Source organism: Oncorhynchus mykiss, chromosome 1, assembly GCF_013265735.2.
Source record: "Oncorhynchus mykiss isolate Arlee chromosome 1, USDA_OmykA_1.1, whole genome shotgun sequence".
Taxonomy (NCBI): Eukaryota; Metazoa; Chordata; class Actinopteri; order Salmoniformes; family Salmonidae; genus Oncorhynchus; species Oncorhynchus mykiss.
Window position 1 is genome coordinate 86,289,530 of NC_048565.1, and position 123,313 is coordinate 86,412,842.

The 123,313-nt window shown below is 44.5% G+C and overlaps 3 protein-coding genes across 3 annotated transcripts; 1 reads left to right on the forward strand and 2 right to left on the reverse strand.

The window, feature by feature from the left end:
* Positions 1-9,510: 9,510 nt before the first annotated feature.
* Positions 9,511-60,241, reverse strand: LOC110531245 (ABC transporter G family member 23). The gene is made up of 20 exons (XM_036987797.1): positions 60,124-60,241; positions 57,106-57,257; positions 54,149-54,308; positions 52,182-52,336; positions 50,461-50,568; positions 49,668-49,761; positions 39,355-39,429; positions 35,707-35,887; positions 35,027-35,123; positions 34,538-34,706; positions 32,923-33,023; positions 30,183-30,253; positions 29,072-29,121; positions 28,105-28,161; positions 27,580-27,650; positions 26,573-26,661; positions 22,759-22,862; positions 17,489-17,648; positions 16,093-16,197; positions 9,511-14,375 (listed from the first exon to the last, which is right to left on the reverse strand). Exons 1-20 carry the CDS (start codon positions 60,199-60,201, stop codon positions 14,269-14,271), a joined length of 2,184 nt encoding a protein of 727 aa, XP_036843692.1. The 5' UTR covers positions 60,202-60,241; the 3' UTR covers positions 9,511-14,268.
* Positions 60,242-64,150: 3,909 nt separating this feature from the next.
* LOC110532855 (ABC transporter G family member 23) lies at positions 64,151-112,635 on the reverse strand. The gene is made up of 20 exons (XM_036987786.1): positions 112,504-112,635; positions 98,922-99,073; positions 97,888-98,047; positions 93,768-93,922; positions 89,202-89,309; positions 88,169-88,262; positions 83,908-83,982; positions 81,429-81,609; positions 80,114-80,210; positions 79,776-79,944; positions 78,830-78,930; positions 77,923-77,993; positions 76,277-76,326; positions 76,089-76,145; positions 75,657-75,727; positions 74,869-74,957; positions 69,573-69,676; positions 69,117-69,276; positions 68,011-68,115; positions 64,151-66,359 (listed from the first exon to the last, which is right to left on the reverse strand). Exons 1-20 carry the CDS (start codon positions 112,573-112,575, stop codon positions 66,253-66,255), a joined length of 2,178 nt encoding a protein of 725 aa, XP_036843681.1. The 5' UTR covers positions 112,576-112,635; the 3' UTR covers positions 64,151-66,252.
* On the forward strand, positions 111,213-120,303 carry LOC118966023 (galectin-related protein-like). Its single transcript, XM_036987794.1, has 5 exons — positions 111,213-111,953; positions 112,558-112,641; positions 112,837-112,925; positions 117,171-117,357; positions 119,012-120,303. Exons 1-5 carry the CDS (start codon positions 111,921-111,923, stop codon positions 119,153-119,155), a joined length of 537 nt encoding a protein of 178 aa, XP_036843689.1. The 5' UTR covers positions 111,213-111,920; the 3' UTR covers positions 119,156-120,303.
* Positions 120,304-123,313: the final 3,010 nt, after the last annotated feature.

The window sequence follows — 123,313 nt, forward strand, 5'->3', positions numbered from 1 at the left end:
AAAAATGATACTTACTGCAACAGTTTTGCACAGATCCACACAGCTATGGGTGCCTCCAACCTGAACTATTCTCCAGTTAACACTTACACACAGGTGTTCGGAGCACACTAGATAGCAATTTTAGCACAGGTGGTCGCCTCAGTCTTCCGTCTGTTTTCCATAAACAAGCACTGTAACATGGAGATATGTGTGGAAGCACTAACCCTAATCCTATGAGGGCGTGTATCAATTGAACCTTTTAAAAAAAAAAAAAATTCTCACTGATATAAAAGATAAGGCCCTTATGCAAGAGTATAAGGACTTTATGGGTTGACTGGCCCTCCGCTGTTGTGCCGGGCTGAACAACATCTACCTGTGACCATATGCATGATACAGAACTCCCTACCTTATTGCTGAGGTATAGATCTTGGGTTCGATAGATCCTAGCCCGTTATATAATCTCGCTCTACTCCAGACCTTCATGCCACACAGATGTATCATTGTATATGTGGCAAATTCCCTCAAATGTAGTATACTATATAGGGAATACTAGGCTGCTAACTTCATTTGGGACTCTCTCTCTCCCACAGAGGAGTTTGAGACAGGCTGTAACAAGCCACAGAAGTCTGGTTGCATGGGACTCACGGTCTACTGCCCTCACAGCCGATGGTGGACACTCATCGTGTGTGACAAATATGTCACCCGTGTGAACCTGTTCTATAGATGCCAGCACCCTAGATGTCATTGGAAGGGTGAAATTGAATGGAGTCATAACATAAACCTACAGGCAGAGAGGGCTTTCCTTCTCATTCCGTAGGAGGGTGTATGTGCTTGTTTGTGTGTGTGTGTTTGAGAGAGAGAGTGAGATAGTGTGTGTGTGTGTGTCCATGCCAGCGTTTGTCTGTCTGTGTAGGGTTGGCGTGTAAATTCATTACATATAATCAGTTACATGTCATCTGATTACAAAAAAAAACTGAGCGAGTCTGACCACAAGTCAGAGATCACTATGACGACATCAAATGTGTTGAGATGGATCCTTTTTGTCTTCTTCTAATGCATCTTAAGGGGAAAGTAATCCAAAAAGTAACTGAAAGTAATCAGATTACGTTACTGAGTTTGGGTAATGAAAAATATATGTAACTGACTACAATTTGGATAGCTAACTAGTAACTATAACTATAGAAAGCAACTTAGCCTGCGTACGTGCGTGCGTGCGTACTTGTCTCCTACACCGGTGGTTCCTAAACTGTGGGTCGGGACCCACTTGTGGGTCGCGGGATGACATTGCCACCCCAAGAAATACATTTTCGGGATAGAAAAATGCTTTTAAGTGTAAACGTAAACTAAAACCAAATATGAAGTATGTAAAAAGATAATGGACCTATACATCTGACAATAATATCCTATATTCTTTGAGAATTTAAAAACAAATCAACTTAAAAAAAGCAAACGTTTCTCTCAGCTCAATGGAAAAGTGTATAGAATTTCAGGAAATTGGATTTAAAATGGCAACATTTATTTCAGCGCCACGCCAGGACGTGTGGAATTGCAGGAGAATAGCTTAGAAACCAACATTTTCTCTTCATATTTTTGACTTATTCTTTGGTCTGTGTATGTTTTTTGGGGGGTTTGCGGCTCAAAATACACCTCAATTCGTGGGTCACAAAGGAAGAAAACCTGGTTCTACACCTTACATGGAAGTCAAGGTGATCCCCAGGATGCAGTACGTGGGACAATTCAACTGGGGCCAAAGACAGATTAAATACTCATTAAACTAGACCGTGGTCAAGGTAATCAAAAACACGCGCTTCCTCCCCCCTCTCACTGTCAGAGGACTATAAAACACACACTTCCTCCCCCCTCTCACTGTCAGAGGATTATAAAACACACAGCTACGGCCTGGGCTGTGGATTTGATTCTCACGGGGTCCATTATGAAAATGTATGCACTCACTAATATATGTCTGATAAATGACTCAAATATATATTTTTATGTAAGCGTGTTAGGTAAAGGCTTAGAGAGAGAAAGAGCATGTGTGTAGTCCCATGTCCCATCCTATTCCCTATATAGTGCCCAGAGCTCTGGTCAACAGCTACGGCCCCCTATTCCCTACTTTTAACCAGAGCTCTGGGCACTACATAGGGAATAGGATGGGACATGGGACTACAGCAGGGACTACACACATACTCTCTCTCTAAAGCCTTTACCTAACACGCTTACATAAAAATATATATTTTAGTCATTTATCAGACGCTCTGCAACTTACAGTAGTGAGTGCATACATTTTCATACAGGTCCCCCGTGAGAATCAAATCCACTGCCCAGGCCGTAGCAAGTGCCGCGCTCTACCAACCGAGCCACACGGGAACATACAGTATATAGGCCCATGTTCTAATCTCTGTTGACAAACTACCTGCTACTCCTGTTTATGTTGCCATGGCTACAACACCAACACAACACCTCCCTTTAACACTTCCAACGTTGGGACAGAGCACCTCTAGAGTCAAGACCTGGGTTCAAGTACTATTTGAAATAATTGCTTTAGCTGGTCCTTGATTGAGCTTGCCTGGCGCAATCGACCAATAGAATAGTTGCAACATGCAAACTTCACCCATGTGGCACGTGGTCTCTACGCCAGGCAGGCTAGGGGTGAATGCTACAAGTATTTAAAAGGTTGCAAATGGTATTTGAACACAGCAGGTCTGACTCAGGCGCTTTGACTCCACATGCAAAAGCACACAGGCTGCTTCAGGTCTGATGGATGTTTAGCAAATAGTTATCTTTCCAAAAGGCCACTGAAGTGAATACACCTCTGTATGAGGACTCGTGAAACATCAAACTGGAACTCAAGAGTTACATTCTGAAGGGGCTCAATTCAAAGAGACCACTGTGTTCTGCTCTGCTCTTACCAAGAGTGCATTTCAGGGTGTTGTTGTTGTTTTCGGGGCTAAAGCAACAAAACATAGCAACAACAGAATTGCATTCAGCAGCGCAAAGGGCACCCAAAGAACGTGTGTGTGTGTGTGTGGAGGGAAGCCTGGTGGTGTCACAGGATTATCACAGGCTCTGGTGTTTAGGGGCCGGCTCATGCACTGTTGTCAGGCTGCCATGGAGACAGTGACCAGGAACACGTTTTTACAATGTTTAGCATAATGCAGGGAATTTACAGGGAGCATGCAGATGACTGGGCAGAGTCACCTACCCGATCTACCTGTATTTGTGTAACACAGTTTGGTGAGAAAGAGAGAGAAGCTATTAGTACAAGTTCAAGTGTTGGTCGTCTGTAGGTCACATGACACCAAGGGATTCACACCAATAGGAAAAGCCCATGCTCTAAATAAGACATCCAATTTAAATAAAGTGTCCTTGACTTTTGAACCAGGACCAATACCATCAGACATCAACAGAAACAACACCGATCAAAATCTCGATTTTAATAAGATCAAACCAGGTCAAAATGAGTTACAAAATAACCTTTTAAAGGCTCATTAGGCACCAAACAACAGTAAACAAACAGTCAGGGACTGCCTGAAATTGTCCAATAACAAACCCTCATTATCATTCTAAAAACATTTTACCTCTTTTTCATGAAAACCAATTGGTAGCTACAGTCTTGTCCCATTGCTGAAACTCCTGTAAGGACGGCTAGGCCAAACCCTCCCATAACCTGGATGACGCTGGATCAATTGTGTGCCACCTCATGGATCTCCCGGTCGCAGCCGGATGCAACACAGCCCAGGATCGAACCCGGATCTGTAGTGACGCCTCCAGCACTGCAATGAGGTGCCTTAGACCGCTGCGCCACTCGGGAGGCCCGTAAGAAACCCACAATTTTGTTTTCTGTTGCACATCATTTTGAAACATTTTGCTACAGTAACCCCCATAGAGCACAATAAGGGCAGGTCTAACCCCTATAGAGCACAATAAGGGCAGGCCTAACCCCCATAGAGCTCAATAAGGGCAGGCCTAACCCCCATAGAGCTCAATAAGGGCAGGCCTGCCCTTCCCTCCCTTCAACTGTACTACTGGTCTGCCCAAATCCGCAACATGCTAACATGGATCACAAACAGACAAGAGTCAACGTGGATTCAGATAGAAGCCCAATCCTGTGGTTCATTGCCCTTAAGCTCAATTATATTCATTAATAACTTTAGTGAAGTGGGCAACATAGCCAAAACCTTTGCGATTTACAGCACCCTACTAGCGGGGAGGGACTGTAAGAAATACCTGGGCATTTCCTCCCAAATATGTTCTCACTCGCCTATAGTAGGCAACCCAGACTTGCCAAAAGCCCTGAGGGATGCCAACTTTAATCTTTGGCATACTCTAGGAATCAGGACCTTTTCAGACCTATTTCATCAGAAAACCACTGCACTAAAATCCTTTCAAGAGCTCTGCAGTGAATTCGATCCCATTTTTTTAAATATCTTCAAATTAGACATGTAATTTCCTCATTTACCTCCAAGAAGAGGTTTAGAACTCAGTTGAATGAAGTTGAAACCCTTCTTGTCACTGCACAATCCATTAAAGGCAAAATATCTTACATCTATAGACTCCTTTCTGAGAAAGGAAGCTCCTCCTTTACTCCTTTGAAAATAATCTGGGAAAAGGACCTTGGTCTGACTATCAGTGATAAGTTATGGGCGGAGGTTTGCGACAGGGTATACTGCTCCTCTACCAGTGTAAAAATGAAAGAATCTAATTACAAATTTTTGTACAAATTTTATTATACTCCTTTGAGACTCCATAGAATGAAAACAGATATGTCTCCTAACTGTAAAAGATGTACCTCTGAAAGTGGAACCTATATGCATGTATTTTGGAGCTGTAGGGAGATTGCCAGATTCTGGCAATCTGTACATACTGCTGCACAGAAAATACTAGATGTACAGTTTGATATGACCCCGTGTATCTATCTTCTTAATGCCCAGCAGGACTTTGTTCTTGATCCTGACAGAGAAAATTTGCTCATGACTATTACATACTTTGCTAAGAAATGTATTCTTCTATTGTGGGCCTCTAATACCCCTCCTACATTTAAAATGTGGATTGACCAGATTGTTGACTTTCTTCCTCTTGAAAAGCTCACTTATGACCTCCACAAGAGACAGCCCAAGTTTGATAGACTATCCACTATTCAACTATATTTCAAACTGGACAGAGTGAACGGGGTGACTAGGGAAATGCGCAGATACATGTTGTGTAAGGTACTGTAAAACCTAAAAACGAACTATTGGCCCGTCGTCTCAGCGAATGCTTGAAATAGCTGATAAGAACCTTGATAGTGCTGCTGCAAGTGTTATATGTTTTTTTTTTTGTGTGTTTTTATTTTAATTTAGTTTTTGAGTACGTGTGCGTATGTGTGTGTGTGTGTATGTATATGTGCGTATGTATGTACGTACGTATGTATGTATGTGTATATATATATGTACCAAGGAAAATATATAGATTAAGAAAAATAAATGCTTTTATTTGACTTTATCATTCATTTTAATTGTATTTTTATTTTTTTTTAAGTATTATTATTTTTTTATTTTTTATTTTTTTAAAGCCTGTCACATCTGTGAATGTGGAATGTGTTTTGTTGGTTGATTGAAAAACAAGACTTAATATAACTTTAAATTGAAAAAAATAAGGGCAGGTCTAACCCCCATAGAGCTCAATAAGGGCAGGCCTAACCCCCATAGAGCTCAATAAGGGCAGGCCTAACCCCCATAGAGCTCAATAAGGGCAGGTCTAACCCCCATAGAGCTCAATAAGGGCAGGCCTAACCCCCATAGAGGCACGCATATATTTGCAGCCAGCAAGTATCTATAGGGTGCCATAGACTGGAGGAGAACACAATGACCCTCTCAATGCAATAAGATCACACCTTCTCTTTCTCAGTCCCTCTGTTACTCTCTTCCTCTCCATCTCTCTTTATTTCTCTCCCCCCTTGCCTCTCTCCCCATTTCACATAGAACCATGCATGTGACTCCACCTGACTGAGAAACACCCCCAGGTATAAACCATGCAGGTGACTAAACCCTGACTGAGAAACGCCCCCAGGTATAAACCATGCATGTGACTAAACCCTGACTGAGAAACGCCCCCAGGTATAAACCATGTATGTGACTAAACCCTGACTGAGAAACACCCCCAGGTATAAACCATGCATGTGACTAAACCCTGACTGAAAAACACCCCCAGGTATAAACCATGCAGGTGACTAAACCCTGACTGAAAAACACCCCCAGGTATAAGCCATGCAGGTGACTAAACCCTGACTGGGAAACGCCCCCAGGTATAAGCCATGCAGGTGACTAAACCCTGACTGGGAAACGCACCCAGGTATAAACCATGCAGGTGACTACACCCTGACTGAGAAACACCCCCAGGTATAGACCATGCAGGTGACTACACCCTGACAGAGAAACACCCCCAGGTATAAACCATGCATGTAACTACACACTGACTGAGAAAAGCCCCCAGGTATAAACCATGCAGGTGACTAAACCCTGACTGTGAAGCGCCCACAGGTATAAACCATGCATGTGACTACACCCTGACTGAGAAACGCCCCCAGGTATAAACCATGTAGGTGACTGAACCCTGACTGGGAAACGCCCCCAGGTATAAACCATGTAGGTGACTAAACCCTGACAGAGAAACGCCCCCAGGTATAAACCATGCAGGTGACTACACCCTGACAGAGAAACGCCCCCAGGTATAAACCATGCAGGTGACTACACCCTGACAGAGAAACGCCCCCAGGTATAAACCGTGCAGGTGACTACACCCTGACAGAGAAACACCCCCAGGTATAAACCATGCAGGTGACTACACCCTGACTGAGAAACACCCCCAGGTATAAACCATGCAGGTGACTACACCCTGACAGAGAAACGCCCCCAGGTATAAACCATGCAGGTGACTACACCCTGACAGAGAAACACCCCCAGGTATAAACCATGCAGGTGACTACACCCTGACTGAGAAACGCCCCCAGGTATAAACCATGCAGGTGACTACACCCTGACAGAGAAACGCCCCCAGGTATAAACCATGCAGGTGACTACACCCTGACAGAGAAACACCCCCAGGTATAAACCATGCAGGTGACTACACCCTGACAGAGAAACACCCCCAGGTATAAACCATGCAGGTGACTACACCCTGACTGAGAAACACCCCCAGGTATAAACCATGCAGGTGACTACACCCTGACTGTGAAACGCTCCCAGGTATAAACCATGCAGGTGACTACACCCTGACAGAGAAACACCCCCAGGTATAAACCATGCAACATGAGTCAGCAGAGCACCATCAGCAGGAAAATCAACCCAACCAAAGACACGTTACTCATGAAGGTTTTATTGTTTCAGAGACATGAAGAGTTTTTCAGAGCACGTTCGCTGTCACAGCATATACATGACATCACAGAGGAGTGTGGATCAGACCTGGGTTCAGCACGTTCGCTGTCACAGCATATACATGACGTCACAGAGGAGAATGGATCAGACCTGGGTTCAGCACGTTCGCTGTCACAGCATATACATGACGTCACAGAGGAGAATGGATCAGACCTGGGTTCAGCACGTTCGCTGTCACAGCATATACATGACGTCACAGAGGAGTGTGGATCAGACCTGGGTTCAGCACGTTCGCTGTCACAGCATATACATGACGTCACAGAGGAGAATGGATCAGACCTGGGTTCAGCACGTTCGCTGTCACAGCATATACATGACGTCACAGAGGAGTGTGGATCAGACCTGGGTTCAGCACGTTCGCTGTCACAGCATATACATGACGTCACAGAGGAGAATGGATCAGACCTGGGTTCAGCACGTTCGCTGTCACAGCATATACATGACATCACAGAGGAGTGTGGATCAGACCTGGGTTCAGCACGTTCGCTGTCACAGCATATACATGACATCACAGAGGAGAATGGATCAGACCTGGGTTCAGCACGTTCGCTGTCACAGCATATACATGACGTCACAGAGGAGTGTGGATCAGACCTGGGTTCAGCACGTTCGCTGTCACAGCATATACATGACGTCACAGAGGAGAATGGATCAGACCTGGGTTCAGCACGTTCGCTGTCACAGCATATACATGACGTCACAGAGGAGAATGGATCAGACCTGGGTTCAGCACGTTCGCTGTCACAGCATATACATGACGTCACAGAGGAGAATGGATCAGACCTGGGTACAAATACTACACTGAACCAGACTATAAATGCAACATGAAACAATTTCAAAGATTTTACCGAGTCACAGTTTATATGAGGAAATCAGTCAATTAAAATGAATTCACTAGGCTGTAATCTATGGATTTCACATAACTGGGAATACATATATGCATCTGTTGGTCACAGATACCTTTAAAAAAAAAAGGTAAGGCGTGGATCATAAAACCAGTCAGTATCTGGTGTGACCATCGTTTGCCTAATGCAGCGCAACACATCTCCTTCACATAGAGTTGATCAGGCTGTTGATTGTGGCCAGAGGAATGTTGTCCCACTCCTCTTCCACGGCTGGGGGAAGCTGATGAATATTGGCGGGAACTGGAACACACCATCCCAAAGATGCTCAATGGGTGGTGAGATGTCTGGTGAGCATGCAGGCCATGGAAGAACTGGAACATTTTCAGCTTCCAGGAGTTGTGTACAGATCCTTGTGACATGGATTCAGCATTATCATGCTGAAACATGAGGTGATGGCGGCGGATGAATGGCACGACAATGGGCCTTAGGATCTCGTCACGGCATCTCTGTGCATTCAAATTACAATCAATAAATGCAATTGTGTTTGTTGTCCGTAGCTTAGGCCTGCCCATACCACAACACAACCAGCACCATAGGGCACTCTGTTCACAACATTGACAGCAAACTGCTCACCCACACGAAGCCATACACACTGTCTGCTATCTGCCCGGTATAGTTGAAACCAGGATACATCTGTGAAGAGCACACTTCTCCATTGTGCCAGTGGCCATCGAAGGTGAGCATTTGCCCACTGAAGTCGGTTACGATGCCAAACTGCAGTCAGGTCAGGACCCTGAGGCGGTTTCTGACAGTTTGTGCACAAATCATTTCATCAGCTGTCCAGTTGGCTGGTCTCAGACAATCCCACAGGTAAAGAAGCCGGATGTGGAGGTCCTGGGCTAGCGTTGTTACACGTGGTCTGTGGTTGTGAGGCCGGTTGGACGGAATGCCAAATTCTCTAAAATGATGTTGGAGGCGGCTTATGGTAGAGAAATTAAATTAAATTCTCTGACAACAGCTCTGGTGGAGATTCCTGCAGTCAGCATGCCAATTGCACGCTCCCTCTAAACTTGAGACATCTGTGGCAAAACGGAACATTTTAGAGTGGCCTTTTATTGTCCCCAACACAAGGTGTACCTGTGTAATGATCATGCTGTTTAATCAGCTTCTTGATATGCCACACCTGTCAGGTGGATGGATTATCTTGACAAAAGAGAAATGCTCACTAACTGGGATGGAAAAAAAATAGTGAACAAAATTTGAGAGAAAGGAGCTTTTTGTGCACATGGAACATTTCTGGGAACTTTTATTTCAGCTCATAAAACATAGGACCAACACTTCTTGCGCTTATTTTTGTTCAGTATATTCAAAATACAGTAACTTAAAATCCTTTAGCTGGGCTCGATCATGTTTGCCTGGCACAATGGAACCAATAGAATAGTTGCAAAACTGCAAACCCCGCCCATCTCGTATTCCAGACAGGCTAAAAGCAAAGGATGAAATGATTCGAAAGATTCCAAATAGTATTTGAACCCAGGTCTGGTATGGATACATATATAAATGGCCCTTTGGGGGGGAACATGGAGGAGGTAGAAGTATAGAGTCACAGACACCAGCAGAGCTGACGCTATGGCTGTGTTCCAAATGCCACCCTATTGCCTTTAATGTACACTACCTTTGACCAGTACCCATAGGCCTCTGGTAAAAATGAGTGCACTATGTAGAGAATAGGGTGCCATTTGGGACGCAACCTATACATGGCAGCTAACACGTTACCTGAACCCTATGCCCTGGCATAAGGCCTACATATCATTGACAAAACAAATGACATAAATAGTCTTAAAATGATCTATAAGCTAGTTGGCTAGTGGTAACTAGCTGACCTAGATAACAGTTTGGTGTCATGACAGTGTTAAGTCAGTTGTCATAAGCTGACATAACAGGTTATATATATATATATATATATATATATATATTATGTCTGTTATAACAGGGCTACAATCTAATGAAGGATTTGATGGATTTCCAACCCCAACTCCAGTTTGTGTCATGTCAGTCGTCATAAGATAAGTCACAAGTCATCTGCAGTCACACGTGTTTATAACACCTGTTATGTCATTTGTAAGACACATACATTCCAGATGAATGTGGATGTGTCCCTTAAGATGTGGGAAATAGCAGCACAAAGCAAAACACATAAAAGGCAACGGAGCGTGAGCAAAACAGGAAACACAATAAATATGGAGTTCCACATGAATTAACACTTAATAAACTCCAAGGTTCAGCCGTGATGGTCCTTGACCTCTTGACCCCAATGCGATACATATAAATATTTATGTCACTTTCCTCAATTGAAACTTGATTTGTATAACACACTCTCTCTCTATAATACAAACTTGACTTTTCTAAAATATGTCACGTTAAACAAGGACGTTTAAGAATGCACCCCAAATGCCAACCCTATTCCTTATATATATATAGTGCACTACTTTTGACCAGGGCCCATAGGGGTTTGGTCAAAAAAAATAGTGCACTATGTAGGGAATAGGGTGCCATTTGGGAAGCAAGGTAAATGTAACTTCTGCAGTTACCTTGAAAAGTTGCCTTACGGTCTAAAATTCACAATTCTTCAGAAAACATCAATCAATTTCAGTAACACACATGCTGGTGTAGATGCTTTAGCTTCATAAGTTAACATGGTACCTTCTCTATTATCATATTTATCAACCAGAAACCGAGTGACGTGAACTAGCTCCTTCTGCCGTGAGCTCTTCTCAGCCTTTTTCTGGTTCAAGTCATCAGCACTTTGTCGGTTCGATGCGTGTAAACATATTTCTCAGTCAGTAATAGTGGTCAATGGCACGACTTTGAAGGATGGACACTAGAAATACAAGATATGAAATCTCAGAACCCCCGGAATACCACGGGCTGCTGTCAATCGTCCCCAAACCCAATAGAAACTCTGAAATATATAGAGAGCTCCCATTGGATCAGAGAAATGTATTGATCCCGGCTCAGGGAAGTTAAGAGACCTCAATATCTGTTGTTGGACACTTTGATTTCACATATGGAATAATACATTATAATATACCAGCAGTAATAAAACACAATGAGTGGACATGCTGGAGAGATGTCATTAAAACAGAACTGACTGGATACTCTTTGCTGTGGTACATGTCCAAGGGCTTTACCCAGCAGCCACCACTCTGTCCAGCAGCAGGGGGGTGATGGGAAGACAAAAGTAATTAAAAGCTGATGACCTTCTCAGGTAACACACACACACACACACACACACAATTTATTGTTGTATATTCATGTATTTTAGATGTGTGTGACTGTCCTTGTCTATCAGTGTACCAGTGTTTTGTTACTTGTCATGTTGTGTGTTTTAGGTGGACCCCAGGAAGAGTAGCTGCTGCTTCTGCAAAAGATAACAGGGATCCCAATAAACAAACACGACCACTGACAGAACTGTCAACCACGACGGGACAAGCCCCATGCAATCACCATCAGGACAATCAATCAAACTGCCCTTTTTTATAAGGGGTATGAGGCAAGCACAGGCACACAACAGACTCCAGAAATACTGCATTCCACCAATAACCAGAAGCCAAGGCTACTTCAGCAGCAAGCCAATACTGGGAGGTTAGATCACCTGGTAACCAATAGAGAGACAGGGTCACCACTTCCTGTCAAAACAGGCAACAGGAAGCAAAACAGAACAAAATACAGATAAGAGACCAGAGCTCATATCCACAAATAACCTCAGAATTGGTAGGCTGGTCTAGGATCAGGTCCCCTCCTGTCCATGTAATCGTATTCATTATGATTTAAATGGCAAAACTGGTCCTAGATCAGCACTTCCACTCTGCTTTATGAATTCAGACCCAGAGGCCCCTGGAAATAGCGGTGGACAAAAATAAGTTTAGTTTTTTTTTTGTCCGACATTGAGTTTAGCATTTCAGTTCATCAAAATATACTTCTATCCATACTGTAGTGCAGATGGGATAGCTCCTCCCCCGTGGGTTCTACTGTCCACCTTCTGCTAGTCGCTCATTGGTTGGTGGGCGTGCCATGATGAGGTTAGTCAGTTGTCTGGGAGGTTTGCTCGCATGCTAATCGCACGGACGTGGACATCGTTCTGTGGCCGAGCGCCTGGACAGAGCCGGGCCGAGCGCCTGGACAGAGCCGGGCCGAGCGCCTGGACAGAGCCGGGCCGAGCGCCTGGACAGAGCCGGGCCGAGCGCCTGGACAGAGCCGGGCCGAGCGCCTGGACAGAGCCGGGCCGAGCGCCTGGACAGAGCCGGGCCGAGCGCCTGGACAGAGCCGGGCCGAGCCCCTGGACAGAGCCGGGCCGAGCGCCTGGACAGAGCCGGGCCGAGCGCCTGGACAGAGCCGGTGTCGCCACCAGTTGTAGAAGAACATCTACTGAACAGGAACTCCCATCATCAGAGAACATCCTTCAGTAAAACGTCTGTGAAACGGGAGTCCTTCTTGGCCATTCTTTACCCACACACCAGTAGCTAAGAAGAGCTCTATCCAGTAACACCACAATACCAAAAACATTCAAATTGTATTCTTTTGTTTACACACAGTTCCCTCAAAAAATATGAAATATATAGTATAATAAATCTCTCTATCATGTGTGTAAATACCGTCAACATATACTGTAGAAGAGGTTATTCATAAACCCTCAACAGCAACTCTAAATATAACCCTCCAATCAATGCAGTGTTATGTTGAGAACAGGTGGTACAAGTTAAACATGCCTAAGGTCAGATCATACATGACAGTGATCAGGAACCCTATTATCAAGCGTCTCAGAGTAAGGGTGTTGATCTAGGATCAGTTTAGCCGTTTGCATCACAATAAATCATTATTATTATGGACAGGGAGGACCTGACCCTAGATCAGCACTTCTACTCCACAGTGTTTCTCAACCTCAGTTCTCTGGCTCCACCAGCCGTTGGACTGATGTCTGATTCACACTATAGCAACGACCTGAACCGTTATTGGCTCTGATATTTTATCTTCGCATGATCCTTTCCAACATGGTTTCAGCAGCTATGGTGGACGCGTCACCAGGCCAGCCCAGTACAGCTTGGCCCGGCCCTGCACTGTGAATCAGACAATACTCCCAGCAAGCACATAACGTTCTGAGAACCATATGTTACATAGAGCTTAGTGAGGGTGTGGTTGTTCTATGGTTATTTAGCATACAACCTTCCCACAACTTCCTGGGAATGGTGCAGGATAGTTGTTTGGCTTTGGAACATTCTCAGCACATTTAATGAACTTGACAACAAAAAAAACGTATTTTGGTATTTCATTACGTTATGTATTTCAACGTTTCATATAAGTTCAAATACAGCTACATTTCATTTCAATGTTGGTAATGTTCTCCAACTGGTTTGACATTGGGAATGTTCTCAGATAGTTCAGAGAAGTACGACGTGACAATTTAGCTTGTTCCTGGAACTTCTCTTCTCAGAATGTTTGAAGAACTTTTCAGTTTTACCGGTCAGGAAACTATGGCTTCCTTCCCACAACCAATGTGAAACCAAAAAACATACGTTCCTACAACTTCAAAGGAACCATATGTGCTAGCTGGGCTGTATGTAATAAAGTAGGCTGTAAAACAACTGGGTTGAGAAACATTGCCTGCAGGGCAGATTCAGGCGGTTGAAACATTCAAAGCATTGCAGCATGAAAGACGACAACATAAAAGAGCAGCCACAACTCTCTAATGGAATAGCGAACGCTATCCTTTCTATGAAGTAGATTTCTACCTGCAAGATTTGGAATGATTCGCCCCACCTAGTAGTCCTTCACCCATAGACTCTGGTTCTCAGGGTTAGCTAGTTGGCAAGCAGGAGGGGGGAGGAGGGGGTGTGATTGTGCGTGTCGGTGTGGGTGAGGGTCTGTCTGCAAGATGACCTCTGGAAAACCAGCACTTTCTCCCTTAAAGCACAGTGTCCCCCGACACAGACATCCTGAGACTAGGAAGCCCCCCTCCCCCCCGGGTAGACGTCTCAGGTCCTCAGCTTGAGGATGACGATGGCCAGGATGACGAAGAAAGTGTTCCAGCCCAGGGTGACAGCGAAGCCTCGCCACACCATCATCCTGGAGAGACCCCAGCCTGAGGGAGAGACGTCATCACACGATGTGTGTGTTGTGTCAGTTTGACATGGAAGCTCAGGTCCTACTGTGACGTGAAGATGAGACAGGCAGACAGACAGGCAGACAGACAGACAGACAGACAGACAGACAGACAGAGCAGGATATCTGTCCTCCACTAGAAGCCCATGACTAAGTCACGTGTGTCTGTCTGACTACTGGCACTGTGAATCATTTAGAACACTGTGTGACTACTGGCATTGTGAATCATTTAGAACACTGTGTGACTACTGCATTGTGAATCATTTAGAACACTGTGTGACTACTGGCATTGTGAATCATTTAGAACACTGTGTGACTACTGCATTGTGAATCATTTAGAACACTGTGTGACTACTGGCATTGTGAATCATTTAGAACACTGTGTGACTACTGGCATTGTGAATCATTTAGAACACTGTGTGACTACTGGCATTGTGAATCATTTAGAACACTGTGTGACTACTGGCATTGTGAATCATTTAGAACACTGTGTGACTACTGCATTGTGAATCATTTAGAACACTGTGTGACTACTGGCATTGTGAATCATTTAGAACACTGTGTGACTACTGCATTGTGAATCATTTAGAACACTGTGTGACTACTGGCATTGTGAATCATTTAGAACACTGTGTGACTACTGGCATTGTGAATCATTTAGAACACTGTGTGACTACTGCATTGTGAATCATTTAGAACACTGTGTGACTACTGGCATTGTGAATCATTTAGAACACTGTATGACTACTGGCATTGTGAATCATTTAGAACACTGTGTGACTACTGGCATTGTGAATCATTTAGAACACTGTGTGACTACTGCATTGTGAATCATTTAGAACACTGTGTGACTACTGGCATTGTGAATCATTTAGAACACTGTGTGACTACTGCATTGTGAATAATTTAGAACACTGTGTGACTACTGGCATTGTGAATCATTTAGAACACTGTGTGACTACTGCATTGTGAATCATTTAGAACACTGTGTGACTACTGCATTGTGAATCATTTAGAACACTGTGTGACTACTGGCATTGTGAATCATTTAGAACACTGTGTGACTACTGCATTGTGAATCATTTAGAACACTGTGTGACTACTGGCATTGTGAATCATTTAGAACACTGTGTGACTACTGGCATTGTGAATCATTTAGACCACTGTGTGACTACTGGCATTGTGAATCATTTAGAACACTGTGTGACTACTGCATTGTGAATCATTTAGAACAATGTGTGACTACTGCATTGTGAATCATTTAGAACACTGTGTGACTACTGCATTGTGAATCATTTAGAACACTGTGTGACTACTGCATTGTGAATCATTTAGAACACTGTGTGACTACTGGCATTGTGAATCATTTAGAACACTGTGTGACTACTGGCATTGTGAATCATTTAGAACACTGTGTGACTACTGGCATTGTGAATCATTTAGAACACTGTGTGACTACTGCATTGTGAATCATTTAGAACACTGTGTGACTACTGGCATTGTGAATCATTTAGAACACTTCACTGCTGATTCCGGACGAATCAGGTGTCTAAAGTCTCAGGTAACACGTGTGTGTGTGTGTGTGTGTGTGTGTGTGTGTGTGTGTGTGTGTGTGTGTGTGTGTGTGTGTGTGTGTGTGTGTGTCTGTGTCTGTGTGTGTCTGTGTGTGTGTGTCTGTGTGTCTGTGTGTGTGTTACCTCTGTACATGATGCATCGTAGGGCTTCAGAAGCGTAGGTCTGGGGCAGGGCCAGACTGATGTAACGTAGTGGATAGGGGATGCACTCCACGGGCCAGATTATACCTGTAGAGAGAGGAGGAAAGAGACTGTCTAAGAGAAAGAGACTTAGAGAAAGAGAGAGAGAGAGACAGAGAAAGAGAGACTTAGAGAAAGAGAGAGAGACTTAGAGAAAGAGAGAGAGAGACAGAGAAAGAGAGAGAGAGACTTAGAGAAAGAGAGAGAGACTTAGAGAAAGAGAGAGAGAGAGGGAGAGAGACAGAGAGAGAGAGAGAGAGAGAGAGAGAGAGAGAGAAACTTAGAGAAAGAGAGAGAGAGAGAGAGAGACAGAGAAAGAGAGAGAGAGAGAGAGAGAGAAAGAGACTTAGAGAAAGAGAGAGAGAGAGAAACTTAGAGAAAGAGAGAGACAGAGAAAGAGAGAGACAGAGAAAGAGAGAGACAGAGAAAGAGAAAGAGAGAGAAAGAGAGAGAGACAGAGAAAGAGAAAGAGAGACTTAGAGAAAGAGAGAGACAGAGAAAGAGAGAGACAGAGAAAGAGAGAGACAGAGAAAGAGAGACTTAGAGAAAGAGAGAGAGACTTAGAGAAAGAGGGAGTGTCAGAGAAAGAGAGAGAGAGACTTGGAGAAAGAGGGAGTGTCAGAGAAAGAGAGAGTCTGTCAGAGAAAGAGTTGAAAGAACTGAACTAGAATTTAACTGAATAACATTTTATTAAACTTAATTGTGAGAACATGTAAGAGCTAATATTGTAGATTTACAAAGTTACCCCCCCATAAAATACTACTGAGGTGTGTGTGTGTGTGTGTGTGTGTGTGTGTGTGTGTGTATATGTGTGTGTATCCTTGTGTGTGTGTAAGACCTGGGTTCAAATAATATTAAGGGTATGTGAATTACTTTCAAAAACATTTAGAATAATTGAGATATTTTGTATTTGATAAGACAATTAGCTGAAAATACTCAAACACTCCCATGCATTTAACCGAGGCATTTGAAAATAGTTTTTGAAAAAACTTGCAAATAGTAATAACTAATAATATAAAGAGTAGGCTATTTAAAATCATTTGAAAACACTTTAAAATACTTTCAACAGAAATTGATTCAGTATTTAAATAACAAATACACATGTATTTGAACCCAGGTTTGGTGCGTGTGCGTGCTAGCGTGTGTGACGTACCACTGACGATGAGGTTGAGGTAAAAGACAGTGTGTGTGTGTGTGTGTGTGACGTACCACTGACGATGAGGTTGAGGTAAAAGACAGTGTGTGTGTGACGTACCACTGACGATGAGGTTGAGGTAAAAGACAGTGTGTGTGTGTGTGTGTGTGTGTGTGTGTGTGTGTGTGTGTGTGTGTGACGTACCACTGACGATGAGGTTGGGGTAGAAGACACCCAGGGCAGCCTGGTTGGCGTTCTGTTCATCATCGATGGCAGATGAGATGACCAGACCAAAGGAGATGCCAGTCACACCCTGCAGCCCAATCAGAGCTATAACCAACACCAGGCTCCCCTCATTAGGGATCTGGAGGGAGGGAGAAAGGGCGGAGGGAGGGGGGAGGGAGGGGGAGAGGCGGAGGAGGGGGGAGGGAGGGAAGAGGCAGAGGAGGGGGGAGGAGAAGAGGCAGAGGAGGGGGGAGGAGAAGAGGTAGAGGAGGGGGGAGGAGAAGAGGCAGAGGAGGGGGGAGGGCAAGAGGCAGGGGAGGGAGGGGAAGAGGCAGAGGAGGGGGGAGGAGAAGAGGCAGAGGAGGGGGGAGGGGAAGAGGCAGGGGAGGGGGGGGGGGGAGGCAGAGGAGGGGGAGGAGAAGAGGCAGAGGAGGGGGAGGGAAAGAGGCAGGGGAGGGGAAGAGGCAGAGGAGGGGGAGGGAGGGGAGAGGCAAAGGAGGGGGGAGAGGCAGAGGAGGGAGGGGAGAGGCAGAGGAGGGGAGGGAGGGGGGAGAGGCAAAGGAGGGGGGAGAGGCAGAGGAGGGAGGAGGGAGGGGAAGAAGCAGAGGAGGGGGAGAGTCAGAGGAGGGGGAGAGAGGGGGAGAGGCAAAGGAGGGGGAGAGACATAGGAGGGGGAGGGAGGGGGAGGGGGAGAGGCAGAGGAGAGAGGGGAGAGACAGAGGAGGGGGAGGGAGGGTGGAGAGGTCGAGGTGTAGGGGAAAAGATGGGTGGGATGGGGAGAGGTGGAAGGGGAGAGAGAGAGAGAGATTATGTTGGATGGGAGGAGACAGTAAAAAGTGAGAAAGACAGAAAAGGAGGGATGGTAACAAGAGAGAGGAAGGTGAAAGAGCATGTCATGTTATTCAATGATATAGTGTCTGTTACATTGTCACAATACAGAGACCTGTGTGTGTGTGTGTGTGTGTGTGTGTGTGTGTGTGTGTGTGTGTGTGTGTGTGTGCGTGTGTGTGCGTGTGCGTGTACGGGTGTGTGAGTGTGTGTGTGTCTGTCTGTCTGTCTCCACTGACAAGGTGTATAAAAATAGACTGCAGGGAGAAAGCACATGGCTGCTCCGTTGCCACAGCAATCAAAGGCTGTTGTCGTGGTGATTCCTTAGATATGATGGACTCAGGTACTGGTAAGAATAGAAATATATACTCCAGACACCTCTTTGGACTATGTGGCGGCAGGGTAGCCTAGTTAGGGAGAGGCGGGAGGCTAATGTCTCAACTGGCCAATGGCCAGGAGAAATGCAGAGCGCCAGATTCAAATAAAATACTATAAAATTCAAACTTTCATTAAATCACACATGTAAGATACTCAATTAAAGCTACACTCGTTGTGAATCCAGCTAACATGTCATATTTTAAAAATGCTTTTCGGCGAAAGCATAAGAAGCTATTATCTGATAGCCTGCACCGTCTACACCAGCAGTAAACAAAGGAGCTAGCATATTTCAACCCTGCAGGCGCAACACAAAACGCAGAAATAAAATATAAAACGCATTACCTTTGACGAGCTTCTTTTGTTGGCACTCCAATATGTCCCGGAAACATCACAATTGGTCCTTTTGTTCGATTAATTCCGTCCATATATATCCAAATGTCAATTTATTTGAAGTGTTTGATCCAGAAAAAAACAGCGCCACTACAAAATATTTCAAAAGTTGCCTATAAACTTTGCCAAAATATTTCAAACTACTTTTGTAATACAACTTTAGGTATTTTAAACATTAATAATCGATCAAATTGTAGACGGGTCTTTCTGTGTTCAATACAGGAATGAAAACAAACCAGCGCCACTTTTCACGTCTTGCGCAACTCACAAAAGTGTTACCCAGTTCCCAGTTGGCCTACTTCTTCATTGCACAAAGGAATAACCTCAACCAAATTCCAAAGACTGGTGACATCCAGTGGAAGCGGTAGGAACTGAAAACAGGTTCATAAGAAATATCCCTGGGCAATGACAACTCAGGGAACAGAGAGAGAAAAATTTTTTCGGAACAGTTAGTCCTCTGGGTTTTGCCTGCTACATAGGTTCTGTTATACTCACAGACATGATTCAAACAGTTTTAGAAACTTCAGAGTGTTATCTATCGAAATCTATGATTAATATGCATATCTTATATTTTTGGCATGAATAGCAGGAAGTTGAAATTGGGCACACTATGTATCCAAAAGTGAAAATTCTGCCCCCTAGCCCCAAGAGGCTTTAGAGCGTTGGACTAGTAACCGCAAGGTTGCAAGTTCAAATCCCCGAGCTGACAAGGTACAAATCTGTCGTTCTGCCCCTGAAAAGGTAGTTAACCCACTAGGCCGCCATTGAAAATAAGAATTTGTTCTTAATAAATCCTCTTAAGGATCAATGTCACGCTTCTCCTTTATAGCATGAGAGATACTTTATTTATTTTATATAACGTTGCAATAATTTATGGCTTTTAAATAGGCACATTCTTTTCTCCTCTACCTTGGATTTTTGTTTTGTTTTAACCATAAACCTCAATATAATCTGGCAGCGTAATTACATTTAAAAACATTTCTTCAACAGTGTGTTAGAAAAATGAAAGTAAAAGAATGTGAAAGATTTGAACCCAGGTCTGGAAAGGTCAACCTGAGGTCAACGGATGAATAGAAACTTCAGACTCCATTGATTGTCGACAGGCACGTGGATGGAACTGTTGTTGGGTGACATTTAGCATTAATTGTTTGGTGTGTGAGACATTTTATTTTTTTAACTAGGCAAGTCAGAAAAGACATGGGTGTATCATTCATTTTTAAATAAAACACATGGATGTGGAAAACACAGAATGTCCCTTCAACATTTTACTAATTAAACTTCACCTGCTTCCCCTTCTTCTGAACTATTTCTCAATACAGTATCCATGCAGTAATACCACCAAGCGGCCACTAGATGGAGGTGTAGGACCACTACATAAGGTAATGCAGGGTACTGTACCGTGTAGTATTGAAGTAGTCAAGCCAGAACTCGGGTTCTGCAGCCACAGAGGAGCTTTTGAAGTCAACTCTGCATTACAAGTCAACATCTCTGCCTGACTATCACCCATATTCCCTAACACTCCACCATATATACATCTCCACAGTCACACCGTGCTGCTCAGTGTGTGTACAACACCATATTTACATCTCCACAGTCACACCATGCTGCTCAGTGTGTGTAGAACACCAGTCACACCGTGCTGCTCAGTGTGTGTACAACACCAGTCACACCGTGCTGCTCAGTGTGTGTACAACACCAGTCACACCGTGCTGCTCAGTGTGTGTACAACACCATATTTACATCTCCACAGTCACACCATGCTGCTCAGTGTGTGTACAACACCAGTCACACCGTGCTGCTCAGTGTGTGTACAACACCAGTCACACCGTGCTGCTCAGTGTGTGTACAACACCATATATACATCTCCACAGTCACACCATGCTGCTCAGTGTGTGTACAACACCAGTCACACCGTGCTGCTCAGTGTGTGTACAACACCAGTCACACCGTGCTGCTCAGTGTGTGTACAACACCATATATACATCTCCACAGTCACACCATGCTGCTCAGTGTGTGTACAACACCAGTCACACCGTGCTGCTCAGTGTGTGTACAACACCAGTCACACCATGCTGCTCAGTGTGTGTACAACACCAATCACACCGTGCTGCTTAGTGTGTGTACAACACCAGTCACACCGTGCTGCTCAGTGTGTGTACAACACCAGTCACACCGTGCTGCTCAGTGTGTGTACAACACCAGTCACACCGTGCTGCTCAGTGTGTGTACAACACCAGTCACACCGTGCTGCTCAGTGTGTGTACAACACCATATTTACATCTCCACAGTCACACCATGCTGCTCAGTGTGTGTACAACACCATATATACATCTCCACAGTCACACCGTGCTGCTCAGTGTGTGTACAACACCAGTCACACCGTGCTGCTCAGTGTGTGTACAACACCATATATACATCTCCACAGTCACACCGTGCTGCTCAGTGTGTGTACAACACCAGTCACACCGTGCTGCTCAGTGTGTGTACAACACCATATATACATCTCCACAGTCACACCGTGCTGCTCAGTGTGTGTACAACACCAGTCACACCGTGCTGCTCAGTGTGTGTACAACACCATATTTACATCTCCACAGTCACACCATGCTGCTCAGTGTGTGTACAACACCAGTCACACCGTGCTGTTCAGTGTGTGTACAACACCATATATACATCTCCACAGTCACACCATGCTGCTCAGTGTGTGTACAACACCAGTCACACCGTGCTGCTCAGTGTGTGTACAACACCATATATACATCTCCACAGTCACACCATGCTGCTCAGTGTGTGTACAACACCAGTCACACCGTGCTGCTCAGTGTGTGTACAACACCAGTCACACCGTGCTGCTCAGTGTGTGTACAACACCAGTCACACCGTGCTGCTCAGTGTGTGTACAACACCAGTCACACCGTGCTGTTCAGTGTGTGTACAACACCATATTTACATCTCCACAATCACACCGTGCTGCTCAGTGTGTGTACAACACCAGTCACACCGTGCTGCTCAGTGTGTGTACAACACCATATATACATCTCCACAATCACACCGTGCTGCTCAGTGTGTGTACAACACCAGTCACACCGTGCTGCTCAGTGTGTGTACAACACCATATATACATCTCCACAATCACACCGTGCTGCTCAGTGTGTGTACAACACCAGTCACACCGTGCTGCTCAGTGTGTGTACAACACCAGTCACACCGTGCTGTTCAGTGTGTGTACAACACCAGTCACACCGTGCTGCTCAGTGTGTGTACAACACCAGTCACACCGTGCTGCTCAGTGTGTGTACAACACCAGTCACACCGTGCTGCTCAGTGTGTGTACAACACCAGTCACACCGTGCTGTTCAGTGTGTGTACAACACCAGTCACACCGTGCTGCTCAGTGTGTGTACAACACCAGTCACACCATGCTGCTCAGTGTGTGTACAACACCAGTCACACCGTGCTGCTCAGTGTGTGTACAACACCAGTGGCACAGGGAAGTGAACATGAGACAGGGATGTTCAATCATTCAGGAGTCATGATAAGCCTTGCTGATGAAGACGGATGTAGGTGTGTGTGTGTCTGTGTGCTTGTGTGTGTGTGTGTGTGTGTGTTTGTATGTGTGTATGGGTGTGTGTCTACGTGTGTGTGTGTGTTACCTTGAAGACGAGCAGCATTAAGAGCAGTAGTAGAATGACCTGGATGCTGATGACAAACAGCTGGGAGATGAGATGGGCCAGCACAGTCTCCAACGAACTAACACCTGGAGAGAGAGGAGACAGAGAGGGAGAAGGAGAACGAAGGAGAGAGTGAAATAGAGGAGAGGAGAAAGGGAGGGAAGGAGAGAGGAGACAGAGAGAGAGAGAACGAAGGAGAGAGTGAAATAGAGGAGCGGAGAAAGGGAGGGAGAGAGAGAACAAAGGAGAGAGTGAAATAGAGGGAAAGAGAGAGAGGGAGCGAGAGAGAGAGGAGACAGCGAGAGAGAGAATGAAGAAGAGAGTGAAATAGAGGAGAGAAGAAAGGGAGGGAGAGAGAGAGAGGGAGAGAATAGTGGGACAGGAGAAAAGGAAGAGGAAGGCGGGGAGAAGACAATTTAATGTTCTGACAAACTGGCCCATGGTGATTTAACCAGATCTTCTGATTACTGGTCAGGATAATCCACCTCCCCCTAGTGGTCTGTACTGGTCACTACATAGATAATGACCACAAACTGTCAATGCATATAAACATGGAACGATATTCTCTATATCCAAGCCAGTTCCACTGTGTTGTGTCATTGTTCCCCTCTAATCAGGGACTGATTTAGACCTGGGACACCAGGTGGGTGATTCCCCTCTAATCAGGGACTGGTTTAGACCTGGGACACCAGGTGGGTGATTCCCCTCTAATCAGGGCCTGATTTAGACCTGGGACACCAGGTGGGTGATTCCCCTCTAATCAGGGACTGGTTTAGACCTGGGACACCAGGTGGGTGATTCCCCTCTAATCAGGGACTGATTTAGACCTGGGACACCAGGTGGGTGATTCCCCTCTAATCAGGGACTGGTTTAGACCTGGGACACCAGGTGGGTGATTCCCCTCTAATCAGGGACTGGTTTAGACCTGGGACACCAGGTGGGTGATTCCCCTCTAATCAGGGACTGGTTTAGACCTGGGACACCAGGTGGGTGATTCCCCTCTAATCAGGGACTGATTTAGACCTGGGACACCAGGTGGGTGATTCCCCTCTAATCAGGGACTGGTTTAGACCTGGGACACCAGGTGGGTGATTCCCCTCTAATCAGGGACTGATTTAGACCTGGGACACCAGGTGGGTGATTCCCCTCTAACCAGGGACTGATTTAGACCTGGGACACCAGGTGGGTGATTCCCCTCTAATCAGGGACTGATTTAGACCTGGGACACCAGGTGGGTGATTCCCCTCTAATCAGGGACTGATTTAGACCTGGGACACCAGGTGGGTGATTCCCCTCTAATCAGGGACTGATTTAGACCTGGGACACCAGGTGGGTGATTCCCCTCTAATCAGGGACTGATTTAGACCTGGGACACCAGGTGGGTGATTCCCCTCTAATCAGGGACTGGTTTAGACCTGGGACACCAGGTGGGTGATTCCCCTCTAATCAGGGACTTATTTAGACCTGGGACACCAGGTGGGTGATTCCCCTCTAATCAGGGACTGGTTTAGACCTGGGACACCAGGTGGGTGATTCCCCTCTAATCAGGGACTGATTTAGACCTGGGACACCAGGTGGGTGATTCCCCTCTAATCAGGGACTGATTTAGACCTGGGACACCAGGTGGGTGATTCCCCTCTAATCAGGGACTGGTTTAGACCTGGGACACCAGGTGGGTGATTCCCCTCTAATCAGGGACTGATTTAGACCTGGGACACCAGGTGGGTGATTCCCCTCTAACCAGGGACTGATTTAGACCTGGGACACCAGGTGGGTGATTCCCCTCTAATCAGGGACTGGTTTAGACCTGGGACACCAGGTGGGTGATTCCCCTCTAACCAGGGACTGATTTAGACCTGGGACACCAGGTGGGTGATTCCCCTCTAATCAGGGACTGATTTAGACCTGGGACACCAGGTGGGTGATTCCCCTCTAATCAGGGACTGGTTTAGACCTGGGACACCAGGTGGGTGATTCCCCTCTAACCAGGGACTGATTTAGACCTGGGACACCAGGTGGGTGATTCCCCTCTAATCAGGGACTGATTTAGACCTGGGACACCAGGTGGGTGATTCCCCTCTAATCAGGGACTGATTTAGACCTGGGACACCAGGTGGGTGATTCCCCTCTAATCAGGGACTGATTTAGACCTGGGACACCAGGTGGGTGATTCCCCTCTAACCAGGGACTGATTTAGACCTGGGACACCAGGTGGGTGATTCCCCTCTAATCAGGGACTGATTTAGACCTGGGACACCAGGTGGGTGATTCCCCTCTAATCAGGGACTGGTTTAGACCTGGGACACCAGGTGGGTGATTCCCCTCTAATCAGGGACTGGTTTAGACCTGGGACACCAGGTGGGTGATTCCCCTCTAACCAGGGACTGATTTAGACCTGGGACACCAGGTGGGTGATTCCCCTCTAATCAGGGACTGATTTAGACCTGGGACACCAGGTGGGTGATTCCCCTCTAATCAGGGACTGATTTAGACCTGGGACACCAGGTGGGTGATTCCCCTCTAATCAGGGACTGATTTAGACCTGGGACACCAGGTGGGTGATTCCCCTCTAACCAGGGACTGATTTAGACCTGGGACACCAGGTGGGTGATTCCCCTCTAATCAGGGACTGATTTAGACCTGGGACACCAGGTGGGTGATTCCCCTCTAATCAGGGACTGATTTAGACCTGGGACACCAGGTGGGTGATTCCCCTCTAATCAGGGACTGGTTTAGACCTGGGACACCAGGTGGGTGATTCCCCTCTAATCAGGGACTGGTTTAGACCTGGGACACCAGGTGGGTGATTCCCCTCTAATCAGGGACTGATTTAGACCTGGGACACCAGGTGGGTGATTCCCCTCTAATCAGGGACTGATTTAGACCTGGGACACCAGGTGGGTGATTCCCCTCTAATCAGGGACTGATTTAGACCTGGGACACCAGGTGGGTGATTCCCCTCTAATCAGGGACTGGTTTAGACCTGGGACACCAGGTGGGTGATTCCCCTCTAATCAGGGACTGGTTTAGACCTGGGACACCAGGTGGGTGATTCCCCTCTAATCAGGGACTGGTTTAGACCTGGGACTCCAGGTGGGTGATTCCCCTCTAATCAGGGACTGGTTTAGACCTGGGACACCAGGTGGGTGATTCCCCTCTAATCAGGGACTGATTTAGACCTGGGACACCAGGTGGGTGATTCCCCTCTAACCAGGGACTGATTTAGACCTGGGACACCAGGTGGGTGATTCCCCTCTAATCAGGGACTGATTTAGACCTGGGACACCAGGTGGGTGATTCCCCTCTAACCAGGGACTGATTTAGACCTGGGACACCAGGTGGGTGATTCCCCTCTAATCAGGGACTGGTTTAGACCTGGGACACCAGGTGGGTGATTCCCCTCTAATCAGGGACTGGTTTAGACCTGGGACACCAGGTGGGTGATTCCCCTCTAATCAGGGACTGATTTAGACCTGGGACACCAGGTGGGTGATTCCCCTCTAACCAGGGACTGGTTTAGACCTGGGACACCAGGTGGGCGATTCCCCTCTAATCAGGGACTGGTTTAGACCTGGGACACCAGGTGGGTGATATAAATGATCAGGTAGAACAGAAAACCAGCAGGGTAAGAGTTGAATACCCCAGGGCTATATAGTGCACTAGTTTTGTCCGGTGCGCTATATAGATAACAGGGTGGCATTGGGGACACTTGGGCCCTTGTCAACAGTAGTGCACTAAATAGGGTATAGGGTGCCATTTGGAACACAGTCTGTTATCCACTTAATGAACCTCTTACCTGCAACCCAGCACCTGTCCATTAGCCCCTCCTTCCTCTCTATCACGAAGGACAGAGCCGTCAAGCCCACTGCCAGGTAGAACGTGATGCTGTGTAGAGAGAAAAGGGAGGGGAGAATGAGGGAGAAGGGAGGGGGAGAGAGAAGGTGTGCAGGAGAGAGAGAAGGGAAGGGGAGAGAGAAGGTGTGCAGGAGAGAGAGAAGAAGGGAAGGGAGAGAATGAGGGGAGAGAGGAGGGAGGGAGAGAAGGAGGGAGGGGGGAGAGAGAAGGGAGGGTGAGAGAGAGAAGGGAGTGTGAGAGAGAGAAAGAAGGGTGAGAGGGAGGAGGGGGAGAGAGAGCAGAAGAGAGGGGGAGAGAGAGAGAAGGGAGGAGGAGAGAGAGGAGGGGGAGAGGGAAGGGAGGGTAAGAGAGAGAAGGGAGGGGGAGAGAGAGAAGGGAGGGGGAGAGAGCGAAGGGAGGGGGAGAGAGAGAAGGGAGGGGGAGAGAGAGAAGGGAGGGGGAGAGAGAGAAGGGAGGGGGAGAGAGAGAAGGGAGGGGGAGAGAGCGAAGGGAGGGGGAGAGAGAGAAGGGAGGGGGAGAGAGAGGAGGGAGGGGGGAGAGAGAGAAGGGAGGGGGGAGAGAGAGAAGGGAGGGGGGAGAGAGAGCAGAAGGGAGGGGGAGAGAGAGAAGGGAGGGGGGAGGGGAGAGAGAGAAGGGAGGGGGGAGGGGAGAGAGAGAGAAGGGAGGGGGAGAGAGAGAAGGGAGGGGGAGAGAGAGAAGGGAGGGGGGAGGGGAGAGAGAGAAGGGAGGGGGGAGGGGAGAGAGAGAGAAGGGAGGGGGAGAGAGAGAAGGGAGGGGGAGAGAGAGAAGGGAGGGGGAGGGGAGAGAGAGAGAAGGGAGGGGGGAGAGAGAGAAGAAGGGAGGGGGAAATAGGAGAGACAAGGAAAGCAGGAAAAGAGAGGATAAAGAGAGAACTACATCTTTGTCTCAGTAAAGCTGACTAGGTTCAGACGTGGACTGAATCTCTACCTCAGAACGGCTCCTGGCGTCACAAACGTGGTGAAGTCTGAGTTCATGCTGCCATAGATGGGCTCCTCAAACTGGAAAGAGAAACGGGACAAAGAGAAATAGTCAGTTGAATATTTTCCTCCCAGTGTGCATCTGTGTATTGATCAGGGACCAGTGGAACGGACCACGGTTCTACATTCAATAAGGCAGGCTACATCACAGTCCTTCTGAAGGAATAGGTGCGACTCTCACTCACATTTAAAAACTTCATACTTAATCTAATTTGAGTTAAAATCATGACGTTTCAACCATCAATGGCCCTCGTCAGAATCAATGGCCTTGGCAAGAAAACATGTTGCTGTAGCATAAGGAAGCTGGGTTAGCATCAAGGCGAGTGGGTGGGGATGGCAAAATACTATCAACAGAGTGGGATCCCCAAATAGCACCCTATTCCCTACATAGTGCACTACTTTTGACCAGAGCCTTATGGGAATAGGGTGCCTTTAAGGGTGCAGTGAGTGTTTTAAGGGGTTATTGTTGTCCTACCTTGACAGGAAGAGAGACCAGGTAAGACATGCTCCCCATCTTATACTGGACGAAGTCCTGAGGAGGGAACAGACTGTTTCACTTCACTACTGGATGTATCTTTATCAACAGCTGGGCTGCATCTCAACAGTCTGAACAAGCTACTCCAACAGCTGGGCTGCATCTCAACAGTCTGAACAAGCTACTTCAACAGCTGGGCTGCATCTCAACAGTCTGAACAAGCTACTTCAACAGCTGGGCTGCACCTCAACAGTCTGAACAAGCTACTTCAACAGCTGGGCTGCACCTCAACAGTCTGAACAAGCTACTTCAACAGCTGGGCTGCATCTCAACAGTCTGAACAAGCTACTTCAACAGCTGGGCTGCATCTCAACAGTCTGAACAAGCTACTTCAACAGCTGGGCTGCACCTCAACAGTCTGAACAAGCTACTTCAATAACTGGGCTGCATCTCAACAGTCTGAACAAGCTACTTCAACAGCTGGGCTGCATCTCAACAGTCTGAACAAGCTACTTCAACAGCTGGGCTGCATCTCAACAGTCTGAACAAGCTACTTCAACAGCTGGGCTGCACCTCAACAGTCTGAACAAGCTACTTCAATAACTGGGCTGCATCTCAACAGTCTGAACAAGCTACTTCAACAGCTGGGCTGCATCTCAACAGTCTGAACAAGCTACTTCAACAGCTGGGCTGCACCTCAACAGTCTGAACAAGCTACTTCAACAGCTGGGCTGCATCTCAACAGTCTGAACAAGCTACTTCAATAGCTGGGATCGGGCCAGATGAGCAGAACAGAGAAAGACCCTGCTGCCATGCAGTCAGTGTGTATTACACTAGATAAAGATATCATCTGTATAAGTAAGGTTTTGAAAGCCAGACGGCGCCATTAAACAATAAGGCTCCGTTCACATTGAAGAAAGAGCAGGTAGATCTACAGGGAGGAAACAACAGGGAACTCTGGTTGTACCTCAAAGGCATCGGCTAGTTTCTTCTGAAGCATCATGGCGATCTGTTGATCTGGTGACAAAAACACACTACGAGGTGAAAACAATGGCATCATTATCAAGTCTATTATCGCTTGAAAAAACACTTTTGATCAATTTAATAAACGTCTCAAGATTAATCATCATTAAAATGCCTTTTCCAATCTCCATCATTTGGGAGATAAACCATCATTCAGAAGACCCACACTGTTACACTACCACCTAGTGGTCATTTTCACAGACAACGTATCTATTCCATTGTATTGTATTGTATTGTATTGTATTGTATTGTATTGTATGGTATGGTATGGTATGGTATGGTATGGTATGGTATGGTATGGTATGGTATGGTATGGTATGGTATGGTATGGTATTGTATTGTATTGTATTGTATTGTATTGTATTCCATTGTATTGTATTGTATTGTATTGTATTGTATTGTATTCCATTGTATTGTATTATATTGTATTGTATTCCATTGTATTGTATTATATTGTATTGTATTGTATTATATTGTATTGTATTGTATTATATTGTATTGTATTGTATTGTATTCCATTGTATTGTATTATATTGTATTCCATTGTATTGTATTGTATTGTATTATATTGTATTGTATTGTATTATATTGTATTCCATTGTATTGTATTGTATTATATTGTATTGTATTGTATTGTATTGTATTGTGTAGTATTGTATTGTATTGTATTGTATTGTATTATATTGTATTGTATTCCATTGTATTGTATTGTATTGTATTGTATTGTATTCCATTGTATTGTATTATATTGTATTCCATTGTATTGTATTGTATTATATTATATTATATTATATTATATTATATTATATTATATTGTATTGTATTGTATTGTATTGTATTGTATTGTATTGTATTGTATTGTATTCCATTGTATTGTATTGTATTGTATTGTATTGTATTGTATTGTATTGTATTCCATTGTATTGTATTATATTGTATTCCATTGTATTGTATTGTATTGTATTATATTGTATTGTAATTCTACTCTAGTCTCTCTGAGGGTGAATTCTTTCACACATTGTCACATGCCAACAGACTGCGGAGTGAAAGCTTACTGGTCTGGTCCAACCTGACGTGCACCGACCCTCCATCCACCACCTCCTTAGAGACCTGCTGCTGGATCATCCTGCATAATACAACACACACCACAGAACAAACATGATACAGTAAGGATCCTGTATAATACAACACACACCACAGAACAAACATGATACAGTAAGGATCCTGTATAGTACAACACACACCACAGAGACATGACACTGTAAGGATCCTGTATAGTACAACACACACCACAGAACAAACATGATACTGTAAGGATCCTGTATAATACAACACACACCACAGAACAGACATGAGTACTTTATGGCTTGGCAACATTACAGTGCATTGGGAAAGTATTCAGACCCCTTCTCTTTTTCCACATTTTGTTACGTTACAGCCTTATTGTAAAACGGATTAGATCGTTTTCCCCCCACAATACCCCATAATGACAAAGCTAAAACACACATTTTTGTTCTGTTGGAAGGTGAACCGTCACCACAGTCTGATGTCCTGAGCGCTCTGGAGCAGGTTTTCATCAAGGATTTCTCTGTACTTTGCTCTGTCCATCTTTCCCCTCGTTCCTGACTAGTCTCACAGTCCCTAGTCCCTGCCTCTAAAACATCCCCACAGCATGATGCTGCCACCACCATGCTTCACCGTAGGGATGGCGCCAGGTTTCTTCCAGATGTGACACTTGGCATTCAGGCCTAAGAGTTCAATCTTGGTTTCATCAGACCAGATAATCTTGTTTCTCATGGTCTGAGAATCCTTTAGGTGCCTTTTGGCAAACTCCAAGCGGGCTGTCGTGTGCCTTTTACTGAGGAGTGGCTTACGTCTGGCCACTCTACCATAAAGGCCTGATTGGGGGAGTGATGCAGAGATGATTATCCATCTGGAAAGTTCTCCCATTTCCACAGAGGAACTCTGGAGCTCTGTCAGACTGACCATCATGTTCTTGCTTACCTCCCTGACCAAGACCCTTCTCCCCCGATTGCTCAGTTTGGCCAGGCGGCCAGCTCTAGGAAGCGTCTTGGTGATTCCAAACTTCTTCCATTTAAGGATGATGGAGGCCACTGTGTTCTTGGGGAACTTCAATACTGCAGAAATGTTTTGGTACCCTTCCCCAGATCTGTGCCTCGACACCATCCTGTGTCGTGGCTTGGTTTTTGCTCTGACATGCACTGTCAACTGTGGGACCTTATATAGACAGGTGCGTGCCTTTCCAAATCATGTCCAATCAATTGAATTTACCACAGGTAGACTCCAATCAAGTTGTAGAAACATCAAGGATGATCAATGGTAACAGGATGCACCTGAGCTCAATTTCGAGTCTCAAAGCAAAGAATCTGAATACTTATGTAAATACGCTATTCGTTTTTTTTTTTTTATTATACATTTGCAAACATTTCTAAAAACCTGTTTTTGCTTTGTCATTCTGGGTTATTATGTGTAGATTGATGAGGGAATTGTTTTATTTAATACATTTTCGTCTACATAATGAGATTATTATGGATAGGAGCAAGAATATTTTTATTTGTCAAACGGCAAATTAAGCTTCATGTCACCAGAATAAGACCCTGGATATCGATTGGAAAGGAGCATCAAGCTCATCACCGTGCTCTTTCACCACCCTGTGAAGTTCATCATAACTTATTTCATCTGTAGTCTAATAAACTGTATGGTTTCCTGAGTCGTAGTGGGAGGACACCTCAACATGTCAGCGCGTGACTTCAAGTTGACTTTGATATGATGGTTATTATATCAATATTTGTGCATTTTACAGACACAAAAAGGTCCCACCATGTCCAATGAACAAATGATCTGTCTGCTAACTGTTTCCATCACAACTGTCATGATTAAACAATTCAAAAATGTATACGGTTTGACTGTGGAAGGAAACCTGGTTATTGACAGTGTTTTAGAGTGAAGGGGAGAAGAGAACAGAAGAGAAGACAGGAGAACAAAAGAGAAGAGAAGAGAGGAGAACAGAAGAGAAGAGAAGAGAGGAGAACAGAAGAGAAGAGAGGAGAACAGAAGAGAAGAGAGGAGAACAGAAGAGAAGAGAGGAGAACAGAAGAGAAGAGAAGAGAGGAGAACAGAAGAGAATACAGGAGAACAGAAGAGAAGAGAAGAGATGAGAACAGAAGAGAAGACAGGAGAACAAAAGAGAAGAGAAGAGAAGAGAACAGAAGAGAAGAGAGGAGAACAGAAGAGAAGAGAAGAGAAGAGAACAGAAGAGAAGAGAGGAGAACAGAAGAGAAGAGAGGAGAACAGAAGAGAAGAGAGGAGAACAGAAGAGAAGAGAACAGAAGAGAAGAGAACAGAAGAGAAGAGAGGAGAACAGAAGAGAAGAGAAGAGAGGAGAACAGAAGAGAAGAGAAGAGAGCAGAAGAGAAGACAGGAGAACAGAAGAGAAGGGAAGAGAACAGAAGAGAAGAGAGGAGAACAGAAGAGAAGAGAAGAGAACAGAAGAGAAGACAGGAGAACAGAAGAGAAGAGAGGAGAACAGAAGAGAATACAGGAGAACAGAAGAGAAGAGAAGAGACGAGAACAAAAGAGAAGACAGGAGAACAGAAGAGAAGAGAACAGAAGAGAAGAGAGGAGAACAGAAGAGAAGACAGGAGAACAGAAGAGAAGAGAAGAGAGGAGAGCAGAAGGGAAGACAGGAGAACAGAAGAGAAGAGAAGAGAGGAGAACAGAAGAACAAGGGAAGAAGATGAGACCACAAGATACATTTCCAGAGGTAGGTCTCACCTCTTGGTCAGGTAGCTGGTAAAATTCTTTCCAAACCCGATGACGGCCCAGTACTCTCCATTATAGGCCCCTGAAAAAGCCTCAGCATGGGACAGGTTCACCTAGGGCAGGGAGGGACAGGGGACACCATCAGTGACTATAGCTAGGTCTTAAATTATACCCTATTCCTCCATCTAGTGGACTAAGTCTGACCAGGAGGACAGTGTTACACCCTATTCCTCCATCTAGTGGACTAAGTCTGACCAGGAGGACAGTGTTACACCCTATTCCTCCATCTAGTGGACTAAGTCTGACCAGCAGGACAGTGTTACACCCTATTCCTCCATCTAGTGGACTAAGTCTGACCAGCAGGACAGTTTTACACCCTATTCCTCCATCTAGTGGACTAAGTCTGACCAGGAGGACAGTGTTACACCCTATTCCTCCATCTAGTGGACTAAGTCTGACCAGCAGGACAGTGTTACACCCTATTCCTCCATCTAGTGGACTAAGTCTGACCAGCAGGACAGTGTTACACCATATTCCTCCATCTAGTGGACTACTTCCCAGTGAGCACGGTCCAATGCCTTTGTCCATTGATGTTGAAATGACGTTGAAATTTGGTCCGTCTGCCCTGGCTCTGATTTCAACAACCACAGACAACGTTTTCTGGTCACCTCTGTACACGCCTTAATTTCAATGTCCAAACACATCCGGTCCATTATGATTGGTTAAGATTTGGTCCGGTTCAGACCAATCAAATGTGGTCTTTATTTGGGGGGCGGAGCTCATTAGAATAATGTTCATTTCCAGATTTCCATCATGGTAATTCAGCAGATGCTCTTATCCAGAGAGACTTTCAGTCAGAGCATTCAACTAAGGTAGATACACAATCACATATCACAGTCAAAGCAAGGAAAAATGCACCTTGTTTAAATAAAGGTTACATTTCTTTCTTTTTTAAGTCCTAAAGAGATTTACACAGTCATCAAAACGTCACCCCAGGGTAAGAATTACACGAAACACAGCCCTTATTCGAAGTGTTTCTAAAATCCACTATGGGAAAAATTAGTGGTGGAAAAACGATTGGAACCATTTCCCTGTTTGACCGCTAGGTTTTATGGGTATTATGACTCATAATGTGGTACTCTATACATCTTTTAGACGTAATTTTGCTCACGGGATTTTGACCAGGAGGACAGTGTGGTAGATACTCTGACTGTTTCGTCGTACTGCAATAACAAAACACACAATTCCTTTTAAAGGTGAATTATGGAGTTCGCTCTGAAAGTGCTTTTGCTTGGCTTGTTTCTGTACAGACACACAGCACATGAACGTGTTTTTGGAATGATAAAGAGCAGAGCAGAAGTGAAACCAGCTACCTAGAGGTAAACCGGGACTGAGTGTAGAGTGTAACTCTTCTTACTTCCTCTTTTAGGTCGTGCCCCTCCTCCACAACAAACTCTGTCTGACCCCATAATACCGAACAAACAGACATTTAGTTTGCCTCCAGACTGAAACAGGGAGGGACTACCTGAACTTGTCCCATAAGAAACGCTTGTTTTTCCTTTTCCGTGTCAAAACGCTTTGCTACGGTATGCACTAATGAATGCCACCCAGTTGATTGGTCCAGTACCTGTTGCACGCTGGAGTTGTCCAGGAAGGAGAGCAGGGATTGGCTATAGGAGCTGGAGGAGGTCTCATTGTTGACCACAGCCACCTGTATTTCTTTGGGGTCTCCTCCGATACACAGACACATCAGAGAGATCTGGATGACTGGCAGAAGGAACTGGAAACACAGGGACCTGGACAGATACCAGACACTGGGTCAAATACTATTGGAAATCTTTCATTCTCATTCTACTACTACTCCTCTTCATCATCATCCTCTGCCTCCTCCTCATCATCATCCTCGCCACCACCACCATCATTATAATCGTTATCATCCTCATAAACACCATCACCCTTCATCATCATCACCACCACTACCATTAGCACTACCACCATTAATCACCCCCCCCCCCCCACAACCATCATAATCCTCCCCACCATCACCACCCTTCATCATCACCACCACCACCAAAATCACTATCACCATCACTACCACCACCATCATCATCCTCACCCAGGCATTCTCTTCATCCGCACCGTGGTCTTGATAATCAGGGCTGCGATGTTCCTCCACTTTGGCATCACATGCCTGACTCGTACCTTCCAGTCCGCTACACACACACACACACACACACACACACACACACACACACACACACACACACACACACACACACACACACACACACACACACAGTTTAAGCAGCAATGTTCAGCAATGTTCAGCAGTGTTCGTCTACAGTGTAGTGTCCATTACAACCCTACATTTACCTGAGTATATACAGTATAGTGTCCATACAACCCTACATTTACCTGAGTATATACAGTATAGTGTCCATACAACCCTACATTTACCTGAGTATATACAGTATAGTGTCCATTACAACCCTACATTTACCTGAGTATATACAGTGTAGTGTCCATACAACCCTACATTTACCTGAGTATATACAGTATAGTGTCCATTACAACCCTACATTTACCTGAGTATATACAGTGTAGTGTCCATTACAACCCTACATTCACCTGAGTATATACAGTATAGTGTCCATTACAACCCTACATTTACCTGAGTATATACAGTATAGTGTCCATACAACCCTACATTTACCTGAGTATATACAGTTTAGTGTCATACAACCCTACATTTACCTGAGTATATACAGTATAGTGTCCATACAACCCTACATTTACCTGAGTATTTGGGCAGCTCTTCAACTGGTCCCGGCCCGACTCCCAGGATTGGTTGACTCTCGTCCCGGCCGCTCTCGAATGATTGGCTGCTCTCTAGGACCCCGCCCAGAGGGGAGGTGCTGTGTTTGGAGCCCACCTGGTCTGAGGTCTCACACAGCTGCAGGAAGGCTTTCTCCAGGGTCTGCAGTGGGTGGATGGGGCAGTAGAGGAGATAGACAACACAGTCAATTGAACACACAGATAACACAGTCAAGGGTTTATATGATCAGTGGTCAACACAGAAAGCAGTCAACACAGAAAGCAGTCAACACAGTCAGACGTCTCACATAGCTGTAGGAGTCTACAGTGGGTGGGTAGTAGGAGGCAATAGGGTCAATGTAGGGCTACTGTCAGCAGGACTGTTGTCTAGTGGTGATAAAGGGTTACTGTTGTCTAGCAGTGATAAAGGGTTACTGTTGTCTAGTGGTGATAAAGGGTTACTGTTGTCTAGCAGTGATAAAGGGTTACTGTTGTCTAGTGGTGATAAAGGGTTACTGTTGTCTAGTGGTGATAAAGGGTTACTGTTGTCTAGTGGTGATAAAGGGTTACTGTCAGCAGGACTGTTGTCTAGTGGTGATAAAGGGTTACTGTTGTCTAGTGGTGATAAAGGGTTACTGTTGTCTAGTGGTGATAAAGGGTTACTGTTGTCTAGAGGTGATAAAGGGTTACTGTCAGCAGGACTGTTGTCTAGTGGTGATAAAGGGTTACTGTTGTCTAGTGGTGATAAAGGGTTACTGTTGTCTAGTGGTGATAAAGGGTTACTGTTGTCTAGCAGTGATAAAGGGTTACTGTTGTCTAGTGGTGATAAAGGGTTACTGTTGTCTAGTGGTGATAAAGGGTTACTGTTGTCTAGTGGTGATAAAGGGTTACTGTCAGCAGGACTGTTGTCTAGTGGTGATAAAGGGTTACTGTTGTCTAGTGGTGATAAAGGGTTACTGTTGTCTAGTGGTGATAAAGGGTTACTGTTGTCTAGAGGTGATAAAGGGTTACTGTTGTCTAGTGGTGATAAAGGGTTACTGTTGTCTAGTGGTGATAAAGGGTTACTGTTGTCTAGAGGTGATAAAGGGTTACTGTTGTCTAGTGGTGATAAAGGGTTACTGTTGTCTAGTGGTGATAAAGGGTTACTGTTGTCTAGTGGTGATAAAGGGTTACTGTTGTCTAGTGGTGATAAAGGGTTACTGTCAGCAGGACTGTTGTCTAGTGGTGATAAAGGGTTACTGTTAGCAGGACTGTTGTCTAGTGGTGATAAAGGGTTACTGTCAGCAGGACTGTTGTCTAGTGGTGATAAAGGGTTACTGTTGTCTAGTGGTGGTAAAGGGTTACTGTTGTCTAGTGGTGATAAAGGGTTACTGTTGTCTAGTGGTGATAAAGGGCTACTGTTGTCTAGTGGTGATAAAGGGCTACTGTTGTCTAGTGGTGATAAAGGGTTACTGTTGTCTAGTGGTGATAAAGGGTTACTGTTGTCTAGTGGTGATAAAGGGTTACTGTTGTCTAGTGGTGATAAAGGGTTACTGTTAGCAGGACTGTTGTCTAGTGGTGATAAAGGGTTACTGTCAGCAGGACTGTTGTCTAGTGGTGATAAAGGGTTACTGTCAGCAGGACTGTTGTCTAGTGGTGATAAAGGGTTACTGTTGTCTAGTGGTGATAAAGGGTTACTGTCAGCAGGACTGTTGTCTAGTGGTGATAAAGGGTTACTGTTGTCTAGTGGTGATAAAGGGTTACTGTTGTCTAGTGGTGATAAAGGGTTACTGTTGTCTAGTGGTGATAAAGGGTTACTGTTGTCTAGTGGTGATAAAGGGTTACTGTTGTCTAGTGGTGATAAAGGGTTAATGTTGTCTAGTGGTGATAAAGTGTTACTGTTAGCAGGACTGTTGTCTAGTGGTGATAAAGGGTTACTGTTGTCTAGTGGTGATAAAGGGTTACTGTTGTCTAGTGGTGATAAAGGGTTACTGTTGTCTAGTGGTGATAAAGGGTTACTGTCAGCAGGACTGTTGTCTAGTGGTGATAAAGGGTTACTGTCAGCAGGACTGTTGTCTAGTGGTGATAAAGGGTTACTGTTGTCTAGTGGTGATAAAGGGTTACTGTTAGCAGGACTGTTGTCTAGTGGTGATAAAGGGAAACTGTTGTCTAGTGGTGATAAAGGGTTACTGTTGTCTAGTGGTGATAAAGGGTTACTGTTGTCTAGTGGTGATAAAGGGTTACTGTTGTCTAGTGGTGATAAAGGGTTACTGTTGTCTAGTGGTGATAAAGGGTTACTGTCAGCAGGACTGTTGTCTAGTGGTGATAAAGGGTTACTGTTGTCTAGTGGTGATAAAGGGTTACTGTCAGCAGGACTGTTGTCTAGTGGTGATAAAGGGTTACTGTCAGCAGGACTGTTGTCTAGTGGTGATAAAGGGTTACTGTTGTCTAGTGGTGATAAAGGGCTACTGTTAGCAGGACTGTTGTCTAGTGGTGATAAAGGGCTACTGTTGTCTAGTGGTGATAAAGGGTTACTGTTGTCTAGTGGTGATAAAGGGTTACTGTCAGCAGGACTGTTGTCTAGTGGTGATAAAGGGTTACTGTTAGCAGGACTGTTGTCTAGTGGTGATAAAGGGTTACTGTTGTCTAGTGGTGATAAAGGGTTACTGTTGTCTAGTGGTGATAAAGGGTTACTGTTGTCTAGTGGTGATAAAGGGTTACTGTTGTCTAGTGGTGATAAAGGGTTACTGTTGTCTAGAGGTGATAAAGGGTTACTGTTGTCTAGTGGTGATAAAGGGTTACTGTTGTCTAGTGGTGATAAAGGGTTACTGTTGTCTAGTGGTGATACAGGGTTACTGTTGTCTAGTGGTGATAAAGGGTTACTGTTGTCTAGTGGTGATAAAGGGTTACTGTCAGCAGGACTGTTGTCTAGTGGTGGTAAAGGGTTACTGTTAGCAGGACTGTTGTCTAGTGGTGATAAAGGGTTACTGTTGTCTAGTGGTGATAAAGGGTTACTGTCAGCAGGACTGTTGTCTAGTGGTGGTAAAGGGTTACTGTTAGCAGACCGAAAAAATAAACTGGACACAAAGGCAACAGTCAAGAGTTTAAATGGTAAGTCATCAACACTGTTTGGGGTCAACACTGTTAGTCGTCACCATCGTTAACATTTCACAAAGCTAACAACCCCATTAGCCAACAAAAATGCTAGACTTCAACACTGATAGATGTCAATTCTATTAGTAGTCCTCTCCGTCAGTAGTCCACTCTGTCAGCAGTCCACTCTGTCAGCAGTCCACTCTGTCAGCAGTCCACTCCGTCAGCAGTCCACTCCGTCAGCAGTCCACTCTGTCAGCAGTCCACTCTGTCAGCAGTCCACTCTGTCAGCAGTCCACTCCGTCAGCAGTCCACTCTGTCAGCAGTCCACTCCGTCAGCAGTCCACTCCGTCAGCAGTCCACTCCGTCAACAGTCCACTCCGTCAACAGTCCACTCCGTCAGCAGTCCACTCTGTCAGCAGTCCACTCTGTCAGCAGTCCACTCCGTCAGCAGTCCACTCTGTCAGTAGTCCACTCTGTCAGCAGTCCACTCCGTCAGTAATCCACTCCGTCAGCAGTCCACTCCGTCAGCAGTCCACTCTGTTGTAGGGTACTCACCGGTGCATTGTGCTGTTTCATCATGGTTTCTGGATGTCCCTCGGCCAACAGTCGGCCATTCCTCATCAGACCCACCTGGAGAGATAGAAAACAGCAGGGTTATTTACAACGGAGTTGAGGAAGGAGGCGAGGAGAGAGGATGTGAGGAATCACGGAAAGATTAAGAAAGAGCCTTAGTCATGAATGTTCCTGTAGGACAGGTCTTAGTGTGACAGGAGAGATATCTGCTCATGGTATAATTACATCACTAACGTCAGGTGGTGAAGGCTCAGGATACAGTCATCATGTCACCTATGTCCTTGTTGGTTTTCTCTCTCTGTGAACACTGGAGCCGTGTAGCCTCTGATAGAGGGGCCTGATTCAGTAGTTGGAATCATATCCAATATTGTGAAAAAGTCACCACATTGGGTGATACATAACTTTCTCACTGTAAACTGAATAAAGAAATTATTAAAATAGTGGCTAGAGAGTAGCTATCCTCTATCAATCTCCCATCCCCTTCCAGTTGTATATCTCCCTTAAATGTGTCTCTCCTGTTAAACTGTCTGTTTTTCCAAATCACCTTTCACCTCATTTATGTAGAAGTTGTCTGTTGATTGTCTTAGCTGGAGATGACCTTGTAGCTGGAGATGACCTTGTAGCTGGAAATGACCTTGTAGCTGGAGGTGACCTTGTAGCTGGAGGTGACCTTGTAGCTGGAGGTGACCTTGTAGCTGGAGGTGACCTTGTAGCTGGAGGTGACCTTGTAGCTGGAGGTGACCTTGTAGCTGGAGATGACCTTGTAGCTGGAGATGACCTTGTAGCTGGAGATGACCTTGTAGCTGAAGATGACCTCGTAGCTGGAGATGACCTTGTAGCTGGAGCATGACCTTGTAGCTGGAGATGACCTCGTAGCTGGAGATGACCTTGTTTCTCAGCTCTCTGAACAGATTTCTGTCCACATGTTTTTAGTGATTTCTTCCTTTCTATTAGACCCTGATTTTACCACAGTCTGTCATCTAACCAAGGTAGGGTATTCTTTCTCTTACATGTTATTGTCTTAGTATAGTTTTCTTTTTAAGTTAATGAGCGTTGTTGTTACCTCACAAGTATTTCAATTGAAACTCTGTTTTGTAAGCTTTCTTGCAATCACGGTTAAATTATGATCTGATCTCAGTTATCAATAGTTTGATTATTCTCTCCGGGTTATTAGAAAGTATTAGGTCTAATTAGGTATTTGTTGATGTTGTTATCTGCATTGGGCCATTGACAAACTGATGACCAACAAGGTGTTTATGATGAAGCCATGAGTTCTTATGGATGAATATAACACAGAGGTAGAACTGTAGACTAGAACACAGAGGTAGAACTGTAGAGTAGAACACAGAGGTAGTACTGTAGAGTAGAACACAGAGGTAGAACTGTAGAGTAGAACACAGAGGTAGAACTGTAGAGTAGAACACAGAGGTAGTACTGTAGACTAGAACACAGAGGTAGAACTGTAGACTAGAACACAGAGGTAGTACTGTAGACTAGAACACAGAGGTATAACTGTAGACTAGAACACAGAGGTAGTACTGTAGACTAGAACACAGAGGTAGAACTGTAGAGTAGAACACAGAGGTAGAACTGTAGAGTAGAACACAGAGGTATAACTGTAGACTAGAACACAGAGGTAGTACTGTAGACTAGAACACAGAGGTAGTACTGTAGACTAGAACACAGAGGTATAACTGTAGACTAGAACACAGAGGTAGTACTGTAGACTAGAACACAGAGGTAGAACTGTAGAGTAGAACACAGAGGTAGAACTGTAGACTAGAACACAGAGGTAGAACTGTAGACTAGAACACAGAGGTAGAACTGTAGACTAGAACACAGAGGTAGTATTGTAGACCAGAACACAGAGGTAGAACTGTAGACTAGAACACAGAGGTAGAACTGTAGACTAGAACACAGAGGTAGAACTGTAGAGTAGAACACAGAAGTAGAACTGGAGAGTAGAACACACTGTGGTGATAGATTGTGCCCTAAATCAGGTCTGAATACATTACACAGGTGGTACAAGGACCCCCTGTCCCAAATGGCACCCTATTCCCTATATAGTGCACTACTTTTAACCTGAGCCCTATGGGTCCTGGTAGAAAGTAGTGCACTATAATAATAATAATAATGATATGGTGCCATTTGGAACATAGAGAGTCTTATCAGTGTGTTTCCATCAGATCTGTGTTGAGTGTGAGAAGCTAAATGCAGAATACAGTACTATGCACTTCACACTACTTTCACTTCTGCCTTAGTGGTTCTGCAGGACAATGGAACTGGCTACAATAGAGAAGTGAGAACTGATCCATCTCTCTGGATAACAACATCTGCTAAATTACTCAGGTGTAAATGTCTGTCTCGTGATAATAGGTCAGAGGGAATACAGTAGGCAGAAGTTGTCTAAATGTCTGTCTCGTGGTAATAGGTCAGAGGGGATGGAATACAGTAGGCAGAAGTTGTCTAAATGTCTGTCTCGTGGTAATAGGTCAGAGGGAATACAGTAGGCAGAAGTTGTCTAAATGTCTGTCTTGTGGTAATAGGTCAGAGGGAATACAGTAGGCAGAAGTTGTCTAAATGTCTGTCTCGTGGTAATAGGTCAGAGGGGATGGAATACAGTAGGCAGAAGTTGTCTAAATGTCTGTCTCGTGGTAAAAGGTCAGAGGGAATACAGTAGGCAGAAGTTGTCTAAATGTCTGTCTCGTGGTAATAGGTCAGAGGGAATACAGTAGGCAGAAGTTGTCTAAATGTCTGTCTCGTGGTAATAGGTCAGAGGGAATACAGTAGGCAGAAGTTGTCTAAATATCTGTCTCGTGGTAATAGGTTAGAGGGAATGGAATACAGTAGGCAGAAGTTGTCTAAATGTCTGTCTCGTGGTAATAGGTCAGAGGGAATACAGTAGGCAGAAGTTGTCTAAATATCTGTCTCGTGGTAATAGGTCAGAGGGAATACAGTAGGCAGAAGTTGTCTAAATATCTGTCTCGTGGTAATAGGTCAGAGGGAATACAGTAGGCAGAAGTTGTCTAAATGTCTGTCTAGTGGTAATAGGTCAGAGGGGATGGAGAGTACAGTAGGCAGAAGTTGTCTAAATGTCTGTCTCGTGGTAATAGGTCAGAGGGAATACAGTAGGCAGAAGTTGTCTAAATATCTGTCTCGTGGTAATAGGTTAGAGGGAATGGAATACAGTAGGCAGAAGTTGTCTAAATGTCTGTCTCGTGGTAATAGGTCAGAGGGAATACAGTAGGCAGAAGTTGTCTAAATATCTGTCTCGTGGTAATAGGTCAGAGGGAATACAGTAGGCAGAAGTTGTCTAAATATCTGTCTCGTGGTAATAGGTCAGAGGGAATACAGTAGGCAGAAGTTGTCTAAATGTCTGTCTAGTGGTAATAGGTCAGAGGGGATGGAGAGTACAGTAGGCAGAAGTTGTCTAAATATCTGTCTCGTGGTAATAGGTCAGAGGGGATGGAATACAGTAGGCAGAAGTTGTCTAAATATCTGTCTCGTGGTAATAGGTTAGAGGGAATGGAATACAGTAGGCAGAAGTTGTCTAAATGTCTGTCTCGTGGTAATAGGTCAGAGGGAATACAGTAGGCAGAAGTTGTCTAAATATCTGTCTCGTGGTAATAGGTCCGAGGGGATGGAATACAGTAGGCAGAAGTTGTCTAAATATCTGTCTCGTGGTAATAGGTCAGAGGGGATGGAGAGTACAGTAGGCAGAAGTTGTCTAAATGTCTGTCTCGTGGTAATAGGTCAGAGGGGATGGAATACAGTAGGCAGAAGTTGTCTAAATATCTGTCTCGTGGTAATAGGTCAAAGGGAATACAGTATGCAGAAGTTGTCTAAATGTCTGTCTCGTGGTAATAGGTCAGAGGGAATACAGTAGGCAGAAGTTGTCTAAATGTCTGTCTCGTGGTAATAGGTCAGAGGGGATGGAGAGTACAGTAGGCAGAAGTTGTCTAAATGTCTGTCTCGTGGTAATAGGTCAGAGGGAATACAGTAGACAGAAGTTGTCTAAATATCTGTCTCGTGGTAATAGGTCAGAGGGAATACAGTAGGCAGAAGTTGTCTAAAGATCTGTCTCGTGGTAATAGGTCAGAGGGAATACAGTAGGCAGAAGTTGTCTAAATATCTGTCTCGTGGTAATAGGTCAGAGGGAATACAGTAGGCAGAAGTTGTCTAAATATCTGTCTCGTGGTAATAGGTCAGAGGGAATACAGTAGGCAGAAGTTGTCTAAATATCTGTCTTGTGGTAATAGGTCAGAGGGGATGGAATACAGTAGGCAGAAGTTGTCTAAATATCTGTCTCGTGGTAATAGGTCAGAGGGAATACAGTAGGCAGAAGTTGTCTAAATATCTGTCTCGTGGTAATAGGTCAGAGGGAATACAGTAGGCAGAAGTTGTCTAAATGTCTGTCTCGTGGTAATAGGTCAGAGGGAATACAGTAGGCAGAAGTTGTCTAAATGTCTGTCTCGTGGTAATAGGGGGAATACAGTAGGCAGAAGTTGTCTAAATATCTCTCTCATGGTAATAGGTCAGAGGGAATACAGTAGGCAGAAATTGTCTAAATATCTGTCTCGTGGTAATAGGTCAGAGGGAATACAGTAGGCAGAAGTTGTCTAAATATCTGTCTCGTGGTAATAGGTCAGAGGGAATACAGTAGGCAGAAGTGTCTAAATATCTGTCTCGTGGTAATAGGTCAGAGGGAATACCGTAGGCAGAAGTTGAATACAGTAGGCAGAAGTTGTCTAAATATCTGTCTTGTGGTAATAGGTCAGAGGGAATACAGTAGGCAGAAGTTGTCTAAATATCTGTCTTGTGGTACTAGGTCAGAGGGAATACAGTAGGCAGAAGTTGTCTAAATATCTGTCTCGTGGTAATAGGTCAGAGGGAATACAGTAGGCAGAAGTTGTCTAAATATCTGTCTTGTGGTAATAGGTCAGAGGGGAGGGAATACAGTAGGCAGAAGTTGTCTAAATATCTGTCTTGTGGTAATAGGTCAGAGGGAATACAGTAGGCAGAAGTTGTCTAAATATTTGTCTCGTGGTAATAGGTCAGAGGGAATACAGTAGGCAGAAGTTGTCTAAATATCTGTCTCGTGGTAATAGGTCAGAGGGAATACAGTAGGCAGAAGTTGTCTAAATGTCTGTCTTGTGGTACTAGGTCAGAGGGAATACAGTAGGCAGAAGTTGTCTAAATATCTGTCTCGTGGTAATAGGTCAGAGGGAATACAGTAGGCAGAAGTTGTCTAAATATCTGTCTTGTGGTAATAGGTCAGAGGGGAGGGAATACAGTAGGCAGAAGTTGTCTAAATATCTGTCTTGTGGTAATAGGTCAGAGGGAATACAGTAGGCAGAAGTTGTCTAAAGATCTGTCTCGTGGTAATAGGTCAGAGGGAATACAGTAGGCAGAAGTTGTCTAAATATCTGTCTCGTGGTAATAGGTCAGAGGGAATACAGTAGGCAGAAGTTGTCTAAATATCTGTCTCGTGGTAATAGGTCAGAGGGAATACAGTAGGCAGAAGTTGTCTAAATATCTGTCTTGTGGTAATAGGTCAGAGGGGATGGAATACAGTAGGCAGAAGTTGTCTAAATATCTGTCTCGTGGTAATAGGTCAGAGGGAATACAGTAGGCAGAAGTTGTCTAAATATCTGTCTCGTGGTAATAGGTCAGAGGGAATACAGTAGGCAGAAGTTGTCTAAATGTCTGTCTCGTGGTAATAGGTCAGAGGGAATACAGTAGGCAGAAGTTGTCTAAATGTCTGTCTCGTGGTAATAGGGGGAATACAGTAGGCAGAAGTTGTCTAAATATCTCTCTCATGGTAATAGGTCAGAGGGAATACAGTAGGCAGAAATTGTCTAAATATCTGTCTCGTGGTAATAGGTCAGAGGGAATACAGTAGGCAGAAGTTGTCTAAATATCTGTCTCGTGGTAATAGGTCAGAGGGAATACAGTAGGCAGAAGTGTCTAAATATCTGTCTCGTGGTAATAGGTCAGAGGGAATACAGTAGGCAGAAGTTGAATACAGTAGGCAGAAGTTGTCTAAATATCTGTCTCGTGGTAATAGGTCAGAGGGAATACAGTAGGCAGAAGTTGTCTAAATATCTGTCTTGTGGTACTAGGTCAGAGGGAATACAGTAGGCAGAAGTTGTCTAAATATCTGTCTCGTGGTAATAGGTCAGAGGGAATACAGTAGGCAGAAGTTGTCTAAATATCTGTCTTGTGGTAATAGGTCAGAGGGGAGGGAATACAGTAGGCAGAAGTTGTCTAAATATCTGTCTTGTGGTAATAGGTCAGAGGGAATACAGTAGGCAGAAGTTGTCTAAATATTTGTCTCGTGGTAATAGGTCAGAGGGAATACAGTAGGCAGAAGTTGTCTAAATATCTGTCTCGTGGTAATAGGTCAGAGGGAATACAGTAGGCAGAAGTTGTCTAAATGTCTGTCTTGTGGTACTAGGTCAGAGGGAATACAGTAGGCAGAAGTTGTCTAAATATCTGTCTCGTGGTAATAGGTCAGAGGGAATACAGTAGGCAGAAGTTGTCTAAATATCTGTCTTGTGGTAATAGGTCAGAGGGGAGGGAATACAGTAGGCAGAAGTTGTCTAAATATCTGTCTTGTGGTAATAGGTCAGAGGGAATACAGTAGGCAGAAGTTGTCTAAATATTTGTCTCGTGGTAATAGGTCAGAGGGAATACAGTAGGCAGAAGTTGTCTAAATATCTGTCTTGTGGTAATAGGTCAGAGGGGAGGGAATACAGTAGGCAGAAGTTGTCTAAATATCTGTCTCGTGGTAATAGGTCAGAGGGAATACAGTAGGCAGAAGTTACCACTAACCACTTATACCTCAGACACAGGGTTAGATATGTTCCAACCCTATATTGATACAGCTCTATGGGGGCTAAATGTAATCCGATCTTAGATCTGTATTGTAAAGGACATCTATTACGCGTACCAAAAGGCACACTATTCCCTATTTAGTGCACTACTTTTGACCAGGGCCCATTGAGGCAAATAACCAGATATACTGTGAAGACTTTCTCCTTTGGTTTTCTGTACATATTCACATCAGTTATTTACAGACAATCTCCTGTATATTCGTACTGTATGTTTTTTTCCACCTGCTTATGAATCAGCTTACGAATCAGTTCATGAAATCTGTTCATGAATCTGCTCATGAATATGCTCATGAAATCTGTTCACGAATCTGCTCATGAAATTTGTTCACGAAATCTATTCACAAAATCTGTTCATGAATCTGCTCATGAAGCAGATGTGAACAAATAAGGCATGTAAATACTGTAGTATTCAGTACTGTAGTTCATGTGGTATAGGACCAAAACATCCCTCAGTACTGTAGTTCATGTGGTACAGGACCAAAACATCCCCTCAGTACTGTAGTTCATGTGGTACAGGACCAAAACATCCCTCAGTACTGTAGTTCATGTGGTACAGGACCAAAACATCCCTCAGTACTGTAGTTCATGTGGTACAGGACCAAAACATCCCCTCAGTACTGTAGTTCATGGGGTACAGGACCAAAACATCTCCTCAGTACTGTAGTTCATGTGGTACAGGACCAAAACATCCCTCAGTACTGTAGTTCATGTGGTACAGGACCAAAACATCCCTCAGTACTGTAGTTCATGTGGTACAGGACCAAAACATCCCCTCAGTACTGTAGTTCATGTGGTACAGGACCAAAACATCCCCTCAGTACTGTAGTTCATGTGGTACAGGACCAAAACATCCCTCAGTACTGTAGTTCATGTGGTACAGGACCAAAACACCCCCTCAGTACTGTAGTTCATGTGGTACAGGACCAAAACATCCCCTCAGTACTGTAGTTCATGGGGTACAGGACCAAAACATCTCCTCAGTACTGTAGTTCATGTGGTACAGGACCAAAACATCCCTCAGTACTGTAGTTCATGTGGTACAGGACCAAAACATCCCCTCAGTACTGTAGTTCATGGGGTACAGGACCAAAACATCTCCTCAGTACTGTAGTTCATGTGGTACAGGACCAAAACATCCCTCAGTACTGTAGTTCATAGTTCATGTGGTACAGGACCAAAACATCCCCTCAGTACTGTAGTTCATGTGGTACAGGACCAAAACATCCCCTCAGTACTGTAGTTCATGGGGTACAGGACCAAAACATCTCCTCAGTACTGTAGTTCATGTGGTACAGGACCAAAACATCCCTCAGTACTGTAGTTCATGTGGTACAGGACCAAAACATCCCTCAGTACTGTAGTTCATAGTTCATGTGGTACAGGACCAAAACATCCCTCAGTACTGTAGTTCATGTGGTACAGGACCAAAACATCCCTCAGTACTGTAGTTCATAGTTCATGTGGTACAGGACCAAAACATCCCTCAGTACTGTAGTTCATGTGGTACAGGACCAAAACACCCCCTCAGTACTGTAGTTCATGTGGTACAGGACCAAAACACCCCCTCAGTACTGTAGTTCATGTGGTACAGGACCAAAACATCCCCTCAGTACCACATCCTTCATGTCTGTCCCCTTCACCACTCTTATCACATTTAATTTCCTCACTGAGGAAAAAGGCTGCTCAGAAACAAACATCATCTCTGAGGAAAACCAGGAAAAAGGTTTTTCAGGAACCTAATCTGTAGATTACAGAGCAGTAGCTCCTAGGCATTAGACTTTGAACCAGTCAGGATAGGGAATGAACACTACTAGTCTGATGGAGAACATGGTGAGGGCCATACAACTGGAATAGTGTATACAACTGGAATAGTGTGTATAACTGGAATAGTGTATACAACTGGAATAGTGTATATAACTGGAATAGTGTATATAACTGGAATAGGGTATACAACTGGAATAGTGTATATAACTGGAATAGGGTATACAACTGGAATAGTGTATATAACTGTAATAGTGTATATAACTGGAATAGTGTATACAACTGGAATAGTGTATATAACTGGAATAGGGTATACAACTGGAATAGTGTATATAACTGTAATAGTGTATATAACTGGAATAGTGTATACAACTGGAATAGGGTATACAACTGGAATAGTGTATATAACTGTAATAGTGTATACAACTGGAATAGTGTATATAACTGGAATAGGGTATACAACTGGAATAGAGTATACAACGGGAATAGTGTATATAACTGGAATAGTGTATACAACTGGAATAGTGTATATAACTGGAATAAAACTGGAATAGTGTATATAACTGGAATAGTGTATATAACTGGAATAGTGTATATAACTGGAATAGGGTATACAACTGGAATAGTGTATATAACTGGAATAGGGTATACAACTGGAATAGTGTATATAACTGTAATAGTGTATATAACTGGAATAGTGTATACAACTGGAATAGTGTATATAACTGGAATAGGGTATACAACTGGAATAGTGTATACAACTGGAATAGTGTATATAACTGTAATAGTGTATATAACTGGAATAGTGTATACAACTGGAATAGTGTATATAACTGGAATAGGGTATACAACTGGAATAGTGTATATAACTGTAATAGTGTATACAACTGGAATAGTGTATATAACTGGAATAGGGTATACAACTGGAATAGAGTATACAACGGGAATAGTGTATATAACTGGAATAGTGTATACAACTGGAATAGTGTATATAACTGGAATAAAACTGGAATAGTGTATATAACTGGAATAGTGTATACAACTGGAATAGTGTATATAACTGGAATAAAACTGGAATAGTGTATATAACTGGAATGGTGCACCTCTCCCCCCTTTCTAAAACGGTAAAACACAGAAGAACTACAGGAACTACCAAAGGACCCATTGTTTCTCAGCAGAGGGGACCTCATAATTGCCTGCTCATAAAGTATTTGGAGGGACGGTCAGTTAAGCTCTGTCTGTTTCCCATTTCCTCTTATGACAACAGATCAACAAGGCACAGTGTTCACAGAGGAGCATTTGACAAAAGGACTGTGTGTGACAGAGTGAGTGTCTTACCACATTGGCTTGCCTGGCCTCCTCTATGTAGTGTCTATCAGTAGGTAGTTATCATGTATATAGACTGTATCTTACCACGTTGGCTTGCCTGGCCTCCTCTATGTAGTGTCTATCAGTAGGTAGTTACCATGTATATAGACTGTATCTTACCACGTTGGCTTGCCTGGCCTCCTCTATGTAGTGTCTATCAGTAGGTAGTTATCATGTATATAGACTGTATCTTACCACATTGGCTTGCCTGGCCTCCTCTATGTAGTGTCTATCAGTAGGTAGTTACCATGTATATAGACTGTATCTTACCACGTTGGCTTGCCTGGCCTCCTCTATGTAGTGAGTGGTGATGACGACTGATACTTTTCCAGTTTTCACAATCTCTACTAGATGCTGCCAGATCCTACAGGGACACATGACACAACTCAGTTTAAGGGCAACATCCTATGGTCCCAAATGGCACCCTATTCTCTATAAAGGGCACTACTTACCAGAGCTCTATGAGCCCTGGTAGTGCACTATAAAGGGAATAGGGTGCCATTTGGGACACAACCTTAGCCTTATGACCTGCCTGGGATTACCCTGACTGGACTGATTTGGCCGGGCTTTGTAACAGAGCACTGGTACCATTACACAATCAGATTATACACCCAGATACTTCCAACAGGATGTATACAGTCATTCTGAATGAGAGACAAAATGGTTTCTGTAATGAGGGGCAGAGAGTGTGTTTGACAGGTTCAGACTGTTGGAGACAGAGTGTTGTTCCTAAACTACTCTGTTATCTACAGACTGTTGGAGACAGAGTGTTGTTCATAAACTACTCTGTTATCTTCAGACTGTTGGAGACAGAGTGTCGTTCACAAACTACTCTGTTATCTTCAGACTGTTGGAGACAGAGTGTCGTTCATAAACTACTCTGTTATCTTCAGACTGTTGGAGACAGAGTGTCGTTCATAAACTACTCTGTTATCTTCAGACTGTATATGACATTCATTATATTGGATGTAAAAGGGGGAAATGTGAAGCAGGTGAATTGTTGTAGAAGGTTTTGTGTGTTTGTGTGTGTGTGCATGTGCGCGTGTGTGTGTTCAGTACATACTTGGCTCTCAGCACAGGGTCCACCCCGACTGTGGGTTCATCCAGAATCAATAACTGGGGGTTCTGAAGTAAGGCCGCTCCTAGAGACACCCTCCGTTTCTGCCCTCCGCTGTAAACACACACACACACACACACACACACACACACACACACACACACACACACACACAATGTTACATAAAACACCTGAAATATCTGCTCCATCCAGCTGCATTTGTTTGACATGGGTCCCACTCACTGGTTTCTCAGTGTAGTAGGTGTGTTAGCATGGCTGGTAAGGCAGCAGAGAAACCCTGCAACATTAACCTTGTGTTTATTGTACTACAGGGCAGCACTGGGTCCTTGTGAGGTACAATAGGGATGTTTATTGTACTACAGGGCAGCACTGGGTCCTTGTGAGGTACAAGAGGGATGTTTATTGTACTACAGGGCAGCACTGGGTCCTTGTGAGGTATAAGGTGGATGTTTATTGTACTACAGGGAAGTACTGGGTCCTTGTGAGGTACAAGGGGGGATGTTTCTTGTACTACAGGGAAGTACTGGGTCCTTGTGAGGTATAAGAGGGATGTGTATTGTACTACAGGGCAGTACTGGGTCCTTGTGAGGTACAAGAGGTATGTTTATTGTACTACAGGGCAGTACTGGGTCCTTGTGAGGTACAAGGGGGATGTTTATTGTACTACAGGGCAGTACTGGGTCCTTGTGAGGTATAAGGGGGATGTTTATTGTACTACAGGGCAGCACTGGGTCCTTGTGAGGTATAAGGGGGATGTTTATTGTACTACAGGGCAGCACTGAGTCCTTGTGAGGTATAAGGGGGATGTTTATTATACTACAAGGCAGTACTGGGTCCTTGTGAGGTACAAGAGGGATGTTTATTGTACTACAAGGCAGTACTGGGTCCTTGTGAGGTAGGGGAGATGCTGAGAGCTGGGGGCCACACCAGTGCTTTCACAGGTTCAAAGGCCAATTACACTGCTATGACATAATTGGTGAGTTAGTTAAGACACATTTATCTTGAGGCCTTGCTTCTGTGCAGTCAGAATATTGGGACTGAGAGCTGTTGGTTCTGTACAGTCAGAATACTGGGACAGAGAGCTGTTGGTTCTGTACAGTCAGGATACTGGGACAGAGAGCTGTTGGTTCTGTACAGTCAGAATACTGGGACAGAGAGCTGTTGGTTCTGTACAGTCAGAATACTGGGACAGAGAGCTGTTGGTTCTGTACAGTCAGGATACTGGGACAGAGAGCTGTTGGTTCTGTACAGTCAGGATACTGGGACTGAGAGCTGTTGGTTCTGTACAGTCAGTGAGGGAGCCTTCTTTTGGCATTGACATCTTGACAGATGTCTGTTGCAAAAACGCAGCATTTTTACAGAAGCCGTGACACACAAACAGAAACTCACTCGGGAGGAAACTGTTTCCTTCTATTTCTAGCCATCTGAGCCTTGGCTGTAGCCTACTTTGTCCCCAGATCAAAATGGGATATACTAGTGCACTACTAGTGACTGTTATCCAGCTGGACAGAGTGAAGAGACTATAGATGTAGGTACATTATCATTTATACATAGTTTACATTTGGTTTGTGTTATTTTAATGTGTAGATTGTTTTCCCCCCTAATTAAAACAAATAAATGAACAATGATATACATCCAACCCATCCGTGGGCCATATTTAATGGGCTCGTATGTTTGACACCACTGTGTTGACACGGTTGTGTTACCTGAGATTTCGGACTAGTTTGCTCTTCTGAGGTAGGTCCAGGAAGTCCACCAGGAAGTCCATGCGTGCCTGGGTGTCCGTAGATGACAGGCCGTGGATCCTTCCGAAGAACGTCAGAGTGTCACTGATGGTAAACTCATTGTACAACGCCAGGTCCTAAAGGAGAAACACAATGTTATGTCATGGTATGTGTTTTGTCATGGTATGTGTTATGTTTTGGTGTGTTGTGTTTGGTGTGTTGTGTTTTGGTGTGTTGTGTTTTGGTGTGTTGTGTTTTGGTGTGTTGTGTTTTGGCGTGTTGTGTTTTGGCGTGTTGTGTTTTGGCGTGTTGTGTTTTGGCGTGTTGTGTTTTGGTGTGTTGTGTTTTGGCGTGTTGTGTTTTGGTGTGTTGTGTTTTGGTGTGTTGTGTTTTGGCGTGTTGTGTTTTGGTGTGTTGTGTTTTGGTGTGTTGTGTTTTGGTGTGTTGTGTTTTGGCGTGTTGTGTTTTGGTGTGTTGTGTTTTGGTGTGTTGTGTTTTGGCGTGTTGTGTTTTGGCGTGTTGTGTTTTGGTGTGTTGTGTTTTGGCGTGTTGTGTTTTGGTGTGTTGTGTTTTGGTGTGTTGTGTTTTGGTGTGTTGTGTTTTGGTGTGTTGTGTTTGGTGTGTTGTGTTTTGGTGTGTTGTGTTTTGGTGTGTTGTGTTTTGGTGTGTTGTGTTTTGGTATGTGTTGTGTTGATATCAAATCAAACTTTATTTATACAGCACATTTATTACAAAGTTGAGAGAGATAAAAACACTAAATGTTTTCTATACAAATTTTAAATGAAGATAGACCAGAACTAAATTACGAGACAAATTAAAAAAGGTGTGTTTTGCTACAGTATGTTATGTTGACATATCATGTTGTCATGGTATTTATAGTCATATGTCAATACACTTCCATATAGGTATGGGTAAAGGGACTAGGCAACAGGATAGATAATAAACAGTAGCAGCAGCGTACGTGATGAGTCAAAATAGTTAGTGAAAAAAGGGTCAATGCAGATTGTCCGGGTAGCAATTGGTAAACTATTTAACTAACTAGCAGTCTTATGGCTTTGGGGTAGCAGCTGTTCAGGGTCCTGTTGGTTCTAGACTTGGTGCATCGGCACCGCTTGCCTTGTGGTAGCAGAGAGAACAGTCTATGGCATGGGTAGCTGGAGTCTTTTACAATATTTAGGGTCTTCTTCTGACAACGCCTGGTATAGAGGTCCTGGATGGCAGGGAGCTCTGCCCCGGTGAAGTACTGGGACCGTATGCACTACCCTCTGTAGTGCCTTGAGGTCGGATACCAAGCAGTGATGCAACAAGTCAAGATGGTCTCAATGGTGCAGCTGTAGAACTTTTTGAGGATCTGAGGGCCCATGCTAAATATTATTAGCCTCCTGAGGGGAGAGAGGAGTTGTCGTGCCTTCTTCATGACTGTGTTGGTGTGTGTGGACCATAATAATTACTTAGTGACGTGGACACCAAGGAAATTGAAGCTCTCGATGATGGGGGCGTGCTCGGCACTCCGTTTCCTGTAGTCCATTATCAGTTCATTTGTCTTGTTGACGTCATCGTCGGTGATCAGGCCAACCACCGTTGTGTTGTCAGCAAACTTAATGATGGTGTTGGAGTCGTGCGCGGACACGCAGTTGTGGGTGAACTGGAAGTACAGGAGGGGACTAAGCACGCACCCCTGAGGGGCCCCCGTGTTGAGGATCAGTGTGAAGGATCAATGTGTTGTTACCTACCCTCACCACCTGGGGGCAGCCCGTCAGGAAGTCCAGGATCCAGTTGCAGAGTGAGGTGTTCAGTCCCAGGGTCCTGAGCTTAGTGATGAGCTTGGAGGGCTCTATGGTGTTGAACACTGAGCTGTAGTCTATGAACAGCATTCTCACATAGGTGTCCAGGTGGGAAAGTGCAGTGTGGAGTGCGATAGAGATTGCATCATCCATAAATCTATTTACCTGTGGCATGTACCCCACCATCCTCCCAGGGACCTGGTGACCAGGAAATGCGGGCGGCTTCCCCAACACGCTGATGTGCCCTCGGGAGATCTTCAGTGTTCCCACAATGCATTTCAACAGTGTGGTCTTCCCACACCCACTCGGACCCAGCAGGCCGTAGCTGTAAGATAACAGGAAGAACATTTGAACTAAATCATACATATTACTACAGTATGATAGTATGATACGATAGTATAGTATGATAGTGTAGTTTGATATGATAGTATAGTATGATAGTATATCATAGTATGATATGATAGTACAGTATGATACGATAGTACAGTATGATAGTATAGTATGATATGATAGTATGATATGATAGTACAGTATGATAGTACAGTATGATAGTATAGTATGATATGATAGTACAGTATGATAGTATAGTATGATATTATAGTATAGTATGATAGTATCATATGATATGATAGTACAGTATGATAGTATAGTATGATATGATAGTACAGTATGATAGTATAGTATGATAGTATAGTATGATATGATAGTACAGTATGATAGTATAGTATGATATTATAGTATAGTATGATAGTATCATATGATATGATAGTATGACAGTATAGTATGACAGTATAGTATGATATGACAGTATGATAGTACAGTATGTAATCTGTATAACTCAGTATGGTCTGACTCTTAAGCATAACTCACATAAAACTTCCAATGACATTGATGCATGATTCACGTGGGAATCCATGTTAAACGTAATTTATATATGCAAGAACCCAATTACACTGTCTACTTTATGTAAGGTTTAGATCAGGTGTATTCAACTCTGACCCTACGAGGTCCGGGAGCCTGCTGGTATTCTGTTCTCCCTGGTCATTAATTGCAAGGACCTGGAATCACCCACCTGGTGTCCCAGGTCTAAACCAGTCCCTGATTAGAGGGGAATCACCCACCTGTTGTCCCAGGTCTAAATCAGTCCCTGATTAGAGGGGAATCACCCACCTGGTGTCCCAGGTCTAAACCAGTCCCTGATTAGAGGGGAATCACCCCTCTAAGGCCTTCCATTGAGGGCTAAGTTCCACCCTAAAACTGTTGATTGAAACTCCTGTTTTACACGCCACATCAAGCCTGTAAGTAATATTATGCTGGCTTGAAAAGTGTAATTCCTATTGGAATCCAGCCAGAGTAAGGATATTCAACAACTGGAACTTTTAATTAATGCGCTACCTGCATTGAGGATGACTGCAGGGGTAGGGAAGATTATTGAGACTACCTAAATAATCTTACCTGGAACAGCCATCTCATTAACAGGTGCAACTACAAACAGATTGGATTAGTTTAGAAACATCTATTATGTTATTTATGTTTGTGTAGCATAAGACTAATCAACCAACAAATGTGTATGCTACATTAAAAAAACAGGTATTGAAACAAACAATTCTGAAAATCAACCTGCAAGAGCATGGTGGGAAAAATTGTAATGATGTGTGTGGGTTTTGAGCAAACATGAATTAGTCATTTTTACTAAACAAGCTTGTTGAAATGCAGCTCACTTCGAGCAGAGTTCACTAAACAAACTTTAACTCATCAGCTCAAATTCTTGTCCTTTTGAAGTCCACTCAACTCACAGAATAACGCAGATTAAGCAGTTGGCTGTGTGTGTGTGTGTGTGTGTGTGTGTGTGTGTGTGTGTGTGTGTGTGTGTGTGTGTGTGTGTGTGTGTGTGTGTGTGTGTGTGTGTGTGTGTGTGTGTGTGTGTGTATGTGTGTGTGAGAGGGGGGGGACGACAGAGAGAAAGAAAAGGAAGAGAGAAAGAGAAACAAAAAACAGACAGAGACAGAAAGAGTAAGAGAGCGAGAGAAAGTGTCACGTTCTGACCTTTATTTCCTTTGTTTTGTATTTATTTAGTATGGTCAGGGCGTGAGTTGGGTGGGCGGTCTATGTTTGTTTTTCTATGATTTGGGGATTTCTATGTTTCGGCCTAGTATGGTTCTCAATCAGAGGCAGGTGTCATTAGTTGTCTCTGATTGAGAATCATACTTAGGTAGCCTGGGTTTCACTGTGTGTTTGTGGGTGATTGTTCCTGTCTCTGTGTTTGCACCAGATAGGGCTGTTTTGTTTTTTTCACATTTCTTGGTTTGTTAGTTTATTCATGTATAGTGTCTATATTAAAGAACCATGAATAACCACCACGCTGCGTTTTGGTCCGCCTCTCCTTCACCTCAAGAAAACCGTTACAGAAAGAGAGGAAAGAGAAAGATAGTTTCAACATCAACAAGAGGCTCTTCATTAAATACTGTAGATATTTATTTTACTGGGTTTTCTTAATCTATTTCTTATATTATTTTCTACAGTCCATCCTGTCACCCTACTCCTCCTTCTCTGGGTGTTTACCACCCTGTCACCCTACTCCTCCTTCACCCTACCATTACATATTAATAACAAGTAAGACCAATACATATTAATAACATGTAAGAACATTCCATATTAATAACATGTAAGAACATTCCATGTTAATAACATGTAAGAGCATTCCATATTAATAACATGTAAGAGCATTCCATATTAATAACATGTAAGAACATTCCATATTAATAACATGTAAGAACATTCCATATTAATAACATGTAAGAACATTACATATTAATAACATGTAAGAACATTACATATTAATAACATGTAAGAACATTACATATTAATAACATGTAAGAACATTCCATATTAATAACATGTAAGAACATTACATATTAATAACAGTCCATTACTTATTAGCGATATTAACATGCTCTGTCTTACTGCAGGGTGAAGTGGTGTTTTGACTTATCCTGGACACTCAGGACAACCTTTTCTGATTGAATACCCCACAGGGCAGTACGCACTACTGAGGTCAGTGTCATGGTGTACGGTTAGGGTTAGGACTGGGTAAGGTTGTAGTGTCAATATGGTTTACTCACATCTGTCCCTGTGGCACGGTCAAGTTGAGATTACTCAGGACTTTGAGTTCACCGTACGACCGACACACTTCCCGACACCGGATCGCCGAACCCCCCAGCCCCGGGGAGGGGGGAGGAGCTTCCTCGTCTGCCTTCATCCTTCCCTCCGCCAACTGGAAGAAGAAAAACAAGTAAAAAAATCAATCACCCCCCTTCACAGCATTATGGCCCAGTGTTGTGATTAGGGTTTCTTTCCCAAAATTCCCAGGTTTTCCAGAAACCACAGTTAGAAGATTCATGGAATCAGGAAGGAATAGGCAGGAAATCCAGGAATCCTCCAACCAGGGTTTCAGGAAAACCTGGGAATTTGGGGAAAGTTACCCGAATGTTGCAGCCCAACAATTGAGGGAGAACAGCCGGGGCAGGACGTGAACCGGCGACTGTGGTTACGGGGCAAGGGTACTACCACCTATGGCATTAAGGGTCTCATTGCAGAAACAGACGCAGTAGCACATACAGGGAAAACACACCAGGCTGCGTTACAAAGGGCACCACCATATTCCAGACGTAGTGCACTATCTTTGGCCAGAGCCCATATAGGACCCTGGTCAAAAGTAGTGCACTATATGGAACATTGGTTGTCATTTGGGATGCAGACCAACTAAGGACTTGCTCATTACGGACCACAGAAAGTGAACTAAATGACATCTCCTCAGCAACTAGCTGCTGTGAATCTGTGTCTGTGTCGTGTAGCAGACCTCTGTTGAAATATTATTTGAAAATCATTTCAAATGCTTTCTCTGTGCTTGATTGATCTTGCCTGGTTTAATGAGACCAATAGAATAGTCCCACAACTGTAAACCCTGCCCATCTGGCACTCCAGGCAGGCTAAAGCAAACGATCAAAGTATTTGAGAGAGTTCAAAACAGAATATGAACCCAGGTCTGGTGGTGGCGTGCCTGTAACTTGGCCTGCATTGAATCTAGGTCGTAGAGCAACCCAGACTGGCACCCTATTCCCTACGTAGTGCACTACTTTTCACCAAGGCCCATAGGGATATAGTGGTCTATATAGGGGATAGGGTACCATTTGGGACGCACACTGGTTCAAAATCATCTTTAATCCCTGCCTCCTTTCCCTGGCTTCCCCTGTTTCATTCTCCCTTTCTCTGTGTTGGCTTCCCCTGTTTGTCTCCCTTTCTCTGTGTTGGCTTTCCCTGTTTCATTCTCCCTTTCTCTGTGTTGGCTTCCCCTGTTTGTCTCCCTTTCTCTATGTTGGCTTCCCTTGTTTGTCTCCCTTTCTCTGTGTTGGCTTCCCCGTTCTCCCTCACATAATCCAGCATCTTTCATTCCACCGTGACGAGATTAGAGGGAAACCACTCCGTAATCTGACTCATTTGATCAAGGTCACCTTCTTTGACACAATTCCACATGGCAGCATATGTACAGACCGGTACTATTGTTATGATAGTAATAGCCAGGACATCGTTGTGCTGTAACAACGTTGTAATATAGGATATTGATAAGTGAGACATTATAAAGCCCATCTACACAGACAGACGTATTTATTCACTGTAAGGGAATTTGTCCATGGTTCTATTCTTTCTGCTTGAAGTTCAACGTTTTTATTCATCAAATTGCAGACCGCAAATGATCTGAAATACTTGATATTAACAGATTAAAGACTCCAGTTCAAGTTTAAAGCTCCATAAAAATAAGAAAAAGGTTTAAAAAAGTATAATTTGAGCCATCCAACAAGATGTTGAAGTAAACTACTGTTTTCACCAGATTACTTTAAATTAAGAAAATAAATTGGAAGCCAGGTAGGCTACATTTGATGCTAACGACGAGTGTCACACCGATTTGTCGTTATTATATCAGATACCCACCGATACTGTACTATACGTTTAACCTACCTAATCTTTGAAAGAGGGCTTGTCCAACATTGTGACAGGGACTCACCTGAAATAGTCCTTCTCCTCCAGGAGACGTTTAGTAGGCTACTGGGGATGAAGAGCAACAATGTAGCCACCTGCACTGTAGTCTGTGTGTGTCTGCCTAGCCAACGGTGTAGGTAGGTTATATTGCAACGTGGTAGAGCAGGTTGGGTTTCGAGAAGGGAGAAGTCTCTCTCTGGAATACATGTACCTGTTATTCTACTACTAAATTACATTAACAGAGAATTAGCGAGACAAATTATAAACTACAAAAACAAACCGCGACACTCCTACCACGACACCTTCCTATGATTTTCTTCCGTTTAGGTAGCCTATATATGGCAGCGGGACTCCATCGTAATAAACGGAGCAGCCATATATTCTGTTGTAACTGTAACAGCTAATTCATTTATAGGCGCAATAACATTCCAACTGGTGCCGGTTCGCTCTTTCGTGAATCAGCAGTGCATTTATCCAAAGCTAATTTAGCCCGTCTGCTATCATCACAATCCGATACAGAATATAGAACAAGCTTTCGTTCTCCAATCATCTTGTAGACAAAAACTACCTTACAGAGAGCCTGCCAACTTCCGCTTCACAGCACGTCCAAAACGGAGCATGTCGGACTCTGTCGGTTCGCCCAACTAGCGCATTTATCCTACAATTGACCATGAATTCGGCAGCGAAAGCGTCATGCATGCATGACCTGTGATGCGTGTTGGTGCCTGGCTATTTTTATACATCGGTTGGCTACATGCCGGTATAGACAGCTGCTAGGTTTTCATGTCATTTCAAATCAATGCTTCTTTTATAAACGCCGCAGTGCACTTCCACTCTGCACCAGAAATTCAATTTTTATGCCCACAGGAACGGAATTCAAACACGCGTCTCCTTTTATTCCATCACTATCTTTTCCCACATCCTAAGGATGTCTCTATTACTGGGCCTATGGTGCTTTTTTCTGAAATGCTAATTGTCTATGGAGTTATTTCAGCATATACATTTCAGCGTTAGCCGTATTGCATTGTCAGATCTTCCATAAAATACCTCACTCAATAATGCCCCCATGTATCCAGCTTTGCCGGCTTACAAACGTTGCATACCTGCTCCTCCATCTCGGTGCATTCGGGCGGTCCTCCTGTCGTCGCAGCATCATCCGTGGCTGCTGCCTCAGAGGCCATGGTCGTCGGTTGGCGGGAGATGCATCCAGCCTCAGCTCCCCAGCAGATGGCCTCACTAAAATCAATAGGCTACTATCTCCATCTACTGGCGGTGAAGGAAAGGGAACTATAGGAAAGGTGTCTGAAAACAGACCAATACTTTTTTTTATTAGCAAGCATCAAATGCAAACAATACAGGCAATCATACAAAAATGTATAAACATGTTCAGTAACATCTGACCACACAAAACAGAGCCAATTAATGTACATAATATCAACAGAAAAGTGCCTTAGGCCAAATTAATTAAGATTATGTGTCCGAAAACTTCAGATGAGACAACTTTTTCCAATTGGAGTAACAAAAAAATAAACGTGTGCATCAACTATATCGTTTTTGGTCATGCCTGTCTAAACCGCCCCTCTGTGTGACGGGGACTTCATGTGAGGGTGGTGGATGTCTCTCAACCAGAGGTGTGTCTTCAGTCGGGAGGGAAGAGGAAGCTGCTGCACCACATCTGTCTGCATCAGAACCACTGAACCCAACTCTTCCCTGACCCGCACGGCCGGCAGAGATGAGAGAGGCCACAAACTCTAGATAGAGATAGAGAGAGAGAGGACACACACACACACACACACACTTTGAAATTAAAATATGTCACTCTAAATAGCATCTGCTGAATGACAAAAATGTAATGTTCACAGGGCTACCCCTGCCCCTCCGACCTAGCCTTCACAGGGTTACCCCTGCCCCTCCGACCTAGCCTTCACAGGGCTACCCCTGCCCCTCCGACCTAACCTTCACAGGGCTACCCCTGCCCCTCCGACATAGCCTTCACAGGGCTACCCCTGCCCCTCCGACCTAGCCTTCACAGGGCTACCCCTGCACCTCCAGCCTAGCCTTCACAGGGCTACCCCTGCCCCTCCAACCTAGCCTTCACAGGGCTACCCCTGCACCTCCAGCCTAGCCATCACAGGGCTACAGCTGCCCTTCCAATTAGCCTTCACGTGGCTACCCTTATGCCCTCCAACAAAGCCTTCACAGGGCTACTGCCCCTCTAACCAAGCCTTCACAGGGCCTGTCTACAGCTGTAAATCCAGGAGTGGCCTCCATTGCCAACAAAAGTCTCACAAGTAAAGGAAACAGGCATGATGGATACCATAAGCAAGTAAATGTGTTTTTTCCATGTTAGATGCTGGATGCAGCTGTAGGGAGGGCTCCAGTCCTGCCTGCAGTAGCAGGGGGAGCCAGTAGGAGGTGTAGAACGACTGACTGAGGCCCTCACACAACAGTCCACATAACTCCTCTCCAGTGAGAATGCTCCCATTCGGCTGCTCTGGTCTGGAGAGGCTCCCGCTCGGCTGCTCTGGTCTGGAGAGGCTCCCGCTTGGCTGCTCTGGTCTGGAGAGGCTCCCGCTTGGCTGCTCTGGTCTGGAGAGGCTCCTGCTCGGCTGCTCTGGTCTGGAGAAGCTCCCGCTCGGCAGCTCTGGTCTGGGTATGTCCCTGTGTTTGAGGATATACTGCATCTCTGATTCACAACAGGTCAGAATGTAGAACCATATCTGTTCTGTATGTGTGTGGTGTGTTGTGTGTGTGTGTATGTCTGTTTACCTTAAGAGCAGCCCGATGAAGGCAGGATCTCTTGGAGCCACAGTGTAGAGTGTGTATGTTCCGTTGACCTCTCCCCCTTCCCGAACTAGCAACTCAACCATCTCTGTGTGTCCAGCGTCTACAGCTACACAGACCATCCAATAACATTTGGTGTAAAACTTATAAGAAGGTTGACGAAGTCCTTCTGTTGTGTGTGTGTTACCTGAGTATAGAGGACAGGACATAGAGATGCCGTCAGCTGGCTTGTTGGGGGTCAGCCAGCGTCTGTTTCAAGGAGGAGTTGGACCACATCCAGGTGTCCATTCTGAGCAGCCATGTACAGCGCCGACTGACCCGCATCTGTCACGGTGTTCACGTAGGCAAGGCAACCAAGGGAAGAGCTTGCTGCACCGAGCCAATGGAAAGAGGATCCTCTTTAGCCTATTGAGGTGCACTTTCAGGTGCCAAGTAGGCTCGGGCGGTGTACCGTATACCGGGGTATCTGGAAAATTAGGCTCGGGCGGTGTACCGTATACCGGGGTATCTGGAAAATTAGGCTCGGGCGGTGTACCGTATACCGGGGTATCTGGAAAATTAGGCTCGGGCGGTGTACCGTATACCGGGGTATCTGGAAAAAGTAGGCTCGGGCGGTGTACCGTATACCGGGGTATCTGGAAAAAGTAGGCTCGGGTGTACCGTATACCGGGGTATCTGGAAAAAGTAGGCTCGGGCGGTGTACCGTATACCGGGGTATCTGGAATGGGTAGGCTCGGGGGGTGTACCGTATACCGGGGTATCTGGAAAAAGTAGGCTCGGGCAGTGTACCGTATACCGGGGTATCTGGAAAAAGTAGGCTCGGGGGGTGTACCGTATACCGGGGTATCTGGAAAAAGTAGGCTCGGGCAGTGTACCGTATACCGGGGTATCTGGAAAAAGTAGGCTCGGGGGGTGTACCGTATACCGGGGTATCTGGAAAAAGTAGGCTCGGGCAGTGTACCGTATACCGGGGTATCTGGAAAAAGTAGGCTCGGGTGTACCGTATACCGGGGTATCTGGAAAAAGTAGGCTCGGGCGGTGTACCGTATACCGGGGTATCTGGAAAAAGTAGGCTCGGGGGGTGTACCGTATACCGGGGTATCTGAAAATAGTAGGCTCGGCGGTGTACCGTATACCGGGGTATCTGGAAAAAGTAGGCTCGGGGTGGTGTACCGTATACCGGGGTATCTGGAAAAAGTAGGCTCGGGCAGTGTACCGTATACCGGGGTATCTGGAAAAAGTAGGCTCGGGCGGTGTACCGTATACCGGGGTATCTGGAAAAAGTAGGCTCGGGCGGTGTACCGTATACCGGGGTATCTGGAAAAAGTAGGCTCGGGCAGTGTACCGTATACCGGGGTATCTGGAAAAAGTAGGCTCGGGCGGTGTACCGTATACCGGGGTATCTGGAAAAAGTAGGCTCGGGCAGTGTACCGTATACCGGGGTATCTGGAAAAAGTAGGCTCGGGTGTACCGTATACCGGGGTATCTGGAAAAAGCCACGGGATGTTGTTTTTTTTTAATACCATCGTAACTATTTATTTGAAGTTTATTTGAAAACATTTGAATGCAGTCCACTTGTGCAATACATTAGGAGAGGAAGAAGATCAAGTTGTTCACTTCAACTGTCACACTGTTTCATTATGGAGCTTACCGGTCGTCCCCAGTCACATGAGGCCAGCAGCATGTCACCCTGTAGCCCACTGCTGTTTGTTTACTCACTGTTGTGCAGCAGAGGCCAGCAGCATGTCACCCTGTATCCTACTGCTGTTTGTTTACTCACTGTTGTGCAGCAGAGGCCAGCAGCATGCCACCCTGTATCCCACTGCTGTTTGCCTCTGAAGCAGGGTCAGTCCCTGGATGGGAGACCAGATGCTGCTGGAAGTGGTGTCGGAGGGCCAGTAGGAGGCGCTCTTTCCTCTGGTCTAACAAATTGGTCAATAAAGATTCAATGGCATTTATTGTAAGAGTAGGGGTGTTAACCCTGGTGTCCTGGCTAAATTCCCCATCTGGCCCTCATACCATCATGGACACCTAATCATCACCAGCTTCCAATTGGCTCATTCATCTTCCCTGTAACTATTGGGTGGAATGAGATGTTCGATGAGCATATGTCCACATACTTTTGGTTGTGTAAGTGTTTAGCTTCCTCCTGTGTGTATTTAACGTATCTCAATGAACAATATTTTAAATAGGTCCAAATCCAGGCTCCAGTCCACATTTCAGGCTCCAACCTACACTAAACCACATAACATTACTAATAACATTACTGTTATTCTCCATGCTTCTTATATTAGTCCACTTCTTCCCAGTTGCCAGGACAACAAACTGCTTATTTGTAGTCTGATATGCCTAGTTGTCTTTTTAATTTTATTGTTAAAAAAATACCACATATAGAAAAACAAACAGAGTACACAACAGAGTATCCAAACATAACAAACAGAGTACACAACAGAGTATCTAAACATAACAAACATTCAGGGTAATGCAGCCCATACATTATGTCAACACCTTATTACTACATTCAACCTTTTGGTTGGTTTTGTTATCAGAAGAAGAAATGTTCTTTATTTATTGTTCAATTTCATTCCAAAAATAGTAAAGAGGTTTTTGTAATTTACATTTATGAATATGGAATTGAGATAAAATACCAATGAGGTTGATTTAAGAAGAACTAATTTGCTATACTTTTAAAACCAAATATCACATTTTCAAGTAGAAGGGAAAATGTTTATGATCGAAAACAATCTCCAGATATCTTGCCACAGCTTCCTGGTATAAGAGCAATACCAAACTAAATGTGAAGCAGTCTCCTGTTGGTCATTACAGGAGGTAATGTTGGTCATCACAGAAGGTAATGTTGGTCATCACAGAAGGTAATGTTGGTCATTACAGAAGGTAATGTTGGTCATTACAGAAGGTAATGTTAGTCATTACAGAAGGTAGGTCATTACAGAAGGTAATGTTGGTCATTACAGAAGGTAATGTTGATCATCACAGAAGGTAATGTTGGTCATTACAGAAGGTAATGTTTGTCATTACAGAAGGTAATGTTTGTCATTACAGAAGGTAGGTCATTACAGAAGGTAATGTTGATCATCACAGAAGGTAATGTTGGTCATTACAGAAGGTAATGTTTGTCATTACAGAAGGTAATGTTGGTCATTACAGAAGGTAATGTTTGTCATTACAGAAGGTAATGTTAGTCATTACAGAAGGTAGGTCATTACAGAAGGTAATGTTGGTCATTACAGAAGGTAATGTTGATCATCACAGAAGGTAATGTTGGTCATTACAGAAGGTAATGTTTGTCATTACAGAAGGTAATGTTTGTCATTACAGAAGGTAGGTCATTACAGAAGGTAATGTTGATCATCACAGAAGGTAATGTTGATCATCACAGAAGGTAATGTTGGTCATTACAGAAGGTAATGTTTGTCATTACAGAAGGTAATGTTGGTCATTACAGAAGGTACAAGAAACATCAATGTATTTTTTAAAACTTCAAGATCATGTTTAGTAGGGCAGCACTTGTGGATTAATTTATATTAAACTTCTTTAATATTATTAGTTAAAATAAACTTCTGAGAAAGAGACCAAACATTTTCCCAATGAATATTTCTTAAAAGGGCATTCTAGAAAGACATGACATATATGGGCCAAAATCCTTTCTCTGGCCAAAAGCTACGCCATGCCCACGGACGTTGGTTCCTTCTGCGCAATGAAGTATGTAGCGAACATCGAGCAGCGGAATGATTCAGTTTGAGTTGCCAGGCAACCTAGTTGTGCGTTTGAAAGTCCGTCTAATGAGGCTACGCATAACTCTGACCCTTAACAGCTGCTTTGACAAAAAATACCCTTCTTAACTTTTAACAATTCCCGCCTTGTGTTACCAGTACAACAAATCTCCTCCATAAAACACCTGTGCAACCAATGCAATAATGGCAATTAACTATCAACAATATGCAAAGCAGTGTCGGGAAAACACACTAACATTACAGACTTATAGCGGCAGGACAGTAGAATCCTGCTGTAAACGTATCACACCCATTCATGTTATTGTCCATAACAGTCCTCAGACGATGATCACTCTCCTGACGGTGATTACACTCGTAACACCTGAGTGGGTGGGTGCAGTGTCCAGACGCACATTTCAGGCATTTTGATTGGTTTGTGAGTGACAAATAGATAGGTTGAGTAGCCAAACTAACGTGACTGAGGGGGAAAGCTACCCTATCTGCACTGACCCTACACACACTCACTAGACTATATATACACACACCATATACACACTCACTAGACTATATATACACACACCATATACACACTCACTAGACTATATATACACACTCACTAGACTATATATACACACACCATATTGACACTCCCACACAAAACCCTCACGCACTCACATACACTACATAAGCACACATTTTCCCTGGGCAGGTGTCTCACATCCTCAGCTTGAGGATGACGATGGCCAGGATGACGAAGAAAGTGTTCCAGCCCAGGGTGACAACAAAGCCTCGCCACACTATCATCCTGGAGAGACCCCAGCCTGAGGGAGAGACAAGGTAAGATGGTGTCTTTCTCTCTGTGTGTGTGTGTGTGGGAGAGAGAGTTTGTGTGTGTGTTTGTACTGTGATATGAAGATGAGACAGACAGACAGACAGACTGAGAGAGAGCAGGATATCTTTCCTCCACTGTGAGCTCGGGACTATGTTGTGCGTGTGTGTGTGTGTGTGTGTGTGTGTGTGTGTGTGTGTGTGTGTGTGTGTGTGTAAACTAAATACAAATAACTTCACAGATCTTCATTGTAAACAAGGGTTTGAACACTGTTTCCCATGCTCGTCGGTCGTTAAGACACTAACAGCTTGCAGACGGTAGGCAATTAAGGTCACAAAACTTAGGACACTAAAGAGGCCTTTCTGCTGACTCTGAAAAACACCAAAGAGAGATGCCCAGGGTCCCTGCTCATCTGTGTGAATGTGCCTTGGGCATGCTGCAAGGAGGCATGAAGACTGCAGATGTGGCGAGGGCAAAACATTGCAATGTCAGTACTGTGAGACGCCTAAGACAGCGCTACAGGGAGACAGGATGGACCGCTGATCGTCCTCGCAGTGGCAAACCACATGTAACAACACCTGCACAGGATCGGTACATCCGAACATCACACCTGCGGGAGAGGTACAGGATGGCAACAACAACTGCCCGAGTTACACCAGGAACACACAATCCCTCCATCAGTGCTCAGACTGTCCACAATAGGCTGAGAGAGGCTGGACTGAGGGCTTGTAGGCCTGTTGTAAGGCAGGTCCTCACCTCTCCTATGGGAACAAACCCACTGTCGCTGGACCAGACAGGACTGGCAAAAAGTGTTCTTCACTGACGAATCAAGGTTTTGTCTCACCAGGGGTGATGGTTGGATTCGCGTTTATCATCGAAGGAATGAGCGTTACACCGAGGCCTGTACTCTGGAGTGGGATCGATTTGGAGGTGGAGGATCCGTCATGGTCTGGGACGGTGTGTCACAGCCTCATCGGACTGAGCTTGTTGTCGTTGCAGGCAATCTCAACGCTGTGCGTTACAGGGAAGACATCCTCCTCCCTCCTGTGGTACCCTTCTTGCAGGCTCATCCTGACATGACCCTCCAGCAAGACAATGCCACCAGCCATACTGCTCGTTCTGTGTGATTTCCTGCAAGACCGGAATGTCAGTGTTCTGCCATGGCCATCGAAGAGCCCGGATCTAAATCCCATTGAGCACATCTGGGACCTGTTGGATCGGAGGGTGAGGGCTAGGGCCATTCCCCCCAGAAATGTCTGGGAACTTGCAGGTGCATTGGTGGAAGAGTGGGGTAACATCTCACAGCAAGAACTGGCAAATCTGGTGCAGTCTACGAGGAGGAGATGCACTGCAGTACTTAATGCAGCTGGTGGCCACAGCAGATACTGACTGTTACTTTTGATTTTGACCTTTGTTCAGGGACACATTATTCCATTTATGTTAGTCACATGTCTGTGGAACTTGTTCAGTTTATGTCTCAGTTGTTGAATCTTGTTATGTTCATACACATATTTAAACATGTTAAATTTGCTGAAAATAAACGCAGTTGACAGTGAGAACTTTTTTTTGTTGTTGCTGAGTTTATGTACAGTATTTATATTTGTGTGTGTGTGTCTGTGTGTGTGTGTGTGTGTCTGTGTTACCTCTGTACATGATGCATCGTAGGGCTTCAGAAGCGTAGGTCTGGGGCAGGGCCAGACTGATGTAACGTAGTGGATAGGGGATGCACTCCACAGGCCAGATTATACCTGTAGAGAGAGGAGGAAAGAGACTGTCTTAGAGAAAGAGAGAGTGAGATGTGTGTGTGTGCGTGCTGTTCTTCTTTGTGAGGCTCAGAAGACAGAGACAGGTCCTAAACTGATCTGCTTTGGCAACATGGATTTTCTTCCAAGAAAGTGTTATTTTCAGAAAGAGTAATTAAACTGAACTGAATAGGATTTAATTCAACTGTATTGAATTGCCTCAAGACTACCTGACATGATGACTCCTTGCTGTCCCCAGTCCACCTGGCAGTGCTGCTGCTCCAGGTTCAACTGTTCTGCCTGTGATTATTATTATTGGACCATGCTGGTCATTTATGAACATTTGAACATCTTGGCCATGTTCTGTTATAATCTCCACCCGGCACAGCCAAAAGAGGACTGGCCACCCCTCATAGCCTGCTTCCTCTCTAGGTTTCTTCCTAGGTTTTGGCCTTTCTAGGGAGTTTTTCCTAGTCAACGTGCTTCAACACCTGCATTGCTTGCTGTTTGAGGTTTCAGGCTGGGTTTCTGTACAGCACTTTGAGATATCAGCTGATGTACGAAGGGCTTTATAAATTGATTTGATTTGATATTGAGAGAACATGGAAGACACTATTGTAGTTTGGCACAGTTATGGAAATCAAACCCCCTAAAACGTACTACTGACTATTGAGGTAAAAGACAGTGTGTGTGTGTGTCTCTGTGTGCTAGCGTGTGTGAGTGTGTGACGTACCACTGACGATGAGGTTGAGGTAAAAGACAGTGTGTGTGTGTGTGTGTCTCTGTGTGCTAGCGTGTGTATGTGCGTCCGTGTGTGAGTGTGGGACGTACCACTGACGATGAGGTCGAGGTAAAAGACAGTGTGTGTGACGTACCACTGACGATGAGGTTGGGGTAGAAGACAGTGTGTGTGACGTACCACTGACGATGAGATTGGGGTAGAAGACAGTGTGTGTGACGTACCACTGACGATGAGATTGGGGTAGAAGACAGTATGTGGGACGTACCACTGACGATGAGGTTGGGGTAGAAGATACCAAGGGCAGCTTGGGTGGCGTTCTGTTCGTCATCGATGGCGGATGAGATGACCAGACCAAAGGAAGTGCCTGTTATACCCTGCAGCACGATCAGAGCTATAACCAACACCAGGTTCCCCTCATTAGGGATCTGGAGGGAAGGAGGGAGGCGGAGGAGGGGGAGAAAGAGGAAGAGAGAGGGGAAGGAAAGCGAGAGTTGGAGGAGGGGGAGAAGGACGGAGAGAGAGAGGACAGGGATTGGAGGAGACAGTAAAAAGTGAGAAAGACAGAAAAGGAGGGATGGTAACAAGAGAGAGGAAGGTGAAAGAGCATGTCATGTTATTCAATGATATAGTGTCTGTTACATAAGGGTCTGGCTCTTTCTATTGTCACAATACAGAGACCTGTGTGTGTGTGTGTGTGTGTGTGTGTGTGTGTGTGTGTTACCTTAAAGACAAGCAGCATTAAGATCAGTAGTAGAATTATCTGGACACTGATGATAATCAGCTGGGAGATGAGATACGCCAGCACGGTCTCCATTGAACTCACACCTTGGGGAGGGAGAGAGAGATGGAGAGGGAGAGGGAGAGGGAGAGGGAGAGGGAGAGGGAGAGAGAGAGGGAGAGAGAGAGGGTACACTGTGGCTAAATATTTGACCATGGTTCCTGACAAAATATAAAAAATATAAACAATTAGAGAGTGTCATTTCCCCAAATTTAAAACCCTTATTCAAGGTTTCAAAGACCTCTCTGATGAGGATAGACTGCCCGTCCTGTTGGGGGAGGACGCAGAGAGCTGTGGGTTGGCAGCACACTACATTGCTGCCTGCCATAAGTTGACAGACCAATCAACCTGCACATGTACTCTACTGTATGCTTATTGTTATTGTTGAATGTATGGTTTTTTTGACACTTGGTTATTGTTGTTACTGTTGTCCCGTTGACAATTTTGATTCTCATTTTTATTTTTTATATTGTAAACATCCAAAATAAGCTTTGGCAATATGTACATTGTTACGTTATGCCAATAAAGCAAATTGAATTGAATTGAATTGAATTGAGAGAGAGAGAGAGAGAGAGAGAGAGAGGGGGGGGGGAGTGAGAGAGAGAGAGAGAGAGATAGAGGGGGGAGAGAGAAAGAGAGAGAGAGAGAAAGAAAGAGAGAGAGAGAGAGAGAGAGAGAGAGAGAGAGAGAGAGAGAGAGAGAGAGAGAGAGAGAGAGAGAGAGAGAGAGAGAGAGAGAGAGCGAGAGAGAGAGAGAGAGATAGAGGGGGGGAGAGTGTGAGAGAGAGAGAGAAAGAGAGAGAGAGAGAGCGATAGAGAGAGAGAGAGAGAGAGAGAGAGAGAGAGAAGGAGGAATAGAGAGAGAGGATAGGAAGAGGAGAAGCAATGTATTTATTTTTTCATAATGTGGGGCCCATGGTGATTTTTTTGAAGACATCAAAACTATGAAATAACACATGGAATCATGTAGTAACCAGAAAAGTGTTACACAAATCAAAATATATTTTCTATTTGAGATTCTTCAATGTAGCCCTCCTCTGCCAAATACTCTACAGAAAATGACCATGGTGATAAATCAACTAGTTTTAGGAACTGTTATCATGTAGACACTTGGCTGTTGTCAGAATAATTAATGCTGTAGTCTTCTAAGCATTGTACGTCAACTGCAAGCCTCTATAGTGCACTATGGGCTCAGATCATCATCCGTGTACTGACCAGTATTGACCACTAGGGGGAGATGGTGGATCATTCTGATTAAAATCTAATCACATTTTGTCACATGCGCTGGTGTACACTATTGTGATATGCTAGTTTATGAGCCCTTTCCAACAATGTATGCAGAGTTAAAAAATAATAATACAAATAAAAAATAGAATGAAATATATTGAACAAAAATATAAACGCAACGTGCTAAAAATGTCTATGATTTTACTGAGTTACAGTTCATATAAGGAAATCAGTCAATTTAAATACATTCATTAGGCCCTAATCTATGGATTTCACATCACTGGGCAGAGGCACAGCCATGGGTGGGCCTGGGCCCACCCACTGGGAATCCAGGCCCAGCCAATCGGAATGATTTTTCCCCCACTAAAGACCTTTATTACAGACAGAAATACCCCTCAATTTCATCAGCGGGTGGCTGGTCTCAGACACAGGTGAAGAAGCAGGATGTGGAGGTTCTGGGTTGGCGTGGTTACGCGTGGTCTACGGTTGTGAGGCCAGTTTGAAATTAACTTTAAATTCTCTGGCAACAGCTCTGGTGGACATTCCTGCAGAACTTTAGACATCTGTGGCATTGTGATGTGTGACAAAACTGCACATTTGAGTGACCTTTTATTGTCCCCAGCACAAGGTGCACCTGTGTCATGATCGTGCTGTTTCATCAGCTTCTTGATATGCCACATCTGTCAGGTGGATGGATTATCTTGGCAAAGGAGAAATGCTCACTAATGGGACGTGAACAAATTTGTGCACAACATTTGAGAGCGATTAGCTTTTTGTGCGTATGGAACATTTCTGGGATCTTTTATTTCATGAAACATGTTGCTTTTATGTTTTTGCTCAGTATAGTTGTGTGTACGTTTTAAGCTAAGGATCTAATCTCCTGCTTTCAGACATTTCACCACCTAGATTACGAGGGTTAGATTTACATCCAAAAATGTAATGTCAGCACAAAGCATGCACAAAATCTAGTATAATGATTAGCTTCATATACATAGTCTACAGCTGAATAGTATGTCAACAGTGTGTGAGTTAAGCTTCAGCAGCATAATGTCAAGGGCTGCATTGCAAATGCCCATAAGACTAATGCCATCATGCTATTGGCCAGTGGTTCCCAACTCCAGTCCTCGAGGACCCCCTCCCAACAGTACAGTTTTATTGTAACTCTGGACAAACACCTGATTCAACTTGTCAACTAATCATCAGGCCCTCTGAGTTGAATCAGGTTTGTTTGTCTGGGTCTACAACAATGTGTGCTGTTGTGGAAACTGGAGGACTGGAGTTGGGCTGTTGGGGGAACTGGAGGGTTGGAGTTGGGGGAACTGGATAACTGGAGTTGGGCTGTTGGGGGAACTGGAGGGTTGGAGTTGGGGGAACTGAAGGACTGGAGTTGGGCTGTTGGGGGAAATGGAGGGTTGGAGTTGGGGGAACTGGAAGACTGGAGTTCGGCTGTTGGGTGAACTGGAGGGTCGGAGTTGGGGGAACTGGAGGACTGGAGTTGGGCTGTTGTGGGGAACTGGAGGACTGGAGTTGGGGGAACTGGAGGACTGGAGTTCGGCTGTTGGGTGAACTGGAGGGTTGGAGTTGGGGGAACTGGAGGACTGGAGTTGGGCTGTTGTGGGGAACTGGAGGACTGGAGTTGGGCTGTTGTGGGGAACTGGAGGACTGGAGTTGGGCTGTTGTGGGGAACTGAAGGACTGGAGTTGGGCTGTTGTGGGGAACTGGAGTTGGGCTGTTGTGGGGAACTGGAGGACTGGAGTTGGGCTGTTGTGGGGAACTGGAGGACTGGAGTTGGGCTGTTGTGGGGGACTGGAGGACAGGAGTTGGGCTGTTGTGGGGAACTGGAGGACTGGAGTTGGGCTGTTGTGGGGAACTGGAGGACTGGAGTGGGGCTGTTGTGGGGAACTGGAGGACTGGAGTTGGGCTGTTGTGGGGAACTGGAGGACTGGAGTTGGGCTGTTGTGGGGAACTGGAGGACTGGAGTTGGGCTGTTGTGGGGAACTGGAGGACTGGAGTTGGGCTGTTGTGGGGAACTGGAGGACTGGAGTTGGGCTGTTGTGGGGAACTGGAGGACTGGAGTGGGGCTGTTGTGGGGAACTGGAGGACTGGAGTTGGGCTGTTGTGGGGAACTGGAGGACTGGAGTTGGGCTGTTGTGGGGAACTGGAGGACTGGAGTTGGGCTGTTGTGGGGAACTGGAGGACTGGAGTTGGGCTGTTGTGGGGAACTGGAGGACTGGAGTGGGGCTGTTGTGGGGAACTGGAGGACTGGAGTTGGGCTGTTGTGGGGAACTGGAGGACTGGAGTTGGGCTGTTGTGGGGAACTGGAGGACTGGAGTTGGGCTGTTGTGGGGAACTGGAGGACTGGAGTTGGAGGAACTGGAGGACTGGAGTTGGAGGAACTGGAAGACTGGAGTTGGGAACCACTGCTGTAGGCCTGTGACTGCATTGGTGCTGCATGCCATTATCAGCTGTAAAATGGGTTCACATGGCCGATATCCTGAAAAAATAGTGACAATTAAATAAAACTAATTGGAGAGGTAAATGTTCATTTGAGAATAGAACACAGAAACAGACAAATTAGAGACAAATTCCCCTCTTTATTGCAGGATTGTGATCTGTGATCAATCAACATCAGCACTAGTTCATCTAGACTAATAGTTACATTAACACTTAACTGCAAAAATCAACACTGTCAAAGTGTAAGTCCAACATCACTTCACTGATCTACTGGGGGAACAGACTTCTGTTAGGTTTGATACATTGAATCAGGTGTGTTAGTGCAGGGCTGGAACAGAAGCCTGCACACCCAGTACAGTTGGCCCGCTCCAGTTGTAATGTGTTTATACATTGAATCAGGTGTGTTAGTGCAGGGCTGGAACAGAAGCCTGCACACCCAGTACAGTTGGCCCGCTCCAGTTGTAATGTGTTTATACATTGAATCAGGTGTGTTAGTGCAGGGCTGGAACAGAAGCCTGCACACCCAGTACAGTTGGCCCGCTCCAGTTGTAATGTGTTTATACATTGAATCAGGTGTGTTAGTGCAGGGCTGGAACAGAAGCCTGCACACCCAGTACAGTTGGCCCGCTCCAGTTGTAATGTGTTTATACATTGTGTGACTTTTAAACTGTATTTTTCTTCACAAAAATGTACTAATATATAATCCATGGTATATTCTCTTGGGACATTAATTGGGACCTCTTCATCTCCAGACAGGGTTTCACGGCACTCTGTATCTGAGGACAGACATCAAAAAGAAACAGGCAGCATTATACTCAAATTAGACAGCCCTGAATATTATGTTGCTCTATCTCTCTGTCCTCAGTATCTCACTAGGGACTGGAACTAGAGAATAGTTTCATAATGTCCTTCCACAAATGTACCTCCCCTATCTAGAGTAGCCTGCTCTCTGTTCTCTGACAGCTGGAACTGCGAGCTAATTCTTTCACCCTCTTCCATGGCTGTTAGCTAGTTAACTAGCTACAAATGCATTTGAGTTACAACGATAAATACATCAAGATAACTAACTAGCTAATATGAAGCTAGCAAACTGGTGATATTTAATTCACCTAGCTAGCTACAGTATACAGTATGTAAAGTTAGGTAACTAGCGAACATTACGTTAGCAGCTAATTTGAGTTAGCCTGCACACTAACTTTCTGTAGCAAGCTAGCTAGTTAATAATACATTGTTTTTTATCACTTTCAACATATATTTACTTACTTGAATAGGTTATCCCACTGACTCCGTTTTCTGAGTCCTTAGAAAAAAACGAAATAATGGGACATCTTCCCAAAGTTTCCGGTGGTAACAAAACGCAGCCAGCCAAGTGGATGATTGGAGGACTTCCTCAGCCTTCAGTTTGGTCTTCCAACATGGGGGTTGCTAGGTGATTTGTGACGTCCTTGCAAGCCCTCTATAGGTGCTTTTTGGGACGCTTGGCCCAGGTCAAAATGTAAGCACTAAATAGGGAATAGGGTACCATTTTGTTACCCACTCTGTGAACTTTGACCTCTTACCTGAGACCCAGCACCTTTCCATTAGCCCCTCCTTCCTCTCTATCACAAAGGACAGAGCCGTCAAGCCCACTGCCAGGTAGAAAGTGATGCTGTGTAGAGAGAGAAGGTGTGCGGGAGAGAGAGAAGAAGGGAAGGGAGAGAATGAGGGGGAGCGAGAAGGAGGGAGGGGGTAGAATGAGGGAGAAGGGAGGGAGAGAGAAGGAGGGAGGGGGTAGAAGGGAGGGAGAGAGAGAAGGAGAGAGGGGGTAGAATGAGGGAGAAGGGGGGAGGGGGTAGAAGGGAGGGAGAGAGAGAGAAGGAGAGAGGGGGTAGAATGAGGGCAAAGGGGGAGAGAGAAGGGGGGAGGTGGTAGAATAAGGGAAGGAGAGAAGGGGAAAAAGAGGATAAATTGAGAAAAAAAAGAGGATATATGAGGAAGTTATATGGAGTAGAGAGAGAGACAGGAGCGAGAGAGAGAGAGAGAGAGAGAGAGATACAGGGAGAGACAGAAAGAGAGAGAGACAGGAGAGAGATAGAGAGGGAGAAAGAGAGAGAGCGACAGGGAGAGAGACAGGAGAGAGATAGAGAGGGAGAAAGAGAGAGAGCGACAGGGAGAGAGAGACAGGAGAGAGATAGAGAAAGACAGGAGAGAGACAGGAGAGAGAGATACAGGGAGAGAGAGACAGAAAGAGAGAGAGCGACAGGGAGAGAGTAAGAGGAGGAAAACCGTAAGACATACAGTATTTTAACAGATTATCATCTTTGTCTCAGTAAAGCTGACTAGGTTCAGACGTGGACTGAATCTCTACCTCAGAACGGCTCCTGGCGTCACAAACGTGGTGAAGTCTGAGTTCATGCTGCCATAGATGGGCTCCTCAAACTGGAAAGAGAAACGGGACAAAGAGAAATAGCGAGCAAAAGGTGTTAAAAAATGAGAAATGTGACACAAGAATAGTAAGTGAAATATTTTCCCCCCAGTGCACAGTACATCTGTGTATTCATCAGGAATGGATCAAACATTTGTATACATACAACAACACGGGTTACATTGTGGTCTTGGGAAGACAACAGCTTGTCTCTATCAGACACTAGCAAGGCTAGTAGATGTGGATGGCAGAATACTATCAACACAGGGCCTGCTTCCCAAATGACACCCTATTCCCTACATAGGGACACTACTTTTGACCACGGCCCTATGGACCATTTGGGACGTAACCAGGGTTTTAAGGGGATTGTCATACCTTGACAGGAAGAGAGAGCAGGTAAGACCTGCTACTCATCTTATACTGGATAAAACCCTGAGGAGGGAACAGAGAGGCAGAAGCCATATGAATAATGACACTAACACTCTCAAAAGTCAAATAACTCTTCCAAAACAGAATCATTCGTCACCTAATGACAAAACAAAGAAAAGGGAACTCTGGTGTACCTCAAAGGCATCTTTCATTTTTTTCTGAAGCATTAAGGCGATCTGTCGATCTGGAGAAAATATATTAAAAGGTTAAAACAATGTCACCAGACGTTTGACTAACATCAAAAAATGGTTGATCTATTTCAATGATTTGAACGTTTACAGTATTTGGAATGAAACTAATCAATCATTTACTTTGAAAAGCATTCAAAATCCATTTCCATTACTTGGGAGATGAGCCATCATTCAGAAGACCCCCACACAGTATTGTAAAACAGTTACACTAACACCTAGAGGTCAATTTCACAGCCAAACTATCTATGCTATTCTATTGGCATTCTATTATATTCTAACAGTGTTCTATTCTATTCAGAACTATTCTATTCTAACAGTGTTCTATTCTATTCAGATCTATTCTATTCTGTCGGCATTCTATTCTAATCTAACAGTGTTCTATTCTATTCAGATCTATTCTATTCTAACAGTGTTCTATTCTATTCAGATCTATTCTATTCTATTCAGATCAACTATATTCTCTCAGTATTCTATTCTAATCTAACAGTGTTCTATTCTATTCAGATCTATTCTATCAGCATTCTATTCTAATCTAACAGTGTTCTATTCTATTCAGATCTATTCTATTCTAACAGTGTTCTATTCTATTCAGATCTATTCTATTCTATTCAGATCAACTATATTCTCTCAGTATTCTATTCTATTCCAACAGTGTTCTATTCTATGCAGATCTATTCTATTGGCATTGTATTCTATTCTAACAGTGTTCTATTCTATTCAGATCTATTCTATCGGCATTCTATTCTATTCTAACAGTGTTCTATTCATATCTATTCTATCAGTATTCTATTCTAACAGTTTTCTATTCTATTCAGATCTATTCTATTCTAACAGTGTTCAATTCTATTCAGATCTATTCTATTGGCATTCTATTCTATTCTAACAGTGTTCCATTCTATTCAGATATATTCTATTGGCATTCTATTCTATTCTAACAGTTCCATTCTATTCAGATATATTCTATTCTAACAGTGGTCTATTCTATTCAGATCTACTGTATTCTATCGCCATTATATTCTAACAGTGTTCCATTCTATTCAGAGATATTCTATCAGTATTCTATTCTAACAGTGTTCTATTCTATTCAGATCTATTCTAACAGTGTTCTATTCTATTCAGATCTATTTTATTATATTCTAACAGTGTTCTATTCTATTTAGATCTATTATATTCTATTCTATTCTATTGGCATTCTTTTCTAACAGTGTTCTATTCTATTCAGATCTATTCTATTCTATTCTATTATATTGGCATTCTTTTCTAACAGTGCTCTATTCTATTCAGATCTATTCTATTCTAACAGTTTTCTATTCTATTCAGATCTATTCTATGGCATTCTATTCTAACAGTGTTCTATTCTATTCAGATCTATTCTATCGGCATTATATTATATTCTAACAGTGTTCTATTCTATTCAGATCTATTCTAACAGTGTTATATTCTATTCAGATCTATTCTATCGGCATTATATTATGTTCTAACAGTGTTCTATTCTATTCAGATCTATTCTATTCTAGCAGTATTGTATTCTACTCTATTTGAAGGTACATTCTGGAACACTGTCACATGCCAACAGAGTGAAAGCTTACTGGTCAGGTCCAACCAGACGTGCACCGACCCTCCATCCACCACCTCCTTAGAGACCTGCCGCTGGATCATCCTGCATAGTACAACACACACCACAGAACAAACATGATACTGTGTGTGTGCATGCAGTAAGCTACCTGGTCGGCCCAGGTGTGTGTGACCCTGATCGACAGGCAAGACCAGACTTTCCACTTCACGGCTATCACTCACTCACTCACTCACTCACTCACTCACTCACTCACTCACTCACTCACTCACTCACTCACACACTCACACACTCACACACTCACACTCACACTCACACTCACACTGTCACAGACAGACATACTGGTGTACCCTTCCTCACCACAGAGTCATCATCACGTTAGATGCCTTGTTGACCTCACTGTGTGTGTGTGTGTGTCTGTCCGTGTGTGTCTGTCTGTCTATCTGTCTGTGTGTGTGTGTGTGTGTGTCTGTCCGTGTGTGTCTGTCTGTCTATCTGTCTGTGTGTGGGTGTGTGTAAGACAGTGGAATGCTTTGTCACATTGGCAGCTGGAAGGTGCACAGGTTTCCATTACGCTGTAGGGAAGAATCTTGACACTGGTGGCCTTAAAGTTCAACAGCATTGCAAGTCATGGACAGTGATTTAAGAGAAGAGATAGAAGAGGCAAGAAGAGAGTAGAGTAGAGTAGAGTAGAGTAGAGTAGAGTAGAGTAGAGTAGAGTAGAGTAGAGTAGAGTAGAGTAGAGTAGAGTAGAGTAGAGTAGAGTAGAGTAGAGTAGAGTAGAATAGAGGAGAGGAGAGGAGAGGAGAGGAAGATAACAGAACAGAACAGAAGAGAGAAGAACAGAAGAGAAGAGAGGAGAACAGAAGAACAAGGGAAGAAGATGAGACTAGACTAGAGACAGATCCAGAGGTAGGTCTCACCTCTTGGTCAGGTAGCTGGTAAAATTCTTTCCAAACCCGATGACGGCCCAGTACTCTCCATTATAGGCCCCTGCAAAAGCCTCAGCATGTGACAGGTTAACCTAGGGCAAGGAGGGACAGGGGACACCATCAGTGACAATAGCTAGGTCTTAAAATTATACCCTATTCCTCCATCTAGTGGACTAAGTCTGACCAGCAGGACAGTGTTACACCCTATTCCTCCATCTAGTGGACTAAGTCTGACCAGGAGGACAGTGTTACACCCTATTCCTCCATCTAGTGGACTAAGTCTGACCAGCAGGACAGTGTTACACCCTATTCCTCCATCTAGTGGACTAAGTCTGACCAGCAGGACAGTGTTACACCCTATTCCTCCATCTAGTGGACTAAGTCTGACCAGGAGGACAGTGTTACACCCTATTCCTCCATCAGGTGGACTAAGTCTGACCAGCAGGACAGTGTTACACCCTATTCCTCCATCTAGTGGACTAAGTCTGACCAGGAGGACAGTGTTACACCCTATTCCTCCATCTAGTGGACTAAGTCTGACCAGCAGGACAGTGTTACACCCTATTCCTCCATCTAGTGGACTAAGTCTGACCAGCAGGACAGTGTTACACCCTATTCCTCCATCTAGTGGACTAAGTCTGACCAGGAGGACAGTGTTACACCCTATTCCTCCATTTAGTGGACTAAGTCTGACCAGGAGGACAGTGTTACACCCTATTCCTCCATCTAGTGGACTAAGTCTGACCAGCAGGACAGTGTTACACCCTATTCCTCCATCTAGTGGACTAAGTCTGACCAGGAGGACAGTGTTACACCCTATTCCTCCATCTAGTGGACTAAGTCTGACCAGCAGGACAGTGTTACACCCTATTCCTCCATCTAGTGGACTAAGTCTGACCAGCAGGACAGTGTGGGAGAAAACCGATTGGTCCAGTACCTGTTGCACGCTGGAGTTGTCCAGGAAGGAGAGCAGGGATTGGCTATAGGAGCTGGAGGAGGTATCATTGTTGACCACAGCCACCTGTATTCCTTTGGGGTCTCCTCCGATACACAGACACATCAGAGAGATCTGCATGACTGGCAGAAGGAACTGGAAAAACAGGGACCTGGACAGATACAATGCAATCAGACTGGGGTTGCAGAATTCTTTCCCAGAATTCCCAGGTATTCCAGACATTTTGGTTGGAAGATTTAAGGGATCATCATCTTCATCATTATCGTGTCTGCCTTCCTCCAGCTCATTCTACTCCTTTAATTCATCCTCATCCTCCTCACCCAGGCATTCTCTTCATCCGCACCGTGGTCTTGATAATCAGAGCTGCGATGTTCCTCCACTTTGGCATCACATGCCTGACTCGTACCTTCCAGTCCGCTACACACACACACACACACACACACACACACACACACACACACACACGTTTGTTTTACTATCCTTGTGGGGACCAAACAATTGATTCCCATTCAAAATCCTATTTTTCCTAACCCTAACACTTAACCTAACCCTTACCTTAACCCCTAACCTAACCCTAACTCCTAACCTTAACTGCTAACCCTAGTTCTAACCTTAATTGTAACCCTAAACCTAACCCCTAAGCCTAAAATGTCCCCACTTGTCTGAATTGTCCTTGTTTTACTATCCTTGTGAGGACTTCTGGTCCCGACAAAGATAGTAAAACCCAACCCAACACAGTATTAAATATCTTAGGAAATTCAATTCAAGACAATTTTGTAACCCTACATTTACCTGAGTATATACAGTGTAGTCTCCATTACAACCCTACATTTACCTGAGTATATACAGTATAGTGTCCATACAACCCTACATTTACCTGAGTATATACAGTATAGTGTCCATACAACCCTACATTTACCTGAGTATATACAGTGTAGTGTACATTACAACCCTACATTTACCTGAGTATATACAGTATAGTGTCCATACAACCCTACATTTACCTGAGTATATACAGTGTAGTGTCCATACAACCCTACATTTACCTGAGTATATACAGTATAGTGTCCATACAACCCTACATTTACCTGAGTATATACAGTATAGTGTCCATACAACCCTACATTTACCTGAGTATATACAGTGTAGTCTCCATTACAACCCTACATTTACCTGAGTATATACAGTATAGTGTCCATACAACCCTACATTTACCTGAGTATATACAGTATAGTGTCCATACAACCCTACATTTACCTGAGTATATACAGTGTAGTGTCCATACAACCCTACATTTACCTGAGTATATACAGTATAGTGTCCATACAACCCTACATTTACCTGAGTATATACAGTGTAGTGTCCATACAACCCTACATTTACGTGAGTATATACAGTGTAGTGTCCATACAACCCTACATTTACCTGAGTATATACAGTGTAGTGTCCATACAACCCTACATTTACCTGAGTATATACAGTATAGTGTCCATACAACCCTACATTTACCTGAGTATATACAGTGTAGTGTCCATACAACCCTACATTTACGTGAGTATATACAGTGTAGTGTCCATACAACCCTACATTTACCTGAGTATATACAGTGTAGTGTCCATACAACCCTACATTTACCTGAGTATTTGGGCAGCTCTTCAACTGGTCCCGACCCGACTCCCAGGATTAATTGAATCTCTTCCCGGCCGCTTTCGAGTGATTGGCCGCTCTCTAGTACCCCACCCTGAGGGTAGGTGCTGTGTTTGGAGCCCACCTGGTCTGAGGTCTCACACAGCTGCAGGAAGGCTTTCTCCAGGGTCTGCCGTGGGTGGATGGGGCAGTAGAGGAGATAGACAACACAGTCAATTGAACACACAGATAACACAGTCAAGTTTATATGATCAGTGGTCAACACAGAACCAACTAAGCACGGACCGACGCAGGCGTCTTTTGGACTTGTGCTGTCCACGGATATTCATTTTTGGTCAGGTTCAGACCGGACCAAATCTGAGCCAATCATAGACATCTATTTCTAACATGTTTGGATAGCACAGCACAGTACAGTAGAACACAGCAGAGTACATTACAGTACAGTAGAGTACAGTACATTACAGTACAGTAGAACACAGCAGAGTACATTACAGTACAGTAGAGTACAGTACATTACAGTACAGTAGAACACAGCAGAGTACAGTACATGAAAAGTGGTTTAGTACAGTAGAGTACAGTAGAGTATAATATAGTATAATGTACTGCTTTTTACCCTCATGTACTCTACTGAATTAAACTGTACTGTACTGCACTCTACTGTATTCTAGTGTACTCTACTCTACTGAATTAAACTGTATTGTACTCTACTGCACTGAATTAAACTGTACTGTACTGCACTCTACTGTACTCTAATACTCTACTGAATTAAACTATACTGTACTCTACTGTGCTCTAGTGTGCTCTACTCGACTGAATTAAACTGTACTATATTGTACTCTACTGTACTGAATTAAACTGTATTGTATTGTACTCTACTGTACTGAATTAAATTGTATTGTATTGTACTTTACTGTACTGAATTAAACTGTATTGTATTGTACTCTACTGTACTGAATTAAACTGTATTCTATTGTACTCTACTGTACTGAATTAAACTGTATTGTATTGTACTCTATCTACTCTTCTGAATTAAACTCTACTGTCCTCTGTACCGTAATGTACTGTGCTCTACTGTACTGTGCTGTTCAAACTTGTGAAACATAGCCTAGACGTCTATGATTTGTTCGGATTTGGTCTGGTCCAGACTGACCCAATGTGTACTTGCTTGGGGGCGGAGTGCATTAGAATAATTTACATTAAGCTTTACATTTTGGTCATTCAGCAGACGCTCTTGTCCAGAGTAACTTCCAGTCAGTGCATTCAACTAAGGCTGATAAACAACAACATCTCAAAGTCATAGCAAGAAAAAAAATATTTCTGTAACCGTTACTGAGAATGTTCTTGTAGTTGAACTGGTTTGTTGGTTCATTCCGTTTGTTTGACCACTTTGAACGTCATTGCTGCCCGTTTTAAAGCCTTTAAAACAGCTTACATAAGTGACTGACAGATTGGAGCATTAAGAAATATGATATGATGTAATCTTCACTTGGCTCCTCTTTCTTATATTAAATGGATTTAAACAAGTATTATTCTGATATAACGCAAACTTCATTGAGAATATACAGTATGTGCAGTTTGAATCAATGACCAAAATGACGTATCTTCATCTCATTCAGAATTGTATACGTATTTTCAACGTCTGGATAATACGTATTATCAACTTTCCTTTAGAACTGAAAATGAACCCGAATTCCACCGCTGGATAATACGACTTTTCAACATCCGGAAAATACAGTACCGGTCTAAAGTTTGGCCACACCTACTCATCCACCCGTTGCAGACTCTGGAGAAAGCGTTCCTACAGCTGTGGGAGATGTCTGACTGTTGACTTGCTTTCCCAGTAGGCACAATTATATTGAAAAGACGTCTAAAAAAAACATATTTTCCAGATGTTCATTTTAGGTTCTGAATGAAAGATGAAAATACATACAGTACCAGTGTTATTTAATAGTTGTGATGTCTTCAAAATGTAGAAAATCGTAAAAATAAAGAAAAACCCTTGAATGAGTAGGCGTGTCCAAACTTTTGACTGGTACTGTATGTATTTTCACCTGTCATTCAGAACCTAAAATGAACATCTGGAAAATATGTTTTTAAAGACGTCTTTTCAATATAATTTTGATTACTGGGAAGGCAGTCAGACATCAACAGTCAGACATCAACAGTCAGACGTCTCACATAGCTATAGGAAAGCATTTTCCAAAGTCTGCAGTGATTGGATGGTAGGAGGCAATAGGGTCAATGTAGGGCTACTACCTGCAGAACATTGTTGTCTAGTGGTAACACTCCTGGCATCAGTCACATTAAATATACTCTAATATAAACCGCCATTCAATCCCTGCTTCTACTATACTCCCGCTTGCCTGTCCACCTGTCTCCCCCTTCTGTTTCCAACTGTCTGAATACAGTGTGAAATGTACAAAATATTCTTCTAAGTAAATTGTATACACTGTTGTTGGCTACTCACCACAGCACTGTTCTGTTTCATCAAGGTTTCTGGTTCCCCCTCTGCCAGCATTCGGCCATTCCTCATCAGACCCACCTGGAGAGACAGAAAACAGCAGTCATTCCAAATGGAGTTTTGAGGAACGAGGCGAGGAGAGAGGATGCGAGGAATAAGGAAAGATGAATTAGTCATAAAATATTTGTACCGGTAAGACTTGTTTTAGTATGACAGGTGAGGACAGATTTATTATGACAGGTGAGTACAGGTTTATTATGACAGGTGAGGACAGGTTTATTATGACAGGTGAGGACAGGTTTATTATGACAGGTGAGGACAGGTTTAGTATGACAGGTGAGGACAGATTTATTATGACAGGTGAGGACAGATTTATTATGACAGGTGAGTACAGGTTTATTATGACAGGTGAGGACAGGTTTATTATGACAGGTGAGGACAGGTTTATTATGACAGGTGAGGACAGGTTTAGTATGACAGGTGAGGACAGATTTATTATGACAGGTGAGTACAGGTTTATTATGACAGGTGAGGACAGGTTTATTATGACAGGTGAGGACAGGTTTATTTTGACAGGTGAGGACAGGTTTATTATGACAGGTGAGGACAGGTTTATTATGACAGGTGAGGACAGGTTTATTTTGACAGGTGAGGACAGGTTTATTATGACAGGTGAGGACAGGTTTATTGTGACAGGTGAGGATGGGTTTATTGTGACAGGTGAGGACAGGTTTATTATGACAGGTGAGGACAGGTTTATTATGACAGGTGAGGACAGGTTTATTATGACAGGTGAGGACAGATTTATTATGACAGGTGAGGACAGGTTTATTATGACAGGTGAGGACAGGTTTATTATGACAGGTGAGGACAGGTTTATTGTGACAGGTGAGGACGGGTTTATTGTGACAGGTGAGGACAGGTTTATTATGACAGGTGAGGACAGGTTTATTATGACAGGTGAGGACAGGTTTATTGTGACAGGTGAGGACGGGTTTATTGTGACAGGTGTGGACAGGTTTAGTATGACAGGTGAGGACAGGTTTATTGTGACAGGTGAGGACAGGTTTATTGTGACAGGTGAGGACAGGTTTATTATGACAGGTGAGGAGTGGTTTATTGTGACAGGTGAGGACAGGTTTTTTTGTGACAGGTGAGGACAGGTTTATTGTGAAAGGTGACATCTCTGGCTCATGGTATAAATATCAAGGCTTGGCTCATGGCCAGTCATCATGTCACCTTTCCTATTGGTCAAAACATAATCTGAAATAAAACCAAATGAAACCACAAATGCATCCAACAAGTTTGTAAAGTTTGGGGCGACAGGTAGCCCCAGTTGCTGGATTGAATCCTCGAGCTGACAAGGTAAAAATCTGTCGTTCTGCCCCTGAACAAGGCAGTTAACCCACTGTTCCCCTGAACAAGGCAGTTAACCCACTGTTCCCCTGAACAAGGCAGTTAACCCACTGTTCCCCGATAGGCCGTCGTAAATAAGAATTTGTTCTTAACTGACTTGCCTAGTTAAATAAAGGTTCAATTAAAAAATTACATTTTGAGACACAAGCTGGATGTAGTCAATGTGTGCAAGGAATATGGGACCAATTCTAAATGTTTGACTACTTTAATACACCATTAGTGAATTTGTTCAAATACTTATGACATCTTTAAATGGGGGGACTAGATACATAAAGTGCTTTCATTTCTCAGCGGTAAAGCAGATATGTATTAAAATACCCTCAAATAAAGGTGTCATTCATACTGTCACCTCACATTAAACATTTGATTCCAAATGCAGTATAGAGACTGTTATAGAGTATAGAGACAGTATAGAGACTGTTATAGAGTATAGAAACAGTATAGAGACTGTTATAGAGTATAGAGACAGTATAGAGACTGTTATAGAGTATAGAGACAGTATAGAGACTGTTATAGTGCATAGAGACAGTATAGAGACTGTTATAGTGCATAGAGACAGTATAGAGACTGTTATAGAGTATAGAGACTGTTATAGAGTATAGAGACTGTTATAGAGTATAGAGACTGTTATAGAGTATAGAGACAGTATAGAGACTGTTTTAGAGTATAGAGACAGTATAGAGACTGTTATAGAGTATAGAGACTGTTATAGAGTATAGAGACAGTATAGAGACTGTTATAGAGTATAGAGACTGTTATAGAGTATAGAGACTGTTATAGAGTATAGAGACTGTTATAGAGTATAGAGACAGTATAGAGACTGTTATAGAGTATAGAGACAGTATAGAGACTGTTATAGAGTATAGAGACAGTATAGAGACTGTTATAGAGTATAGAGACAGTATAGAGACTGTTATAGAGTATAGCGACTGTTATAGAGTATAGAGACTGTTATAGAATATAGAGACAGTACAGAGACTGTTATAGAGTATAGAGACAGTATAGAGCCTGTTATAGAGTATAGAAACAGTATAGAGCCTGTTACAAAGTATAGAGACAGTATAGAGACTGTTATAGAGTATAGAGAGAGTATAGAGACTGTTATAGAGTATAGAGACAGTACAGATAATGTTATGGAGTATAGAGACAGTATAGAGTCAGTTATAGAGTATAGAGACAGTATAGAGTCAGTTATAGTGCATATAGACAGTATAGAGACTGTTATAGAGTATAGAGACAGTATAGAGACTGTTATAGAGTATAGAGACAGTATAGAGTCAGTTATAGAGAACAGAGACAGTATAGAGACTGCTATAATGCATAGAGACAGTATAGAGACGGTTATAGAGTATAGAGACAGTATAGAGTCTGTTATAGAGAACAGAGACAGTATAGAGACTGCTATAATGCATAGAGACAGTATAGAGACGGTTATAGAGTATAGAGAAAGTATAGAGACTGTTATAGAGTATAGAGACTGTATAGAGACTGTTATAGAGTATAGAGAAAGTATAGAGACTGTTATAGAGTATAGAGACAGTATAGAGACTGTTATAGAGTATAGAGACTGTTATAGAGTATAGAGACAGTACAGAGACTGTTATAGAGTATAGAGACAGTATAGAGTCTGTTATAGAGTATAGAGACAGTATAGAGTCTGTTATAGAGTATAGAGACAGTATAGAGCCTGTTATATAGTATAGAGACAGTATAGAGACTGTTATAGAGTATAGAGACAGTATAGAGACTGTTATAGAGTATAGAGACAGTATAGAGTCTGTTATAGAGTATAGAAACAGTATAGAGACCGTTATAGAGTATAGAGACAGTATAGAGACTGTTATAGTGCATAGAGACAGTATAGAGACTGTTATAGAGTATAGAGACTGTATAGAGACTGTTATAGAGTATAGAGACAGTATAGAGACTGTTATATAGTATAGAAACAGTATAGAGACCGTTATAGAGTATAGAGACAGTATAGAGACTGTTATAGTGCATAGAGACAGTATAGAGACTGTTATAGAGCATAGAGACAGTATAGAGACCGTTATAGAGTATAGAGACAGTATAGAGACCGTTATAGGGTATAGAGAGAGTATATCGGCTGTTATAGAGTATAGAGACAGTAGAGACTGTTATAGAGTATAGAGACAGTATAGAGACTGTTATAGAGTATAGAGACAGTATAGAGACTGTTATAGAGTATAGAAACAGTATAGAGACCGTTATAGAGTATAGAGAGAGTATAGAGATGGTTATAGTGCATAGAGACAGTATAGAGACTGTTATAGAGTATAGAGACTGTTATAGAGTATGTTATAGAGTATAGAGACAGTATAGAGACTGTTATAGAGTATTGAGACAGTATAGATGGCATGCACGTATATAGAGTAGGGAGTTGTCTATCAGTAGGGAGTTGTCTATCAGTAGGGAGTTGTCTATCAGTAGGTAGCTGTCTATCAGTAGGGGGTTGTCTATCAGTAGGTAGTTGTCTGTCAGTAGGTAGCTGTCTATCAGTAGGGAGTTGTCCATCAGTAGGTAGCTGTCTATCAGTAGGGAGTTGTCTATCAGTAGGGAGTTGTCTATCAGTAGGTAGTTACCATGTATATAGACTGTATCTTACCACGTTGGCTTGCCTGGCCTCCTCTATGTAGTGTCTATGAGTAGGTAGTTATCATGTATATAGACTGTATCTTACCACGTTGGCTTGCCTGGCCTCCTCTATGTAGTGTCTATCAGTAGGTAGTTATCATGTATATAGACTGTATCTTACCACGTTGGGTTGCCTGGCCTCCTCTATGTAGTGTCTATCAGTAGGTAGTTACCATGTATATAGACTGTATCTTACCACGTTGGCTTGCCTGGCCTCCTCTATGTAGTGAGTGGTGATGACGACTGATACTTTTCCAGTTTTCACAATCTCTACTAGATGCTGCCAGATCCTACAGGGACACATGACACAACTCAGTTTAAGGGCAACATCCTATGGTCCCAAATGGCACCCTATTCTCTATAAAGTGCACTTTTATAACCAGGGCTCTGGTCCAAAATATTGCACTATTCAGGACATGGGGTGCTGTTTGGGACAATGTTGTACTGTACCTCGAGCAGTAGAGATACAGAGAAAGAGTGTGCAAATGTGATCATCTGCGCACCAAAAGACTACGTGTCCCGTTGAGCTAAAGCCTAGGCATTAGCTTGGGGAGCTAACGCAGGTCTTGAGGTCTCAGGCAAGGTTACTCATCACATGAGTGCAGTTCAGAGAACCACCTTTCAGCGTCACACAACGAATAAACTAACTTCGTGCAGATATGATTTGATTACCACCATAAAGATGTCTTAATCTGTGACCCAAAAGGCAACCTATGGGCCCCCAAAAGGCACCCTCTGGGCCCCCAAAAAGGCATCGTCTGGGCCCCCAAAAGGCATCCTCTGGGCCCCCAAAAGGCATCCTCTGGGCTCCCAAAAGGCACCCTATGGGCCCCCAAAAGGCCCCCTCTGGGCCCCCAAAAGGAATCCTCTGGGCCCCCAAAAGGCACCCTCTGGGCCCTGGTCTAAAGTAGTTCACCACATAGGGAATAGGGGGCCATCTGGGATGCAGTCTTAGCCTGATGACCTGCCTGGGTTACCTGGGAAACACTGACTTGGTTGGGTTTTCTTTATCCACGAAACATCTCAGAGTGCTGATCTAGGATCAGTTTAGCCATTTAAAGCATAATAAATAAGAGTCGGGATCTGATCCTAGATCAGCACTCAAAGGTGTGAGATTGGTCTTTGAAGGCATGAGGTTGGATATAATAGTTGGGTTTTCAGTTTGGTTTTGGTTGAATGTGAGTGTCCGTGTGTGTGTGTGTGTGTGTGTGTGTGTGTTCAGTACATACTTGGCTCTCAGCACAGGGTCCACCCCGACTGTGGGTTCATCCAGAATCAATAACTGGGGGTTCTGAAGTAAGGCCGCTCCTAGAGACACCCTCCGTTTCTGCCCTCCGCTGTAAACACACACACACACACACACACACACACACACACACACACACACACACACACACACACACACACACACACACACACACACACACACACACACACACAGATCTAAGAGTTATTATCTCAGATCTAAGAGTTACTATACCAGATCTAAGAGTTATTATACCAGATCTAAGAGTTATTATCCAAGAGTAATCTTCCATCTTTATTCAGATTCCCATGAGCTGATGCCATGGCGATAGCTACACAGCAGTTTAACACTGTTCCAGTGTCTATACGGGTCCATTTCCTGCAATTTTACACATTTTGCCATTGATTACTACAAGTTTAAATAGCTGGCCCTAGACTAACTTCCCAATCTAAAATGGTTAGCTAACATGGGCCAATTGAGTGACAATCAGAGCCTGACATAACAAGTGGAACCCTGACCTGTTCACCGGACGTGCTACCTGTCCCAGACCTGCTGTTTTCAACTCTCTAGAGACAGCAGGAGTGGTAGAGATACTCTGAACGACCGGATGTGAAGATCCAACTGACATTTACTCCTGAGGTGCTGACCTGTTGCACCCTCTACAACCACTGTGATTATTATTATTTGACCCTGCTGGTCATCTATGAACATTTGAACATCTTGGCCATGTTCTGTTATAATCTCCACCCGGCACAGCCAGAAGAGGACTGGCCACCCCTCATAGCCTGGTTCCTCTCTAGGTTTATAATCTCCACCCGGCACAGCCAGAAGAGGACTGGCCACCCCTCATAGCCTGGTTCCTCTCTAGGTTTATAATCTCCACCCGGCACAGCCAGAAGAGGACTGGCCACCCCTCATAGCCTGGTTCCTCTCTAGGTTTCTTCCTAGGTTTTGGCCTTTCTAGGGAGTTTTTCCTAGCCACCGTGCTTCTACACCTGCATAGCTTGCTGTTTGGGGTTTTAGGCTGGGTTTCTGTAGAGTACTTTGAGATATCAGCTGATGTAAGAAGGGCTTTATAAATACATTTGATTGATTGATTGAAGTGAAGAACTGTTCATCCACATGGGCCGCCAGTTGCCCATCCCCGTCCTAAGTGAATATGCTGTCATTAAATACAAATGATTTAAAGGGATACTTCGGGATTTTGGCAATGCTAGTAGATTCCCATAGAATTCCAGTCATTGTGCTAATGCTAGTAGATTCCCATAGAATTCCAGTCATTGTGCTAATGCTAGTAGATTCCCATAGAATTCCAGTCATTGTGTTAATGCTAGTAGATTCCCATAGAATTCCAGTCATTGTGCTAATGCTAGTAGATTCCCATAGAATTCCAGTCATTGTGCTAATGCTAGTAGATTCCCATAGAATTCCAGTCATTGTGCTAATGCTAGTAGATTCCCATAGAATTCCAGTCATTGTGCTAATGCTAGTAGATTCCCATAGAATTCCAGTCATTGTGCTAATGCTAGTAGATTCCCATAGAATTCCAGTCATTGTGCTAATGCTAGTAGATTCCCATAGAATTCCAGTCATTGTGCTAATGCTAGTAGATTCCCATAGAATTCCAGTCATTGTGCTAATGCTAGTAGATTCCCATAGAATTCCAGTCATTGTGCTAATGCTAGTAGATTCCCATAGAATTCCAGTCATTGTGCTAATGCTAGTAGATTCCCATAGAATTCCAGTCATTGTGCTAATGCTAGTAGATTCCCATAGAATTCCAGTCATTGTGCTAATGCTAGTAGATTCCCATAGAATTCCAGTCATTGTGCTAATGCTAGTAGATTCCCATAGAATTCCAGTCATTGTGCTAATGCTAGTAGATTCCCATAGAATTCCAGTCATTGTGCTAATGCTAGTAGATTCCCATAGAATTCCAGTCATTGTGCTAATGCTAGTAGATTCCCATAGAATTCCAGTCATTGTGCTAATGCTAGTAGATTCCCATAGAATTCCAGTCATTGTGCTAATGGTAGTAGATTCCCATAGAATTCCAGTCATTGTGCTAATGCTAGTCGCTCGCGAAACTACCTCTAACGTCCTTCATACTGGACACAGAGACATAAAAACGTAAAGGGCCTCTGCCAAAATCCTGAAGTATCCCTTTAAGACAATACAATACATATTTCTTAATGCCTTATTTTGAAGGCCTAATTTTACCCTGATACAGTGGCCTACAACTCATGGTTTTACAGGCCACATCAAGTTCTGCAAGTCACATTATGCTGGCTTACAAAGTGATGTGTCATTCCTATTGATATCCAGCCAGAGCAGGGGATATCCAAAATGTATAATTTTTATTCACCTGCAACTGCCAGAGTTGGGAAGACTAAAATATCAGACTACCTAAAGCAATAAACTGGAACGACCATTTCATCAACTCTGGTTATTAACACCAACACTGGGGTTATTTAACACCACCAAGTGTTCATTTAACTCCTGAATCAACACTAGAAATGTTACCCTGAATAATCAACGCCAGGTAATACTGGCCAGTTTGCTGTGTACTCTTACTGTTACAGCTAAGAGTAACAAGCAATCATTGAGGAGTTGTTTTGATGGAAGTGAGGGAGCCTTCTTTTTGGCATTGACATCTTGGCAAATGTCTGTTGCATAACACCTACTTAGTTTCAGACAGGGCGGGCTGACTCCACAGCATTTTTACATGACAGAAGCCCGTGACAAACAAACATAAACCTCCTCAGGGGGAAACCATTTCCTTCTCTTTCTATCTCTCTTGGTTGTAGTGTACTTTTCCTCCAGATCAAAATGAGATATACTGACTCCAAACGGCACCCTATTCCCTATATAGTGCACTACTGGTCAAAAGTAGTGCACTATACTGTGGATATGGTCCCGTTTGGGACTCAGCCATAGTCTAGACACAGGGGAAGGAGATTGAAACCCCCTATAGACCAACTGGAGAGCCCAAAATACTGGGGATATGGTCCCATTTGGGACTCAGCCATAGTCTAGACACAGAGGAAGGAGATTGAAACCCCCTATAGACCAGCTGGAGAGCCCAAAATACTGTGGATATGGTCCCATTTGGGACTCAGCCATAGTCTAGACACAGGGGAAGGAGATTGAAACCCCCTATAGACCAACTGGAGACCCCAAAATACTGGGGATATGGTCCCATTTGGGACTCAGCCATAGTCTAGACACAGGGGAAGGTGATTGAAACCCCCTATAGACCAGCTGGAGAGCCCAAAATGTCCTTTCCACCTCTTTCTCCAAATCATTAACTACAGGACAGTATCAGAAGACCTGTGCATAAGTACCAAGTGCTGCTTATCTTTGGGACAGGTGTAGTTTGTAATTTATTTATCCTTTTAAATGGAATATCATAATTTTTGGGGCATTAGTGGGAATAGTTTCCCATTCACAATTAGCGATGGTCACCCCAAAGTCTTGTTGCCATGCCGTTTCCCACCACAGAACACCAGAACATGGATAAAAAGAGAAGAAACAGCTCACCTGTTTTTACTCTGTGATTTGACTTTTAGATGTTCAATGATTATTAAAAAAATTAAAAGTTTCACCATATTAAAAGAGGTCAGTTCACGTAACAAGGTGGACCTTAAAATGAGGGACAGAAGTAAATCAATCACTAATAACAATAAATAAATAAAAATCTTCTGAAATGACTGTCAAAACAACAACATAACTAGGGCTTTACAATGATGGTGAAACTTGGAGAAATGTTGGGGTTAAGTGTGTTAACATCTTCCTAGGTGTCACGAGTCCGACCGAGGGTGGTTTCCCTTCCCGGTCGGGTGGCGCTCGGCGGTCGTCGTCACCGGCCTATTAGCTGCCACTGATTGTCTTTTCTCCCCCTCCTTGTATGTTTATTGGTAGCACCTGTTGGTGAATGATTAGTTTGTCTTTATTAGACAGCCGGCCCGCCTGGTTGTTGTGCGGGATTAATGATTGTAACCTTCGACTCTAATGTAGAGGAACGTGTTTGTTCCTGGTCGTGAAATTTCAGTTGTACCTATCTCATTCCCCGTGTTTGGGGCCGTTATTATTGTGAGCACCCTGTGGTGCGTTGGTGCATTAAAAGAGCACAGCCTTGCACTCTCTGTCTCCTGCGTCTGACTCCACACCCACGACACCCAGAGCATTACACCAGGGTTGACGGAGGGACATGTCATAATGCAGAATTTTGGCACATTAGTTTGCCTTTATTCACATTAAAAATGAATGTGGTCTATATTAAAGGACACTTGATTTGATATCACAGGCTTTTAAAACTCAATATTGGTGCACAACTTCTCAAAGGGACGTAAAACACACGTATTGAGTGGTACCACCCTGGTGTATGTGCAGCGTTGTTTCTTTTTAAAGGAGCTAGCATGGAGTATTATTCATTCCAGCTCGTAAATAAAATGGCATCGAATTAACAATGCTCCGAAAGCTGAAGGAAAGGTTTCTGGAAATCCTGGGAACTTTGGGAAAGATACTGGAATTTTGCAGCCCTAATTACCTGAGTTTTCCAACCAGGCTGCTGTTGTGAGGTAGGTCCAGGAAGTCCACCAGGAAGTCCATGCGTGCCTGGGTGTCTGTAGATGACAGGCCGTGGATCCTTCCGAAGAATGTCAGAGTGTCACTGATAGAAAACTCATTGTACAACGCCAGGTCCTAAAGGAGAAACACAATGTTATCTAATGGTATGTGTTGTGTTTTGGTGTGTTGTGTTTTGGTGTGTTGTGTTTTGGTGTGTTGTGTTTTGGTGTGTTGTGTTTTGGTTTGTTTTGGTGTGTTGTGTTTTGGTGTGTTGTGTTGTGTTTTGGTGTGTTGTGTTTTGGTGCGTTGTGTTTTGGTGCGTTGTGTTTTGGTGTGTTGTGTTTTGGTGTGTTGTGTTGTGTTTTGGTGTGTTGTGTTTTGGTGCGTTGTGTTTTGGTGCGTTGTGTTTTGGTGTGTTGTGTTTTGGTGTGTTGTGTTAATCAAGTGTTCGGCTGTGAGCTGTGAGTTGAAATCTTGGAAATAGAACCAGAAGGTAATTTTACGCTGAGTAGCGTGAACCTCTCGCGGAGCTGTGCTGCTTATGCCCAGGTTTCATTTAAGTGAAAAGGAGAGTCTCATTTCCAGACAAAGTTAAGAGTCTAGTACAGCAGGCCAGTAACACGCGATACCTCTTCTGTACCAAGGGTCAGTGCTATCCGGGATCCTTGGGACATCCCCAACCCTAAACGATAACCCTAACCCTAACCTTAACCCCAACCCCTACCCTAACCTTCCCTTAAATGTCTTAAATGTATATTCATCATCACCAGCACCACCCCAACATCAATGATTTGCAGTAAAAAAGGTAGAGGAAGATAAGTAGACAATTAGTAGACAATTACAAGGCAATGCCTCCTCATAATTGGCTAAAATCACATGATGCACACCGATGATGTAATTGAAAACACTTATCTTCCTCTATTTGTTTTACTAGAAAACATAGAAACACTCCATTTTATCATACAGTGCCTTGCGAAAGTATTCGGCCCCCTTGAACTTTGTGACCTTTTGCCACATTTCAGGCTTCAAACATAAAGATATAAAACTGTATTTTTTTGTGAAGAATCAACAACAAGTGGGACACAATCATGAAGTGGAACTACATTTATTGGATATTTCAAACTTTTTTAACAAATCAAAAACTGAAAAATTGGGCGTGCAAAATTATTCAGCCCCTTTACTTTCAGTGCAGCAAACTTTCTCCAGAAGTTCAGTGAGGATCTCTGAATGATCCAATGTTGACCTAAATGACTAATGATGATAAATACAATCGACCTGTGTGTAATCAAGTCTCCGTATAAATGCACCTGCACTGTGATAGTCTCAGAGGTCCGTTAAAAGCTCAGAGAGCATCATGAAGAACAAGGAACACACCAGGCAGGTCCGAGATACTGTTGTGAAGAAGTTTAAAGCCGGATTTGGATACAAAAAGATTTCCCAAGCTTTAAACATCCCAAGGAGCACTGTGCAAGCGATAATATTGAAATGGAAGGAGTATCAGACCACTGCAAATCTACCAAGACCTGGCCGTCCCTCTAAACTTTCAGCTCATACAAGGAGAAGACTGATCAGAGATGCAGCCAAGAGGCCCATGATCACTCTGGATGAACTGCAGAGATCTTCAGCTGAGGTGGGAGACTCTGTCCATAGGACAACAATCAGTCGTATATTACACAAATCTGGCCTTTATGGAAGAGTGGCAAGAAGAAAGCCATTTCTTAAAGATATCCATAAAAAGTGTTGTTTAAAGTTTGCCACAAGCCACCTGGGAGACACACCAAACATGTGGAAGAAGGTGCTCTGGTCAGATGAAACCAAAATTGAACTTTTTGGCAACAATGCAAAACGTTATGTTTGGCGTAAAAGCAACACAGCTCATCACACTGAACACACCATCCCCACTGTCCAACATGGTGGTGGCAGCATCATGGTTTGGGCCTGCTTTTCTTCAGCAGGGACAGGGAAGATGGTTAAAATTGATGGGAAGATGGATGGAGCCAAATACAGGACCATTCTGGAAGAAAACCTAATGGAGTCTGCAAAAGACCTGAGACTGGGACGGAGATTTGTCTTCCAACAAGACAATGATCCAAAACATAAAGCAAAATCTACAATGGAATGGTTCAAAAATAAACATATCCAGGTGTTAGAATGGCCAAGTCAAAGTCCAGACCTGAATCCAATCGAGAATCTGTGGAAAGAACTGAAAACTGCTGTTCACAAATGCTCTCCATCCAACCTCACTGAGCTCGAGCTGTTTTGCAAGGAGGAATGGGAAAAAAATTCAGTCTCTCGATGTGCAAAACTGATAGAGACATATCCCAAACGACTTACAACTGTAATCGCAGCAAAAGGTGGCGCTACAAAGTATTAACTTAAGGGGGCTGAATAATTTTGCACGCCCAATTTTTCAGTTTTTGATTTGTTAAAAAAGTTTGAAATATCCAATAAATGTCGTTCCACTTCATGATTGTGTCCCACTTGTTGTTGATTCTTCACAAAAAAATAAAGTTTTATATCTTTATGTTTGAAGCCTGAAATGTGGCAAAAGGTCGCAAAGTTCAAGGGGGCCGAATACTTCCGCAAGGCACTGTATGTTGATGTTGTGGTGGTGCTGGAGATGATGAACATGAAGTGGACATTTTTTTATAAGTATTAAATTGGTGTACTTTTTAACTCCCTTTTCTCCCCAATTTCGTGATATCCATTTGGTAGTTACAGTCTTGTCCCATCGATGCAACTCCCGTATGGACTCGGGAGAGGCGAAGGTCGAGAGTCATGCGTCCCCCGAAACACGACCCCGCCAAGCTGCACTGCTTTTTGACACGCTGCTCGCTTAACCCGGAAGGCAGCCGCACCAATGTGTCGGAGGAAACACCGTCCAGCTGGCGACCGATGTCGCCCGGCCCGCCACAAGGAGTCGCTAGATCGTGATGGGACAAGGACATCCCGGGCCGGCCAAACCCTTCCCTAACACGGACGATGCTGGGCCAATTGTGCGCCGCCTCATGGGTCTCCCGGTCGTGGCCAGCTACGACACAGCCTAGGACTGAACCAGGGTCTGTAGTGACGCCTTAGACCGATGCGCCACTCAGAAGGCCCAAGTCAATTTTTTTTAAAATGTCCCTTTAACCTTAACCCCTCACCCTCACCCTAACCTTAACCCTTACCCTTACCCTTACCCCAACCTTAACCCTTACCTAACCCGAACCCTAACCTTAACCCCTAACCCCTTACCCTAACCTTAACCCCTACCCTTACCCTTACCCCAACCTTAACCCTTACCTAACCCGAACCCTAACCTTAACCAAGGACCATGGAGGATGACACCCCCTGGTTATGACTCTATTCCTAAGTAACTGATTATTTGACCCTGCTGGTCATCTATGAACATTTGAACATCTTGGCCATGTTCTGTTATAATCTCCACCCGGCACAGCCAGAAGAGGACTGGCCACCCCTCAGAGCCTGGTTCCTCTCTAGGTTTCTTCCTAGGTTTTGGCCTTTCTAGGGAGTTTTTCCTAGCCACCGTGCTTCTACACCTGCATTGCTTGCTGTTTGGGGTTTCAGGCTGGGTTTCTGTACAGCACTTTGAGATATCAGTTGATGTTCGAAGGGCTATATAAATACATTTGATTTGATTTGATATTCCTTACATAGTGCATTACTTAGAGGCTATAGTGGTGTATATATAGGGAGCCATTTTGGATGCACCCTGGGTCGAATAATCTTTAATCCCTGCCTCCTTTCCCCGGCTTCCCTTGTTTGTCTCCCTTTCTCTGTGTTGGCTTCCCTTGTTTGTCTCCCTTTCTCTGTGTTGGCTTCCCCTGTTTGTCTCCCTTTCTCTGTGTTGGCTTCCCCTGTTTGTCTCTCTTTCTCTGTGTTGGCTTCCCTTGTTTGTCTCCCTTTCTCTGTGTTGGCTTCCCCTGTTTGTCTCTCTTTCTCTGTGTTGGCTTCCCTTGTTTGTCTCCCTTTCTCTGTGTTGGCTTCCCCTGTTTGTCTCCCTTTCTCTGTGTTGGCTTCCCTTGTTTGTCTCCCTTTCTCTGTGTTGGCTTCCCCAACACATCAAATACATTTGATTTGATTTGATAACAGTTTACCTGTGGCATGTACCCCACCATCCTCCCAGGGACCTGGTGTCCAGGAAATGCGGGCGGCTTCCCCAACACGCTGATGTGCCCTCGGGAGATCTTCAGGGTTCCCAGAATGCATTTCAACAGCGTGGTCTTCCCACATCCACTCGGACCCAGCAGGCCGTAGCTGCAAGGTAAGAGAGAACAGAATTGTGGGTTAAAAAAATTGACATGAGAGCCAAATCATAGATATCTACTATAGCCCTCAAACTCAACTCTGGACCTCCAAGCCAGTTCCACTGCATTATTTCATTGTTCCCCTCTAGTCAGTGACTGATTTAGACCTGGGACAACAGGTGGGTGTGATTAATGATCAGGTATAACAGAGAACCAGCAGACTCCAGACCTCGTAGGGTCAAGGTTGAGTACCCCTGTACTATAGTATGATAGTATGATAACATTGCTACCTTTATTACTCAGTATGGTCTGACTCTTAATCGTAACTTGCATACAACTTCCAACGGCATCAATGCATGATTCACGTGAAAATCCAAGTGAAGCCTAATTATTACCATACGCAAGAATGCAATTATGTTGATAATGTGTTAAAGGTATAGATTATCATTAGGCTTTAAAGGGATAGTTACCCAAATAAAAAAATGACATATTGGTTTCCTGACCAGGGCCGGACTACTGCATTTGGGTTCCTGGAAAACAGCTAACTTCTTGCATTTCAACACATTTTGTGACCTCCAGAGGGCCCACCCAGGGCCCCCCCCCCCCCGGGGGCACCTGCCCTACATGCCCGTTCAGTAATCAGACCCTGTATCAGGGTATCATAGCAATCCATGCTTTGGTTTTGTTTACTTGGCCATTGTGTGAAATGTGGCACAAATCCAATGTTAGTCAAAGGTACCTACAGTATATACTAGTCTTTTCACACTTCATGTCCAAATCATCATAAAGTATCTAAAATGTAATAGTGTCACTCAATTAACTTACTTATATAAGATTTGGACACGAAGCCTGATTTTGTTGTAATGTCAGTGTGGGTTACTAACATGTGTCCCTGTGGTACGGTCAAGTTGAGGTTACTCAGGACTTTGAGTTTCCCGTACGACCGACACACTTCCCGACACCGGATCGCCAAATCCTCCAATCCGGGGGAGGGGGGAGGAGCTTCCTGGTCTGCCTTCATCCTTCCTTCTGTCAACTGGAAGAAGAAAAACAAACAAATGTAAAAAAAAAATAATAATAATAATATATATATTTTCCCCCATAATTATCACTTTATTAAGGCAGGAATAGTAGTGAACAACAGGGGGATAAAGATGCAGAATTGCAGTGGGGTCCAGATTGGTAGCGTGCTGGTACCAACAGTATATATACAGCAGCCACTGTTACCCATGCGGGGGGGTGTATATACAGCAGTCACTGTTACCCATGCGGGGGGGTGTATATATAGCAGCCACTGTTACCCATGCTGGGGGTGGTGTATATACAGCAGTCACTGTTACCCATGCGGGGGGGTGTATATATAGCAGCCACTGTTACCCATGCGGGGGGGTGTATATATAGCAGCCACTGTTACCCATGCGGGGGGGGTGTATATATAGCAGCCACTGTTCACATGCTGGGGTGGTGTATATATAGCAGCTACTGTTACCCATGCTGGGGGTGGTGTATATATAGCAGCCACTGTTACCCATGCTGGGGGTGGTGTATATATAGCAGACACTGTTACCCATGGTGGGGTGGTGTATATATAGCAGACACTGTTACCCATGCTGGGGGGTGTATATATAGCAGCCACTGTTACCCATGCTGGGGGTGGTGTATATATAGCAGACACTGTTACCCATGCTGGGGGGTGTATATATAGCAGCCACTGTTACCCATGCGGGGGGGTGTATATATAGCAGCCACTGTTACCCATGCTGGGGGTGGTGTATATATAGCAGACACTGTTACCCATGGTGGGGTGGTGTATATATAGCAGCCACTGTTACCCATGCTGGGGGGTGTATATATAGCAGCCACTACCCATGCTGGGGTGGTGTATATATAGCAGCCACTGTTACCCATGCTGGGGTGGTGTATATATAGCAGCCACTGTTACCCATGCTGGGGGGTGTATATATAGCAGCCACTACCCATGCTGGGGTGGTGTATATATAGCAGACACTGTTACCCATGCTGGGGTGGTGTATATATAGCAGCCACTGTTACCCATGGTGGGGGGTGTATATATAGCAGACACTGTTACCCATGCTGGGGGGTGTATATATAGCAGCCACTACCCATGCTGGGGTGGTGTATATATAGCAGCCACTGTTACCCATGCTGGGGTGGTGTATATATAGCAGCCACTGTTACCCATGCTGGGGGGTGTATATATAGCAGCCACTACCCATGCTGGGGTGGTGTATATATAGCAGACACTGTTATCCATGCTGGGGTGGTGTATATATAGGAGCCACTGTTATCCATGCTGGGGTGGTGTATATATAGGAGCCACTGTTATCCATGCTGGGGTGGTGTATATATAGCAGCCACTGTTACCCATGCTGGGGGGTGTATATATAGGAGCCACTGTTACCCATGGTGGGGTGGTGTATATATAGCAGACACTGTTATCCATGCTGGGGTGGTGTATATATAGGAGCCACTGTTATCCATGCTGGGGGGGGGGGGGGGGGCTGTGTATATATAGCAGACACTGTTATCCATGGTGGGGTGGTGTATATATAGCAGACACTGTTATCCATGCTGGGGTGGTGTATATATAGGAGCCACTGTTATCCATGCTGGGGGGGGGGGGGGGGGGGGGGCTGTGTATATATAGCAGCCACTGTTACCCATGGTGGGATGGTGTATATATAGCAGACACTGTTACCCATGGTGGGGTGGTGTATATATAGCAGACACTGTTATCCATGGTGGGGTGGTGTATATATAGCAGACACTGTTACCCATGGTGGGGTGGTGTATATATAGCAGACACTGTTACCCATGGTGGGGTGGTGTATATATAGCAGACACTGTTACCCATGGTGGGGTGGTGTATATATAGCAGACACTGTTACCCATGGTGGGGTGGTGTATATATAGCAGACACTGTTACCCATGGTGGGGTGGTATATATATAGCAGACACTGTTACCCATGGTGGGGTGGTGTATATATAGCAGACACTGTTACCCATGGTGGGGTGGTGTATATATAGCAGCCACTGTTACCCATGCTGGGATGGTGTATATATAGCAGCCACTACCCATGCTGGGGGGGTGTATATATAGCAGCCACTGTTACTCATGGTGGGGTGGTGTATATATAGCAGCCACTGTTACCCATGCTGGGGGGGTGTATATATAGCAGACACCGTTACCCATGGTGGGGTGGTGTATATATAGGAGTCACTGTTAACCTCTACACCAGCCTTGAGATTCTGGCGCAGGTTGACGTTTATTGTCACAAATTGTTGCCCTGGTAGAAGAACTGAGCAATGTCCACTACATAGTCTAGCTGCCAAGACAAAATTGTCAGTCATAAAAATCCATTAAAAAAAAGCTTTTTGTTCTTAATTTAAGGTTAGGGTTAGACATTAAGGCTAACAGTGTGATTAAGGTTAGGGTTAGACATTAAGGCTAACAGTGTGGTTAAGGTTAGGGTTAGACATTAGGGCTAACAGTGTGATTAAGGTTAGGGTTAGACATTAGGGCTAACAGTGTGGTTAAGGTTAGGGTTAGGCATTAGGGCTAACATTGTGGTTAAGGTTAGGGTTAGGCATTAGGGCTAACAGCGTGGTTAAGGTTAGGGTTAGACATTAGGGCTAACAGTGTGGTTAAGGTTAGGGTTAGGCATTAGGGCTAACAGTGTGGTTAAGGTTAGGGTTAGACATTAGGGCTGACAGTCTAGTTAAGGTTAGGGTTAGGCATTAGGGCTAACAGTGTGGTTAAGGTTAAGGTTAGACATTAGTGCTAACAGTGTGGTTAAGGTTTAAAATTCAATTTTATGACTTTGTTGCTGTGACAGCTAGTGACCATTCTTCAGAGCTGCCTCCAGGGCAAGACTCATGACAATAAATGGCAATCTGACACCCTAACTAGGTGTCACCCCCAAATGGCACCCCACTTGGGTTGTGCCGCTGAGGAGATCTTTGTGGGCTATTCTCGGCCTTGTCTCAAGATGGTAAGTCGGTGGTTGAAGATATCCCTCTAGTGGTGTGGGGGCTGTGCTTTGGCAAAGTGGGTGGGGTTACATCCTTCCTGTTTGGCCCTGTCCGGGGTATCACCGGATGGGGCCACAGTGTCTCCTGACCCCTCCTGTCTCAGCCTCCAGTATTTATGCTGCAGTAGTTTATGTGTCGGGGGGCTAGGGTCAGTCTGTTATATCTGGAGTACTTCTCCTGTCTTATCCGGTGTCCTGTGTGAATTTAAGTATGCTCTCTCTAATTCTCTCTTTCTCTCTTAGGACCTGAGCCCGAGGACCATGCCTCAGGACTACCTGGCATGATGACTCCTTGCTGTCCCCAGTCCACCTGGCCGTGCTGCTTCTCCAGTTTCAACTGTTCTGCCTGCGGCTATGGAATCCTGACCTGTTCACCGGACGTGCTACCTGTCCCAGACCTGCTGTTTTCAACTCTCTAGAGACAGCAGGAGTGGTAGAGATAATCTTAATGATCAGCTATGAAAAGCCAACTGACATTTACTCCTGAGGTGCTGCACCCTCGACTTGCTGCACCCTCGACAACTACTGTGATTATTATTATTTGACCATGCTGGTCATTTATGAACATTTGAACATCTTGGCCATGTCCTGTTATAATCTCCACCCGGCACAGCCAGAAGAGGACTGGCCACCCCTCATAGCCTGGTTCCTCTCTAGGTTTCTTCCTAGGTTTTGGCCTTTCTAGGGAGTTTTTCCTAGCCACCGTGCTTCTACACCTTGCTTGCTGTTTGGGGCTGTGTTTCTGTACAGCACTTTGAGATATCAGTTGATGTTCGAAGGGCTTTATAAATACATTTGATTTGATTTGATATTCCTTACATAGTGCATTACTTAGAGGCTATAGTGGTGTATATATAGGGAGCCATTTTGGATCCACCCTGGGTCGAATAATCTTTAATCCCTGCCTCCTTTCCCTGGCTTCCCTTGTTTGTCTCCCTTTCTGTGTTGGCTTCCCTTGTTTGTCTCCCTTTCTCTGTGTTGGCTTCCCCTGTTTGTCTCCCTTTCTCTGTGTTGGCTTCCCTTGTTTGTCTCCCTTTCTCTGTGTTGGCTTCCCCTGTTTGTCTCCCCTTCTCTGTGTTGGCTTCCCTTGTTTTTCTCCCTTTCTCTGTGTTGGCTTCCCCTGTTTGTCTTCCTTTCTCTGTGTTGGCTTCCCCTGTTTGTCTCCCTTTCTCTGTGTTGGCTTCCCTTGTTTGTCTCCCTTTCTCTGTGTTGGCTTCCCCTGTTTGTATCCCTTTCTCTGTGTTGGCTTCCCCTGTTTGTCTCCCTTTCTCTGTGTTGGCTTCCCTTGTTTGTCTCCCCTTCTCTGTGTTGGCTTCCCTTGTTTTTCTCCCTTTCTCTGTGTTGGCTTCCCCTGTTTGTCTCCCTTTCTCTGTGTTGGCTTCCCCTGTTTGTCTCCCTTTCTCTGTGTTGGCTTCCCCTGTTTGTCTCCGTTTCTCTGTGTTTGCTTCCCCTGTTTCATTCTCCCTTTCTCTGTGTTGGCTTCCCTTGTTTGTCTCCCTTTCTCTGTGTTGGCTTCCCTTGATTGTCTCCCTTTCTCTGTGTTGGCTTCCCCGTTCTCCCTCACATAATCCAGCATCTTTCATTCCACCGTTGGGAGATTAGAGGGAAACCACTCCGTAATCTGACTCCATTGATCAAGATCACCTTCTTTGACACAATGCCACATGGCGTCTGTGTACCAGTCTGTTTAGATAACATTCCACTCCTTTCACTCTGTGTTAGACGCCAAAGAATGTTTGGCAATGAAACAGAGTGCAAGGAATAGAATGCTGGCTAAACCAACTGGTACCCAAGCTATGACACATGGCAGTATATGTACAGAAAGGAGCCATTGTTGGACTGTAATAACATTGTAATACAGGATATAGTTTAGTGAGACATTATAGGACTATAGCCTTTCTACACAGACAGACAGCATTAATTAACTGCAAAAAAAATTCGGACATGGGTTCTTATCTTTCTGTGTGAAGAATAAATTCAAGTTCAACATTTTTATTAATCGAATTGCAGACAACAAACACTCTCTGAAATACTTGATTAACAGATTAAAAGACTCCATCTCCAGTTAAAGAAGCTCCATAAAACAAGTAATAGTCAAATAGGACAATAATAATAATTTGAGTCATATAACAAACAGATGTTACAATATTTAGTAAAGCATCCAGTTCAGGGGTGTGAAACATGCGGCCAGCAGGCCAGATCCGGCCCTTGAGACAATTAAATCCGGCCCGCTGGTGGTTTGAGAAGAATATATATATAACCTGCCTTGTACCCCTGCACATTGGCTCGGTACTGGTACTCCCTGTATATAGCCATGTTATTGTTATTCATTGTAAGTAGGAATTTGTTCTTAACTGACTTGCCAAGTTCAATAATAGTTCAATTTTTTAAAAACATTTGAAAAAAAACAAGCTCCAAAGAAAATGTGCAAATGTTCTTATTTTTTAACTCTGCATTGTTGGTTAAGGACTTGTAAGTAAGCATTTCACAGTAAAGTCTACACCTGTTGGTTAGGGCTTGTAAGTAAGCATTTCACAGTAAAGTCTACACCTGTTGGTTAGGGCTTGTAAGTAAGCATTTCACAGTAAAGTCTACACCTGTTGGTTAGGGCTTGCAAGTAAGCATTTCACAGTAAAGTCTACACCTGTTGGTTAGGGCTTGCAAGTAAGCATTTCACAGTAAAGTCTACACCTGTTGGTTAGGGCTTGCAAGTAAGCATTTCACAGTAAAGTCTACACCTGTTGGTTAGGGCTTGCAAGTAAGCATTTCACAGTAAAGTCTACACCTGTTGGTTAGGGCTTGCAAGTAAGCATTTCACAGTAAAGTCTACACCTGTTGGTTAGGGCTTGCAAGTAAGCATTTCACAGTAAAGTCTACACCTGTTGGTTAGGGCTTGCAAGTAAGCATTTCACAGTAAAGTCTACACCTGTTGGTTAGGGCTTGCAAGTAAGCATTTCACAGTAAAGTCTACACCTGTTGGTTAAGGACTTGTAAGTAAGCATTTCACAGTAAAGTCTACACCTGTTGGTTAGGGCTTGTAAGTAAGCATTTCACAGTAAAGTCTACACCTGTTGGTTAGGGCTTGTAAGTAAGCATTTCACAGTAAAGTCTACACCTGTTGGTTAGGGCTTGTAAGTAAGCATTTCACAGTAAAGTCTACACCTGTTGGTTAGGGCTTGTAAGTAAGCATTTCACAGTAAAGTCTACACCTGTTGGTTAGGGCTTGTAAGTAAGCATTTCACAGTAAAGTCTACACCTGTTGGTTAGGGCTTGTAAGTAAGCGTTTCACAGTAAAGTCTACACCTGTTGGTTAGGGCTTGTAAGTAAGCATTTCACAGTAAAGTCTACACCTGTTGGTTAAGGACTTGTAAGTAAGCATTTCACAGTAAAGTCTACACCTGTTGGTTAGGGCTTGTAAGTAAGCATTTCACAGTAAAGTCTACACCTGTTGGTTAGGGCTTGTAAGTAAGCATTTCACAGTAAAGTCTACACCTGTTGTATTCGGCGCATGTAACAGATACAATTTCATTGGATTTAAAATTTCTAACACCAAAATCTAAACTGTGTAGAAATGAGAATAGACCTACATTTATAATCCAGTTTGCTAACAGTCATCGAAACAGTCCTGGAGCAGAGAAAACTCCAATAGCAATGGACAGAGGAATATTTTGTTGTACATTTTGACAGTGAGGAAATACAACCAATTTCAGGTGCAGCCCTTTGGACCACAATGGAAAACAGTTGGAAGAACCAGACTACACTTGATGAGTCTGATAAGTGACAAATCGATTCATCGTTATCATTTCAGATATGCTCCGATACGGTACCATACCGTTGAATCAATCTTTGAAAGAACCACAGATAAGCAAATACAAAAGCACCAGCTGTAATTTAGCCAACTAGGAAAACACTGGTCCTAAATTACAACAGGGACTCACCTGAAAAGGGCCCCTTACACAAGGAGCTGAAGTCTAGAAGATGGAGAGCAGCAACATAGCCTATAGTACTGTAGCAATGAGTGTGTGTGCCTAGCCTGCTGTGTGAAAACATGAACCAACAGAAGTAAACATTGTGTGAAGATCAGCTGACAGTTCCATGTCATCAGGGTGTAGTTGGTCTATAGCCTATTTCAAAGTGGTAGAACAGGTTGGTTCTTGAGAAGGGAGAAGAGGCATTATTCAGACTGAATGCATGCAGGCCTCTTGCTCCGGAATGAACGCACCTGTTAACGTACTACTAAATAGTAGCTACAGATGTAAGATCTTAAATTGATCACTTTTGTTGCAGAGAATTTTCCTGCACAGCAGGAAATGGAAACTTGTAGTGTATTCAAGGTACAAAAAGGCTTCTAAAGTTTATAATTTCCAGTTTAAAATGTCTTATTTGATTTGCCCTAACAAAAAATGTAGCAACCCCTACAAAAACAACAATAGACACATCAAATTTGTCACATACACATAGTTAGCAGATTTTTAATGCGAGTGTAGCGAAATGCTTGTGCTTCTAGTTCCGACCATGCAGTAATATCTAACAAGTAATCTAACAATTTGTCACGTTCGTCGTAAGGATCGGACCAAGGCGCAGCGTGAGTAGAGTTCCACATAATTTTAATAAATCGAAACTCACTGAACAAAACAACCAAACGAAACGCTACTGATGTGCACTAAGGCAACTATACATAGACAAGATCCCACAACACAAATGAGGAAAATGGCTACCTAAATATGATCCCCAATCAGAGACAACGATAAACAGCTGTCTCTGATTGGGAACCATATCAGGCCAACATAGACATACAAAAACCCCTAGACATACAAAGACCCTAGACATACAAAAACTAGAGTACCCACCCTAGTCACACCCTGACCAAACCAAAATATAGACCCCTCGGACTAGGGACCGTCGCCGGAGGTTCCGGACTGTGGAGCTTCGTCGGAGGTTCCGGACTGTGGACCGTCGTTGGAGGTTCCGGACTGTGGACCGTCGTTGGAGGATTCCGGACTGTGGACCGTCGTTGGAGGATTCCGGACTGTGGACCGTCGTTGGAGGATTCCGGACTGTGGACCGTCGTTGGAGGATTCCGGACCGTCGTTGGAGGTTCCGGACTGTGGACCGTCGTTGGAGGTTCCGGACTGTGGACCGTCGTTGGAGGTTCCGGACGGGAAACTGTCGCCGGAAGCTCTGGACTGGGAACTGTCGCCGGAAGCTCTGGACTGGGAACTGTCGCCGGAAGCTCTGGACTGTGGAGGCTCACTGGAGGTCTGATACGTGGTACCGGTACAGGTGACACAGGGCTGAAGACACGCACCTCAGGGCGAGTGCGGGGAGGAGGCACAGGACACACTGGATTGTGGAGGCCCACTGGAGGTCTGATGCGTGGTGCCTGCACTGGTGGTACCGGGCTGGTGACACGGATCTCAGGGCGAGGAAGAGGCACAGGACGTACTGGCTGGATGCTCACTTTAGCTCCATAAATGCGGGGCGCTGGCACAGGACGCACTGGGCTGTGAAGACGCACTTCGGATATATAGCGCGTAAAGCCGGCGCAGGATATCCTGGTCCAAAGAGGTGTACTGGAGACCAGGAGCGCTGAGCAGGCACAACCCGTCCTGGCTGGATGCCCACTCCAGCGCGGCAAATGCGGGGAGCTGGAATAGAGCACACCGGGCTATGAATGCGCACTGGAGACACCATGCGCATCACTGCATAACACGGGGCCTGACCAGTCACACACTCCCCACGGTAAGCTGGCTCAGGTCTAAACCCTACCTCTGCCAATGTCCCCCCCCCCCCCCCCCTTTTGTGCTTCCATCGTTGCCCTGACTCCTCGTATTGTCGCCGTTCCTCTTTCGCTGCCTCCACCTGCTTCCATGGCAGGGTCTTGTCCCCTGCCATTACCTCCTCCCAGGTCCAGGATGTCCTCCACTCACTTTTCTCCCAGGCCCAGGATCCCTGCTCCTCTTGAACACGCTGCTTGGTCCGTTGGTGGTGGGATCTTCTGTCACGTTTGTCGTAAGGATCGGACCAAGGCGCAGCGTGAGTAGAGTTCCACATCATTTTAATAAATCGAAACTCACTGAACAAAACAACAAACAACCAAACGAAACGTGCCGCTACTGATGTGGACCAAGGCAACTATACATAGACAAGATCCCACAACACAAATGAGGAAAATAGCTAACTAAATATGATCCCCAATCAGAGACAACGATAAACAGCTGTCTCTGATTGGGAACCATACCAGGCCAACATAGACATACAAAAACCCCATGACATACAAAGGCCTTAGACATACAAAAACTAGAGTACCCACCCTAGTCACACCCTGACCTAAAGAACATATATAGAAAAACAGAGATGTCTAAGGTCAGGGCGTGACAATTTCACAACAACTACCTGATACACACACAAAGTAATGAACAAGAGAATGTACCTATAAATATATGAATGAGTGATGGCCGAACAGCATAGGCAAGATGCAGTAGATGGTATAGAGTACAGTATATACATATGAGATGAGTAATGTAGGGTATGTAAACATTATATAAAGTGGCATTTTTTTAAAGTGGCTAGTGATACATTTATTATATCCAATTATTAAATATTAAAGTGGCTAGAGATTAAGTCAGTATGTTGGCAACAGCCATTCAATGTTAGTGATGGCTGTTTAACAGTCTGATGGCCTTGAGATAGAAGCTGTTTTTCAGTCTCTCGGTCCCAGCTTTGATGCACCTGTTCTGACCTCGCCTTCTGGATGATAGCGGGGTGAACAGGCAGTGGCTTGGGTGGTTGTTGTCCTTGATGATCTTTTTGGCCTTCCTGTGACATCGGGTGGTGTAGGTGTCCTGGAGGGCAGGTAGTTTGCCCCCCGGTGATGCGTTGTGCAGACCTCACTACCCTCTGGAGAGCCTTGCGGTTGTGGGCGGAGCAGTTTCCGTACCAGGCGGTACTATCTTGGCTTTTTGCATTAGTTTCCCTAGTTTAGGTCTATGTGTGGCTGCATCAGTTTCCATAGTTTAGGTCTATGTGTGGCTGCATTATTTTCCCTAGTTTAGGTCTATGTGTGGCTGCATTATTTTCCCTAGTTTAGGTCTATGTGTGGCTGCATTAGTTTCTGTAGTTTAGGTCTATGTGTGGCTGCATTAGTTTCCCTAGTTTAGGTCTATGTGTGGCTGCATTAGTTTCCCTAGTTTAGGTCTATGTGTGGCTGCATTAGTTTCCCTAGTTTAGGTCTGTGTGGCTGCATTAGTTTCTGTAGTTTAGGTCTATGTGTGGCAGCAGGATGCCATCTTAGCATAATAAACAGAGCAGTCTAAAACAAAATGCCCCCCCCCCCCCCCCCCCCTGCTGCAGTTACGGCGAGGGACACTATTTTCTTTGGAGCTTGTGTTGCACTGATACGTTCCCAGGTTTTCAAGACACCCTGGTTGGAGGATTCCTAGATTTCCTGTCTATTCCCTCCTGATTTCAGGAATCTTCCAACCGGAATTTCTGGAAAACCTGGGAATTTTGGGAAAGTTAGAGGAATTTTCCAACCATAGGATATACACTATTCCATAGAATTATTCCAAATGTACCTCTCCTACCTTCCTGAGGAAACCTCTGGCGTATGGGATTGTCCTCTTAAGCAATAAGGACAGAGGGGGTGTGGTATATGGCCAATATAACACGGCTAAGGGCTGTTCTTGGGCACAACGCAACACGGAGTGCCTGGATACAGTCCTTAGCCGTGGTGGGAGCTGGTTCGGGTCCCCGATAGGTTGCTGGTTCGGGTCCCAGTTTTGACTTGGTGGGAGATCTGTCGACGTGTGTGTGTTTGGGGGGGTTGAGAAGTTGGAAAGAAGTGAACGAGAGATGAAGAGAATAGACAGACCAGGGAAGAGAGGAGGATGGTAGGAGATATGTCCTGGGCTAGTCCCCATGACTTGAAGAGAGGAGGATGGTAGGAGATATGTCCTGGGATAGTCCCCATGACTTGAAGAGAGGAGGATAGTAGGAGATATGTCCTGGGATAGTCCCCATGACTTGAAGAGAGGAGGACGGTAGGAGATATTGTTATGGGTGTAAGATGGCACAGTGATGCAATCTGGTGGTAAATGTTAATTACTGCAACTCCAGTGTTTACCGGTGTGCTTGAGATACCCGGATGTATTGTAATGTACTGAACAAGACTGGTTACTCGCATCGATGCCTCTGTCTCATCATTTAACATTCAAACAGATATGTACTGGGCTAGCCAGCATAACTTCAGAGACAGGTGCTGCAATGGACAGAATGTCAGAGATGTGCCTTTCTGTCTTTTGAGAGTCACCCTGTGTTACAGAATAAGTGCCTTGCTCAAGGGCATAACGGTAGTAGGTCCAGGTCTCCAGGTCGCAGTTGTAAATGAGAACTTGTTCAACTAGCCTACCTGATTAAATAAAGGTGAAATAAAATAAATAAATAAATAAAAGTAGACACCAGCAGCTCTTCAGTAGCCAATTCAGTCCCAACCTTTTCATCTCCTCTATACCCTCCTGCAGGGCTACACACAGCCCCTATTATCCAATCATGTAGGCTGCTCTGACTGAGGAAGTCACTAACAGGGTGAGAAGACAGAAGGCTTGAGACCCACAAAACATCTTGTCATCCAATCTCTGTCTACAACATGTTGGCTACACTCTTATAAGAAATCGTTCTATACAGAACCAATAGGTTCTATGTAGAACCCCAATGAGACCTTGTTTCTGGATGATGGAACTGCAGAATAGAGCAGGCCTAGAGTAGAGGATTTGTATTTGTAGTACCGTGAACTGCCACAGAAGGACGCCCTCTGACAATTTAAACATGCCCTCCTGATTTGCATAGGCAAATAATGTTATATATATTTATTGAGCGGAAACATGCTATTTATAGCTCAACGGTGTCCAACAAAGTAGGATATTTCTCAATGAACTTAGTATTTAGAACCAAGTGGCGAAGCGGCGCAGCGGTCTAAGGCACTGCATCTCAGTGCTTGAGGCGTCACTACAGACACCCTGGTTTGAATCCAGGCTGTATCACAACCGGCCGTGATTGGGAGTCCCATGGGGCAGCGCACAATTGACCCAGCGTCGTCCGGGTTTAGCCGGTGTAGGCCATAATTGTAAATAAGAATGTGTTCTTCAACTGGCTTGCCTAGTTAAATAAAGGTTACATTTTCAAGAACATAAGTAGCTGTACTCTTATAGCCTAGAATTATATATCAAATCGTTTGTTTCTTTAGCGCCACATTTTGTTCACTATCATTATCATCCCAAAATGGTTACATTTTCTATCCTAGGCTCCTACTACATACCAGGCCTCATTAATTAGTCTAGGAACGAAGCTATGCAAAATATCTCCACTCAAGATTAGAATCGAATGAGAGAAGTGCCCCCACTTCATGGGGGTACAGTTTAATTAGGTGAAGGTTCTTTGTCGGAAATTTAAAATCTGATTAGCCTGGCTCGTTCTCGTTCACGAACAGACGGGGATTACCAAAGCCCCTCTTACTATTGTAAAGCATACGTCAGCAAAATAAAAAGACTATCCACCCATTTCTACAGCGGATAAATACAGCCCAGACATAGCCTACTACAACACCTCACCCAGGCTACACCAGACGTATCCTAGTCCTAAATGTGAATACCGCAGGTAATTCCACGTATTGTTTACGATTCATCTCCGCTGCATGTGGAGTGTGAGTGTGGACACCTAGAAATATGTTGACTGAGTCACTGCTGCCACGACGCTGACACATTCCAGGAGAGGAGGACTGTCCGGGCTGCCTCTCTTCTGATAAGCATCCTATGGTATTCTGTACAAGTCAAGATGGCGGTGTCGGCAACGGAAAGGGACGCAATAGTGAGTATTACAATTTTCAGGAAAACAGCGGTTTGCTTGGAATTGGTTGTTTTCTGTGTCTGCACGTAAAACGGTTAAGCGTGTCATTTGTGGAGAGCTATAATTTATGTCATCATGAAGTTTCTATGATTGTGGGGAGTAATATGGCAATAGGCTGTCAGTGTATTCCCCAAAACAGCCGGAGTCGACCTCTGATGTGGGCGCGGAACAAATTCACTATGATTCTGCATGATAAAATGTATCTGTGTGGTGCTCACCTTGATACAGCAGCGGTGCATTACTTCTCGTTATCACTGTACAATGTGTGCTGTCTATGTGCGAGTTGTTGGTAATGACCGACCGTTCTCACAGGTCTTACGCGCTCTAGTCTACAACATGACAGATGTGTTGACAGCCATGGGTTTCCCCACCTTTTCATTGTTGAAGAGCGGCATGAGGACCATTCCGTCGGCTTTTTCAACCGCAGAGAAGACATCTAGAGCAATAAGCAGCCTTTTAAAACGCTAGGCTACTCCGCCCATTGAGTAGGCTACTTTCATTTAGGCTGTACCTGATCAATACGTTGTGTTTTTTTCTTCCCCTTTTGTCTCTGGTGGTTTTGAAGAATACTGAAGATGACCATCACAACGATTCGTTCGGGAACCCCGGGCTTATCTCGCCGGATAGGGAGGACATTACACGGCTTCTGGTGGGACTATTCATCCTGAAACACCCACGTTGATCAATATATAGGCCTGTGTTAATAATCCGTTAAAAAAATAATTACCACATCTCCTACCCTGGAGGATGGGGGGGCTACAACCTTTTTCTTTGTCTACATTATGTGTTGTGATGATGATTTAAATGTGCTGATTTAAAATAAAACGTTGTCTTTCATTCGTAGAAGGTGCCATTCACCGGCCGCATCAGAGGTGGTATGAGGCCTGGGAAAAAGGTCATTGTCATGGGCATTGTTGATCTGGAGCCTGACAGGTAGGCTAAGACTATAACCTCCACTCATTAGGTCTTAGCTCTGGTCCAGGGCGATATAACCTCCACTCATTAGGTCTTAGCTCTGGTCCAGGGCGATATAACCTCCACTCATTAGGTCTTAGCTCTGGTCCAGGGCGATATAACCTCCACTCATTAGGTCTTAGCTCTGGTCCAGGGCGATATAACCTCCACTCATTAGGTCTTAGCTCTGGTCCAGGGAGATATAATCTCCACTCATTAGGTCTTAGCTCTGGTCCCGGAGATATAACCTCCATTCGTTAGGTCTTAGCTCTGGTCCATGGCGATATAACCTCCACTCATTAGGTCTTAGCTCTGGTCCAGGGCGATATAACCACTCATTAGGTCTTAACTCTGGTCCAGGGAGATATAACCTCCACTCATTAGGTCTTAGCTCTGGTCCCGGAGATATAACCTCCATTCGTTAGGTCTTAGCTCTGCTCCAGGGCGATATAACCTCCACTCATTAGGTCTTAGCTCTGGTCCAGGGCGATATAACCTCCACTCATTAGGTCTTAGCTCTGGTCCAGGGCGATATAACCTCCACTCATTAGGTCTTAGCTCTGGTCCATGTCGTTACGTGCAGCTTGCTGATGCTGAGCCTTCAACTTATTCTTGAAGAAGAGAAGGCGCCCTGGACTAGAGCTAACTAGGTCTATTTTTCAACTGCACCTTGGCTTATCTGAATGTCATTACCAACTTCTTATCTTTCATATAGTGCTTTTTCATTAGATTCTAAGTCCCATTCCATTTTAGGTGGAGTTCTGATTCTGTAAGACTGTAGCCTATAGAATGAATTGTTGTAGGCCTGTATATTACATGTTTAATTGGTGAAATGCTGTGTTTTCTATGTTATGTCTGCTGAAGAATGTGATTCTAGCCTAATAAGGAGAGAAAACATGTATTGTAAAAGACAGAATTGAACACAGGCTCAGAAAGGAAAAAGATCAAAAGAATAGTTTATTATTAGCAGCATGGCAGAAGGCAACGAAACAGCCTGGGGAGGTGAAGAGGAGAAATGGAGAACTGTGTGGGTGTGTTGAGAAAGGATGGCTTTTCCATAATGCAAGGCAGGGTGTTCACCTCCAGTCAGGCCAGGCTGAGGCAGAGCTGGGTTATCTCCCGAATAGCACCCTATTCCCTATGTAGGCCACTAGGGCTACATTGGCCCTCATCAAACAGGCCCTCCACTATGTCCCCTACAGAACCACGTCCCTATAGGCCCTCCACTATGTCCCCTACAGCACCACGTCCCTATAGGACCTCCACTATGTCCCCTACAGCACCACGTCCCTATAGGACCTCCACTATGTCCCCTACAGACACCACTGCCCTATAGGCCCTCCTCTTTGTCCCTATAGGCCCTCCACTATGTCCCCTACAGAACCACGTCCCTATAGGCCCTCCTCTTTGTCCCCTACAGAGCCACGTCCCTATAGGCCCTCCACTATGTCCCCTACAGCACCACGTCCCTATAGGACCTCCACTATGTCCCCTACAGCACCACGTCCCTATAGGACCTCCACTATGTCCCCTACAGACACTACGGCCCTATAGGCCCTCCTCTTTGTCCCTATAGGCCCTCCACTATGTCCCCTACAGAACCACATCCCTATAGGCCCTCCTCTTTGTCCCTATAGGACCTCCACTATGTCCCCTACAGCACCACGTCCCTATAGGACCTCCACTATGCCCCCTACAGCACCACGTCCCTATAGGCCCTCCACTATGTCCCCTACAGCACCACATCCCTACAGGCCCTCCACTATGTCCCCTACTGCACCACGTCCCTATAGGCCCTCCACTATGTCCCCTACAGCACCACGTCCCTATAGGACCTCCACTATGTCCCCTACAGCACCACGTCCCTATAGGCCCTCCACTATGTCCCTATAGGCCCTCCACTATGTCCCCTACAGCACCACGTCCCTATAGGCCCTCCACTATGTCCCCTACAGCACCACGTCCCTATAGGCCCTCCACTATGTCCCCTACAGCACCACGTCCCTATAGGCCCTCCACTATGTCCCCTACAGGCTATCCTAGGGCTCCCACTAAGGGACAGGTTACCTAGGGCTCCCACTAAGGGACAGGTTACCTAGGGCTCCCACTAAGGGACAGGCTATCCTAGGGCTCCCACTAAAGGACAGGTTATCCTAGGGCTCCCACTAAGGGACAGGTTACCTAGGGCTCCCACTAAGGGACAGGTTACCTAGGGCTCCCACAAAGGGACAGGTTACCTAGGGCTCCCACAAAGGGACAGGTTACCTAGGGCTCCCACAAAGGGACAGGTTACCTAGGGCTCCCACAAAGGGACAGGTTACCTAGGGCTCCCACTAAGGGACAGGTTACCTAGGGCTCCCACTAAGGGACAGGTTACCTAGGGCTCCCACTAAAGGACAGGTTATCCTAGGGCTCCCACTAAAGGACAGGTTATCCTAGGGCTCCCACTAAGGGACAGGTTATCCTAGGGCTCCCACTAAGGGACAGGTTACCTAGGGCTCCCACTAAGGGACAGGTTACATAGGGCTCCCACTAAGGGACAGGTTATCCTAGGGCTCCCACTAAGGGACAGGTTACCTAGGGCTCCCACTAAGGGACAGGTTATCCTAGGGCTCCCACTAAGGGACAGGTTATCCTAGGGCTCCCACTAAGGGACAGGTTACCTAGGGCTCCCACTAAAGGACAGGTTAACTAGGGCTCCCACTAAAGGACAGGTTACCTAGGGCTCCCACTAAAGGACAGGTTACTAGGGCTCCCACTAAAGGACAGGTTACCTAGGGCTCCCACTAAAGGACAGGTTAACTAGGGCTCCCACTAAAGGACAGGTTACCTAGGGCTCCCACTAAGGGACAGGTTATCCTAGGGCTCCCACTAAGGGACAGGTTACCTAGGGCTCCCACTAAGGGACAGGTTACCTAGGGCTCCCACTAAAGGACAGGTTACCTAGGGCTCCCACTAAGAGACAGGTTATCCTAGGGCTCCCACTAAGGGACAGGTTATCCTAGGGCTCCCACTAAGGGACAGGTTACCTAGGGCTCCCACTAAAGGACAGGTTAACTAGGGCTCCCACTAAAGGACAGGTTACCTAGGGCTCCCACTAAGGGACAGGTTACCTAGGGCTCCCACTAAGGGACAGGTTAACTAGGGCTCCCACTAAAGGACAGGTTAACTAGGGCTCCCACTAAGGGACAGGTTAACTAGGGCTCCCACTAAAGGACAGGTTATCTAGGGCTCCCACTAAGGGACAGGTTAACTAGGGCTCCCACTAAAGGACAGGTTACCTAGGGCTCCCACTAAGGGACAGGTTAACTAGGGCTCCCACTAAAGGACAGGTTACCTAGGGCTCCCACTAAGGGACAGGTTAACTAGGGCTCCCACTAAAGGACAGGTTAACTAGGGCTCCCACTAAAGGACAGGTTACCTAGGGCTCCCACTAAAGGACAGGTTACCTAGTGCTCCCACTAAAGGACAGGTTACCTAGGGCTCCCACTAAAGGACAGGTTAACTAGGGCTCCCACTAAAGGACAGGTTACCTAGGGCTCCCACTAAAGGACAGGTTAACTAGGGCTCCCACTAAAGGACAGGTTAACTAGGGCTCCCACTAAAGGACAGGTTAACTAGGGCTCCCACTAAAGGACAGGTTACCTAGGGCTCCCACTAAAGGACAGGTTAACTAGGGCTCCCACTAAAGGACAGGTTACCTAGGGCTCCCACTAAGGGACAGGTTAACTAGGGCTCCCACTAAAGGACAGGTTACCTAGGGCTCCCACTAAGGGACAGGTTAACTAGGGCTCCCACTAAAGGACAGGTTACCTAGGGCTCCCACTAAGGGACAGGTTAACTAGGGCTCCCACTAAAGGACAGGTTAACTAGGGCTCCCACTAAAGGACAGGTTAACTAGGGCTCCCACTAAAGGACAGGTTAACTAGGGCTCCCACTAAAGGACAGGTTAACTAGGGCTCCCACTAAAGGACAGGTTAACTAGGGCTCCCACTAAAGGACAGGTTAACTAGGGCTCCCACTAAGGGACAGGTTAACTAGGGCTCCCACTAAAGGACAGGTTAACTAGGGCTCCCACTAAAGGACAGGTTAACTAGGGCTCCCACTAAAGGACAGGTTAACTAGGGCTCCCACTAAAGGACAGGTTAACTAGGGTAAAAAGGGATATTGTTAAACCAGCATAGAGACACCTATTTCTTTCTTCTCTGTTTCTTTCCGTCTCAGCTTTGACGTCAGCCTGACTTGCGGCCGCGGCACAGAGAAGGAGGAGCCACAGCCGGATGTGGCCCTGAAACTCAGCGCTCGATTCGCTGAGCGCCAGTTTCTGCGTAACTCCTGCGTCTCGGGAAAATGGAGCGAGGAGGAGAAGTCTATCGACTACTTCCCCTTCATCCCTGACCAGCCCTTTAGGGTACCTGTTACACTTATCCTAACACCTAACCTGACCAGCCCTTCAGGGTACCTGTTACACTGATCCTAACACCTAACCTGACCAGCCCTTCAGGGTACCTGTTACACTGATCCTAACACCTAACCTGACCAGCCCTTCAGGGTACCTGTTACACTGATCCTAACACCTAACCTGACCAGCCCTTCAGGGTACCTGTTACACTGATCCTAACACCTAACCTGACCAGCCCTTCAGGGTACCTGTTACACTGATCCTAACACCTAACCTGACCAGCCCTTCAGGGTACCTGTTACACTGATCCTAACACCTAACCTGACCAGCCCTTCAGGGTACCTGTTACACTGATCCTAACACCTAACCTGACCAGCCCTTCAGGGTACCTGTTACACTTATCCAAACACCTAACCTGACCAGCCCTTCAGGGTACCTGTTACACGTATCCTAACACCTAACCTGACCAGCCCTTCAGGGTACCTGTTACACTGATCCTAACACCTAACCTGACCAGCCCTTCAGGGTACCTGTTACACTGATCCTAACACCTAACCTGACCAGCCCTTCAGGGTACCTGTTACACTTATCCAAACACTAATCCTAACCTCTAATCCTAACCTCTAACCTATAATCCCTACCCTAACCTCTAATCCTAACCTCTAATCCTAACCCCTAATCCTAACCTCTAATCCTAACCTCTAATCCTAACCTCTAATCCTAACCTCTAATCCTAACCCTTAATCCATAACCCTAACTGGACCAGGCCTTCAAGATACCATAACAATCCACTCTCTTTTTAAATTCTAACCCCTAACCCGACCATCCCTTCAGGGTACCAAGAACACTTCACGTTCTTTTCCAACTTGTCCCAAATGGCACCGCATCCCCTTTCTAGTAGACTTCCTTTGTTTGACCAGAGTCCTATGGGACCACAGTTAACTAGGGTCTTAACTTCATGATAATTGGCCTCCCACCCTTATCTCTATCTCATACACTCCCTCGCTCTACCATTCTCTGACTCCTCTTTAGTTGCTGTGATATGATTCAGTACAGACGTTATGTAAAGATATAGCCCAGTGATAAGGAACACACATTGTTCCTTGTTGTGGTTTTATTGTAAAGCAGGTTGCTCCAGTCACACATTTGTCAGAGGATGTGGTTTAGAGATGTGATAAGTTATGCAAAACTAACAAGCTCTCTTTTATTTGGAGAAAGAACCACATGGCCACATAATGTGACTTTGTTTAGAAATGGGGTGTTTTATTCTGTTCTCTCTCTACCTCCTCTCTCCTCTCTCTCTCTCCTCTCCCTCTACCTCCTCTCTCTCCCCTCTCTCTCCTCTCTCTCCCCTCTCTCTCCTCTCTCTCTCTCCTCTGTCTCTCTCTACCTCCTCTCTCTCTCTCTCTCTACCTCCTCTCTCTCTCTCTCTACCTCCTCTCTCTCTCTCTCTACCTCTCCTCTCTCTCTCTCTCTACCTCTCCTCTCTCTCTCTCTCTCTCTACCTCTCCTCTCTCTCTCCCTTCTCTCTCTCCTCTCTCTCTCTCTCTCTCTCTCTCCCCCCCCCCCCCCCCCCCCTCTCTCTCCCCCCCCTCTCTCTCTCTCCTCTCTCTCTCTCTCTCTCCCTCCCCCCCCTCTCTCTCTCTCCTCTCTCTCTCTCCAGATGGAGATCCACTGCGAACACACGCGCTTCCGGATATTTGTGGATGGAAATCCGCTCTTTGACTTTTTTCACAAAGTTAAATCTTTGCCGTCCATCGATACAGTGAGGATAGAAGGGGGTCTACAGATCACCAAGCTAGGTTAACCAACCCAGCTGCTATGCCAGTGTGTGACATAACAAGAACTCAATACAGGTGAACACACACACCTGTTACTACAATACCCACAATGCAACACTGCAGCAACAGTGGGCCTAGTGCTTTGGAAAGGCCTCGCCCATCCCGGTTTGGTTCTGCCGTCACTCCTCTTCTTCTTTCCTCTTTATCTTGTCAGGTCTCAACCAAGATCTGACGTTATTGTGACCTTCCTAATTGTTGGTTGAATGGTTGCAATGCAACACAGCTCTGTGTGTCTTTGTTCCTGAAAGAATTCCATTGTTTTCTTCCTCAGTTCTGTGTGTGTCAGGGATCTCACAATATAAACGCCTGCTCATGGTTACCAAGCATCCTATGGGGATTTTGCTGAGAGAGGGGGCCCTATTCCAAATGTAATAGGGCACTATTGGGCACTAGAGTGCTATTTGGGACACAGCCGTAGAGCACTCAAAAGTATTTGCTTTCATGTGGAGAAATCCTACAATTCTCAGGAGGTTTCTCAGGAATCAACACTATTTATCACGTATAACATCATCACTGTAAATGAGGGTTATCTCGTGGGGTTGACAAGCTCAGTATTATGGGAGCTTCCATTTTTTTCCCTCCCTCCCTGTTCTTCAATTGGGTTTTATTGGTTGGTTGGTTGTCATGGTTATTGGCATCCTAACTCAATGACCTACATACAGAGTTTGCATTCTAAATTGCATTCTATTCCCTATATAGTGCACTACTTTGATCAGGGCCTTATTGGGCTCTGGCCAAAACTATTGCACTACGTAGGGAATAGGGTGCCATTTGGAAAGGGAAATGAGGATTATATTGTGGAGTCTCGGCAAGATGTACCGTAGCAGCTTTTTGATTGAAATGTCTTGTATGCAATGTATTAATAATGGTGGTTCTCACTCACAGTTTCAGTTCATTGCAACCATTCTCCTCCTGTAGATATTGCACTGACATAGAGCTATGTGGTAGTGAATAGAATGTATCGTTCATTTGGAGCTTCGTTTACATTGCTTATTTAACAGTGATGAATGATTGGTTAATTTAAAGGGGTAGTTCACCACAAAATCCAAGTTTATCAGATGTGTTTTATACCTCAACTGTTCTGTGTGGAGCTAATAAACTGGAATTAGAGGTGCCAATCTTTCCGATTCCTTTGGGTTCTAGATGAGAACTGTAGGTTTCTCCAATGGCTCACAGCAGAGTCTAGACAACACAACACGTGGTGTGGAATATGGACTCAGGTGGTGTTTCTAGGCTTGAAAAATTTGCTAGGATGTTTATCTTGGAGTGAACTATCCCTTTAAGGAGTTTGCTTAACTGGACTCTGACTTGTAAATGAAGAAAATCCCCATAGTGAAAACACACCCAGCGATGGCCAGCCTAAACAACCATTCAGTCAAACCTCGCTATCACAGACCAGATTATTACTGTATATGCAAATTATGGATTCTCTTCCACACTTAAACAAGGATCGTTTTCATTAGGGAACACCGAAGTGAAATGTTTTGCCCAAAATAAAAAACAGTTGACCCGAAACTGTAACCGGTACCTCTTGAAGTTTACAGACGGTTCCGTTAGCTAGCGGTTAGCGGTTATCGATTAGCGGTTGATTGTTGTGAAGAATAGGAAGGCTGAATGGTGTTATGAATGTACAGCAGCCATGTTTTTCTATGGTAGCATACCAGCTGGGCACAGACGTCAGTTCAACATCTAGTTTTGATTTAAAGTTGGTTGAGTTGGCAATCAACGTGAATTCAACATGAAATCAACAAAGAATTCCACCATGTCATTGGATTTAGGTTAAACGTTGGGTGAAAAAAAATATCCTTTTGTTGATGACTTTTTGCAAATCCAATCAGTTTTCCACATTGATTCAACGTCATCACAAATACTTTTTGGGTTGTTGAAATGACGTGGAAACAACATTGATTCAACGTCATCACAAATACTTTTTGGGTTGTTGAAATGACGTGGAAACAACATTGATTCAACCAATTTCTGCATCTGAAATGGCACCTTACACTCCTAGAAAAAAAAGATGCTATCTACCTGGAACCAGAATGGGTGTTACCTGGAACCAGAATGGGTGTTACCTGGAACCAGAATGGGTGTTAACCTGGAACCAGAATGGGTGTCAACCTGGAACCAGACTGGGTGTTTACCTGGAACCAGACTGGGTGTTTACCTGGAACCAGAATGGGTGTTTACCTGGAACCAGAATGGGTGTTTACCTGGAACCAGAATGGGTGTTTACCTGGAACCAGAATGGGTGTTTACCTGGAACCAGAATGGGTGTTTACCTGGAACCAGAATGGGTGTTTACCTGGAACCAGAATGGGTGTTAACCTGGAACCAGAATGGGTTCTACCTGGAACCAGAATGGGTGTTTACCTGGAGCCAGAATGGGTTCTACCTGGAACCAGAATGGGTTCTACCTGGAACCAGAATGGGTTCTCCTATGGGGACAGCAGAAGAGCCCTTTTGGATTGCTTTTTGCTAAGAGTGTATTACCTATTTAGTGCACTACTTTGGACCAGTGCCCACCACTTCATCAACACACAGAGCTACTACTGTTCACCAATAACTGTCATATGACTCAGTGGTTTAGTGGGACATCATATGACTCAGTGGTTTAGTGGAGCATCATATGACTCAGTGGTTTAGTGGAGCATCATATGACTCAGTGGTTTAGTGGAGCATCATATGACTCAGTGGTTTAGTGGAGCATCAAATGACTCAGTGGTTTAGTGGAGCATCATATGACTCAGTGGTTTAGTGGAGCATCAAATGACTCAGTGGTTTAGTGGAGCATCAAATGACTCAGTGGTTTAGTGGAGCATCATATGACTCAGTGGTTTAGTGGAGCATCATATGACTCAGTGGTTTAGTGGGACATCATATGACTCAGTGGTTTAGTGGGACATCATATGACTCAGTGGTTTAGTGGAGCATCATATGACTCAGTGGTTTAGTGGAGCATCATATGACTCAGTGGTTTAGTGGAGGGTAAATTCACGTGATTGCAGCTTACACACCTTTTGTATTCTGCGTAAGCATTTACCCTCCTATTGCAGAAAAATTATTTTAAAATATATAGAGCGTTACTTTACTCACCACTAACAGGGATCAGAGTTCACCCACCGATTTGTTAATTACCACTACATCACTGATATGCCTCTAACAACACACTGCCCCATGTCTATGGCCCAATGCATCTCTCTCGACCCCTCTCTCTCTCTCTCTCTCTCTCTATGTACCCACTGCAAATCTCTGTCTCTCGACCCCTCTCTCTCTCTCTCTATGGACCCACTGCATCTCTCTGTCTCTCGACCCCTCTCTCTCTCTCTATGGACCCACTGCATCTCTCTGTCTCTCGACCCCCCTCTCTCTCTCTCTCTCTCTCTCTCTCTCTATGGACCCACTGCATCTCTCTGTCTCTCTCTCTCTCTCTATGGACCCACTGCATCTCTCTGTCTCTCGACCCCTCTCTCTCTCTCTATGGACCCACTGCATCTCTCTATCTATCTCTCACTCTCTCGAAACCGAGCCAGGAGAGCAAGAATGGGGCACACGGACATCACATGGTGCCAAGGGGAGCTATTGTGCTCCATCAAAGCTCTCTATTGTCTCTTACTGGGCTTAGTTGTTGGATCTCTCCTTCTCTATATTGTCTCTTACTAACCTTAGTTGTTGGATCTCTCCTTCTCTATATTGTCTCTTACTAACCTTAGTTGTTGGATCTCTCCTTCTCTATATTGTCTCTTACTAACCTTAGTTGTTGGATCTCTCCTTCTCTATATTGTCTCTTACTGGGCTTAGTTGTTGGATCTCTCCTTCTCCCTATTGTCTCTTACTGGGCTTAGTTGTTGGATCTCTCATTCTCTATATTGTCTCTTACTGGGCTTAGTTGTTGGAGGGAGCGCTCATTCTTCGGTTGCCCCTACATAAGGCACAACTTTGACCCTAACTTCAACCCTAACCCAAGACACGTTTGACCCTAAGTGCACTACTTTTGACCAGGGCCCAATGTATGGGATAGGGTGCCATTTGGGATGCGGCTTTCCTGTTGGGAGCAAGTCAGCTCTGAGTTGTAGATGAGTAGGGAGGGACTTTGGATTCAAGGTGCTACACAAGATTTAAAAAAT

Excerpts from the sequence above, each read along its gene's own strand:
- LOC110531245 (XM_036987797.1), bottom strand. The coding sequence starts at position 60,201 with ATGGCCTCTGAGGCAGCAGCCACGGATGATGCTGCGACGACAGGAGGA. Across the intron at positions 34,707-35,026 it reads CGGATGAAGAGAATGCCTGG|GTCCCTGTGTTTCCAGTTCC; the intron begins GTGAGGATGATG and ends GTATCTGTCCAG. Across the intron at positions 22,863-26,572 it reads GGACAGGTGCTGGGTTGCAG|GTGTTAGTTCGTTGGAGACT; the intron begins GTAAGAGGTTCA and ends CTCTCTCTCCAG.
- LOC118966023 (XM_036987794.1), top strand. The coding sequence starts at position 111,921 with ATGGCGGTGTCGGCAACGGAAAGGGACGCAATA. Across the intron at positions 111,954-112,557 it reads CAACGGAAAGGGACGCAATA|AATACTGAAGATGACCATCA; the intron begins GTGAGTATTACA and ends GTGGTTTTGAAG. Across the intron at positions 112,642-112,836 it reads AGGACATTACACGGCTTCTG|AAGGTGCCATTCACCGGCCG; the intron begins GTGGGACTATTC and ends TTTCATTCGTAG.
- LOC110532855 (XM_036987786.1), bottom strand. The coding sequence starts at position 112,575 with ATGGTCATCTTCAGTATTCTTCAAAACCACCAGAGACAAAAGGGGAAG. Across the intron at positions 83,983-88,168 it reads AGGCCAGGCAAGCCAACGTG|GTGGGTCTGATGAGGAATGG; the intron begins GTAAGATACAGT and ends CTGTCTCTCCAG. Across the intron at positions 77,994-78,829 it reads ACCAGCTACCTGACCAAGAG|GATGATCCAGCGGCAGGTCT; the intron begins GTGAGACCTACC and ends TGTACTATGCAG.